General features: G+C 45.8%; 1 protein-coding gene and 2 long non-coding RNA genes across 8 annotated transcripts; 1 reads left to right on the top strand and 2 right to left on the bottom strand.

Moving 5' to 3' along the window:
* Positions 1–14,886: 14,886 nt before the first annotated feature.
* Positions 14,887–77,528, bottom strand: FUBP3 (far upstream element binding protein 3). Of its 6 annotated transcripts, none has more exons than XM_081896812.1 (19): positions 77,414–77,528; positions 61,515–61,620; positions 48,168–48,218; positions 47,563–47,596; positions 45,746–45,792; positions 44,496–44,567; positions 43,367–43,424; positions 36,961–37,123; positions 35,691–35,789; positions 34,061–34,165; positions 32,725–32,827; positions 31,468–31,568; positions 29,697–29,838; positions 24,023–24,183; positions 22,884–22,957; positions 22,151–22,227; positions 20,362–20,433; positions 18,142–18,269; positions 14,887–16,539 (listed from the first exon to the last, which is right to left on the bottom strand). In XM_081896812.1, the coding sequence occupies exons 2-19, from the start codon at positions 61,615–61,617 to the stop codon at positions 16,531–16,533; spliced, it is 1,599 nt and encodes a 532-aa protein (XP_081752938.1). In that variant the 5' UTR covers positions 61,618–61,620; positions 77,414–77,528; the 3' UTR covers positions 14,887–16,530. The 6 variants fall into 6 exon arrangements, with proteins under 6 accessions (XP_081752938.1, XP_081752935.1, XP_081752937.1 ...); XM_081896809.1 differs by lacking the exon at positions 77,414–77,528 and adding an exon at positions 77,196–77,330; XM_081896811.1 differs by lacking the exon at positions 77,414–77,528 and adding an exon at positions 65,249–65,384.
* A 181-nt stretch (positions 77,529–77,709) lies between these two features.
* Positions 77,710–112,990, top strand: LOC309361724. Its single transcript, XR_014164604.1, has 4 exons — positions 77,710–77,829; positions 82,767–82,972; positions 103,104–104,047; positions 112,553–112,990. It is a non-coding gene; the product is annotated as an uncharacterized lncRNA (long non-coding RNA).
* On the bottom strand, positions 82,811–89,334 carry LOC309361725. Its single transcript, XR_014164605.1, has 4 exons — positions 89,250–89,334; positions 84,019–84,170; positions 83,842–83,904; positions 82,811–82,870 (listed from the first exon to the last, which is right to left on the bottom strand). It is a non-coding gene; the product is annotated as an uncharacterized lncRNA (long non-coding RNA).
* Positions 112,991–114,514: the final 1,524 nt, after the last annotated feature.

Here is a 114,514-nt window from a genome sequence, read left to right on the forward strand (position 1 = left end):
TGGGGACCCCCCTCCCCAGAGGCCAGAATGGTTGGGAGGGAGCGAGAGATACATTTTAAACCAGTGGCTGAAAGTCTGTCTTTTGAACTTTCTCTCTTCAATCCTCCCCCTCCCCAAAAGTCTCCCCTCCTTTCGCCTATGCTAGCAGATTTCCTTCCCAACATCTGCTTGGCCACCAAATCTAGGCTCTAGGGCAGATCTTTAAGCCTCCCTGGTTAGGGCGGGAAAGGGGGGGGGCAAGTCATTAAAAAGATATTAGCGACCCCGCGAAGACGCAGCTAAAGCACCGGGCCATTTATTGATGTAGTGGCTGGGGGGGGGGGCGAGCAAAAGGAAACCAACCAATTTCTTTTTAAAAATGAAATAGGGATTTCTGGACCCTGGAAGGAAAAGGCACTCCCGCCTGCGCTGACTTTAACTGCCCGCCCCCCCCCCCGCCACTTCCAATGGGCCCTTTTAGGAAAAACGCCGCCGGTGTCTCTTGCAGCTGAACCATCTGGGAAGGGGGCTTGCCTGGCTCCCCCCCCCCGCCCCATCAGCCTCTGCCTTGCTGCTCTTCCGTCAGTTTCCTGCCTTCTCCTCCGTTCCCCTCTGGTTGAGTTCTTGGGACTTTTTCTTTCTCTTCGTTTTCTATCTCTCACCCTCTCTCCGCCTCTGTCAAACACGCGCGCCCACATTCATTCTGTCCCTCACCCACTCCTGCCTTTCTCACCCCTTCTATGACGACGACGACGACGACTAAATTACTATTCTTACTGTAAATATTCTCATTATTGCTAAATAATAATGGATTTGACGCAGAGTGCCCAATCAATGGGTCTGGTTTTACTCAGCGTTGACCTATTAAAACTAATGGAACCTTAGTGAGTCAGGTTCATCGAATTCAAGGGGTCTGCTCTGAGTAGGGCGAGCAGCGGATACAACCCAGTTCTTCCCTACCAGCTTCTTCTTCTCCCCGCGCCCACCTCCCCAAATCTTTTCCATGCCATCTCTCCGCACTGACCAACAAAAAAATAAAATTAAGACCATCCCTCTTTAAAAAAATTAAAAGGATAAACTAAGCCTGGAGCCATCAGGTCCTTTGCCAATGGAAGCCAAGCTCCCGAGCTCTTCCTACTCAGCCTGAGATTATGCGCTCTCGTTTTTGGTGGGGTCCACTCCCCCCCCCCCGCGCAGATCATTCTCAAGGTGTCATCGACGAGCACGTTCTTTCAGATTTCCCAAGCTCACAAAAGGCCAAGCTGCTGTTTGGGGTCTTTCCCCCTCTTCTGCTTTCTGGAAGCCCCCCGCCCCAAGAACAACAACAACAGCAGTAACAAAAGAAAGAAATAGCCAACGTTTTTCAACAGCTCTAACTCAAGGAGGGAGCGGAGGAGGCGCCCCTTTTAACTAGAGGCGATCCGGGCCTGGGAGGAGCGCGGGGGGGGGGGGGTCGCTTGTTTGTAGGGATCACGTTTAATTAGCTGTGGACAATTCCAGGAAGACAAAAGCACCTCAGTCTGGATCCAATCCGAAACTCATTTGGAACAGCCTGAACAAAAAAAATAAGAAAAAGAAGAGGGATCAAGCAAAACAGCTACAAAGGGGGCTTTCTTTGGGGAGGGTGAAGAGGAGAAGGCAGGTGACTGGCACGTGGAAAAGAACAAGCCTCCGTCTCTCCCCCCCCCCCCTCAGGTCCGAGGTAGGACTTCAGAGGAGTTTTTCAAAGCTGCTTCAACATCCTTGACGGGGCTCACCCAGCTCTTAATGGGGGAGACAGAGGAACCCTCTTTTTGGAGAGCCGTGCCTTTTCGCCCGAACGCTTGGGAACGTCGCCAACTGTTCCGTGCGCCCCGGCTGCTGCTCGCCTGCAGACAATGCCTTTGGAAAAGCGGGCCTAGGAGGGAAGGAAGGAAGCGGAGCTGGGGAAGGGCATCATCATCCAATTAAGGTTTTCATCGGCCATCCAAGGAAGCTGAATGTTGAAAGTGTGGAACAGATAAAAGAAAGGCCTTCTTCACACAGTGCATAGCTAAACTGAGGAACTCTCCGCTCCCCCAGGAGGCAGGCAGTGGTGGCCACCAAATTGGGTGGCTTAAAAAAAGGGTTGAACAAATCCATGGAACAAAAAAGCACGATGGCTGCGTTCTACTTCGATGGTAGATGGCAGCAAATGTTTCTGAATACCGCTTGCTGGAAACCACAGGAGTGGAGAGTGCTTTTGTGCTTGGGGTCCTGCTTGTGTTGCGGGTGTTCCATTAGGGCATCTGGTTGGCCACTGTGAGAATAGAACACTAGACTGGAACATTAAGCGCATAATTAAACTGTGGAACTCCCTCCCACAGGAGGCCGTGATGGCCACAATATTGCATAGCTTAAAAAAAAAGGAATGGGCAATTTCATGGCGGAGAGAGCTATCAGTGGTTACTAGCCATGATGGCTGTGCTCTGCTTCCAGGTTGGAGGCAGCAATATGTCTTCAGACCAGTTGTTGGAAACCACAGGAGTTGTTGGTCCCTGTGAGAAAAGGATGCTGCACTAGATGGGCAAATGGCCTGAGCCAGCAGGCTCCATTTATGTTCTTAAGGGCACATCCCAGCTGGGCAAGAACATTTGAGGTGTGAAGCAACGGCCTTGGGAAGGGTTTTGGTGGCCAAGTAAAGGTAAAGGGACCCCTGACCATTAGGTCCAGTCGCGGCGCTTATCTCGCTTTATTGGCCGAGGGAGCCGATGTACAGCTTCCGGGTCATGTGGCCAGTATGACTGAGCTGCTTCTGGCGAACCAGAGCAGTGCACGGAAACGCCGTTTACCTTCCCGCCGGAACGGTACCTATTTATCTACGTACTTGCACTTTGATGTGCTTTCGAACTGCTAGGTTGGCAGGAGCAGGGACCGAGCAACGGGAGCTCACCCCATCGCTGGGATTCGAACCGCCAATCTTCTGATCGGCAAGTCCTAGGCTCTGTGGTTTAACCCACAGCGCCACCCATGTCCCTATTATGGTGGCCAAGTAGAGAAGCCCAAAGGGCTGCATTTGGCTTGAAATATTTGCCACACCTTCTTTTGAGCAACAAGCCCTTGCTTCGGTTAAGTAAATACATGACCCTATCATAGCTGGCAAGAGCTTAGAAATGAAAACAATAAACACCTTTCCTTTTTAAAGAAGGAAAAACATGGTATCGGTTGACCCGCTTACACCCATTCAGCTACACTGATTGGCAGAACTGGCCTTGTGACAAGTAATGGCCATTCCACATTTGTAAGAACTTGCTGTTTTAGTGTGGCAGAACCTATCCCTTGGAACTCCCTGCCTATTGACATCAGGCAAGTGCCTTCACTGCACTCTTTCCCATCACCTGCTAAAATCATTTTTGTTTAGGCAAGCCTTCCCAGTGCTTAGTGAGTTGATGCAAGACTTAACCTGTTCTTAGTCTATTGTTGCTTTAACTTTTTGACTGTCTTAAATTATTGTTGTTAATGTTCCTTGGTGAGGTGATATTTTTATTGTTTTGTCTTCTTTGTAAGAAGCTTTGATACTTTGCAACAGAAATACAGTAGTAATAATCAAGCGGCGTACAAAGCTTATGAAATAAATAAGTTAATAAATAAATGTAGGGGAGACACTTTGCAAACTTCCAAGAAGCAGGGCTCGTGTCGTCTTAAAATTAATTGCCAAGGTCAAGGATTTGGAAGTAGTGGTCAGCAACCATGTAATCAATTGGCACGCCATGCTGTGCATTAATGGCCTCCACTTTGAAAGATGGCACTCGGGGGATTTTGAAAATGTACCTGCATGGTGCCAGCCACCCAGCAGTCTGATCTTGGAGTGGCTGAGATATTTAAAAAGCCCATTTCATTCCCAGAGTCTTGACTTCTCTGCAGTCTCTCTGGTTCCTGTGTAAACATAGCCCAGGTCCATCAACAGTCTGATTATCATAGTGGAGAAGAGATTCAGGCATTGTGTCATTCTCTTTGCCTCTGTGGGCATCACCAGAACCATTGCGAGATATTTGTGCTCCTTTTACGCTCCTATAATGATATTTTTTTCAAGATCACTTTAGCAAATAGTCCCGCACATTTTTAATGAAGTGGAAAAGGCAGCCTTGGGGTGAATGTGCCATGTTTCTGAGCTATCCCATCAGTTCATAATAGGGTCTTGGGAATAAGTGAATTGCTCAGTTTCGGCTTTTTGCAGATTCTCATTTTTTAAATTATTATTATTATTATTATTATTATTATTATTATTATTATTATTAAACCAAAGCTAGTGTCCTGTAGTGCTAGAGTTTTGGACAAGGACAGGGTAGGGAGCCTAAGGCCTGAGGGCTGGATGCGGCCCAATTGCCTTCTCAATCCAGCCCATGGATGGTCCGGGAATCAGCATGTTTTTACATGAGTAGAATGTGTCCTTTTATTTAAAATGCATCTCTGGGTTATTTGTGGGGCATAGGAATTCATTCATTTCCCTCCCCAAAATATATTCCGGCCCACCACATGGTCTGAGGGACGGTGGATGGCCCATGGCTGACCCCTGGACTAGGACCTGGAGACCAGGGTTCAAATCCCCCACGCTGCTATGAAGCTCACTGGTGACCTGAGGCGAGTCACTGACTCTCAGCCTATCCTCATTGTAGGGTCGTTGTGGTGCTTAAATGAGAAGGAGGAGAACCATGTTAGCCATTTTGAGATCCTTGGAGCAAAAGCTGGGATATGAATAACTAAGTAAAACAAAACAGTGTATATGCAAAATACTCCAAATCAACAAAATGGTGTCAATAAATTTAGCCTGGCACAATCTCACACTTTGTACAGCTTGGCATTTTGAAATATCAGAAAAAATAATAAAATAAAATAAAATAAAAGAATAGCCCTAATGAATAAGACTTCCAACATACTAAGTGGGTTCAAGTTTGAATTTCAAACCATCAATAAGATAGATATTTATCTGTGTCAATTTCCCATTTTGCTCATAATATTGATTATAAATAATAATAGGTTTGTAAAACCCATGCTTCTCTGTAATCTTATATGATATATTTGTGTACATTAAGGTGGGCTATGAGTTCAAGAACTAAGCAGCTAATTTGTAAGTTTGTGGCTTTTGAAAACTTACAAAATTATTTGCTTTTCAAAAAAACCCTATATAGTGGAGTTTGACTTTTTTGTTCTCATTCTCAGATTCTTGCTTTTTAACTTTAAATTTAGTTATATGCATTTCCATGAAAATTCGTTATTTATATCCACCACCAACACCCCATCTATCAGCAGTGAATTTCTCCATGGTTTTCTATATGGTTTTGACTAAAATACACATTCTGATGAGCAATTTCCCCCTGAATTATTGCAATCCTGTAAATCATTTTCATGATTATACCTTTTTTCTTTTTTCTCTCTTTTTAACACATACTTTCCTTTAATATGTGCATTTGTTTGATATTGGGGGGGGGGGGTTGGAGAATTGCATTGCAAAATTCACAGAAGGGCGAATTACAAAGCCTGGCTGCATTTTGGTCTATGAAGCACAAATTAGGTCATTTCTCATCAAAGCAAAAACAAAACCCAGGGTTGTTGCCCCCTCAGTGTTTCTCAGAGTAGGCCCACTGAAATTATCAGGCCTAAGGTAGCCATGCCCATTCCTTTCAATGGGCCTACACTTGGTGGGTCTAACATAGGCTATAACCCTGAATTCCCCCCCCCCTACCAGGGTCTCAAGCAGAGAAGGTTCTTCCTTACACTCCAAAGAGCTTTTGGAAAGAAAAAGCTCCAGGGTGGTATGCTACACTCAAGAAAAAGGGAGCCCCCACCCCAACAATATGAAACACACATCACATCTAATTGTGGTTCCTCACAGGCTGTGTTTAACTACCAAGGCAAACCAAACAGATATACAGTACAATGAAAATCTGTAGCATTAGCAAGCCTACATTTTGGAGGCCCTTTCACAAACAACAACAAGGTCTGTTATCTTCTTTGCTGGAGTTGTTCCACAACAGATCATCGCAATTTTTAAAATTTAATTTAACTACTTCATCTCAGATTTTGATTAAAATTGCTGTGCTGGATGGTCTCACAGATCAAAATCCTATGCCTTATAGTTTTTGAGTTATGTGAAGGTATGAAATTTACTGAACCTAAATTCCAGGACCCCTAATCTCAGAAGTGCCAGTTTTGGGGCAGTTCTGGGATTAGGGGTCCTGAAATGTAAGCTTTGTTAATTTAATAGTAAATCTGCTCCTGCCTGCCTGCTAGAAAACATCAAAATTTGATTACTATAATGCAGACTGTGTAGGGCTCCCCTCATGCCTAATCTGGAGGCTTCAGCTGATGAAAAAACTGCAGCTAAACTCTTGATGGGGACAGCCTATCGCCAGCGCATAACAACAGCGCTCAAAAGTCTGCCCTGGTTGCCTATACTCTACTGGGCCAGGTTCAAGTTTCTTAATTCATGAGGCCCTTAGCATCTTGGGTCCTGGATACCTCAGGGACCACCTGATCCTTTATGTCCCTGCTCAATCACAGAGGTCTGTTAGCAGGGGAATAGTGGGGGAGCAGGGGGGTTGTTGTCCCAGGTGCACAATCTTCTGCAGAGATCCCCATCACGGTCTGCTTGCAGTGGGGACTGGAGAGCACAGAGGATGAAGATCACTCTCTGCGCAATCCACCCGGCACATGAGTGCTCACCCATTGGTGGTGGGGGCTGGGGAGTGCAGAGGGTGAAGAGCACCCTCTGTACCCCATACACCCAGCATGTGTGCAATCCTCCCCTGCTTGGGGTGTGTGCATGCACACCCACCCAGGACACTGGCAAGCAGCACTACACCCTTAGCTGTTTGTGGGTCCCCCGTGACTTGGATCCACAGCTCATATCCATCAGGAATCATGCTGCATTCAGTATTGTAGGTTCGAGTCTGTGGAACTTCTTCCCACCTGAGATCAGAGAGGCCCGCTTGAAAAACACTTATCTATTCCAGCAAGGTTTTTTTATTTGAAGCCTGGTTTTATAGTTTAAACTTATTTTTTTACCCATTTCCTTCACTGTTTTAAATTTTCAGACAACTGAGATAAGAGGCAGGATGAAACATAACCCAGATAAATGGTTATTATTTTGAATTACGAGGGGACACTATAATCTTTTCAGTGTTTTCAGTGTTCCACTGGCCCTGGAAACACACCTAAAGTTGGAGAAAGACAAAGGGGCACCTTTTTAACTTTTCCCTGTTGACAAGTGATCTTCTGAGTGATGCTTGAAATATACTAGGAAAGCCACCCCTTCCTGGCTTTCCATTTTAACCATTGCCTGCCCACCTGGTCTGCAAAAATAAACAAAGACCAAGAACTACAGGAAGATTGTTGTCCTGCCTGGGGTTCTGGATAAGTTTAATATTCTCCAGTGAATAGCCCAGATATGGGTTCCCGCTGCTGAGAGTGTGAGGTGGGGTAGGGCAGCTAGGTTGAGTGATGCACCCCAGACAATGGGAAGGGCCCAGTTAATTGCTTTGGGGCAAAAAGGACACCTGCACCCAGGGATTAAGAGAGCCATCCAGGAGGGACAATGAGAGATCAGAGGCTTCATGCTCTCCCCCTCCCCGCTAAAAATCTAATTGAAAGAGGATTTCCCTCAGAGATAAGGGAAGGGGTGGAACAAGGATTTCTAAAGCAGGAGGGGTTGTGTTTGTGTGTGGAATTAAGAGATGGATACAAGCACATTACGGGATGCACAAAACTGTACATGAATCTTTCATCAGTTAATTGATTGGATTGGTTAAAAGTTTTGGGTTGCATCCGGCAAAGTTTACTTGGAGGAAACCCAGTGAAATTAATGAATATAATATATGAACATAAGAAGAGTCTGCAGGATCAGGCCAATGGCCCATCTAGCCCAGAATGCTGTTCTCACAGTGGCCAACCAGATGCCCCAGCAGGGAAACACTCAAGCAAGAACCAAGCAGAAAAATTCTCCTCCTGCTGTGGCTCCCTGCAACTGGTATTCATATTCTTTTCTGCCTCTGACCTTGGAGGCAGAGTACAATCATCCTGGCTAATAGCCTTTGATGACCCTCTCCTCTGTGAATTTGTCCAGGCCATCTAGATTGGTGGCCATCCTTTTCTCCTGTGAGAGTGTTCCATAGCTTACCTAATGGGCTGCATGAAGAACTTGATTTTGTCTGTCCTTCATCTTCCAAAATCCAGTTTTATTGGATACCCATGAGTTCTAGTGTTATGAGAGAGGAATGACAATGTTTTCCCACCCACTTTGCCCAGGCCATACATAATTTTCTAAACCTCTATCATGCCGTGTCTATCATGGTATCCACTTCTCACAGCAGCCAACCAGATGCCTATTAAAGGGAAGCTTACATGCAGTAGTGGGACTGCAGTAAAATAAAAATGTTTTGGCAAATGATATACAAAGAGCTAAAGAAAATGTTCCATTTAACATTTGGGAAAAAGCCTGGCGCTTTCTTATTAGGGATAGTGGGAAAAGACCTGCCAAAGAAACTAAAAAATATCTTTATGTATGCAACAAGGGCGGCAAGAATCTTAATAGCACAAGGATGGAAGAATGAGGAAATCCCGACGAAAGAACTGTGGCAAGAAAAACGGATGGATTATGTGGAATTGGCAAAACTGACACACAAACTACGAGATAAGGATAACTGTGACTTTAAAGACGAATGGGAACCTTTTATGAAATATTTGAAGAAGCAACAAAATGAACTGGACTCTTTGGCAGGTTTTGAATAAACATTCATAAACTGTTTATTGTAATATATAGATAGACAACTTGAGGATCTTTACAGTTTTAAAACATGCAGATAGAAATATGTGTTGAGAAACCAGAGAAAGGAGCTGAGGGAAGTCTGGGGGTGGGGTGGGAAGTTGGGTTTTTTTGTTTGGGGGGAGGGGGGAAATAATAATAATGTGGATGATGTACCGTATTTTTCGCTCTATAAGATGCACCAGACCACAAGACGCACCTAGTTTTTGGAGGAGGAAAACAAGAAAAAAAATATTCTGAATCTCAGAAGCCAGAGATTCAGCAAGAATCCCTCTTGCTGTTCTGGCTTCTGGGGTAGTTGTGCAGCCTGCATTCGCTCCATAAGACGCACACACATTTCCCCTTATTTTTTAGGAGGGAAAAAGTGAGTCTTATAGAGCAAAAAATACGGGTATTTTTGATAAAACCATTGTGTTGAAATTTCCTATATATATATATATTCCCTTTATATATATATATATAGGGAAGCTTACATGCCGGACCTGGGTGCAACAGCAATTCTTCCTGCTTGTGGTTCCCAGCAACTGGTAACTCTGCCTGGGGAGGTAGAACATAAGCAGAGGCTGGATGCTGGATCAGGTTGATGGCCCCACCTAGTCCAGCCCCCTGTTCTCACAGTGGCCACCAAGAAGAACCTGGGTCCAACAGCACTCTCCCTGCTTGTGATTCCCAGAATCTGGCATTCAGAGACATGCTGCCTTAGACATTGACACTTTTATTTTTTTTTATTTTTTAACCATTTGGATACCAAAGTTCAGATAGATATTTTTTTTATATGCTGGTTTGCACACATACCATGGAAGCTTTGCAAAATGGAGTGAGAATTTTTCATTGTGATGACATTCAGTTTCGCCTGAGCACCGGCTGCTTTGGTAGAATCTTGCCCCAGCTGTTTTGCCTTTCATGTCATAAGGACGAGTGAAAACACACACACACCTGGCCCAAATTGCTGTAGAGGAAAGTGTTGGTGAATGGGTGTTTGTGTGTGTGTCCAACCCCCCACCCATCAATAAGTTATAAATACGGTGAAGGGAAATAAGATCGCAATAAATCAGTGTATTGTCAAATGAAAATACTTAAGTTAAATAATGCTTGAGCCACCAGCAGCGAATCTCTCTCCCCCCTACCCTGAGTTATACTTTGCTAATACAAATTACTGTAAATAAGATGGGGAGAGAGTGCGAGAGAGCGTGATTTAAGCACACAGGCTGCTTATGAGGAGGCATGCAAAGGAAGAGACCTATCTCCTTTCATTTACGAATGACATAGAAAATCTATTTTCATTTCAAAGAATGTTTGGTACATGACCCACACTGTGAGCTTCCTCATGTTTGTTTGAAAGTAAATCTGTGTGCAGCAGGGATTGCTCCCATGCAAGGCTGTGATCCTTATCCAATCTACCAGGGAGTCAGTCCCATTGACTTCAATATGGCTCATTTCTGAGTAAGATCCAAGTGTGGGGAGCCTTTGGCTCTCTAGATGTTGCTGGACTAAAATTCCTATCAGCTCCAGCAAGCATGGCCAGTGGATGATGGGAGCTGGAGTTCAGCAATATCTGGAGGGCCAAGGGTTCCTCACATCTGGTCTACCATATCTGAACGAATTCCATGGGGCTTACTGCCGGTAGAGAAGAGGGAGAAATTTGAAGCAGTTCTGTGCTTGAAAGCCTCATAAACTTGAAAGCCTTGTTATTTCTTGCTAGCTAGAGTAAGATGGGTTCATAAATAACCGTGGTGCTCTGGAAGTAAAGGATGTGGGGTGGGGGTGGGGTGGGGGTGGGGAGAACTGAACTCAATTCACATTTAAGGGTGAACCTACCTAATTCACACTTTCTGAAACAATACATAAACTGAAAAGCAGCCATCCTTTGAAATTCACACTTCTCAGAATTTTGCAATGCAATTCTCTAGCCAAGTAGTGTGTACAAAAATTCACATACAAGGGTACAGAATGCAGATAAACACACCTGTTAGGAAAAATAAACATACAAAATACATTTTGCTAGGGAGCACTGCTTTACAAAAGCTGTTTACTGTATATTGGAACTGCATTAAAAAAAGTGCGTTGCGGAAAATTCATGGTTTTTTTTTGCAAAAACTGAGCAGGAAATGTGAAAAACTGAATTTAAGATTAAAAAATTGAGTGGGGGCAGGAGAGATGGATTGGTATATTCACCACTACCCCTGTATGCCTGGAAAGATGGATTAGGATTGCAACCTCAGGCATCAGTGAACCCGATCCAGAGATGTGCAAGTCCAAAAGGACAGATGGTCAGATCTAGATACCCAGAGGACGGATACCATCAGCTTTCTTTCAGTATGATAAATATTTATTCTTGCAGTGTTGACAGAACAATATCCAAACGAAAGAATAGGTATGGAAATAAAATATCCACTTAAAATGAAGACTAGAGCCACAGCAGTTAGAGAATATGGAAGGTCCTAAGTTCTATTCTGAATGACATCACCTGGTAGGGCTAGGAAAGCCACTGCCAGTCAGTGTAGACAACACTGAGCAATTCAGTGAAAGAAAACTATCCCATCTTTGGTAAATTTATTTCATCCCACTGGACACACCTTATAAAAACCCAGAGAGGACTGGCTATAGGCCATGGTAAATAACTGAGCTTCTGTGGTTAGAGGCAGCAGCTATCCTCCAAAGACCAGCTGATGTTGCCTTTTATGTTGCCTTCTGAGGAGCTGCTTCCCAGAAGCTTAGGTTTGTATGCAGTAGACCTTTGGTCCAAAGCAGCCAGATAGTTCTTATGGAGGAGCAGATAAATTGAATGGGGAGAGTTTGAGAAGATGCTGTATTTATCAGCAACTGCTAATCTTGATGTTCCAGTGGAGGGTGAAGAAGGTGCTGCCCCACTGACCTCATTCTGCCCTCAGCTGGCCCTCACCGGCCTGCCTCCTTGCTTACAACCAATATGGGAGGCGACACAGCCCATCAGCTTCCTCCTCCTCCTCAGTCTCAATGTAAGAAGAGCCTGCTGGATCAGGCCAATGGGCCACTAGTCCAGAATCCTCTTCTCACAACAGCCAACTAGAAGCCCTCATGGGAAGCCCATAAGCAGGACCTGAGCACAAGAGCCCTCTCCCCCCTGTAGATTCCAGCAACTGGTGTTCAGTAGTATTGCTGCCTCCAGCTGTTGAGGCACAGCAAGGATATCCTGGATGGTAGCCTTTTGAAAGCCCTCTCCTCCATCAATTTGTCCAATCTATTTTAAAACCATCCAAGATGGTGGCCACCACTGCCTTTTGTGGGAACAAGTTCCATTGTTTTAACTCTGTGCTACGTGAAGAAGTACATGTTGTGTGTTGCCCTCACAGAATTCCACAGGGAGAATGGAAGCAAAACCAGAATTGATTGAATCTGTTTGTCATTGGGGTCTGCCTCAATGTACTGTTCCTCTCCTTAACCTGTTCTGCAAGACCCAATTGAATTACGGTACCACCTTTTACATGGAAGCCTCAACGAGGATGGTCTCTGGACCAATGGCGGCCACCAATAGGGCAATTGCATGTATGTGAACTTGTGGCCCTCCAGATGTTGAACAACTCCCATCAGCCCTGGCTGTTGGCTGTGCTTGCTTGGGCTGATGGGAGATGCAGCTTAGCAATTTCTGGAAGGCCAGAGGTTATTTCAGTCATAAAATAAGAGGTCCGCAGTTCTGGGGCCATCACTGAGAAAGTCAGCCTAACCAATCTTAACCGTAGGCAGCCAAGGAGGACCCCCCCCCAAAGTAGATCTTAGCATATGCACCAGGATTGATCTGGTGAAGGCAATCTACAAAATATAGAGGCTACAGCCTGCTTAAGGGATTTTTGGCTCTGCTTTATCAGGGCTTGTGTTCATAAAAATACTGGAGAAAGCTCATTGCAGGCACTGATACTGGAAGAACCTCACAGCGAAAGAGATGGGGATTTTAAACATAGAGCTAAATATAGTTGTAATTTCCAGAACATCAGGAGAAAGTGTAGAGAGGGCTGTAAGAAATGTGGGGGGTGCTGATGGTAGCTCAGAATGATTCTGGTAAGGATGAGCCACGTCACCAGCAGTTAGGTGCAGGAGTAAACATTAATGGAAATATATGGTTCTGTAAAAGCGAAACCATCCACAGTTGGTTCTGGATGCCAAGTTCTCTCTCTCTCCCCCCCCCCGACTTTCCTGCAGCTCTTAGTGCTGGGTGGGGGTGGCAGAGATAAAGAGATGAAAAATCGATTGCTCGATTTGGTAACATTTCAAGCACTTAAAATACTTATTCCCTGACACCAGACTGCTTATGAAAAACTCGGCTCCATGAGGCGCCATTCTTAATGGCCGGCCCAGTTCCGAGGGCCTAGCGAAAGTAGGTTGCCCCACCCACTCGATATTTAAAGGGAGGGGGGAGTGGGAGGACTAGGGCTGCATGAAAGCCAGTTTCCATAATTCATATTATGGACATTTCCACTAGGGAGCTGCTATCTCATGTGTACTTACAGATACATTTAAGAAAATGCATCCTCCCCAGCTTCTCTCCCTTGGACCATTTATGAGTCTCGGGTTGGACGAGCCGCAATGCTCCTGTCTTCAATTAAAGGACACCTTTGGGTTCATTATCACACAATTGCTCCCTGAGAAACCTACCAAATGCTCTTTTGGCAGCGAGCTTGGAAGATGAATTAGGAGGAAGTCTTCTCCGTAATGTCCTCCTCCTCCCCCCTTATTCCCCATCATCAGCATTTATACCTCCTCTTCCCTGTTGCATACCAACCGTCCGTCCATCCGCCGCCCCCCCCCCGGCTTTTCTTCTCTTCTGCCCAAGTGGCTATTACCATTCCCATCTTTCAATATGTGCCTCTCGATTCTCTGGAGGTGTATTGAAGAGATGCCATACCCAACCCCTCCTTTCTTCCGGCTTTCAACCGGGGCCCCGAGTTGCCACTTTTGCAGATGGGGTCGTGTGTGTGTGTGTTTTTAAAAAGAGTGAGTGAACAGATGCCAGGCTGGTTGGGGAGGTAAATGGGTGGGGCGGAGGGGGGGAGAGAGAGAAGACGATGAAGCTTGATAGTGGGTTTCATTCTTTTCTTTCATAAAGTCAGGGTATGACCTAATCTGGGTTCGGAAACCAGTTGAAAAGTTTCTCTAATCCCCAAAAAGAAAAAGGGACACATTCAATCTAGATTGACAGAAGGGGGGGAATTATTATTTTTTTTGGGGGGGAGGATAAATAAGGGGACAGACATGCACACAATCACACATGCACACACACCAACATATATAATTTTATTTGTATGCCTCCTTTCCATAGGTCAAAGCATGCTCAAGGTGGCTTACGACATGAACAGAACACATTACATGATAAGAAAAGCAGCCATAAACAATAAATAAAACATCAAAAACACACACACAACCAAATCCATTCCCTCTCTCTCTCTCTCTCTCTCTCTCTCTCTCTCTCTCTCTCTCTCTCACACACACACACACACACACACAAACAAACAAACAAACAAACACACAGAGCTACTAAGAGTGGTAATGATACAATTATCTTCAGGAAAGGAGTTTTATGCCAAGAACTCGGGGGGAATACAGCAGCATTTTGCAACGTAATCTGAGCCACAACCAACGCATGGAGGAAGACTTGTTGGGTTCAATAGGGTTTACTTGCAGGTAAGTGGGGCCAGAATTGCAGACCTGAAATTAGGAGGGTTCTGGCTGGGAAAGGAGGGGGAGAAATGAGAGTGGTAGGCAGAAAAAAATGCCATCTTGTTCCCCAAGTTTGAGTTGCAAAGAAGCAGGAAATCATCTGAGGTTTTTTCCGCTTATAACATGCCTCTTTTTAGCGAGATGATTCCTTGCTCTGGGGCTGTTCCATAACCATCTTACTTTGGGGAGGGAAAGGAGAGTCCACCTTTGCAGCTCTGCGGTTGCAAGAGAACCTAGGTGTGAAATTTCAGCACAGTTCACAAGGAATGAAAGGTTTGATTGGGAGCTAACAGCACTATAATATAGCCTTTAAAAAAGCTAGTCACACACAGAAACCCACAAAAAAAGATAAAATAGAGAGGATGGGGAGGCGTACTTTTGCTGCTTCTACATGACATATTTTTTTCCAGGTAATGGAGCAGTGATAAAAAACAGACTTTTAATACTTAACCCACAAGTTTCCTTGTGGATTTGCTTTATTATAGAGAGAGTGTAAAATGCAACTGTCAGTCAAATAAAAAGAACAATTTTTCATTTGTTTAAAACACATCATGCTCAATATTATCCAATTGCATTTACCTATAGTTAGACATTTCAAGCATTATAAAGAAATCAGGGAGGGGGAAGGATCCTAGAACAATAACTTCAGTACAGTTCAAAACGGAATGTCCCGCAGGTCAATTAAAAATGTCAAGAAAAAATAGCTTTACTTCCCGTTATTATTATTTTTTTCTCCTTTAAAAATACACTGTTATCTGTACAAGAAAACACTACAAGTAAACATTGGAAACCATAATATCCCTTTTATTAAATCAAAAAAGTATTCAGCGGCATACCTGGGGTTAATACTAGATTTATTTTTTTTATTATTTCTCTAGGTAAAATTTCGACAAATATTAAGATAAGAAAATACTTATAAACGAAAAAAAAAATTGAGGGGTGGGGGAAAGCAAACACACACACACACACCCTGGAATTAAAAAATAGTTACTACTATTTTATATGACTTAATGTTCCACAGTGTTTGTTAAAAGTACTAATAATAGCAGTTTTATCTTAATATTAAAAATAAGAGTATTTATTTCTGAAATAGACAAAAAGTATTTTGTTTTTGTGTGTTTTTTGTTTTAGACAAAGCTTGGAGGTCTTAGATACGCAGATGCAACCAGAAAATGGAGAACATGGAAAGCAGAATAAAATTGCTAAAAAAAAATTAAACACATCTTCTTATATTACCCCTTTAGATCTCTAAAAATTATACAGCCCCCCCTACAAAAATTCCCCCTTGATAACCAGCCTGACAGCAAACAGTAACTGTCTTGATAAAAGAATTCACACAATTAATTACAATAACATACCATAGTTCAGTTTCTTTTCTTTCTTTTCTTAAAAATGCAATAAAATAAAAAAGAGCCAAGATACAAGAAATTAGAAGTCATATATTTAATGAATTTACATATTTAAGAATATTTAAATACTGTTTTTCAAAAATTTCTTTCTTTTTTTTAATTTGTTACATATCACCTAAGACTTCCAAGCCTTTTTTTGTTACAACAGAAAAGATTTAAACAAGGTGGAAGAAAGGGCGGTGGAATACACACAATAAGAGGTGGGGGGACGGGGACTAAAAACACTTGTTGAAATGTCACAGCTCTGGGGTAAGATTCAATGATGGTTATTCTCTGGCTTCTCCCCCCAACCCCCCAAAAAGGACCCTGGAGTTTCACTTATTTTCTTACTCTCTCTCTTCTTTTCCTTATAAATTTGGAAAACAAACAAAAAAGCCTCCCCAAAATAATTAACATTTTCCCCAAAACAGATTACCCAGCAAAGTCCATAAAGTTAAGTACATTACTAATTGTTCCTGATTCTTAGAAAAAAGTTCAGTGTAGATTATCCTAACAACTAGTGTTTCACCAAAAAAACCAAAGCAAGATTTCTTCATCAAAATGGTGCAAATCTAGAAACCCTCTGTTACAAAAAGGTTTGTTTCCACAATGATTCTGAGAGAGCAAGAGAGAGAAAAGGGGGGGGGGCAGGGAGGAGAAAATAACAAACAAAGAAGAGTCAAGGATGTTGTTCTACTGCTCCTGCAAAGGGGGAGAAGGGGGGAGGGAAGAGAGAGACAAAATGAAAAACCACTGTTAAGAAAGAACACTTTAAAGAACATTTTAGAACACAAGAACCACCTTGCTGGATCAGACCGGGAGGGCACACCTAGATTAGAGGTGGCTAACTGGTGTGGATTTCCAGATGTTGCTGGGCTGCAATTCCCACCTGCTCCAGTGAGCACGGTCGGTGCTCAGGTGTGATGGAACAGTCTTGCAACAGTTAGAAGGCCACAGGGTCGCCCTTCCCTGATCTGAGAAACAGCTTCCCTGCTGCATGCAAGAGGTGGAAGGATGCCTCTGTCTGGAAGAGTCATTATTTTGGGGGAATGGCAGAAGCTCCCAGCCCTACGTGGAGATGCCAGTGGGCATCGAACCTGGGAACTCTGATTTATAGAAGACACCTGAGGGCAGCTCTGTAACGGGGAGTTTTAAATGTTTGATGCTTTAGTATGTTTCAACATATGCTGTGAGCCGCACAGAGTGGGTGGTTTATAAATTAAATTAAAATAAATAAAATAAAAATTCAAAGTAGATGCTCTATTACTGAGTTACAGCCCCTTGGAGTGGGGGCTATAAGGCAGGGGAGTGGGCAAGAGCACCCCCTCTTCTCCAGTTAGCAGACATCTACCACTGGCCTCTGCACAGAAATGTAGGGGGTGGCAATTCTCAAGTATTCCATGCTACCTCACACCACCTTAAAAAGCTCAAGTGTACGAGCAAAGTGTGACTTCAATTTCAATTCAGAAAAGAGGAGTGCAAACAAACCTCAGCTCTCAGAAAATTTGGGGAAACAGAAAACCAGCTGCTTGCCAGCAGGGAGCCCATTACTTGGAAACACAAGCTACACTATTAACAGTTCTGGCATTTGCTTTCACCAGGTCCAGAAGAGGCTAAGCCAAGTTTGGAAAACTTCACGTAAGAAGAGCCAGCTGAATGAGGCTAATGGTCCTTCTAGTCTAGCCTCTCGTTCTCTCAGTGGTCACATGGATGCCTGTGGGAAACAGGATTTGAGCACAAGCCCTCTCACCTCCTGCAGCTTCCAGAAACTGGTATTCGGAAGTGCCACTGCTTCTGTGGAGGCAGAGCGTAACCATCATGGCAAATAGCCATCGATAGCCCCTCTCCTCCACGAATTTGCCCAATCCTCTTTTAAAGCCATCCAGGTTGGTGGCCATCACTGCCCCCTGTGGGAGTGAGTTCCACAGTTTCACTATGCCCTGTGTGAAGAAGTCCTTTCCTTTCATCTGTCCTGAACCTTCCAATGTTCAGCTTCACTGGCTGTCCATGAGTTCCAGCGTTATGAGAGAGGGGGGGGGGAACCTAAGTTTCAAGTTTAAATGAAGTTAAACTTTGGTAAACTAGGTTTGGATAGCAGTCACCCCTTCCAGAAAACCAGGCAGGAAATGTTTCAAAAACTGGGAGGTGATTCTTTGGGAGCAAGCAGTTGCTGATATGTCACAAGCGATCTTGTAAGATACACAGCACTGGTTGTTTCTGTGAAATTATTTCATGACTAAACAATGCAAGGAAACAGCTATCAGGAAGAAGGGTGTAGATACAGCCGAGAGAAGCGAGACCCACCTGGTTGTGGGCCTGGCCTTGCCCTAATGTCTGCCCATAATAAGCAGCCTGCTGTCTGTAATACTCTGCCCAGGCCATCGTGTAGTCAGGCTGGGAGCTGGCTTGAGACACAGCAGTGGCAGCGTGACCTGGAGGGATAGGAGGTGGAGAAAGAACAACAAAGAGTCAAGCGTCAGAGGAAGCAAGTAAGAAAATACTCAAATGCACCCACCAAACCCTGATCCCTCCCCTTTCCAAATACAGGACCCAAGCAGGCATCCTTTAATCATGATTAGTTCCCCCCCCCAACAACCCTCAGGGTTAAGATCCCAAACATGCACAGTAAGCATGTCCTCAGCCCAGAACCTTGGGTAGCTACTGACAGTGTCTGACTCAGAGAACAACCGCTTCTTATATTCCTACTTAAATCAGACTCACGAGGACTTGAATCTTTATTTTTAGGAGAAAGGCTACAACACTGTGGTAGATCATCTGTTTTGCAATACAGAAGGTTCTAGGTTTAATCCACAATGACTCAGGCCCCAAATACCTGGAAGATTACCTCCATACTATACAGAATTTTTCTTGGTTGCTAAGACTGGTTGCAAGAGAAATGCCGAGAGCAGAGAAACCCCTTAAACATTGCATTCATAGACCTGATGAAGGCCTTTGACCTAGTCAACCAAAGAGACTCTTCACATAGCTTAACAAGACAGGATGTCCGCCTAACCTCCACAAGATCACTGTGTCCTTCCACAAAAAATGGGTGCAGCACCGTCCAGAACTCCAGCTCATCCTCCAGTGACTTCCCTATAAAGAGTGGTTTGAAGCAGGGCTGTGCTCTCAACCCCAACTCCCTTTGACATATTCTTCTTCTTGTTACTCTCACATGACTTCAGTTCAACTGCAGACAGTGTGTACATCCACTCAAGGAGCAATGGGGGTTTGTTCACCCCGGGAAGTCTCTGCACCAAGACAAAAGTGTCTTGAGATGTTGTTTGCAGATGATGCAGCCTTGACAGCGCACTCTTGAGGAAACTACAGAAACCATCTACCATTTTGCCTGAGTCTGCAGGGAGTTTGGCCTCACCATCAGCCTAGTGAACACCAACATTTTGGGTCAGGATGTCAGAACTGGCAACCACACGCTTGAGGTGGTAGATGGTTTTGTCTACCTGGGCTCCATCATAACCAGCAACCTCTCCACTGATGCTGAGCTAGACAAGTGTATTGGCAAGGCAGCTACAGCAATGGCTTGCCTCTCCAAAGGGATATGGGAGAATATGATGCTAACGTCCAATACCAAGATGAAGTTCCACCAAACTTACATATTGAGCTTTATGGTAGTGAGACATGGACAGCTTACACCTGCCAGAAGTGTAGCTTCAATGCCTTCCACATACACTACATCAGGAAGGCTTGGGGGATCACATGTCCAGCAGAGTCTCAAAAGAATATGTGCTCTTCTAGGCAGGCTCCCAAAGGATGTGCTGTACAAGGAGATGGCATTAGGCACTAGGTCTGTTGGCAGACCAACTGTGTTACAAAGATGTCTGCAAATGTGAACTGAAAAGCTGACAACATCAACTCTGCCATGTGGTAATCCCTTGCAGACAACCACAGTGCCTGGAGACAGTCAGGTCATGCATCAGTAGCAGTGACCAGAGGAGGATTGACTACTGGGAGGAGTGTAGAGAGAAGAAACGCCATGGTGCATCTGCAGCAGCACAACCAGACACATTCATCTGCCCCAGCTGCAACAAAACATTTTTCTTCCGTTTCGGTTTCTACAGCCACAGAAGGAGCTGCAACTCTCCAACAGTTTGACTTCACCCCCAAAGGAGCACTCCTTCATTGTCCTTCATTGAAGTAGACCGGGTGCCAACAAGAATGTTGTAGATGTACTTCTTCATCCTGCGTTTTGACACTTGAGAGATATATTTTTGGAACCCAGCTTATTTCTGTAGTGGCAAGGTGCTTTAAAGTGCTTTTAATTCTGTGTTTTAATTCTTGTAACCCACCCTGGGACCTTGGGGTGAAGGGTGGGTAAATTAGTAATAACAGCCCACCTGTCCCTGTAACCCTGTGAGGAAGGCTAGGCTGAGAGGTAGCGACTGGCCCGTAGTCACCTAGTGAGCTTCATGGCCAAGTGGGTATTTGAACCCTGGTCTCTCCTAGGTCCTAGTTCAACACTCTTAATTACTGCAACACCCGCCCCCAACCCAACTCATTTTCACTCACTCTGTTTCTTGTAATAGTCCTCCCACGCCTTGCTGTAGTCTGGTTGGCTGTTCTGCTGTTGGCTCTGTTGACCTGTACAAGACACCAAGGAGAGAGGAGAAAAGGAGAAGAATAATGGGTGGGAGGTGCAGAGAACAGTGCTTCTTACACTTGGGGGTGTTATTGGGTTGTTGTTTTTATTTTGATTATGTATTTTGTGGTTTTATATTTTGATTTTATTCTGTGAACCACCCTGAGACCTCCGACTATAGGGTGGTATATAAATTCCAATAAATAAATAAATAATAACACCACAACACACACAACACTAGCCCTGCATGATAGGCAATTAGGCCCCCAAAGTAGCTCATGGTGGAGAGTGTACTTCTTCCAAGCATATAATACCAGGAGTTCTCTACCACAACCTGCCCTAGTTTGCTAGTAATGCTAAGCTATACCATAGCTAAGCATCCAGCTTAGATGGCTTTGAAGGGGGATTAGACAAATTCACAGAGCATAAAGCTAACTGCTTTAACCACTGAATTATGAACCTTCCTCTAAAAAAGCAAACCAAGGTTTTAGTCTTCGTCAGTTCTGAATAAAGGGCTGAATTAAACAGGAGCACAGGAAGCTGGCTGTTAATGTCTGGCCATTGGTTCATCTAGAGCAGCATTGTGTACAGACTGGCAGTGGCTCTCTGGAATTTCAGACAAGCATATTTCCTAGACTCACCTGGAGATTGAGCTTGGAACCTTTTGCATGCAAATGATGAGCTCAAATGCTGAGCTGCAACCTGACTACATGCCCAGAACAGGGTTTATGGAGAAGGCTTCCCTCTAAAGAGCTGGCATTCTAGATTTTTAATGGAAAGCGGGCAATAAAAACTAATAGCACCTTCTGACCACCTAACTACCCCCCCATCCTGTTGCAATGGGAAGTTTTTGTAGCAAGGGTGGTTGTGTGGTGGGGGAAGAGGACAGTGATGTGCAAGGAAGCAAAGTCCTAACTTGAAGAGTGTTGAGGGCAGTTAAAAAGGACTTGACCAAAGCATTCTCTTCTAAGGAGAACGACAGAGTCTGCAGCAAGGTTGATGGGACACCGTGTGTTTTCACCCCACCTAATTTACTGAAGGTGGGGAAATTAAAATCTAGAGGACATTTGGGGGAGGGCTGTGGGGAGGGGAAGGTGCCCCCTCTGCTCAGAGGCAGAAGGGGAAAGAAGCAGGTACTTGTTGTTAGTTCTGATGAGCAGAGCTCTGAGCACGATTCAGTCTCAATCTTAAAGACAATGGAATTATTAGGGTGGGGAGAGTGGGAAGCTGCTACAGATATGCCTAACACGCAAACCTGAGCTCATGGTTTGTCTTGCTCCAGACAAACCAAGTGCCTAGATCTGGACATAGGGTTAAGCTAAACCACAGCTTTGGTGTGAGTTGTGTGGCAAGCAGGATGACCGGAGGGAGAGGGGGAAGGAATGAAGTGGCTGTGATTTTTACAAGTTCCCATATGCACCTGCTTAGCAAAAGTTTAGCTAAAGTGCTAGTAGAAAACTGGGCTGCCGCATGACAGGGAACTCCAGATATTGTATGTTTGAAGTCATGCTTCCTTTACGAGTCCCAGGGTGGGCAACCTGTAGCCCTCCGTATACTATTGGACCATGACTCCCATCAGCATAGCCAATGGTAAATGGGAGATGTAGCCCAGTGACATATGGAGAGTAAAAGGTCCCCCACAGCTGAGCCGAATCAACTTAAACATGGGCGATCCTTGCACCCGTCCCCCTGCAATCTCTACAATTACAATACACTTACTTGGAACCTGCTGCCCAGGCTGCTGCCACGTCGGATAGGTGCCACCCCAACCCTGCGTCATGAACGCCTGAGGACCGCTGTGGAAGACAAGGCCATTAGCAACAGAGGAGTGAAAGGTAGTCCAGGCACATTGGTGAGTTGGGATTAAAGTTTGTTGAAAAGTGCTGAAACAGACCATGCTGTGTAAGAGATTAGTTGTGGATAAGTTCCACTACTGACACATTGGTATAAAAAGGCGCTGGTTCCAGTGGAGTATTTTCTTAGAACCTTTCCCATGCCCAGATGCTGCTGTACTACAACTCCCATTAGCCCCAGCAGTCATGGGCAATAGCCAGGAATGGTGGGAGTTAACTCAGGAGAGCTAACAGTCTCCCAACTTGATTTAAGTCAATGGTAAAACAGCCTCCTGCCCAAACAATAATCCAATGGAAGGAACCAATGAGATTTATGACAGGGAAGGGAAGCCCATGCTATGTTTATCAACCTTCTAAGGCTGCATGTGGCTACAGGCATCCCAGTAACACCACAGTCCCTGCCCCAAACTCCCATCTCCCAGAGCCTCAAAATTACAAGCTTTAATTAAGTTCATCAGGGGAGTGCACAGACTTCTTGTACTTTTGTAAAATCATTGCAGACCAAGGATGCTGCTCAATGATAATCACACTTACAATCCTATTTGATGGCGAGGGAGCAGCCTAAAGGTGAAGGGAAAGCAGGCAAGTAAACTACTTACTTTTGGTGAGGTGTAGCAGGTGCCTGATTGAAGGGGCTCTGGCCAAAACCTCCAGGACCACCCAGACCAGTACCCTGGAGAAAAAACAAACAGGTAATTTATTCACCACTCTGGACTTAGTGAGACTGCACCTGAGATTTAAGGTGCTGAGGAAGGCTTCTCAAATGAAGAATTTAATTCTCTTTCATTTTTACAGATTTATAAACAGCTTCACAGTCAGAGGCTGTTCAAAGAGGGGTACAAGATAAAAGTAGGATAAGCAATGCGAAGCCCACTTTTTTAAAAAAAAAAACAGTAAAATCATTCCCTGAAACCACTAAGAGCAGTAAATCCCTATATTATGAATTCTAGAAAAACAGTAAAAAAGCCTATCTGCATATATGCAATTAATATTACGTAAGGGATTGGGCCACACACTGGGTAAGGCCTTCTCAAATAAAAATGCCTTCAATTGGCGCCTGAGCATTGTGACGTTAGTTGCCTGTCTGATTGCAGCTGGCAATTAGTCCCAGAGTTCTTATGCAAGATGCATAGGACGTGCTGCATGGGGCTGTTGGGTTTCCCCAGCGCTGGCTCTAGGCCTCAGAACAGCTTCTGCATCTATACAATGGGAACAATGGTGCCCCAAACCATTTCCTGGGACTCAACATCCGGCAAAAACACCAACCACCTTTGCAAATAAAAAAGAGAGCCTCAAGTACTGAAGGAGAATGACCACGGTGGATGTTTTGATCCTGGTGGGGTTTTTTATAGACCAGGCATAGGCAAACTCCAGCCCTCCATATGTTTTGGTACTACAATTCCCATCATTCCTAGCTAACAGGACCAGAGGTCAGGGATGATGGGAATTGTAGTCTCAAAAACATCTGGAGGGCCGGAGTTTGCCTATGCCTGTTATAGACCAATTGGATGGTGATTTGCAAGGGGTTGGACTAGATGGCCCTTGGGGTCCTTTTCCAACTCTACAATTACAGTATATGATTCTATTATTTCAATACTTATCACTTCTTTCTAGCTGTATACTGTAACAATGACATTGTTTTGCTAGTCTTGTTCTTCATTGGACTGCAATTTTTAAAATATTTTTTTTATTTTAAAAAATGAAGAAGAAAGTAGATGGGGAAGGGAATGAAACTTACACCAACTTTCTCATCTATGAGATGTCTCGCAAGCTCAATCTGCTGGGAGATGCCCCGAATGGTGAATATCCGTACATTAGGGTCGGTGTTGGGAGGCGGGTTTCTCTGGAGCTCTACATGGGCTCCAGAATGTTGGTTTATGCTCTTGATATTCTCTCCCCCTGCAAGGAAGAAAGAGGGGAGGAAGAAAAAGGAGAGGGAACATGATCAGACTTTCACTTTATATATCCAGCAGTTATTGTGAGTGCATGAAAGAGAAGGAGGAAGGTCCAACCACATGGATTAGATCTGTCCTCATCACACTGCCATGTCCTTCAACTATCTTGGACTACAACTCCCATCATGCCCCAGTATAAACCAGTGTTTACCAACTTTTTTTGGCCCACCACCCTGCTCTGTGGTTCTATAAACTCACCCCAGTGCCCCCTATTAAAAGCGTTATTCAGAATAGCAGTTTGCATAATCCACTAAGAGAGCTAACAACACAATAAAATTCAAAACAGTAACAATTAATGGCACATTTATTCAAAACACAGTTAAAACTATTTAAGTTTAATTTACCTAACATAATTGATTAAACCGATCCAATGACGCCTTTTCAAATAGTCATTTACATCTCCAGCTCCCACTGCCACCTATTTGCCTCTTAGTGCCCCCCTGAATCTGGCATGATAGTAAATTAAAGAAGGCACCCTGGCACTCTTCATGCAAGGAAGCAGTGGCAGAGCACCTTCCTTGAGCAGTGGCAGAGCACCTTCCTTGCATGAAGAGTGCCAGGGTTAATCTCCAGAATCTCCAGGTAAGGAAATGTTTGCTGCCTGAAACCATGGAACGGTGCTGCTGATCATTGCAGGCAATAGGCGTAGGTGGACCAACAGTCTGATTCAGTAAGGTAGCTCCCTATGTCCGTATTTAAACCAGTCCTTAATTCAGAACCATGAGGACTGGAATCTTAAGTTCGTTTTTAGGGGAAGGACCACAGCTCAGTGGCAGAGCAGCTGCTTTGCATGCAGAAGGCCACAGGTTCAATCCTCACTGAAATCTCCAGGGAGGACTGGGAACATTCCCTGCTGCCAGTTAGTGTGGACAATACTGAGAAAGATGGACCAGTGGTCTGACTCAGCATAAAGCAGCTTGCGATCTTCCTGAATTGGTAGCCAGTGCAGATTAGAAGGAAACCGATAGGTTAGAAGAGAGCAACCCCTCAGGGGACCTAATCTGCAGCTTCCTTTTGTAGGTGAATAAGCAGGTGAACGGAGACTGGTGCAATTAGCTGCTCCCTCACGGTGCAATCATGCACCCAGAGCACAATTTATCCCAGCAAATTCCCAGAAGAGGTCTTTGGTTATCTCAGGAAGAGCTTGTGGGATGTCTGCCGATAGTGAAGGAAACTCTGAAGATGCTACCTTTGTTTTGTTTTTTAAAAACGAGTGTGAAACAGTAGCAGCTTGTACTAGGGTGGAGCACGACTAATGAAAGTTTGGTTTGACTTGGCGGGCCAGGAGGAGAAAAAGGCAGCAGCACACATACGGTCTTGGAGGAGGGTCTCCGTCTCTTAATGAAATTTGCTTAACAAAGGCAGTGGCTACAATGGGCCAATTCTTCTTCTGTCGGAATTTCACACAAGAGGGGAGGTTAGCCTCAGCTTGGAGAGAGGGAGACAAAAGGGGTGGGGAGTTGTGATATGCTTGACCCCTCCTGGTCCTGGATACAGCCACCAGTCAAAACCCAAGGCAACAGGGTGGAGAGGGCACTCTGCCGATCCAAGCGGACAAAACCAATTAGTTGAGCATCTGCGGCAGCTTGCTCTGTTCCGCCAACTCCCTTTCCGATGGGTTAGCGCAAGTAACTGGAGCAACTCCCAAGCTGGCAGCTACCAGGAATAAAAACGCACCCTGAGTTGATATCCATGCAAAGCAAGCAATTCAACCTAGCATGGAACGAAACGGCTGCTGCTTCTCCCGACTCTTAAGAAAACCCTCCAATCTGACCGAATGTATAAGAAGAGCCTCACGGCTGGATCGGGCCAGCAGCCCACCAAGGCTAGCATCCTGTTCTCACAGTGGCTAACCAGATGCCCCAGCGAGGAAACCCTCAAGCAAGACTTCAGCACAGAACATTCTCTCCCCCTCCTTCAGTTTGCAGCAACTGGTATTCAGAAGCACTGCAATCAAGCAAATGGTTAAAAAAATCTTCCTGGACTATAACCAATTCAGGCTTCGAGCAGTAGATTAGATGTTATTTTATTACAATCATAACCTGCCCCAACTCCCAAAAGGAAGCCAGGGCAGCAAACATGCCTGTGATTAAAAAAATAATAATAAAATGAAAAGAAAATGTAAGTAAGATGTTTAACAACTTCTAAAAAGATTAGAACGTCTAAAAAACACATTTATGAACAGACTTTACCAAATCATTCCTCTCTGGGTAGGCCTGCCGAAATGGAAAGGTTTGCAGGGAGATGGTGCCTGCCTAAAGTCAAGAGCCAGGGAGTTCCAAAGGACCTCTCACACTAGAGGAACAACTCATAATGAATGCAGAGCAGGGACTGTGTGGCTGTTGTAGAAGTGGAAATTCTACAGACTGGAGGGACTTACTTGGCACACTTCCATTTACATCTATTACACACACAAATGCAAGTTTGTGAAGGAGAAAAGTTGAAGCAACAGCCTTTTCATGGGCATGCATGCTTTTTTCTGCATGTACAACTTAAAAATGGTGGGGCAAGTATTGTCACTGTAACTCCCCCCCCCCCATGATCAACAGGCACTGCCAGCTTTGCGTTTTGGGGGAGTCTTTGGGCAAGGCTGCCTACGCGGGGGCCCCTCCTTCAGTTAGTCCGCCTTCCCACTGCATTCAGGATCCCTCTTTGGTTTGTTACTACCAACACAGCCCATTCGTAAGCAATACAATTCCAAAGGGACTTCGCTAAAAAGAGGACTTAAGGCATTATCCTGCAGCTCAATTTACTAAGTCATCACATCGCTCAAAAACAGCCCGTCAGTTAAAACCGGCTCATAATGAAACGCCGCCAGCGAGCCCACTATTTGAAATACGTTGTTTCAAAACATGACGTTAGGATGTCATGAAACTTAAATACACCATTATCCTCTTTCTTTTAGGAAGCTTCTTGTTTGGATGTTAAATGTGTAAGTGAGCGTCACCTTTTCCCCCCTCTGCCCCTTGAGAAGTCCACCCATCGGCCTTGGACCTTTTGCCCTCCCAGAGGCATTCAAAAGGGGAATCTCACTCCCAAAGACATTTCCTTCGAGGAAGGAGAAATGAGGACAGATAATTAGCCGCTACTCAATAAAACGTCTGCTTATGCCTCTCAGTGCCGCGTTAATTTGAGTATGAGATTCTTTGAAAAGAAAACAGAAAAAAAAGAGTGTGGCTCTCCGTTTCAAAATAATTAAATTCTTTCTATGGGCTAGGAGTGAGGAATTCTGCAAAGCTAGCTGGGGACGGACTACTGATCTCTCAATAGAGGAGAAAAGCGGTACAATGGAGGCAGTGATTGGTCACAGACTCACTTTTGTTTGACCATTGCCTCTGGTCAAAACCAAGTTTTGTAGCGTTCTCCCCCTTGCCGCCCAAAGCACTACAAAAACCCACAAACACTGAATGGAGGAAATATTTGTTGCTGCAAATAAGAAAATGCACCACAGGCACTGATTCAACTCTCTGGGAAAGTCTAGCTTCCTCCCATCCCCATTCTGAGCAACTCCCAACCCACACAGAGGAAGCACCTTCAAGGGCAGCACAATTATGAGGGGGGATGACATGACGTTGTGCTGCCCAATGCCAGACGTTTCGCCTCTGTTCACGAGCGAGGGTCACCCGCTTCGAACATGGCGCCTTTCTGCACAGACCCATTCAACAGGAGAGCTTCCATTCTTCCACCTGACCACGGATGCATGTGGGTGGGTGGGGGAGCGACCGAGCAGGCGAGGCCCCCCGCAGCTGGACGTGAAATTGTAAAGCAATTAATCAAACAGGGCTAAAAGGCAATGTTGACAAGAGAAGGGACTGGCCACGCTATCTGTCAAGACTGCTGCGTTTATCATGGAAATCCAATGGGGCCCCGGAGAGGCAGCTGTCTGTCTCTGCAGCAGTGGCACACACAGGAGGGAGGAAGACTTGACCACTGCAGAACAGGCTGGCCCCAGATCTCAACGCCACCGTTACCCTTTTAGAAAAGGAGGACCAGGCTTACCGCCACTTGACCCCCAGAGTAATGATTATATAGTGAGGATATTTAAAAGTAGACCAAAAAAATTGAAAACTGATGCAGAAGTGTAATGAGCTGCAGACTGGAAAAATGAGAGAACGTAACAGGCAGCTCCAACTAGTCCACACATTTACCTGATATATTTACAGTCTATGTTCCGCAGTCTTAAAGCGTTGTGAGCACAGAGGCACTCTTGGTGCCTGCTAATTTAAGACACTGATTCCATTTCCCTGGAAACTCAATGCCCAAGTCTAGGTGTCACCTGGAAGCGGTCACAGTGTTGGACTTAAGAGCAAGTAGGGGACCTAGTTCAAAACCCCTCCCACCCACGAAGCTCACTATCTTGCTTTACAGGATTCTTATCAAAGAGGGGGGGTGCTGTTTCATGTACCTGAGGCTCCTCTGAAGCAGGACAAAAAGATAGCAAATAAGTACTGTCCCAAAAATGTATTCTTAAAGCAGCAGAGCCTGAACCCCATGAAAGGAGCCAGGCAGGTCACTCAAGGAAGGGAGTTTCAGTTTGGTGGCCACCACAGAAAAGGTCCTGCACATTGCACCTCTGTCAGCCGGCTGGGTTTTTTGTTTTGTTTTTAAAGGAAAACCCCAGAAGGCAGCTTGAGCATGTAGGCCAGTTTCCACTGGGGGAGGGCAAAGAGATGCTATTGATTGATTGCCTTTATATTCTGCATTTCTTCCAAGTTGGGATTTGGCTTCCAACACTTAAAAACATCGTTATAAAATACAGTAGCACCTCAGATTATGTTACCGTCAGGTAACGTAAACTTCAGGTTGTGAAAGTGGCTAACCCGGAAGTGTTTTGCTACGCGCACATGTGCGGAAGCGCTCTACCACGCCGTGCACATGTGCAGAAGCATTCCCTCCGGTTGTGGAAACCTCAGGATCCGACCAGAGCTCTGGAATGGATCCCATCCACAACCAGAGGTATCACTGTGCAAAGTAATAAAAAGAAACTAGTTAATAACAATAGCTATAATACATCCAAACACATGGATGTGTTTGGATTAAAACCAGCAATTCAAATCCAGTTTGCCTCAACAGCAGCCCAGTGATCAGCATTCCCTACTCCTGAGTTTCCAAAGGTCCATCTGAGCAAGGGAATCTTAGCTTGCCAGTGGAAGGAAAACAAAGAGGGAGTTAGTCTGACCTCTTGGGAGGAACTCCACAATATGGAATAAGCCACCAAGAAGTCTCCCTCTCATGTCACCACCAACCATGTCTCTGCTGCTGATGGAAGACTGGAAGAAGGCTGACGCCAGAACACTGGGAAAACTTCCAATATCTGGCAATGCAGAACTACCTCCCACCTTTAAAGCACAGAGTTTTAAGATTTCCATGCATTGAGTTCTGCTTCCTACAGTCGTTTGGACTAGATGCCCCTTGGGTTCCTTTCAACTTTACAATTCTATGATTCATGCTGCTTACCTTTGCCTATGACCAGGCCGCATTTGTCAGCTGGCACTGTGTAGGTGATTTCATGCATGCCTCCAGGGGTCCCAACACTCCAGTCTCCGCGGCTGCGCCCTCTTCCCCGAGCCACAGTGAGGCTTCCAAAACCATCACGCTCCTTGAAGAAGAAAGAGGGCACACCTGTTAACATGTTTACGGTCCTCCTGGGACTTGCCGTTTGCTGCATCGCCATATGTTCAGACAACAGGCTTGCTGCCCAATGGATGCATTGAGTCACTTAAAATCAAAATTTGCCAACCTGGTGCCTGCCTGATGTTTTGGTCTACAACCCCCATCAGCAGCCCCTGCTTTAATAGCAAGACCCAGTGAAACCACAAGGATTCTACACAGCCACAATATCTGTGTTTACAAGTCCCTCCCATCCTGGATAATGGGCAACAAGTTTGTTGGCCTTCTGTGACTGTGGTGTGGTCTTGATTTTTGACAGAAAGTGGGGTCAACCTCCTTTCCAAGTTTCTAGACAAGGGAAATAGGTTTGAAAATGGGAAGTCAGTGTCCAAGTGTTGCTATTTTTGGACAGGTATTTTGCCAAACGATTTTCAGACTAAATTTACTGCACCAACATTCACCAGGGTTAACAGCCAACTTAAGGACGTGTGAATTACCATATTTATCTGTGTATAAGACTAGGTTTTTTAACAAAAATATTAGGTTTAAAATCGGGGTTCGTCTTATATACGGGTAGTGCTGAGGGGTGTTTTCTTAATCTGGAGCCCCCCAAAACAGGGAGAGTCCGATACACGGAAAAATACGGCAATTTACTCTAAAGTAAAGTCTCTTGCTAGTATGCAGAAGAGATGACAACATCCATGTTTCTCAGCTTCAATATATGCAAATGAATGAAAGGTGGTATCAGCCAACCTGGTAACTCATCCAGCTGGTGAATTTCCCCCCTCAAAAATCACCAATGAAGTATGTAACTACCAGCACTTATAGGAGAAGGGTCATGGCTCAGTGGTAGAGCACTTAGCTTTGCATGTAGAAGGTCTCAGGTTAACTCCCCAACATCTCCAGGCAGGGCTTAGAGTGACTGCTTGAAAACCCCAAGAACTGCTGCCAGTCAGTGTAGACAATACTGAGCAAGATGGACCAGTGCTCTGACTCAGCAGAAGTTAGCTCTTATTCAATTCAACCTTTTATTCAGAACTGTATGAGGACTAGAATCTTACTTAATTTTGAGGTGAAGGGCCATAGCTCAGTGGTACAGAACTTGCTTTGAATTCGGAAGGTCCCAGCTTCAATCCTTGGCATCATCTCCTGGTGGGACTGGGATGAATTGCCCAGTCCAATACTCTGGACAACTGCTACCAGTCAGCATAGATAATACTGAACTATAATATTGAGCTACATAGACCAATTGTCTGATTCAGTATAATAATAATAATAATAATAATAATAATAATAATAATAATAATATTTATACCCTGCCCATCTGGCTGAGTTTCCCCAGCCACTCTGGGCAGCTTCCAACAGAATATTAAAAACGAATAAAACATCAAACATCAAAAACTTCCCTAAACAACTTTGTGTAGGGTTAGGGCCACAGTTAAATAGCAGAATGTCTGCTTAGAATGCGGAAGGTTGCAGTTTCAATCCCCCCCAATGGCATGGGAATGTTCCCCTGCCTGAAACCTTGGAGAGCTGCTGCCAGTCAGTGTAGAAAGCACCAATCCAGACAGATCAGTGGCCTTACTCAGCATCTGAAACTTTCCTATGTCCCACCTACCTGTGCAGTGATAATGAGTTCGTTGATTATGTGAGCTGCGTGCTGACACCGATCCGGAAGGCCCATGACCTGTGCGACTCTTTCCGGACTAATCCCATCATCTGTGGAGCAAGAGGAGACAGACCTTATATTAAATACAAATACAAAGTGGGAAAAGGCAGGGAGGAAGGAGCTTCCCATGAGAAGGGAACTAAACAAGCCACATGGTCACTCAGTGCCACCAATATATGCACATCTGGCTCATGCAAGACTATACAGAACCACCATTCTCAATACAGACAGAACTTACTTTTATTATTTGTAAATGGAATCTCTTTCTGTGTTAATACTTTATCATCCCTTTGGAGTTGTGTTGCATCTTTGTAATTTGGTCCTTCAAAGCTGTGACACTTTAGGGTTTAACTTTTAATTCTTCGTTTTGGTTACTTTTTGTTATGTCTGCATTTTTGTTGTTAACAAATCAATAAAACTAACCAATAAATAAAAAAGAAAATTTCAAAAAGGGATAAAACATGCCTCCAGGACTATAGCTGAGGAAGCAATATTTACATGGTGGCAACAAGAAACTCAGGGGCAAAATCTCCCAAAGGAAAGGACTGCCACATCACATGAAGAATTTAAGGCTATGCAAGCTGGCACAGGAGAAAAAACAAAATATGATACCTTGGAACAGAACCTGCCCTTGCCCCAGGCATATTCTAAGACTGACTTACAATTTTGTAATTGTTTTAACATTTTTATTGTGTGATGTTATTTGATGCTTTTATTTAAAAATGCAACATACACTGGTGAAATTAAGCTCCCTGTTGCTTTGGACTGATTTACAGTGCCTCCCCTCCAAGCGTTCCCTTGTGCTCTGATCCCCTCCCCAGATCTTTGGCTATGGGCCTTGCACTGAAATGAGATGGGGATGCGATTGTAAGCTCAGGGGTGCAACACCTGCTCTGTGTACAGAAAGCCCCCGGGTTCAATACTCCTGCCATTTGGTGGTGGCAGTACTGAGTTCAGTGAACCGACTTTGTATAAAGGCTATGTTCTCAACTTTAGGAAAGGGGCGTAGCTTGGTGGCAGGCTCAATTCTCAGCATTTCCAGATACAGCCGAGAATATCCCCTGCCTAAAACTCTGGAGAGCTGTTGCCAGTCAGTATACAGACACTATCTGAGCTGAGTGAACCAATGATATAAAACAGCTTCCCTTGGAAGGGAGAGAGAAAGTGGTTGCCAGTTACAGGCTATACACTAAAAATTAGACAGACCTGGTTTAAATTGAATCCTAACACCAGCATCATTCTGAATCTTCTTTATCATCTCTCCATTTCTTCCTATTACGATTCCCACTGCAAACCTAGGCACCGAGACCTAGCGGGAGGAAAGAAAAGCAGTGAGAGGAAGCAGACCCAGAAAGGTAGCACACAGATGCCCCATTAGCTACATCAGGCAGCTGGAATACCAAGCCAAGAGACACGTTCACATACTTAAGAAAAAACATCGCTCCCACTTTCTGGAACAGGAAGCAAATTATCCCATGCTAAGTCCAGCTCTGCAATTCCCAGAGGCAGCCACACCCATATCAGGAAGGGGGCAAATCTAAGCATTGTTTGCCCCCACTTTATACCTCAGATTTGAAAGAACCCTACACTCCACATGCAAAGCTGGGTATGGGTAAATGGGAAACCTTAAAAGCCTAGTAGTCAGATGTGGCCCTTTCAGGCTTCTCTGTCTGACCATTGGGACATGCTGGCTGGGGTTGATGAGAGGGAACTGGGCTGTGGGGAAACTGTGAACACTGTTTTGTGCATGTAGCACAGCCTCTTTCCCAAACTTGTTTTCTGTATTTCTGGAAACCTGAAGGGCTGGGAAGGCAGGATGATGAACCCAGAAGAAGGAGGGAGGACAATGACTCCTTGTCCCACAGGCACTGGCTTATGTTCCTCAGGGATCATATTCCTCCAGACTCAACCCTGGCAATCCAGGGTGGAAGTCAAAAGGGTGACAAAGGCTAGACAAGGATGAAGCTGACATCTCTGGACAAGATGAATACACCAAGGGGCTGACTCAGTACATTCTTTTGCTTAGCATTTGCTTATACTCTATTGCACACACCCAAACCCCGCAAAAGCAGAGGTTGGTGTCATCAGCCCAATCCTGCAGAATCAGGTCTTCCAATAAGAAATTCAGCCAGTGTTTTCTATTTTAACCTTCAAAGGGGTGCTTTAAAATTGTCTTGGCCACCAGCCTCATGCTGACAATTAAGAAAACATTTTCTGCAATACGCTAGCTGATGACAGGTTGTTTAAAATTTTTACTGTGGTTTTTATAATTGCTGTTGACTGCACTGATACTTATTTCTATGAAACTGCAATATAGAAGCATTTTTTAATATATAAATGTGAAATTTCCACAGCCACCTAAAACTATGCAAGTAACACTCAGCAAATGAATGAATAAACATGATGATGATAATCCCCCCACTCCCTATTTTTTCTCCAGGGAAAAGATTCCTGCACTGCAGGGTGTTGGACTAGATGACACCTTGAGAGCCTTCCAACTCTACAATTCTGTTATTCTGTAACATACAAGACATGTCCATACCTCTATGCTGCCTCCACCCATTCTGGAAGTAAAGTCATTGCGTACGCCTCTGAAGTCCGCCTGGTCTTTCTCTCGAATGATCTCCAGTACCATCTCTCGTGCTTGCTGTACAAGTGCAGGAAGAGGAAAACAAGCTGATTACAGATTCTTGGGACCCTGGCAATAAAATGTGATCCCTGCCTCCTAACAGAAGTGGCTTCTCCACAAGCTAACCATTTCCCTCAAAGCAGGGGTATTCCATTCCGCCTTTTCTCTTCTGACACGCTCAACATTCCATAACTACTGAGCATGCTCAGTCGACCCTGTTTGGGATGCGGTTTCTTCCCCTTCCCTTAGAGATTGGGGTTTCGTTTGGTATTTTGTTGTTCTGGTTTTGCCAGAATATGCCTCCATTTTCATTCAGTGGCTTCATCTGCATCAGCCCATGTTGAATATTTACAGTGTGCAACAACACTGCCCTGCTCCTACTAGTCAAGCAGACTTGCAAACCTGCAGACTCTGGTTTCGGGGGGGGGGGGGAAATGCATCTAACTTCCTGAACTCTATTAAGCTATCATGAACAAAGCAAAAGTTTTGTTTCTAGACCTTGTGGAGGTAAGTTTAAAAATATTTAACCACCACAAAAAGCTTACACTGTTGAAGAAACTGAGCTTTCAGATTTGGCCCTCCCTCAGGACCACTTTTTCAGGCCACCACTCCATAGTTAACCTCCTGCCATAACCTCACTTCCATTTCCAAAATACACCATTACTTTATTCGAGTTCCAAAGGTGTCTTCTCAAAAGGAAGATTACCCCTATTCTCTCCTGCTAATCGCCCAAGGCTCTCAAGTCTGCATATATGGGTTCCCCTATTTTTATTATCCTTAAAGCAACCATGTGAGGCGGGATTAAGAATGCAAGAAGAGCCCAGCTGCTAGTCAAGCATCCTGTTGGCCAACGTACTGGAAGCCTGCAAGCAGGACATAAGTGCAACAGCACTTTCTCCTTCTGTGGTCCCTGCCACAGCTATTCAGCATATGGCCTCTGACAGCGGAGGCAGAACACAGGCATCAGGGTTAGGTTGGCCCAAGGTTCTCCAGGGAGCTTCATGGCTGAAGTGGGGAGTGATCCAAACCTAGGGCTCCCCTCACCTAAGAACATAAGATGAGCCCTGCTAGATCAGGCCAAAAACCTATCTAGTCCAACATCCTGTTCTCACAGTGGCCATCCAGATGCTTCTGTGAAGCCTACAAGCAGGACCCAAGCCCAAGAGCAACACTCTCTGTGTTTCCAGCAACAGATAACCACTAGCCTGAAATAGTTTTCCAGCACACCACACTCAGTCTTTTTATTGCATTTCATGAAGCATGCAGAGGCAGCTTTATCACTGCAGTGCAAGGATTTGCATACTATTCTGGTTCATTAGTGTGGGTCACTAATGTAAAGGCAGGGTGGGTGTGCAAGATGTAGATGGGAAAAGGACTGTTTGACCCATAGGCTTGAGATGCCCCCACCCAACTCCATCGTACACACACAAACACACACACACAATACGAGAGACTGTGGCTCACAAATACTGCCAACTGTGCCATTATTCTAAATCCTCCTAACGTTCCATCAGCACGACGGCAAATCCCCTTTGATACACACCTGTACTTTAAAAGCATCGCCGGTAATCCGGAGAGGTTTATCCGCTCCAGTCGGCAAAGGGCCATCTTGGATCATAATCATTTTCACGCCCGTTCGTTCCTGCAGACGTACCAATGGCGATGGGGAGGGAGAGATAGAGAAAGCGCCACAAAAAAAATAAATGGAAATGCCAAAACAGGCAGAAAGGCTACGAAAGTAGGAAAGGGGGGGGGATTTTTTAAAAGCACAGATAAGCAATAGGAGCCCCACCACCACCACCACCGCAGCAGCTATGGACACTTATGTAGTTAAGTGGCTTGGTCTGGCCAAGCTTTCCTGATAACTCCATAAAAGAAATGCAAGCGATCGTAAAATGAAGAGGGAAAAGCAGACAAGGAAGCCACACTTTACCACCACCACCCAAACACAGACAATTGCAATTTTACTTTGCATTAAAAAGCTAGTGGTCATGGTGCATTCATAGAATTGTAGAGTAGGGAGGAACCCCCACTGGTCATCTAGTCCAGCCCCTTGTAATGCAGGAATTCAATATATTTTATATAAAACCCTGCAGGGGTGGAAACATGGTTGCCAACATAAACTGTTGCAGGTACCATACAACCCAAAATAAACTGCACACTTTTACTGGCTACAACTGAATGCTTCCTTCTAACCTTGCTTTGTGGGGCGTGGGGACCGTGTGGGTGCACCCACACACAGGCACACCCAATTTAAGGTGCTGGCTTTGACCCATACAGCCTTATTTAGTTATTTATAAAAAATATGTATATACTGCCTGCTGAATCTCTATCGGCAGAGCAACCCACAGGACTGGGCTAATTACACTAAAGGCTTGGTTTCTCTTTATCAAGTGAACCTCACTAATTCAGAGAATGATTAACAATGCTCCTGCAGATGATCTCAGTGATCAAGTGTTCAGGCCATCCCCGAGATACTCCAGACGTAAACTGCCATCCGGGTTTAGTGAATTAATACATGTATGGCTTAGGGCATCAATGCATCGAGGACGCCTCTCTATACAAATTGAGTGCTGTCTGACGCGCATCTAGTTCAGCCTCCTGCTCTCTTGGTGGCCAACCAGATGCCCACTATGGGAAGCCTGCAAGCAAGCAAAATATGAGCACAATAGCACTCTCCCTATCTGCAGTTCCCAGCAACTGGTATTCAGAGGCATCCTGTCTCCAACAGCGGAGGCAGAAAATAGAGCCAGCGTGGCTGGTAGCCACAGACTCCTCCTACTAGCATCTGTCCGAAGCTGCATCCTGCCCACCTGTAGCTGCTTGATGGTTTCTCCACCTTTGCCAATGACGAGGCCCACTTTGGACGCCGGAATGAGGATCTCTTGGATTGTGCTGTTGCCGTCCACGTCGTTGTGGAACCCAGGCCCATTCCGACAGCGGTCCACAATCTGCCCCAGTAGCCGCTTTGCTTGTCTTTGGGGGGTGGGGTGTGTGGAAGGGAGAGAACAGAGGGGGAGAGAGAAATAGCCTCAAGGAAAACAGCTATTATATTGCAAACACCCCCATCTTGCTGGGTGTAAGGGGTGGGGACTACCACTGGAATACAGGGAGTTTGAGGAGGGGAGGAGAAAAAAAGAGAGAAAAGACAGGATACAGAAGGGAGAAAATAACCAGCGGCCATGATGGCAACTCTCTGCTTTGGATCAGATTCCCCTCTCTCAGGCACACCCCATTTTGGAGTAGGAGAGAGCGGAGAAGGAGCTCACAAAGTCCAACCAGCGCCTCAAATGCTTCCTTTTCACTGCGGTGGCTTTTCCTACCCGATATACCTCTCCCATCACCTTGTCCACTTGTAGCTCAAGTGGAAGAGCATCTGCCTTGCATGCAGAAGGTCCCAGGTATGATCCCTAGCATCTCCAGGAAGCCCTACAGAGACCTCCTGCCTGAAAGGCTAGAGAACCACTGCCTGTCAGCGTAGACAACACTGGGCTAGAGTCAGTGTAAGGAAAGCTTGGTGCTTAAAATCATTCCTTTATTTAGAACCATGAGACCAGGATCCTTTTGTTATAAGAGAAGGGCCATAGCTCAGTGGCAGAGCACTTGCTTTGCATGCAGAAAATCCCAGGCTTAGTGCTTGGTAATTCCCAGGCAGGGCTGGGAAAGTCCCGTTGCTCTCAAACCTCTCTAGCCACTGCCAGACAGTGTAGGCAAAACTGAGCTAGATGGAGCCAAGGTCTGACACTGTATAAGGCAGCTTCCTGTGTTCAGTCCCTGGTGCTTCTGGTCCCTATGGCACCAGTTAGCCACTGGTGAACTGACACCTAGCTCACCCAGCAGCACACAAAAGGAGAAAAAGACACCATCCTTCCACCTTTGCATTTGTGCAGGTTTTGAAAAGGATGAAACTCAAGTGAGTCACCGTGATCATAAATTGCAGCAGCAAAAGGAAAGCACTCTCTCTCTTCTCACGTAGCTCTGAAGAAACAGACCTTTAAGCAGAAAGCCACAAAGTCTCCACCCAGGTACTCTGTGCAAGAAATGCATAATGCACATCAGTTTTTCTGGATCTTATAGCTTATAGTTTTCCTTTTGCTCCAAAACAAAAATACTGGAGGAAGGGTAGAGGTGAGAGGGAGCCCACTTCAGTACCAGCACAAAATAAATACGCAAAAAATCCAACCAGACTGCTTTGCCCTCTAACATGCACCTCTCAGTTATATTTATCCTTACACCTACGGAAGAAGAAAAAGAAAATCCAGGAAACCTCAATGCTTTTTTCAATCATCCAAACGCAACTGAAAAAAAGGAAAGAAAAAAAAGATCCCAACAGATGGATTTGGAAAAAACCCACCTACCCAAAGGCTGCGGGAGAGAAAGAGCAGCTCCATATGGCTAAGTGGGTTCCTGTTAAAGCCAAAGGCTCGTGGCTCCAAGTCCCAGCGGGGAGGTGGTCCTCAAAATGGCTTGGGAAGAGGCAAGCTCAGCTCCTGGGGAGGGGGAGGGAGGAAACACTGACCCTAAATTTTTCTATAGGGCGAGAGAGAGAGAAAGAGAAAGAGAGCAGAATCCCCACCCACCATCCCCCAGCTGAGCTGCTGGGTGGAACATTCTTGCAAGGGGCTTTGGGAGGTGCAGGGGTGAGGGGGGAAATAGCCAGCAGCACCTAGGACAATGTCTCACACCAAAGGAAGTGGCCGGTGGTGATGGTGGTGTTAACTGACACATGCCCGGCCCCAAATGGAAACATTTTGACCTGCAGGTTTCTGCAGAACCAATGCCTCATAAGTTAATAAGCACATAAGAAGAGTCTGCTGGTTCAGGGCAATGGCCCACCTAGTCCAGCTTCCTGCTCTCACAGTGGCGACCTAGATGCCCCAGTGGAAAGCCCCTCACAAGCAGGACATGAGAGCAACAGCACCTCTCCCAGCTTGTGATTTCCAACAACTGGCATTGAGAGGCAACCTGCTCTTGATACTGGAGGTGTAAAATCAGAACAGCCCTGCCGGATCAGGCCAGTAGCCCATCTGGTCCAGGATCCTGCCCTCAGAATGGTTGACTAGATGCCTCATGGGAAACCTGCAAGCAGAAGCTGAGCACAACATCACTCTTCCCTCTGGTTTCCAGCAACTGGTATTCAGAGTGCACAGGCAGAACATAGCCATCAATAGCCTTCTCCCTCTGATGAGGAGGATAATTAGTTGATTGAGGTAGTGCCCTTTTTAGACTAGAAGGTAGATAAAGGAGGCCACTTGAGCATGCAGTCATCCTGGGGAAACCAAGAACTCCCCTCATTTGATCAGATGTGGCCAATGAAAACTAGCCAGTAGACTAGTCCAAAAACCCATCCACCTAGGCAAGTGTTTCACACCCTCCAAGCACTGGGGTTGCCAACGCAATGCTCCCCTCCAGATGTCTCTTGGGACTCCCATTTCCCCTCACCTTTGAGGATTGGCCTTACTAGCTGCTGGGTGTTAAATACTCAACATCTGGAGAATGCCACACTGTCTGGCAAGATACATTTTCTTCCTCCAAGAGAGCAGTGATTAAAGCATTGGACTAAGACACGGGAGATAAGGGTTCAAATAGCCACTTGGATGGACTTCCAGGAAAAAGGAACAGTGGACTGTCGTTCTACCAGAAGATAATTATGTGCTGATTGATGATAGTCAGACAGATATTCTGGATATTAAATCACTCTGGAAAATAAGGGTGAATGAGTGAGAGAATCCTCATATGCTTTGATTGAGGCTGTTCTCTGCTGTCTGTGACTGGGGACTTGTACAGGGGTCAGAACAAGCTGAAGAGCGAGTACCTGATACTGTGTAAGAAGTATGCCTTTATGGGTATAAAATCTGTATCCTCTCTTTCATAAACACTTTCATGATAAGAAAAACTATCTGGGATAGACTTATATGTCTGCTGGCTAAAATCTGTAATTGGAAATCCTGTAAAAACTACTTTCTGTCGTTAAGAGTAACAAAGGGAACATGGGTCTAAGCAAGTGCAAAAAGCTTGATTTATGAATGACAATAAAGATTAAACGGATGACGCGATTACTTCTTTTCCTTCTTTTGGAAAAAAACGAAACTGAAAGTAAAGAGCCCTCAGTGGGGAAAGAATCTTGCTGTGGCTGTGAAGGTGCTCTTAAGGTGGAAACTTAAGGGGGAGTTGGAACTTATAAAGAGACTGAGTTACAAATAACATCAAAAACATCAAAAGTATCCAGTACAGCAAATATATCTTTGACTTTTCCAGTGACTGTTGGGATCATTCAGCAGTTGTTGGCTGAACAATTAAAAACTATCAGATCAATGCTTGATGAATCAGAGGGCGATGAAATGGAAAATATCTAGAGACTTCAGACCAAATCAATGAAAAGCTGGCAGGACTGGATGATGAAATAGTACAATGGGGGAAAGCAGATGATGGAATGGAATTGCCTTCTATTCAAGGATTTGGAGGAGAGGATGGAATCATAAATGGAGAGATGGAGAGTCATCTGCATTTGATATTGATGGAGCTGCGAGAAAAAGAAGTCTAAGGAAAACCCCAGTCCTGGCCTTTCTTCAGTTCTAGCAGAGAGAAAGTATTCTGCATATGATTTGGAGTGGATTCAGATAATTATGCTAATAAATACATGGTGCTTTCTCTGAAAATAAAAATATGAAAAGGGAAGCTCCTAGAGGAGGAGATCCAGAAACTACCGTAAACAACATAAAATGGAAAACAGGAAATTGAATGTGAACATATGGAACTGGGTAAGAATTGAGGAATATATAGTAAGGGGAAGGGGAAATTAATATTATTAATAGAGGTAAAGTTAATTACTAGTAATAACAATTTGGGAATCTCTCCTAAATATTTCGTAAGAAGAAGAAATGAATGATTAAGACACTTTGACTTAGAATATGGTTTGACAGAAAGAGGAGAAGATGGATATTAACACTGACAGAATGTCGTTAATAATCTTTTTCTTATGTAACCGACAGACAGAAAATTGGAAGCTTCTTTATCTTTAATGTTTCTTTCCCCATTGTTTTCCCCCTCTTGTCTTTTCTTGTTTCCCCTCCCCCCTTTTTTCTTCATGTTTCTTTTGGAATACTAGGTTTGGGGGCCTTTATTAAGCTCCAGGAATTAAGTATTTGTGGGGTGTGGATGGCTGATGGAGGACCCTGAGTGGAAGAAAGGGAAGTGTTGGTCTCCCAGGGTGAGAGGCTGGGGGAGGGATTCCAAGTGAGAGCTAGGAGGGACTGCTATCCTCTATAGGTTTTGGGGGCTGAGAATCACCTCCAGGAGAGCAGTGGCGTAGCGTGGGGGGTGCAGGGGGGGCCTGCCGCACCGGGCGCAACATCTGGGGGTTAGGGTTAGGGGGCACAAATCCACGGGTTAGGGGGTGCAAATTACTTGCCTTGCCCTGGGTGCTGACAACCCACGCTACGCCACTGCAGGAGAGGACTCAGTATTCTACTTGTTCTCTCTGTAGTTTCTGTAGCTATTATCTTATTGATAAACAATGTATTCAAATACCCACTTGGACATGAACTTCATTGGGTGGTGGCCTTGGGCCAGCCGCTGCCACTCTCAACCTAACCTATCTCATGGGATTGGTGTGGGGATTAAATGAAAACTAGGACCTGGGAGAACAGGGCTCAAATTCCCCCCTTGGCTATGAAGATCACTGGATGGCCTTAAGCTAGTTACTGCCTCTCTCAACTTAACCTACCTCTCAGGGTTGTGATGGGAGAAAAATGGGGAGCAGGAGACAATGTCACCTTGAGCTCCTTGGAGGAAAAGTGTCAAAAAATAAATAAATAAAAGCTCTTGCATCTGCTGTTTTTTCATTCCTCTGCTGCTGCCCTTTCTTGACTGATTGTCCTCACTGGCAGAGAGAGGAAAGAGGTTCTCTTTGCTCACCAGGAGTGGGGTGGGGGCTTGGAAATGTTTCTTCTCTTCAACAAGCCACTGTTCAAGTGAGCGAAGACCTTTGGATGCCTCTGCAACAGGCTTTTTTAAAAAAAAAAATTTACACAAAAGGGAGAGAAATCCTTTGTGCTTGTCTAGGAGGTTTGAGAGAGTATTGAGGGGCCTCTCCTCATTAACACTATAGCTTGAAGATGGTAAGTTACACCAGTCTTTGGGAGCTTCTTCTCTTCATCAAGCTACAATGCAAGTGAGAGAAGACCCTGGGTATCTCACTCACGACCCCGGGTGTCTCTCCCACTGTTTACTTTCCCAATACTTCGGTGCAAATGAAAGAGGACTTTGGGGTGGGGGGAGGAGGCAAGCAAAGTAAATAAACACAAGCATAGAAAGAGCTTGCTGGATCAGTCCAATGATCCATCTAGTACAGCATCCTGCACTCATAGTGGCCAGTCAGATACCTGTAGGGAAACCTGAGAGGACCAGAGCTTGAGAACACTCTCCCCTCTTGTAGTTTCTAGCAACTAGTATTCAGAAGCACTGTGGAGGTAAAATATAGCCATCACAGCTAGTAACCATTGTCCTCCATGAATTTGTCCAATCCCTTTTTAAAGCCATACAAATTGATGGCTATCACTGCCTCTTGTGGAAGCAGGTTCCACAGTTTTAACTATGCACTGCATGAAGAAGTCCTTTATTTTATCTGTCCAGAATCTTCCAACAACCAGTTTTCTTGGATGTCTGAAAGTTTTCATGTTACAAGAGAGGGAGCAAAACTTTTCTGCATCCACTTTCTCTATGCAATTCATACTTCTATAAATCAGTTTTTATAAACAGAAACAGAGGCTCCCCCAAAAGCTAATTATTTATATGTGGAACCCTCCTCCAAGTGACTGGGCTCATCACTTGCCATTAATAACAAGAGTTGCATGTCAGAAGGCCAGTTAAATGCTTCTCTGGGGTCTTCTCTGCAACACCAGGGTAACTTTTCAACCCTTAAAAGGGTGCCCTCGTTCAAGCAAACTCAAGAGTTTTTGTAGAGGACCACAAAGACAGTCTACGCTGCGAAATGGAGGTAAACAGCACTTCAATGGGCCAAACTGTTGAGCTATTATGTATGAGATAGAAGTGTTTGGAGCAGAGTGAGTCTATGCTGGCTATAAAGAGGACAGCAAGCAACTGAAGAGAAGAAAAAGGGTAAGAGAAAAACAAAAAAGGAAGAGGGAAGAGGACTAAGGGGAATAAGTGGAGACAACCAAAGTTATATAAATGTATATGCCAATTAAAAAAACTCACTCAATGCTCTCTGGCGTCCCAGTCAGCACGCAGGGTCTCTCTGGCATTCCGCCGCTGTCTGTAAAAGACAAAGCAAAAGAAAAGAAAGATCAACAGGTACTGGGTATCTGATAATTCTTAGCAGCGTATCAGTTCCCAGCTGGTTGAATAAAAAAGACTGGATTACTTCAGTGCATTCTATGTTGGGCTGCCCTTGGGCTTGGTTTGGAAGTTCCAACTGGTGCAGAACACAGAGGCCAGGCTGTTCATGGGGGCACCTGGCAGACAGCATGTGACACCTTTGTTGAAACATCTGCACAGGCTGCCCATCCACCACTGAGCCAAGTCCAAGGCAAATTAGTCTTGTACTAATTTAAAAAGCCTCAAATAACTTAATAACTCAAATAAATAAAGCACACACACAGACGCACACTCTGCCTGGCTATGTGTAAAACAGAGTTTGGCTTTTGGAAGCACAGAATCTTGAGTTCTGTCCCCTGTATAAACCATCCAAGCAAGCAGGCAAGCAAATTCTGCACACATTCCCTTCAGCGTCCTTGTTTTAGTCTCAATATTGTTACTCACGGGGAACGGAGTGATGCCAGGCTTATACTAAAGCTAGCGTGAGCAACGAAAAAACTCACCTGGCATTGAACAACTTAGGACCAAGGTTGCTATATCCATTGTCAGCCCTACTCAAGTGTAGACCCCTTGGAAATTAATGGACCTAAGAGAGTTGGTCAGGTTTATTGATTCCTCAGAGTCAACTCTGAGTAGGACTAACAATGGCTACAACACCATGGCTCCAAAATTGTTCAGGGCTTTTAAAGCGGTCTCTAGATTGCTGCCTTCTAGGGAGGAAGGAAGGTACTGATTTTGGAAGAGGAATGTGGGGCATGTTTTTTTCCCATTGGGACTGATCCTTCTTGTGAAAGGAGAGGGAGAAGGCTCTGGCCCTGGTGAGAAGCCTTGCAGGAGAGTACTTTTGGAGTCTAATAGAATGTTTTATAGGACATTTATATTATCCTAGCTTTCAAGTTGGTCAGACCGTTTTATATTTAATATACCAATCTAAAAGACTAGCAGGTGTGTGTAATCTTAGTGCTGCCTTGGTTCTTTGGGAGGTGGTGAGGGGGTGAAATAACCTTACCTGGCGCAATCTGAATTTTGCAGCCTGACTCTGCCTGAATCCGAGAAATCTGCTCACCACCCCGGCCGATAACTGAAATAAAATTTGGAATTGGTCAGGATTTTGCTGCTGCCAACAGACTAGAATATGGCTGGGTTTATCATTATTTCAAGAGCAAGATGTGAACAAGCACATGACTGAAGTTTTGCATACATCTATGAAGGGAGCATTTGTCTGGAAGAAGATGAAGCGAAGATGCAATGCTCCGAAATCACAAGTTTCAGGTCCTCCACCCACCTATCTGTTAAGTGCAACTGAGTTGACACCTTCAGTCAACAAACAATTGACCACTCCCAGCCAGCTCTGCTAAACCAATAGCTAAGTCTCAAATTCTGCTGGCAGGCCATCCTGCTTGTGGCCTTTGGGGCATCTGGAAAGAACAGGATGCTGGACTAGATGGGCCTCTAGCCTGATCCATCAGGGCTTCTCTTAAGTTCTACTTGCATGCCTGGAAGCAGGCTGCCTTTGAATACCAGTTGCTGGGAGTGCACTCAGCTTGATGACTCCCCACAGGCATCTGGTTCATCAGTGGGAGATCCAGATGCTGGACAAGATAAGCCGCCTTTGGCTGGATCAAGCTGCAGGGCTCTTCTTATGTTCTACCACCACTACCTCCGAGTACTAGTTGCTAGGAACTACAGGTGGGGAATGTGCTGCTGTTGCGCTCAGGTCCTGTTTGTGGGTTTCACAGTGTGGGTGTCACAGTGGCACCTGGTTGGCCACTCTGAGAACAGGAAGCCAGACTGGGTGGGCCCCCTTTGGCCTGATCCAGCAGGGCTCCTCTCCTGAACCTAGGACCCTGAGCAGGCAAGCACATGCTTCACCACCAAGCTGCACACCCTCCCCCTTGAAATAGCCCTTCAATGGTATATCCTCCCCCCCCCCACATACACCCCAAACCATTTCTCCTCTGCTCACCCCCTCCAACCCCTCCCTCCCAGCACATTACCGGCAAAGTTGGCCATCAAGGTCTTTAACTACAGGCCACTGTAGCACTCAGGAAGTAACTAAATTATCCTCAATTGATTTTAAGGTTCACGTGGAAAGCATTTCCCCCGAAATTGCCACGTTCTCAGCAGCATTAACAGAAATCCGCGCTGTTATGCTGAGCACTACCTATCATAATATATATTAGTCTTCAGATGGAAGGAGTGTTCACAAAGGCCCCGTATGAAGGAAAGAGAAAAATTGCTGCAAACCAGAATACTTACTGAATCCAACCATTTTATCAGGCACTTTGAATTCTTCGGTTATTACCCTGAAGAAAAGAGAAAAGGGGAGACTCATCACGACAGATAGACATCGTCGCCTTTTCCAATAGCATCAACTGTCACAGGACATTTAGGAAATTGAGTTTCCATCTCCAGAAAGTGAAGTAGGAACTAGTTCCAATGTTATGGAAAACCGGGTGATGAACAATGGAGCTTTTAGCCAGTAGCCCCTACCAGCTTCCTACAAGGGTGTCTGGAAAGGTGCCCTCAAACCAGTCAGCCCATGCCCTAAGTGCTGTCGGGAAGGGCTTGCTCTGCCCCATCTCAGGGCATGAAGCACATTACAGACATGGGCACGAGCTTTTCAATGTGGTGGTGCACCAACTCTAAAGAAGGCTTGGCACCAATGCGGCTGAAATTACAAGGCCAGTTGAAAGGACACTTCTTTGCCCAGGATTTTGCAGGGGTTTGATTCAGTTTGGCTGGCTGCAAATTAACAGCTAGCCCATCTGTACTACAGTCATACTTCGGGTTGAAGTAGTGTCAGGTAAGTATTTTCGGGCTGCGTGCTGCAGTGACCCAGAAGTAACAGAGCGTGTTACTTCTGGGTTTCGCTGCTCACGCATGCGCAGATGGTCAAAATGACATCACGTGCATGCATGGAAGTGGCGAATCGCGACCCGCACACAGGCGGGTTGCATTCGCTTCTGCATGCAAACAGGGCTCCGGAACGGATCCTGTTCGCATCCAGAGGTATCACTGTACTGAGAAGGGGAGGAAGTAAGGAACATAAAACTTATATATTGCTGATTGTGGAAAAACAACAACCTCAAAGTAGGTTGCGCCAAGGATCCTATTCCAAAGGCAAAAACTAGGCTGGGATCCAAAAAGGCAGGCTGTTTTTGAGTATACATCTGGTCGGGGTGTGTGTGTGTGGCTTTGGGCTTGCAGCTCTTGCATACCACCAGAACAGACATCATGCTACACGGCAACCTGCTTTCTAAACCAAGTGGGAAGGGCCACAGCTCTCCCAACAGCATTCTCCAGGTAGGAATTTTTTGTAAACCACTTCGAGGGTTTTTATACGACCAAGCAGTGAACAATTTCACCAAATAAGTAACTCAATAATAGGACATGGGGTGTCCTCTGGCCTCACACATGTGAGAGCTGCTGACAGTCAGAGAAGGCAATACTGAGCTAGATGGATTAATGGTAAAAGGTAACTTCCTATTTGGGAAGAGACATAGCTCAGTGGCAAAGCACCCGCGGTGCATGCAGAAGTTCTCAAGGCTCCAAACCTGACAGCATTCTCATGTAGGTCTGGGAATGACCCCGGTCCCAACCCTGCTGCCAGTCCGAGTAGACAATACTGCACTAGATAGATTGTCTGATACTGTGCATACACATACAAAAACAACACTCTTACTGATAGCCTTTCAAAAGAAGCCTATGCTTTGGCACAAAAATCTCTTGTTTCAAGGTTTTCGTGGGTTTTCCCCAAACTCCATTTGGCTACTCTAAGCAGCTTCATGAATCTCAGCCCAAGACACAACGTTTAATTCAATGCAGACCTTCCTTTCTGCGTTACCCACTGCTTACGCGTGCCTCATCTCTTTCCAAACAAATGCATGCAATATCCAGGAACGCAAGCAGAAAACTTCAGTCTTGGGGCGGGGGCATGTGGGAAGAGGAGAAACTGAGCCTACGCAGTTCTGCCACGTTCTCAACCTCTGACTCTCTAACACTCCAGTACAGATGGCAGATCAATAAACAATTAGAAGTGATCAATAAATAATAAAACATAACCCACTGCTTACCTTTGATGTACCAGGGCCCCTAACTGGTTACCTACTGTGTCGGAGAAGAGAGAGAAAAGAAAAAAATCAAAGCATTAGTACGGATAAACTAACTTCATCTCTATAGCAGGGGGGAAAAAGAGTTCTTACCATTTTCATCAAGGGGGGAAAAGAGAGCGAGAGAGAAAATAAAGGAGAAGCAGCGCTAAAAAACAGCAATTTGGGTTCAGTGGCTGAAATGAATGTGTTACGTGGAACAAGAAACAGGAGGGGATTTCTTGATCAACAACAGCGGAGAAGCGAAGTGTCCAGCTGAACGCAGGATAGGAAATTGATCCACCTTGCTCCCATGTGGTGAGAGGCATGGGGAGGGGGAGAAATCCAGCACCTCAGGATCCCAGAATCCCTAGAAAAGTGCAGCCCACCCCAACCTCCCCAAATGAAACCCAATGTAAAAAAATAATAATAAAAGATCAAGCAGATTGGTACAGCATTTAAAAGGTGGGGAGAATAAGAAGCCATAATACACAAGAGATTTGGAAGGATTTAGTCTAATCAAACGCACTGAGAGAGAACAGAGAGAGAGAGATTGAGGAGGGGTTTGGGAGGGGGGACTTGCAACATACTTCTCTGGGTCTCTCTTAACTGTGCTCCATGGAGCCAATTTACCCGAAGACCTGTTAAAGGAATAGGGCTGTTAAAGAACCTTGCATCATCACCAGGTTTTATGTGCTATGACATTTCTACTCAATACGACCAGGGGAAGAGCTATGTGCAAGGTTGTCTTCTGTGCGTGTACACACACACCCCAATCGGAAAGTTTCCATTAGTTGTTGTCACTACAATTTATTACCTGCCCTTCACCCTAAGGATTACAATTATTAAAACACAACCTTAATGCTAAAATACAATACTGCATGATATCAGAAACAGTTTAACAAAACTTAAAATTACAAAAAGAGCTGTATCCTAAAAATATACATGTCTCAAGTATATACAACTTATTCTTGCATTTGCAGCGGGATTGAATAGATGACACTTTGGGTCCCTTCCAACTCTACCATGCTAAGATTCTATGTGCCAAAAGCCAGGGTAGGGTGATGTGTCTTCTGCATTCGCCAGAAGATGCATAGTGAAGGCACCATATGCACCTACAACTTAGGAGCTTAGCACCAGGGAGAGTCTGTAGGGAAGGACGCAGTGTTTCAGGTATTTGTGGTCTAAGATAGTTAGGGCTTTAAACACTAATGTGAGCACCTTGAATTGGGTCCAGAAACAAACCAATACATCTATTTAAAAACAAGGGTTATACAAGATCTGAAGGGAACCCCAGCCAGCAATCTGGCCACCACATTTGAGGCCAACTGAAGTTTCCAAGTTGTCTACAAGGGCAGCCCCATGTAAGGCACATTGCAATAATCCAATGTGGAAGTTACCAGAACACAGAGTACAGTGGCCAAATCATCTCTCTCCAAAAGTGGCAGCAGCTAGTGAGCCAGTTTGAGCTGAAGAAAGGCATTCCGATCAGTGAGGTCACCTGAGCCTCAAGTGACAATGTTGAATCCAGGAGTGCCCCCCCCCACTGAGTGCAATAATCTCTCCCACATCAAAGGGCTGAATTGCAACTAAATTATGAACAAGTTCCTCAAGTGCAACAGAACTTCTCTCTACCCTACTTCACCCCTGCATCTGTTCCAGAAAATTGTGGTGGAAGAACACCAGGGGATTGGCCAGGGGAGGTGGAGGCAGAGCAGTGGCGGTGGGAAGTTATGTTGTGCTCCAGAAATTATTTAGCACCCACAATAATTACATTAACTCCTCAAGTTGTGAGGCTTTGAATACATATATAATTGATCTAGAACAAAAGAAGAGATCCAATGATATATCAAACTCAAGGGGTATGCCCACACAAATAAGTGGACTAATGTCTATGAGCTTCAGGGGGCTGACTAAATGCCTAATTTAGGTACCACCTGAAGAGTCTCCTGGCACCTTAAAGGCTCATTGCACTAGCTTCCATGGACTCCAGGCCACTTTGATGGATCAGCAGTTTTGGCGAAGAGTCGTTCCTTGACCAACAAACCTAAAATTGTTGCTAAACTTTTAGAGACGATACCTGCCCATACAACAACAACTGTGAACACAGGAAGAGCCGTATGTCAGTGGAAGAGCACCTGCTTTGCATGCAGAAGGTCTCAGGTTCTTTCCACAGCAGCAATTGCAGGTAGGACTGGGAGAGACGTCCTGTCTGAAACCCTAGACAGCCGCTGCCAGTTAGCTCCCTATGTCCCTGTCTAAATCAGCCTTCAATTCTGAACCCTAAGGACTGAAATCTTAGCTCATTTTCAGGGGAAGCACCACACACAGCTCAGTGGGTAGAGCAACTGTTTTGAAGGCAGAAGATCCCAGGTGCAATCCCCAACATCTCCAGGTGGGGCTGTGAAAGATCCTCTGACTAAAACCAGGGAGAAACACTGCCAGGCAGTGTAGAAAATACTTAGTAAGCTGGAGCAAGGGTCTGATTCAGTATATAGCAGCTTCCTTTGTTAATACAGTGGTACCCCGCAAGACGAACGCCTCGCGAGACGAAAAACTCGCAAAACGAAAGGTTTTTTCGTTTTCGAGTTGTCTCGCAAGACGAATTTCCCTATGGGCTTGCTTCGCAAAACGAAGCTTGCCCCGGGGACAGCGGGTCTTCTCTTTTGAAGCAAGGGGCGGCGGGGAGATCGCTTCTCCCCACCGCCCCTTGCTTCAAAAGAGGTCCGGGGGCAGCTCTTCCCGCTGCCCCCGGACCTCTTTTGAAGCAAGCGGCTGCGGGGAGATCGCATCTCTTCGCAGCCGCTTGCTTCAAAAGAGATCCCGAACCTCTTTTGAAGCAAGCGGCTGCGGGGAGATCGCGTCTCTCCGCAGCCGCTTGCTTCAAAAGAGATCCCGGACCTCTTTTGAAGCAAGCGGCTGCGGGGAGATCGCTTCTCTCCGCAGCCGCTTGCTTCAAAAGAGATCCCGGACCTCTTTTGAAGCAAGCGGCTGCGGGGAGATCGCGTCTCTCCGCAGCCGCTTGCTTCAAAAGAGATCCCGGACACCTGCCCCAGCCGCTGGGCTTCGTAGCGCTGCTGCGAAGCCGGGCGGGGGGCGGGAACACCTGCCCCAGCCACCCCGCTTCGGAACGCTGCTCCAAAGCGGGGTGGGGGGGCGGGAACACCTGCCCCAGCCGCCGGGCTTCGTAGCGCTGCTGCGAAGCCGGGCGGGGGGGCGGGAACACCTGCCCCAGCCGCCGGGCTTCGTAGCGCTGCTGCGAAGCCGGGCGGGGGGGCGGGAACACCTGCCCCAGCCACCCCGCTTCGGAACGCTGCTCCGAAGCGGGGTGGGGGGGCGGGAACACCTGCCCCAGCCGCCGGGCTTCGTAGCGCTGCTGCGAAGCCGGGCGGGGGGGGCGGGAACACCTGCCCCAGCCACCCCGCTTCGGAACGCTGCTCCGAAGCGGGGTGGGGGGGCGGGAACACCTGCCCCAGCCGCCGGGCTTCGTAGCGCTGCTGCGAAGCCGGGCGGGGGGGCGGGAACACCTGCCCCAGCCACCCCGCTTTGGAACGCTGCTCCGAAGCGGGGTGGGGGGGCGGGAACACCTGCCCCAGCCGCCGGGCTTCGTAGCGCTGCTGCGAAGCCCGCGCCCCCCAGCCTTCAGAAGAGGTCCGGGGACAGACTGTCCCCGGACCTGGTCTGAAGGCGGTTTCCCTAGGAACGCATTAATTGATTTTCAATGCATTCCTATGGGAAACCGTGCATCGCAAGACGAAAAAACCGCAAGACGAAGAGACTTGCGGAACGAATTAATTTCGTCTTGCGAGGCACCACTGTACAATGGTTTGTACCTTAAGGCTATGTGAACCAAACAGAATCCACTTGCTCACCCAAAAATGGGGGTTTGGGGAGGCATGCTCAGTAGGAAGCACCCAACATATCCCATTTTATGCTCATGCAAGCAGAACCTTAGCAGAACGTCTCACAAAAATGAGTTGCTGAGATATAACAACTGGCAGAAACCATTTCAATTGCATCTCCTTGCTGAGGTGCAAACAGACTAAACTTCAATGAGATAAATTTTTGCCTAACCACTACCCTGGGCACCCACATACTATTCTTAACCTGAGATTAAGTGGGCCATCCTAGGAATCAAAGTGGTGTCAGAAGGGCAGGTACAGACACACACACAACACGAAATTGAGGAGTGATAAAATACTACCAAAGCTCATCACGGTCTCTGATTAAATACATGTTTTAGGCAAATAAGCACAACAGGCAAAAAAATGGCCAATCTATTTCTGCTCTACATCAATCACCTCCTGACAATACAGGTCCCCAAAGTCATCGACCAAGTGCTAATATTTTTATTGTTCTGCATCTCTTAGAATGGGAGCTGCCACTGAGCAATTAACACCCTGATATGCCTTTTGAAAGTTCCCACTGCGAACTGAAGGAGCTCGTATTGGCTTCTGATCAATCTCATGGGAGCAGTGTATGACGGAGCGGGGAAGCCGGTGGCCAGAGCAGGAATCTACAAGAGATGCAAAGGTCTTTTTTAAATTGTGGAGAATGAGGATGCTGGGAATGTTGGGGGCGGCGGGGGGGGGGAGCTTGCTAACTGTCATCCCAAATCCATGTCTGCTCCTCTCTACCCAGGACCGCAGAGGATTAAAGGGATGCTCTGGGATGTCTTCTACCTACTAGAACAGTGTTTCCCAACTGGGGGCCAATTCCCCCCCTATTGGGACCACAGGTGAAAATTACATAAATGGGGGGCCACAGCACAAGGCTAGGGGGCCACAGAGGGAAGTGACAAGTCAAGGGGGGGAAACAATTGTTAAAAATCCTCATTGGCTGGCTATCCACTTGGCCAATCACAAATGGCTAAGGGGCAGGGCCTAGCATTCCTTTTTGCCACATGCATTTTCTTTGAGCAGTCCTGGTTTGTTTCTGAACTCAGTGCCTAGTTGAGCGGGGTCGTCTGGTGCTACTGACTTGCACCTAGTAAATAACTAAGTGTCTACTCAGCAGAAAGCTGCACTGAGTTCAGTGGGCCTTACTCTGAGGTAAGGGTGTGGGGGGCTACAGCGTTTTATCTAGGCAGCCAGGGCTCCTCCGGATGACAATATCTTTTTGCATCAGGTCAGTGAGGACCACTTGCTTTTTTATTTTCCCCCATATATACATAACTCTCTTTGCGCCTTTTGGACTGTATCTGTAGCTTTCCTCCTCTGTATCAAATAACTAGGGTCAAATGAGTGTTGCTTACTTTTAATAATACATGCTTCAACAACATTTCAGTATGTTCCTATCATTTTATGTAACAGTATTTTACATGATGGAGTGCTCTGGTCCATGGGGTCATGAAGAGTCGGACACGACTAAGCAACAACAACAAATTTTGTATAAATTATAAAAATTATAAAACATGTTTTGCTTAAAAACAAAACATTTAAATAGCTTCCTTTCTACCGGTGGGAGGGGGGCATGGGCGTAGCCAGGACTTTTGTGAGGGAGCAGGCTTTCGTTAAGAGGGCAGAACATCTTATTTGTATTGATTTTTACTTATTGGGGGGACAGCTAGCCCTCTTACCCCCTTGGCTACACTGTGGGCTGGGCACAGGAAGGAAACAAGGTTAGAAGAGGGCCATGGTTGGAAAAAGGTTGGGAAACACTGAACTAGAGGACAGAGGGGCTCTTACGCTAGCAGCTTAGTGAGTTTCAATGCTGTGCAACACAGGGATCCAACACTATGATGGAACTAAAAGAAACTCATCCAAATGGTGCAATCTACTAGGCAATCATCACCTGTTTATGCGCACTCTAGTGCAATGATGTTCCTTTGGGACAAAATGTTTTGCTGGTGGAACAAATATTACATACACACACAAACACACACACAAACACCCCACATCGATTCTCGAAACAGACTGTGGGAAAAATTTCAAATTGCTAACATTGACAGCAAACTTCTACTATTGATCCAAGAACTATTCAGCAATACAGAAATAACGGTCAGAGTAGGTTTAAATGGTGATATGACTGATGCTTTTAAAATGTCACGAGGGGTGAAACAAGCTTGCCTTCTGGCTCCCACTCTTTTAAACTTTCATATTAATGATTTGGTGCCAACGCAAATTCCCCATCCCTAGTAATTAGGAACAGAAATATCTCAATATTAATGTAGACAGATGATTTAGTGCTCCTTTCCCAACTGGGCCTCAAAAATCTCTTGGGAGGTGTTCAGTACATCATGTAAACAAGAAGGCCTACCTATAAATTACTCATTATTTTAGGCAAACACAGTCCTAGGTATAAATGTTCATATCAGGAAGCCATAGGACAAACTTGCTCATTTAGATGCCTGGGTGTACTCTTTAGTGAAACCCCCTGTTGGAAGTGTCAAATGCAGGCAGTGCAATTTAAAGCACAGAAAACCATAGGGACATTGATGAAGTTTTATTACAATAAGGGAGGGCAGCTGGTTGAACCTGCCCTAAATATATTTGGTAGCAAGTGCTTACTCAAATTTTCTGTATAGCACTGAAATCTGTGGCTCTGATTTGAACTCCATTAAAGTTTTGGAAACACTGCAAAATATTTTTTTTGAGGGGGGAAGCTATACTCTCTACCAGAGCTTTTTTCCAGCTGGAACTCACTGGAACTCAGTTCTGGCACCTCTCAAGTGGGCACCATTGCCTTTATAAGAGAACAAGGGAGGCATTCTTGGTGAGTTCCAGCACCTCTTTTTCTATAAAAATAGCACTGCTCTCTACCATCAGGTCAACAGCTCTTCTTCATACAGAATCCAGGTAGTCAACAATTAAGGCAAGAGCAGACTGCACTCAGTTAATCTTAAAAAATGCTACTATGCCTATTGAGCCTCTTCCTGTGTTGTGCTATATAGAATTGGATGATAACCAACTCCAGAAAGCAGCTTGTCAAGATGTTTTGGACTATTACTATTTTCAAGAACTGAGCTCTGCATTGACTTTGATAAGTGTCAACTAAGGCATTGGCTCTTCTGAATATAATCCAGAAGGGACCTACAACTAATCTGAAACACAAAGATTTTCCCTTGGTATCAACTCTTGCAAACTAGAGGTAGTTATCTAACTCTGACTAGTTTCCTTAAGAAATGCTTTTATTGAACTGTGTTTCTAAGTGATGCCCACTGCAGTCTTGGATGGTCACTACAACAGAGTCCCATACACAGGGAGATTTTGCATTTGTATTCATGTCATGTTTGCAGACATGAAGGCTGGCACCATCAACTTGGCCAAGTAAGAATCCTTTGCAGACAGCCACAGTGCCTGGAGACTGACAGTCAGGTTGTGTATCTATAGCAGTGACCAGAGGAGGAATGACCATTGAGAGGAATGCAGAGAGAAGAAACGCCACGGTGCATCTGCAGCAGCACTACCAGATGCCTTCATCTACCCCAGCTGCAACAAAACATGTCTCTGCCATTTCAGTCTCTACAGCCACAGCAGGCACTGCAACCTTCCAACAGTTTGACTTCAACCCCAAAGGCACACTTCTCCATAGTCTCCAGGGACAGACAGATGCCAACAACCAGAGGCACCAATAAACTCATCCAGTGTGATTTCATATTAAACTTCCAAATCACTACAACAATTTATAGTGATTTCATCTAACTCCTTTCCCCCTGGTGTTTTCTTCTCTCTAGTATAGCATGTATGTTGGCAAATCAGGTTTTAAAAAGGCAAAATAATATTGGAGCTGTCAGAGATGCACAAGTGAAACTGTTTTAGTGCTCAGGAACTTGGCAATGTCTTTATTTTTATTATGGATAATTATATCATGGATATATGTTCTGTATTATTTTATTAATACTATTACCTAGTACAAGTTTGTCATGGCCTTTGGGCTAGAGCAATAAAATAACTTGAACAACGAGGGTTCTACAGGTTTCCTATAATGAGTGAGAAGGAATGCTCAAAGTACACCTACAGAACTTAATGGGCCTAAGCCTACGTATGTACATATGAACAAAAACTACTTCAACCCACAGTTGGCTCATATTTTTAAAAGACCATAGATTTTTAAATATTTGTTTCTTACAATCGCTTCAAGTAGAAAATAAGTGCATCAAGGAACAGAAGGCTGAGTCAGAACCAGAACTACAGTTTCCTAGTTGCAAGAGCATCTGTCTCTTCTCATTTTTGAACAGGGTGTGGGGGACATTCAATGTGATACACACACCTGTAGCACAGTCCACTATCTCATGTCAAGTTTCTGCCAGGATTCAGAGCAACCTTAAGCAAAACATGTTCAAAAGATCACCCTTTTCCTCTCCTCTATAACACAAACCCTGCAAGACATGGAAGCATGTGCTAGCAGTTAAGACTAGAAGACAGTTATCCTTCCTGACAGCCCTTGTGGAGGAAATAAATTAAAAGAACATCAGAGCTCAAGGTTGCAAGGTACAGACAATCTAAAGCTCTATTTGCTGTCAAACAAGCCCATTTTGCTCTGAAAAGAGTTAGGCTAATAGAGAAGCAAACCTCTGGCTTTTTTTTTAACGGGGAGGGGATCGTTCAGAATGCAAGCTGCCATTTACTATCGAGGCAGAAAAAACTTCCCATCAGCCTCCGAAATAGAAGGGTCGGCTGAACTTGCAGCCCCCATCATCGCATGTGCACTCTTTCCCCTCCCCACTTTTACATCTAGCGGGCACAATTTTAAGTTTAACGGCTGTCATTTTACTGCAAAATAAGGGAAAACGTTGCATAAAAATCGGCCCCATTTTCCAGCAGCAGCCCCCATCATTCAAAAAAAAAAAAGTCTGAATCTACCTCAATTGAGATTTACTCTGAAGAAAAGACAAGCAACATCCACAAGATGGATTCATTTTTGTTTTGTCTAAATGAAAACGTTTTTGACAAGTTTTGAAAAGAGGACAATGGCCAACCACAGCAGACTTAAGACCACTTCCACCTGCTCCTATCTTCACTAGCTTCACTAAGGGACATAGTCACAGTGGCCTTTGAGGCTCTTGGCTCCTGCTTGTTTCAAGACAGGCAGGCAGGCACATTTTGCAGCACATAATTTAAAAGGGGGGGGGATCTGTTCTGTGTTCCCAGCTCCATTTCAAGCCCAGGTCAGTTCAGCCAATTCCAGCTGCTGCTGTATATTAAGGATACTTTCAGGGAAGGAGGTGGGTGTTAAGATTGCATCCTCAATATGGCCAATAAAAACCCCTCCAGCCTCTCTTCTCCCCTTCCCCCAACACCCTAAGAACTTGTTACAACCAGCACACTGCTGTTAAGCGCCTCATGCATAATCCTCCATCAATCAGCTGCCCATTTACAGAAATGGATAGGTATGCTGTTAAAAGTCATATCTGACACTGAAGCTCATTGCTGTTCATCCCAGCGGTTGAGAAAGCAGGTCCAAGAATATGCACGAGTAATAGAGGTGAAGAAAAGGAACAATGAGATTTTGAATGCAAGCAAGACAAGGGCCCCTTTTTCTCTTGTTGTCCCCCTGCCCCCCCCCAGACAGGTTCAGCAGGAACAAAATAGGTAAATGTCAATTCAAAAAGTTCCCAGAACTTTTCCCACTGATGCAAACATTTCCAGGCTTACTTGCACTGGGGGAAATTTCCAGTGTCTTTGAAAGCAATATAATTTAGCATGCTTTAATAAACATAACTAAAAACTTTGAAGCACTGCCATGCTAGCTAGATGTACTTAGGAAATAAAGGTAGTATTCCCCCCATCCCCCCAAAAGGAAAAAACAGAACATCAGAATAATCTCCTGGTTTGAGAAATTTCTTCACCCCACATGGTAGCTCAATCATCATACAACCAGGGGTACATCCTAGTTAGCTCCCTGCCAGCACCAGGGCTGCTGTGGAACCTTCTCTATGGCCCTTATTTCTGCTTCAAGTGAAGATCTTCATTATACTAGTCTGCATCTTTCTTGGAGTTACGGTACTTTTAACTCTTCTTATTTAAGGAACTGTTTGTTTGCATACTTCATTGTGGTGGTAACCATTTTACTTGTTTTATAATTGTCTATATTGTTGCAACCTGCCCTGGGGCTCTATGGTAAAGGGTGGGCAAGAAATCAAATAAATAAATGAATAGAAAAGGGATCAGCAACAGCCTCCACAGAAGGCTTGGGATCTGGGTGAAAGGGGTGCATTGTGTAGCAAATTCTCTACATTTTCAAAGCTAAGCAGGGTCAAATATGGTTTCACATTGGATGGGGGACAGCGTGTTGAGATTCCTACATGACCCTCAGGTTCTAACTTCTAACTCTACGATTCTCTGAATTCTGAGTTTTGCAGTTGTATTAATGGTTTTTTTGAATCAATGTTATTGTCAATTGTTATAAAATGGTTATTGATTGCTTGAATAGTCTGTTGACTGCAAATAAAATGATGGTAAAGGTAAAATACTTAATAAAATCAAACAAATCGGGAGCAGTCTTCTCCCTTGCTGAAAGAAGCAAGGCTTCCCAGGCTTGAAAGAAGAACCTGCAGCCAAGATGTTGCAGCATGTGTGCTTGGCTGCGCTGAGTGCTTGTGGGGCCCACAAGTCTCTCCGGTTCACAAATGTGCCCAGAAAACCTTGACGAACACAGTCATAACTGAACAACTCCAGGGCCACCAGCTGTTCCATGTGACAACCAAAGTTAAAACGTACGTAGCAAGCACATATAGCTGACTGGTGCTGAAATGTATTATAATTTAAGTCAGTGCCTACTCGGGTTGTCTGATACATTTGTGAAGTTTTTGTTTCAGAAATAATTATAGGGAGCTGCTGCCCACTAAAACACTCAAAATGTCTTTTTCGCCATGCATGACATGGAGAGCACATTGCAGCAAGCCAAGAGGGGGAAGGGGGGGGTCACCCCATAGGTTATTTTGTTTGAGCTTACAAATTAAGAAAAGAGACAAAACGAGTTCAGAGAATGCACATCCTTTCAATGCATTTAGGATCTCACAGTGAGCTAGAAGAACATTTGCATAGTTAGCCTCAGACAACAGGGCAAAAGCGTTTACACACCATGAACTTAAATATGCCTCAAGCATTCAGGAACTAATCACAGAGGAATACAGGTTTGATGGGGGACCTGAGACCTGCCAGTGACCTATAACTCCTATCATCCAGGCTGGTTACGGCTGAGAGGAGTAGAGAGTTTAACAATACATGGAGGGTGAAACAGTCCCACAGCCCTAATCTAAGAAGAGGCACCCTTCCATCCCGATTGTACCAGGGAATTCTGTTACTTAGATCAGATATGGGGGATACCTGGGGCCTTCCAGATATTGCTGGATTCCAACTTCTATCATCCCTGGTTATTGGCCACTATTGGTGGCTGCAGGGGCTGAAAGGAGCTGGGGTCCAACAGTATCTGAAGGACCCACAAATACCCCCCAGTTCTTGTTTGCACTAACTAAACTTAAGCATTTTGATCCAGAATTTAGAACATTTAAACATTTCACTTTATATTCTGAAACCACTCTTATTTTCCCCTCTAATCCTTCCCAAACTCACCAATGGTTCCAATATTGGGCGGTGTGTGTGTGTGTCTGTGTGTGTGTGTGTGTGTCAGATGAGGGTATGCATTCTCATTTTTAAATCAAGGTTTTCCATGCACATACCGTACTTTTCCGTCTATAAGATGTCCCCATGTATAAGACACCCCCTATTTGGGGGACTCAAATTTAAGAAAATGAGGGGAGATGGCCCAGAGTTGCTGAGCTTTTTTGTGGAGGATTGCACAAAATACACCTCCCATCTGCCCCATCACCGTCAGCAGCTGCCTAACGCCCGCCCAACTGATAGAGCGTCAGCCAATCAACACCACTCATTGATGCAGCAACAAATAACACACACAATAGCTGCTGACAGCCACGGCAGCAACCAATCAAATGTTCACCCTATGCACTACCCATGTATAAGGCGACCCCCCACTTTTTGGCATGATGTTTAAAGAAAAAAATATAATCTTATACACGGAAAACTACAGTACACTGATTTGGCCAACTTATTTCTGAATGCAGCCGCTCATGTGGCTGCAGTAGATGCCACTCCAAGAGGAGTTTTCTGGGAAGCCCTGGATGCAACTGAGGGATGCGGAAAAAAGTCTCAACACACCTGGCTCTTTAAAACCCAGCCAATAGGATTTTTTTAAAGGGGGTATTAAACTGGAGACCATCTTAAAATCACAGCAGGTTAAACAGACCACATTTAGTCAGGGCAGTAAGCTTTTGAATACCAATCTCAGGAGGGGAGAACTGTTGCACACAGCTCCTGCTTGTGGGCTTCCCACTGATTTGCCACAGTAAGAACAGAAGGTTGGACTGAATGGACCAGGGCTCTTATTATTTTCTGTTCACTTGGGTTAACATGAGCCAGCTCAGTGGGGTTCACCAGCCAACCTATCTATGGACCCACGCACAGAGTCAGTCTAGTCACATAATGAGTTAGGGGTATATCAGCCTATGGAAACCAACAGACCAATACGACATACCTAACTCTGCAGCCGTTGGAACTAGCAGACTCCAGCTGCCCTCTCCCCTCCCCTCGCTTACCAGGCACAGCTTCAACTGAATTTCACCATCAACTAATCAAGGGAACATTCAATCTAGCTTCATAAGCACTGCCCAAACCTACTTGTCATTTGACAAGCCCTGCCAGCCAGGTGCAAAAATTTGATCAGTGGCGTTTAACTACCATGGTTCTGCTTTGTCTGGAAAAAAGAGTAAAGTGGCTGTCCAGATATAGTGACTGTGGAAGACATTATTCTCTTAATCATTTCTGGCATTCCAGTGTTAATCTTCTTTTTTAAAAAATAATTTTATTCATAAATTTTAACAAATAAACAACATTTCAAATTTAGCAATCCATCATTCCTCCTACAACCTCCCCTCCCTCCCTCCATGGTTCCCTCAAAATTTCAGCTTATGCTGCATATTATAGTTACTCTATACCTTCACCTTATCTCACAATAAAAACAAAAAGTTCACCCCTACTGCTACTCTTACTCAAATCCTATTTGCGTTAACATTTTTCTAGTGAGTTTTAAAGTATTCTGCAAATATTTTCCAATCTTCTTTAAAATCAGTCTCTTTCTTATCTCTAATTTTACATGTCAAAACTTGCCAATTCTACATACTCTATCCATTTCAGGTGCTATTCTCCTTTGGTAGGTACCACCTCATCACACCCTTTTTGTGTGTATAATATGCTGTCATATTCCGTAAAGAAATAGATTTATCTGTTTTTTTGGGGGGGGGGGGATATCTGCTCCAGTTATCCCTAGTAAAAAAGCTTCCGGTCTTTTGGGGAAAGTTACCATAAATTCCAACTCATTATAAATCATCTCCCAAAAGTCCTTAGGTATTTTGCATATTCACCACATGTGGCAAAATGAATCTTCTACTACAGGGATGTCTAACAGGTCAATCGGGATTGACTGGTCGATCCCTGGGAGGTTCCGGTCGATCACTGTTGATCGCAGGCTCCTTTTCCTTTGTTTTTGCCTAAGAGCAGCCGTCCCCCCCCCATCTCCCCGCTCTTCATTTTCGCATGATTGTAGGAATGGAAGACGGAGTTTTTGCTGTAAGGCAGATTGTTTCCATAGCTATCATTTGGTGAGCGACTAATCTCCTTTCCCCTTTACTCTAGTCCGACATTTCCCCCTTAATAACGGGGCTTTCCTCCCTAAAGCAAGCTCAAAAACTTTGAGCTGAAACCCCCCCCCCCCCGGGGTAGATCACTGCCAGTTTTTTCCCCTGTAAGTAGATCACAGTCTCTTGGGAGTTGGACGTCCCTGTTTTACTACAATGCTATTCTATTAATTTGCAATAAGCACTCTGCCAGCAGACATCATGCCACGAACACCCTCCTCATAATAATATGAGTAACAGCAAATATCAAAAGGCAAAACAGAAGAAAATCGAGGAGACTTACTTCCATCATCCAGGGGTCGTTTTACTCCGTAACCGTACACTGAAGGGTCCACAAGCGGTGTGGAATTATTCAAGTGAGGGATCTCACCAATTTTAGCAGCCATTTGCTGTAGAGAAAGAAAGAAGAAGTTTGGAACAACATGAGCAAACTAGTTTACTTCTTATGTGGCTGAAACAGCAAGAAACAGCTTTTACAGCAATATATATATTGCGGGGTGGGGTGGGGAATCAAAATTTCATCATGCTAGAGCGTGACCAAAAGACACACGATGCAGCATGAGTGAGAGACGGAATCCAAGAGGAGGCTATGCAGATGGCGGCAGGTTTATAAAGGCAGGAGAAGGAACTGATTAGTTAATGAACTGAGCCAACCAGAGCACAGTACGGGTTACCTGGGACCTTGGTGGGTTTGCTCCTATGGAAGTGGTTGACGCAGATACTGCCAACAAAGAAATAACAAGTTGCACCCCTCCAGGGTCACTGCAACATTATACTCTCCCGCTGCTCATACCCATTTTCCTGACTAAATTAATTAGAGGTGCTTGTTCCTAGATTCTGTTAACAGTTGAGCAACAGGCTGAAAACAACCCCCACAGAGATGCTTTAGGAGCACATACCATGGTCCGGCTCACAACTCAGCCATGGTCAGCTGGAGGTCTCCTCCACATGGGAGGTATACAAGTCGCAACTGTGGTGGGGTATGCAGGGAGTGTCCACCCAGGAGGTATGGTGCAGCAGGGAGGGGCTATGGCAGCAACATGACACAGTTTCACTGTTGTTTCAAAGGGCCAGTAGTGCAAAGGAACAATGCCATTTTGGTGGCTCAGCCAGAGGGAACCAACCCCACACTGGCAACCAAGAAACTGAATTGATGTCACATGCCAAAAGGGATACTGGGAAGCCCAGCTAGTTGGAGCTGCATCTCAACCAGACTCCCCAGGCAGCTTGGCTACACCAAGGGATGGCTAACATGGCACCTGCAGGCACCAGTGTGCCTGTCACTATCTCCAATGGCACCCATTAACAATTTCAGTAAATACCCCCTCAAAAATCCAAAATGCATTCAGGACTTTTTGCTCTCCCTGCTCAGTTCCTGTTTGCACGGACTCAGCCTATCAATGTCATACCCTACCCACCCACAGCTGTCATTCTCCCAATGTGGAAACCCATACATGCTCTCTCTGCACCCCAGAACAGCCACAATACATCACGTGCCCCTATGTCAGGATCTAGCCAATAGCTGACAAATCCTGAGCATCTTCTAATATTAGAACACAAGGGGTGGGGTACTAAGAACTCTCCCTCTCTCTATAAAATTGTAACAGGGCTAAACACATTTTCATAAATGCCATATTAAAATGGAAGATTTATTGGGGGTGTCAGGAACAGAAGAGAGACTTGTTTATGATGTTCTTTAAAAAGGTAAAGGACCCCTGACAGCTAAGTCCAGTCGCAAATGATTCTGGGGTTGCAGTGCTCATCTCGCTTTACTGGCTGAGGGAGCCGGTGTTTTGTCTGCAGACAATTTTTCCAGGTCATGTGGCCAGCATGACTAAGCCCAGGGGTAGGCAACCTAGCCGCTTCTGGCGAAACCAGAGCAGTACATGGAAATGCCATTTACCTTCCCACCGGAGTGGTGCCTATTTATCTACTTGCACTCTGACGTGCTTTTGAACTGCTAGGTAGGCAGGAGTTGGGACTGAGCAACAGGAGCTCACCCCGTTGTGGGGATTCGAACCGCTGACCTTCTGATCGGCAAGTCCTAGGCTCAGTGGTTTAGACCACAGCGCCACCCGCGTCCCTTACAATGTGGACATAAAAACAGAAGCCACCTTATCACACCAGGCAACCCTGACAACTGCAAAGCTGTTGCAGAGACATCTCTTTTTTCCACTTTAACTTGTCTCTCCCCCCCCCCCTTTTTAAAAAGTACAGTAGAAATGAGAAACCTGTGACCCTAGTGATGTTACGGGGAATCCAACTCCCATCAGTCCCTGAAGCCAGTATGGCCAATGTTCAGGGATGGTGGAAAGTGGAGTCCAGCAACATTTGACCCCTGATCTAGCTTGCAGCATCATTCCCTACCGCTTGCAAGAGATGGAAGAAGCCCTCTTATTTAGAAGAGGCAACCCTCATGAAAGAAGAGGTGACCTCTTCTTAGATCAGGGAACTGTGTGGCCTTCTAGACTGTGTTGGGACTCCAATTCCCATCACGCCCAGTCAGCATCCCCCAGCCCAAGCCCCAATACCTCTCCAGCTCACAGGGCCAGTCTTGCCAGACTCTGGGGTTGTGCGCCCATCTCACTTAAGAGGCCAGGGGCCAGCGCTGTCCGAAGACACTTCCGGGTCACGTGGCCAGCGTGACATCGCTGCTCTGGCGAGCCAGAGCTGCACACGGAAACGCCGTTTACCTTCCCGCTAGAAAGCGGTCCCTATTTATCTACTTGCACCCGAGGGTGCTTTCGAACTGCTAGGTTGGCAGGCGCTGGGACCGAGCAACGGGAGCGCACCCCGCCGCGGGGATTCGAACCGCCAACCTTTCGATCAGCAAGCTCTAGGCTTTTACCCACAGCGCCACCCACATCCCATGCGCCACCCACGTCCCAGAGGGGCATTAGGGCTCCCTTAAACAGCTCAGCTGGGGGTGGCAAGCCTCCCGCTCCCCAGCTAAGCAAGTCCCCATATCACTCTGGCTCAAGCAAGCTGATGGGAAAGGGGACTTCTTCAAAGGCTTAGGCAGGCAGAGCCTGAGAAGTGCTTGCTGTGGCTGGGAAATATATCGTCCAAAGCTGATGTGAAGTCCATTTCACTCACTCTTTACTGATCCCTGCACACTCCTTTTGAATACAAGTGACAACCATTTTAGGTACGTCCAAATGATATATGATCACTAGTGCACAGGTCCTTTTGGCCTGTATGAGGGAAGAATGTAGGTGGAATGGGGGAGGGGCAGAGCACACTTATGCGAGATCTGCCAATACATGTGGGGGCCGGGAACAGAAACCCCCATGTGAAATGGTTGTTGCCTATAGTCACATACATATAACCTTTCCTAACTTCTCAAACTATGGTTTACACAGGTGAGAACAAGTCCCTGGCTTGTCTGCTTCCCACTGTCTGCTTCCCACTGTGTTAAGGCTTTAGCATTCCACTGTGGCTCACATTAAACCACAAAGTATCTGAAGAAGTATGCATGCACACGAAAGCTTATACCAAGAACAAACTTAGTTGATTTCTAAGGTGCTACTGGACAATTTTTTATTTTTTTAAATATATTTTGACTGCATCAGACCAACATGGCTACCTACCTGAATTAAACCACAGTTCCCTGTTATAACTACAGAACTCTAGCTTAGCATTGGTTTATGAATGAGACTGATAAACCAGTATCTCCTGTCTTATTACAGAATCATAGAACTGTAGAGTTGGAAGGCACCCCAGAGGTTATGGTCCAATTCCCTGCAATGCAGGAATCTCAACTACCCTGGTTAGATGAGATTAAACCACACCTCCCCACTTGGAAACCGCCCTTGCAGTGAGAATAGAATAGCGAAACAAAGGGAGTGGGGAGTGAGCAGCACAACCATGATACATCAGTAGTAGCAGGGAAAAGAACTTACACAGACCCATAAAATTGCTGCTCCAAACATCTGACCTAAAGTACATTCCTCTAGGAAGAACCCCAACCTTCTGATCTACCCACAAAAAAGTCCATACCAACAACATACAACCTACATTCGAAATCAGCAAGAGCAGCATCGTTCAGGCTTCCTAAGAAACAAGAGTTATGTCAGCCAACTCACTTATCTGAGACTTGTGATGCCCAGGATAAAGGGGAGTATGGGGGACAAAAAGACTAGAAGTTCATGAGTGCCTGTCACAATAGAAGATGGCTGTCACAATGGAATTGTCACAAGGGAATGAGCTGTGGGGTCTCCCAAGGATCTGCTCTGGGACCTGTGCTATTGAACCGGGTTCAAAAACAGGGTTAGAAACTCAGATACAGTGGTGCCTCGCAAGACGAAATTAATTCGTTCCGCAAGTTCTTTCGTCTTGCGAGTTTTTCGTCTTGCGAAGCACAGTTTCCCATAGGAATGCATTGAAAATCAATCAATGCGTTCCTATGGAAACCGCCTTCAGACCAGGTCCGGGGACAGTCTGTCCCCCGACCTCTTCTGAAGGCTGGGGGGGGGGCGGACAAGGGCTTTTCATCCCACCCCCAGCATTTTAAAAAAAACCCGGGACAGCAGAGGACTTCTCCACTGTCCCGAGGTTTTTTAAAATGCTGGGGGGCGACAGCGCTGCCGCCCGCCAGCATTTTAAGATCGCCCCGGACAGCCTCCACTGTCCCGGGGTTTTTTAAAATGCTGGCAGGCGGCAGCGAAGCTTTCGCTGCCGCCCGTCAGCATTTTAAAATCGCCCTGGGACAGCGGGGTCTTCCGCTGTCCCGGGGCGATTTTAAAGTGTTGGCGGGCGGCAGCGCTGCCATCCACCAGCATTTTAAGATCGCCCCGGACAGCCTCTGCTGTCCCGGGGTTTTTTAAAATGCTGGCGGGCGGCAGCGAAGGTTTCGCTGCCGCCCGCCAGCATTTAAAAAAACCCCGGGACATTCTCCGCTGTCCCGGGGCGATTTAAAAGTCTTTGCTCCCCCCCGCCTGCCTTCAAAAGCCGTCCGGGGGCTTTTAAATCGCCCCGGGACAGTCCTGGACCTCTTCTGAAGGCTGGCGGGGGGGCAAAAGTCTTTGCTCCCCCCCCCGCCTGCCGTCGGGGAGAGCGGAGAATCGGAGCGCGTTTTTCCGCTCTCCCGGGAAGGCAGGCAGGCAGGGGGGAGCAAAGACTTTTGCCCCCCGCCGGCCTTCAGAAGAGGTCGAGGACCGACGGGGGGCGAAAGTCTTTGCTCCCCCCCGCCTGCCTTCAAAAGCCGTCTGGGATAGCGGGAAGCGCTTCCCTGCTATCCCGGACCGCTTTTAAAATGCTGGCGGTGGGGAGCAAAGCCTTTCGGCCCCCGCCGGCCTTCCTGGACCTCTTCTGAAGGCCGGAGGGGGGGAAAAGGCTTTGCTCCCCACCGCCAGCATTTAAAAGAGGTCCAGGAAGGAAGCCCATAGGGAAAATCGTCTAGCAAAGCGACGCAAAAACCGAAAAACCCTTTCGTCTTGCGGGTTTTTCGTCTTGCGAGGCATTCGTCTTGCGGGGCACCACTGTATATAAGCTAGGCACCAGATGGCTCCTTAAACCAAGGTTAGTTGCTAAAACAAAATATCTAGTTGCCATTTAAGGGCAAGATGACTCTAAAGTCTTCTTTTTCATAGACTGACTGTGACTGATTATCAGTTAAACATCTGGCTAGTTCTGATGACAACACTGGGCTAGGTTAAGAACTTTGAGAACTTAAAAGACCATTCATAACATAATAATATTCTTCACAACTGTGAACAAAGCAGTGGGGTGGGGTAAGTGCAGACAAGTTACTTTTAGTCCAGCATCCTGTCTTCAAAGTGTCCAGCCCAGATGCCCATGTGGAACCAGCAAACAGGATTCAAGCAAAAGAGCACTCTCTGAATATCCAGCAACTGGTATTCAGAAGCACTGCTGCCTTCAAAGGTGGCAGGAGAGCATAATCTTTGTGGCTAATAGCCATCAATAACCTTCTCCTCCATGAATTTGTCTAATGAAAACAAGGTGGTTGTTTTTTTTAAAAAAAAACCAACAGGATGGTAAAAACTCAACCAGACTGTGAAGCACTATAAAAGACCTCTCTGATCTAGATGAACAGGTGTCAAAAATAACAGATTTTAAGTAAAAGTAAAATAATGCATACCAGGCAGAAGTAAATCCCTAACTCGACTTATACACTGCAGTTGGTATTTTGCAAGATCACCACTATGATTATTACATGTATAGGGAATAAACACAGACCCTCAGAATCACTTATTAATGAAACATTTTTGGCAAGCCTAGTGGATACTAGGGGACTCAAACCCATACCTCATCCACCACATACCTGCACATTGTGGGTTGAGCCTGAGAAACTCTACTTTGCCCATGGCCAAAGATGAAGGAGTTGAAACCCAAGTTTCTCAAGCTACCTCTGACAAATCATGTGGCCTCCTCAGCTACAATGCAGGTCACTGATAGAGGTCAACTATGCATGTGCAACATACGAGTTCAAAAGTTAAAAGGTCTTGGCACAAACCTGCTGTCAGAATAGAAAGCAGTTTTATGGCCAACAAGATTCTAAGGCACCTCCATACATCTTTTCACATACGCTCTAGAGCAGCAGCCTCCAACTTTTACAGGCGTGGGACCCACCTTTAACCCAACCCCCACCACCATCACATTTGTATGCCGCCTTTCCATAGTTAAAATGATGCTCAAGGAGGCTTTGCAATATGAATCATTTTCATGATTGCAAACATAACAGAAGTAGCCATAAACAAGAAATAAAACACATCAAAGGGTACACAACAAAACTGAAAAAATTCCCACATAATTTATTTTAAGATCTAAAAATAAAGATACAATAAATAATATCAATGACAACAACACCGCACTAAACAATACCGCAAGATTCTGTTCACCGCCCAGGTCAGGTGGGGAAAGTCTTGCAAGGTGGGGAGCAGGTCTTCCAGACCTCAGAGCTGAACATGTTTGGAGACCCATTCCTTTTTTTCTGCAATAGATGCACTGTGTTAGGGCTGTGAATCCAGCCCACCTTAGATCAGTCCACAAACCTTTTTTGGATGGATGGAGGGTCTCAACACATCAGCTGAAGACCAGTGCTCTAGAGCAGGGGTAGGCAAACTAAGGCCCGGGGGCCAGATGCGGCCCAATCGCCTTCTAAATCCGGCTCATGGACAGTCCGGGAATCAGTGTGTTTTTACATGAGTAGAATGTGCCCTTTTATTTAAAATGCATCTCTGGGTTATTTGTGGGATCTGCCTGGTGCTTCTACATGAGTAGAATGTGTGCTTTTATTTAAAATGCATCTCTGGGATATTTGTGGGGCATAGGGATTCGTTCATTTCCCTCTCCAAAACAAATATAGTCTGGCCCACCACATGGTCTGAGAGATGGTGGACCAGCCCATGGCTGAAAAAGGTTGTCAACCCCTGCTCTAGAGTTCACAAGGGTCCTTTCAATCAAAAAAGGTATTTAACACACACACTGTGTTGTATCAGCCAAGCATTACATAGAAGCTGACATGTCCCAAGAAGGGCAAAAATTAGCAGGAAAAAATAAGAAAGTTCACATTTCAGGGATGCAGGGGGTTGGACTAAATGAGCTTTTGGATCCCCCTTCCAATCCTACAATTCTATGAGGTTTATTCTCAGTTATACTGCCACAATGCTTGGGAGCATATTTGCAGTTAGAGAACACTACTAGCCCTCCAGCATTTATCATCATGTCATCCACTATTGACAGAGTACTCACCTAAATCCCCTTTTCACCCCCCTCTACTTTCAAGAAGATCATTAAGAGGCCTTAAGGAGTTCCCAGATTGCTGCCCCCTCTGCAAAGGATAACGGAGGGCAGGGCACAAGAACTTCAATCGTTGCTGATTTCTACTTTCTGTCTTCCCGTCTTTCATTTTCCTTTCCAAAAGACCAGACCAGAAAGAGGAATCTCTTGAGAAAGATTCTAGACTGGTTTGTGCCCCACAATCAGTAATGATTATGAAACGAGACAGCCAATATGTCTTCTGGCAACTAACAGATGTTTGGTGGCACAAAGTTTCACAGGCCAGAGCAGAAATTGGGAGCTCCCCTGTTTTCTACAACTCTCATCATCCAGCCCGAATTGAACATGCTGGCTGAGACTGATGGACTACAGATTCCCCATCCCTAGCCTAGAGTCTATTTCCTCAAGGTGTGTGAAGTATTACAGTCAACTAACAATGATATTATGAACAGCACTCCCCCCCCCCCCCCACACATACACCAAAAAAATAAGAAGAGATTACTGGGAATTGTAAAGCACGCCAGGTAGAATGCAGCTCTACCATTCTCAAGCAAACAGAAAGATCTGTTGAAACATACGTGTATGGCAGAGATATAAAGCAGAGCCTTTTGCCAGGTAGCACAAAGGCGTTATAAATCTGCTCTATGGGAGAGAGGCATCTCATGCTCTTTCCTAAGTATGGAGGGTCAAAAGTTGAACAGGTGCTAAATACAGTACTGTACTGGTCACCATATCAACTGGTCATGGTGGCTTAAGAGTTTGGCATAGGGTTGTCAAAAAGGCAGCACATGAGGGGGGAGGCCTTTCCTGCCCTGCCCACAGTCCCAACCAGAATATGCCAATGGAAAATAAGGCAAATTTATTTCAGGAACTATTTGGGCTCTATTGAGAATTTGATCACATCCACAGCATACATTTAAAACACATTAAACCACAAAACTGCTCCCAAAGAATTATGAAAACTGTAGTTAAAAAGTAATGGAACGTGTAGAACTGTGAGGAGTAAAGTTCCCAAGATTCTTGGCTCTGTGTGCTTTAAATGTATGAGATGTAGGAAGCCTGACTGTGAGAACTGCAGTCCACAAAAGTTTATACTACAACAAATCTGTCTTTTAAGATGCCACAGGAATGGCAGGAATGGCGAAACAAGCAAAAATCATTAAATTAGAAGAGAACTCTTCCAAAAGTATCATGCTGGACATCTCCTGGTTCTGGCCCCTATCATCTGACCCCTACTCCCCGCATTCCTCTCCAGGAGCCTCCCCCAAAAGAACCCAAGAATCTCTGACAAACACATCCCACTCACGCCCTGAAGAGATAAAACCAAATGAAAACAGTGAACAGAAAGACAAAATTGCCAGCTTCTTAATTCCATCACACAAATCTGTGTGCTGAGGCCCGACGCTTACAGTTCCAGTTGCTGTATCTCAAGAAGGATACAACACAGCTGGAAAAGACATAGAAAAGGACAACTCTTCTATGAGGAAAGGCTACAGTGAGATTATTGAGAATGTTGGCCTTAAAAAGTAGGTATGAAATGTGCAGGGGGAGGAGAGATACCTCCACTGTCAGAGGCAATATACCTCTGAATACCAGCTGTGGGGAACTGCAAGTGGTGTGTGAGTATTGTTGTACTCAGGTCTTGCTTATGAGCTTCCCAAAGGCAGTTGCTTGACTACAGTGAGAACAGGATGCCCAACTAGATGTGACTCTGCTATAACACAGGTTTAGATTCACAGGGGGGTGGGGAGCTAGCAATAGCTACTTGCCATCTTGGTTGTATGGCAGGGGCAGCAAAACTGTAGCCCTCCAGATGTTCTTGGATTCCAAATCCTATTAGCTCTAGAGAACACAGCAAATGGTCACAGTGATGGGATCATAGTCCAACAATATATGGGACCCAAAGATTGAAGAAGGCTGGCTAAGGGGGTGGCAGGTACACCACATGGTGTACAATAACAGGCCCTGCGGGAGCATGATTTTCCATTGATTACCCTGATGCCACCGCCCATTCCCTAGGGAGCTACCTCACTGTGTCCTAATGGTAGGGCCGGCTCCAGGGTCAGTGATCACACATTCCTAACTCAAAAACTCAACTCAGACACATCTGCTGTATGTTACCTCCAAGTTCAAGAGGGGTACTGTACCAACGTGCTAAGAAGCAACATCAAGGACACTACTGCCTTCATCTATTTCTTTGCTTCCTAGACATCTTAGGAAGATATCTAATGAGCAAAGCATCTGCCTTGCATGCAGAAGGCCCCTGGTTCAATTCACAGCAGCATCTCCAGGTGAAGCTGGAGAGAGAATCCTGTCCAAAACTCTACAGAACTGCTGTCACTCAATGTAGACAAGACTAAATGGACCGCTAGTCTGACTTTGTGTCAAGCAGCTTTCTATGATTCCACGAAGGGCTCTGGCTCTGCTGCAGAGCACCCACCTTGCATGCAGAACATCCCAGATTCAATTCCTGGCATCTCCAGGTAGGGCTGCAGCTTTCTACATTACTGCCCACTGTGAGAAAACAGGCTGCTGCCTTTGTGTCCTTGATCCTACAAGGCTCAGTTTTTACTAAGCCACCCTAGGAATAGAACAGGGGTCAGTAAACTTTTTCAGCAGGGGGCCGGTCCACTGTCCCTCAGACCTTGTGGTGGGTAAAAACACACAGATTCCTGGACCATCCGCGGGCTGGATTTAGAAGGCGATTGGGCCAGATCCGGCCTCCGGGCCTTAGTTTGCCTACCCATTGAATAGAACATTCATGTCCAAAGGCAGTCCACCTGGCAGGTGGGTGTGGCAATAGCAGAAAAGGGCTGCTGTTTTCACCCCCAGCTTATGTGGCTCTCCAAGATGCTTTGGTTTTACTGGTTTGGTTGGAGGGGAAAATAGAATGCCTGTTGATTCTACGTCCAGCAGAACTCATTTAGAAGTTCCTTTAAAAAAAAAAGACAAGAGAGACGCCATCTACTTTTGGCTCTTCCTCAACTGGACATTTACATCTGGCTGAAGAGCAAAAGCAGAGGAGCCCAGCCGGGCAATCGCATAATTTCTGCATTGGTTCCCTCTCAACTGTCACCCAGTGGCAGACTGAAACTGTTATCTTCCCACCCACCCCCATTCTTCTTTCCTCTTGCATCATGTATTTTTGATAGCAAACCTGTGAGGGTAGGGACTGTCTTACTACTGACCTTTGTTAAGCTGCTCTGTGAGCACCCTGTCCCCCCACGGCCACTGCCATGGAGCAGGGTAAACAAAATTCTCTGAACAAAATAGATGAAAACATCATCAGCATAATAAAACTTTCATTTTTATTCAACAAAGCCCTTTTGGTTTTATTAACCATGACAAACATTAACTGTCCAGAGGCAGTGTACCTTACAAAAAGCAACTGCTGGAGAGGGCCATCGCCCCTTATCCTGCCTGGGGTGCGGCTCCCAAACAGGGTAATGGGATGGTGCTCTGGTTATCTCCCGCTTGGACTACTGCAATGCGCTCTACGTGGGGCTACCTTTGAAGGTGACCCGGAAACTACAACTAATCCAGAATGCGGCAGCTAGACTGGTGACTGGGAGCGGCTGCCGAGACCATATAACACCGGTCTTGAAAGACCTACATTGGCTCCTAGTACGTTTCCAAGCACAATTCAAAGTGTTGGTGCTGACCTTTAAAGCCCTAAACGGCCTCGGTCCAGTATATCTGAAGGAGCGTCTCCTCCCCCATCGTTCTGCCCGGACACTGAGGTCCAGCTCCGAGGGCCTTCTGGCAGTTCCCTCACTGCGAGAGGCCAAGTTACAGGGAACCAGGCAGAGGGCCTTCTCGGTAGTGGCGCCTGCCCTGTGGAACGCCCTCCCATCAGATGTCAAAGCGATAAACATCTACCTGACATTCAGAAGACATCTGAAGGCAGCCCTGTTCAGGGAAGTTTTTAATATGTGACATTTTAGTGTATCTTTCATCTTTGTTGGAAGCCGCCCAGAGTGGCTGGGGAAACCCAGCTAGATGGGCGGGGTACAAATAATAAATTATTATTATTATTATTATTATTATTATTATTTATTAAATTTGTATTCCCGTAGGCCTCAGGGCGGTTCACATGATAAAATCACAATATAAAAACACAAAATACATAATCAAAAGAAAAGCAACAACAACCCAACAATACCCCAGCACATTTTAAAAGGGCGTTGAATGTCATATTGGCCACTGTCATGAAAACATGACAGTGCCCAATATAGACATTATGGGACTAAGCAAGCAAAGCTCCACGATAGCTTTTTCTAGCTACAACAGGGAGCAAAAGCTTCACGCCCACAGGAAGTTTACCTTTGGAGACCAGTTGCTGAAGGAGGGAAACGGGTAGAGAGGGAAGCCAAGCAAGGGAGGAGAAGGGCCGATTTGGGAAGGCTTCCAAAAAAGCATCTGGGCTTGAAAAAGAGGCTGCTGAGCTACTCCTCCATGTCAGAGGCAGTCTACATTTGGAGATCAGAAGCTGGGGAGGGGGGGGGGGAGCTGGAGGTGAGGTCATGCAAAAGAGAAGGAAGGCTGCTTCAATTCCTGCATTGCAGAGGGCTAGAGTATATGACCTTTGGGGTTCCTCCCAACTCTACAATTCTATGACTCTATGAAACATCCTGCTTTGGGAGGGGGCTTCCAAAGTGGAATCTGAGTTGGGCAAAATGGGGAGGGCAGTGTTAGAAACTCAAATACGTAAGATAATTGCCAAATGGCACCTTAAACCTAGGTTATGGTCGCCACAACAGAATATCTAATGGAAAATCTAATAGTAATGGAATTTAGTAGTAGTAGCAGCAGTAGTAGTATTCATTTAATTTCTATACTGCTTTATATTTCAATGAAAAAAATCTCAAAGTGGTTTACAACAAATTAAAACATCAAACAAAACAAGCCAGAATACAGTCATACCTCGAGTTGAATGTGCTTCAGGTTGAGCGCTTTCTGGTTGCGCTCCGCGGCAACCCAGAAGTAACAGAGTGCGTTACTTCTGGGTTTCACTGCTCACGCATGCGCAGATGCTCAAAATGACGTCACACGCATGCACGGAAGCGGCAAAATGTGCCCTGTGCATGCACAGACACGCCATCGCATTCCATTCAGGATGCGAACAGGGCTCTGGAACAGATCCCGTTCGCATCCCGAGGTACCACTGTACAACAAATTCAAGCTTCAAGAAATATATTTCAGAGCCTTCTCTAAGTGACATTTTGCTTTCCCCATATTTATTTATCTACTTAATTTATATAGCCGCCTCATGGCAGAAGTACTCTAGCATGTCGGACTAGGACCTGGGAGATGATCAGAGTTTAAATCCCCACTAAGTCATGATGCTCACTGGGTGACCTTGGGCCAGTCACAGCCTCTTAACCTACCTCATAGGATTGTTGTAGTGATTAAATTGGGGGGGGGGGTGAACCATGGAGAAAAAAAGAAAGCTGGAGAGGCCAGTCAGATGGAGATGTCAGTTACCAACCTGACATCCAAAGATTCCCACATAGTCACAATTGGACCTGCACCAGTTGCAAAATGCACCTGGTGAATTTCTAGCATGGGTATGTGTGGCCAACATTAATTATACGCAGCATTAGACGCACTGAAAAGTATTTGGCATGAGTAGCTTGAAGTTGACTGATTTCAATGAGTCTGCTTCGAGTATTATTATCAATAAATTGTAGTTAAACTTACTACCAATCCTTCAGCAGCAGGTCCTAGGATTGGTTCAAACAATTTAAAAACTAGAATTAAAAACAATTAAATTGTAACGGGGTGAGCACCCAAAACACACCTCAGGTGCCGAAGGCCACTTAGGCAGGCTATAACATCCTAGGTCAAAGAGACCCACAGCTGGGCTCTTCTTGGAGAGCTGCAGCTAGTCTGTGTAGAAAATACAGGGCTAGATAAACCCCAAAAGTCTGACTCAGTACAAGGCAGCTCCCTATTTAATTCAAAACCCTGAGGACTGGAACCTTGCTGTAACTTTAGGGGAAGGGCCCCTAAAGTTCATCATTAAAGCACGTACTTTAAAGGGTCCAGGTTCAATCCTAAACATCTCCAAGTAGGGCTGAGAAATACTCCCTGCCCAACATTCTGGGGAACTGCTCCCAGTCACTGTGACAATACTGAGCTAGACGGACCAAGGGTCTAACTCTTTTTAGAGGAAGGGACCATGGCTCAGTGACAGAGTATGCATGCACAAGACTCCAGGCTCAACCAAAGCAGCATCTCCAGGTGGGGCTGGGAACTCTCCCCTGCCTGAAACCCTGGAGAGCCTCTACCAGTCAGTGTAGGCATTAGTGTTTTAAGACAGATCACAATACTCTGACTCAATATAAGGCATATCTTCCTATGTTCCTAGTTTTAAAACCAAGACCCTATTCCTATGCAGTTTGGTCACAAGCCGAAAAGGCTTCTCCACATCTGACACACAGCATTAATATATGTCACCCTTTCCCACACTGGTCTCCCAGTGCATGACAGGTGGCCTCTGCCTCATCCAGCCCTGCCCCAGACCAGCCTTCTGAGCTTGATGGAACAACAGTCTGATTCAGTATAAGGCAGCTCTATAAGTCCCTATTCAAATCAGCTTTTATTTCAGAACCATGAGGACTGGAATCTCAGTTCATTTTTAGGCGTAAGGCCTCTGCACAGTGTTTAAACATATGTTTAAAAGTCCCAGGTTCAATTCCCTGCAGCATCTCCAGGTAGGGCTTGGAATTGCTCCCTGTCTGAAATCCAGGAGAGCTACTGCCTCTCAGTGCAGACAACGCTATCCAACAATGAGCTAAAGGTAAAGGTAAAGGGACCCCTGACCATTAGGTCCAGTCGTGACCGACTCTGGGGTTGCAGCGCTCATCTCGCTTTATTGGCTGAGGGAGCCGGTGTACAGCTTCCAGGTCATGTGGCCAGCTTCTGGCAAACCAGAGCAGCAAAAGGAAATGCCGTTTACATTCCCGCCTGAGCGGTACCTATTTATCTACTTGCATTTTGACATGCTTTCAAACTGCTAGGTTGGCAGGAGCAGGGACCGAGCAATGGGAGCTCACCCCGTTGCAGGGATTCGAACCACCGACCTTCTGATCGGCAAGTCCTAGGCTCTGTGGTTTAATCCACAGCGCCACCCGTGTCCCTTAACAATGAGCTAGACAGACCCTAATAATCTTACTGTAAGGCAGCTTCCTGTGTTCTTATATTATGGGGGATGGTTGTAACTCTGTTGCATGCAGAAGGCCCCAGGTTCAATCTTCAGGAGCATCTCCAGCCACAGCTGGGAAAAGACCACCTGCCAGAAACTGCTGAAAGCTGCTGCCTATCAGTGTAGATGGCACTGAGATAAACAGACTCCAATGTTCCAACTCAGGAAGTTACCTTATGCCTCATTGTGTCCCAGGGGGAAAAATGTCTCCCCACATTTGACACACACCCTTTCCCACAATGGCATCCCTTCTCCCAGGAGGAGTTGTGATGGGCCCACCTTCCATATGCCTACTCCTCCTCCTGCCCTGGTTTGGCCTACCCCATCCCAGCCCACTAACCTAAAGAGGACAACGTTCTTACTAGGTATAAGACAGCTTTCTCATGCTTTCCACTTAACTCATCCCTTTATTCAGAACCACAAGGACTAGAATCTTGCCTTCCTCTTTAAGAGACAGAACTGTGGCTTGGTGGCTCCAAGTCCATTCCCCCATGCCCACATCTCCAGGAATTATGAAAGGTCCCTGCCTGAAATCCCTTAAGAGCCACTGCCTGCCAGTGTGGGCAACGCAGTCTGCCTCGTTTGGGAAAAGCGGCCACAGTTCAGTGCTAGGAACGTTTCCTTTACACAGGACCGTCGAGTTTCCCCCCAACACACACATACCAATCCGCCTGAAACGCTGGACAGACTCTGCCTGCCAGTGCAGGCAACACTGAGTTCGACCCACGCCAGAGAACTCGGGAAGTTGTCTCGCGCGCCACGCTATAGCCCCTGGATGGGATGCAGTTCGGGGCAGACCCCTGGAAAGGACCAGAAACGCCTCCCCGCGCCGGCCTCCCTTCCTCCCACACACCCCAGGAGGAGGCCCGAGGGGCTACCCTTCCCCACTTCTCCATATGCTGCCTCCTCCTGCTGCCAAGGCCGAGGCGCGCGGGGCGGCGAGGTGAGGCGAGGGGCCAGGCCGGGCCCTCCTCGCTGTCTGCCATGCGGCCTTCGCCCCCACCCACCCGCTCTTACCTGGCGGACGCGGTGCAGCGCGTCGACGAAGCCCTCGCTCTTCCCCGCCCCCGCGGGTGCCGCGCTCGGCCCCAGAGCCAGCTCCGCCATGACGCGCGCGCCGCCGCCTCGGCCCAGGCCTCCTCCCGCCGCCGCCTCGGCCTCCTCCTTCCTCCTGGGCCTCCTCCTTCCTCCTGGGCCTCCCCCCGCCCGGCCGCTCCTGCCGGCCGCTCACTCACTCAGCCTCTCCTCCGTCCAGCGCCCGGGGGCTCAATCTCGCTTCGCCTTCCTCTCCCTCCCCCCCTTCTCCCTCTCCCTCTTTCTCTCTCCGCCTGGGGACCCGTACCCGGAAAGGGAAATCCCGCCCCTCGCTTCCGCCCGAGACAGGAAGTAGAAGGAGGGAGGGGCAGCCAGGGAGAGGAGAGACAGGCCGGGAAAGAGGCGCGGCGCTAGCCGAGCGAACCTCTGCTTCCGGGGGAGGCGGGCGGGAGGAGGAGGGGGTCACGTGGCCAGGGGCGGGCTCCGCGTGGCTTCTCAGGAAAGGCCCGGATGGGAGGAGCCTAGGAGAGGAGGAGACGGGACGGGGAGGAGCCTTAAAGAGTAATACAATATGTACTGTGCATATTTGCGGTGATCGAAAGCACACCTGCTGCGGGTTTGTTTTTTAATCTAGTTTTAACGTTGACCACGTTTCTGTTTGCATGGTTCAGGGCAGCTGCAGGACTCAGGCCTGTTGCAGCGCTTTCAGTCACCTTTTGTATTTTGATGGTGATGATGTATGCAACCTGCAGAACTCCAACTTTGGAGTCACGTTTTATATTTGTATAATTTAAATAATAATGTTTATGCCAGCTGCAGGGCTCAGACTTGTTGCAACTTATGGATTAACATTTTATATTCAGATAATTTAAACAACAACGAGAAGAACAATATTGTTGCATGCTGCCCAAGTCACTGAGCTGCATAAAATTCCAAGGGTTCCAGGTGCTTATGCCATGTTAAGTTTCCTTGGAAGCAGGGATGGTGGATACTAGTGTTTAAGGATATATGGGTTTATTTACACAAATTTACCCTGGTCTCCCAAGGTCGAACACTCTAGCCCAGGGGTCAGCAAACTTTTTCAGCAGGGGGCCTGTCTACTCTACCCTCAGACCTTGTGGGGGGCTGGACTATATTTGGGGGGGAATGAATGAATGAATTCTCTGTGCCCCACAAATACAGTGGTACCTTGGGTTACATATGCTTCAGGTTACATACGCTTCAGGTTACATACGTTTCAGGTTACATACGCTTCAGGTTACAGACTCCGCTAACCCAGAAATATTACCTCGGGTTAAGAACTTTGCTTCAGGATGAGAACAGAAATCGTGCTCTGGCGGTGTGGCGGCAGCAGGAGGCCCCATTAGCTAAAGTAGTGCTTCAGGTTAAGAACAGTTTCAGGTTAAGAACGAACCTCCGGAACGAATTAAGTATGTAACCCAAGGTACCACTGTAACCCAGAGATGCATTTTAAATAAAAGGTCACATTCTACTCGTGTAAAAACACGCTGATTCCCGGATTGTCCATGGGTCAGATTTAGAAGGCGTTTGGTCCGGATCCAGTCCCGGGCCTTAGTTTGCCTACCCATGCTCTAGCCACAAACTTTCCTCCCCAATCAACCAAAAGAAATGGTGGAGGGCGGGGTCTGCCAATGCTTCAAAAGGTGGCAAGGTGACCCTCCTGCTCATTCCACTGAATGGAGCTCTGGACCCATTCACTAGTTTTTGACACAGCTTCCCCCCCCCTCGAGTCACAGCACAGCTGTGTGTGATGATTCACTTAGGTGCCTCATCCTGCCACTTTTCAATGTGGTTTTCCCTTATAACAAACATACCGTATTTTTCGCACCATAGGACGCACTTTTTCCCCTCCAAAAATGAAGGGGAAATGTGTGTGCGTCCTATGGTGCGAATGCAGGCTTTCGCTGAAGCCTGGAGAGTGAGAGGGGTCGGTGCGCACCAACCCCTCATGCTCTCCAGGCTTCGCACACCTCTCCGCAAGCAGCAGGAGCCCAGCGCTGGGCTCAGCGCGTCCAGGCTTCGCGGACCTCTCCGCAAGCAGCGGGAGCGTTCCCGCTGCTTGCGGAAAGGTGCCTGCATGCCGAAGCCTGGGCGCGCTGAGCTCAGTGCGTCCAGGCTTCGCGAACCTCTCCGCAAGCAGCGGGAGCGCTTCCGCTGCTTGCGGAGAGCTGCCTGTTTGAGGGCTGGGGGGGAAATAATTTTTTCCCCTTTATTTCCCCCCCAAAAAAACTGGGTGCGCCCTATGGTCCGGTGCGCCCTATGGTGCGAAAAATACGGTATATAAACAACATCCTTGCCAGCCAGCTTCCCTGCCACCCCCAACTAAGCCCATGGGGCTGAATGCTGGGGCTGGAGATGCTCCCTCAGGATTACAGGGACACCAATCCTTTGAATTGTTCTCAGAAACGTACCAGAAACATATCTAGGTTGGTGACCATCATTGCCTCAGTCTTCCAACATTGATGGAGTTGCCCATTAGTTCAACAGTTTTTTCCTACAGGTCTTTTCAGTGCTATTTTTCTAGAAAAAGAGGTGCCAGCGGTTGCCATGAACTCCTCCCTTGTTCTCTTGGAATGGCAATGGCGTCAACCTGAGAGGTGCTGGAGTTCAGCTCCGGTGAGCTCCGCCTGAAAAAAAGCCCTGTGTCTTTCACAAAGCATGTCAGATAAATAGTGGAGTTTGGTGCCTATTTCAACTGCTAGGGTGGAAAACAGGGAGCCCAAACAGTAGGTGGAGCAGAGCCAATGAGATGGAGGAGCCAACTAATTCTAGTTTGGTCCACATCCTCCTCCCTAGTGAGCAACACTGAGAGTAAGGAGGCGGAAGCCGTTAGGCCGGTCCACCCCTGGATGAGATGGGGCCCCATCTCTATTTTTTACAATCACAATCGGGATTTGGGCCCTGAAGTTCTAACCACCCTCTGATGACTGCATTAAGGAGTGAGGGTTGCCATATATCCAGAATTCCCCTGACGTAGCTCGTATTCGGCCCTCGTAAACAGCGTCTGCATGGAAATCGCTTAAATGTCCGGAAAATTCCAGACCTATGGCAGCCCATGTCTGAAGTGTTGTTTTTGGCAAATTTCATTAAAAATAGCTCAAAAGCTCAACAAGTTTGGGCAAAAGAAAGGGCTAAACAACTTTTGTGTCCTTTTTTTGAAATATGGCAACCCTATGATAGCTATGAGCACTCATTTGATGGTAATTGGTATTGATAGCTCTGGGATTTGGTGCTAATGGATCAACTAACATGCCAATGTTGTGCACACCAGAAAATTCAAGCCACAGAAAAATTCTATGCAGTCTGGTTAAGTTTTATTTCTTATGCCAAGATTAACGAACATGGATAAAAACCACCAAGTTCATAAAGTCTTTTCAAGATCTTGTTAAAGACTTTGAACATATCTACACTATACATTTAAACTGTGCTCTTTTTCTAGAAAAAATGGTCCTGGAACTCAACATGAATGCCTCCCTTGTTCTCTTAGATGTCACCTACCTGAGAGGTGCCAGAACTGAGTTCCGGCAAGTTCTGACTGAAAAAGGGTTTAAAGTAAGGTTACCAGATTTTTTTCAACGAATCCAGGGACATTTTTTTAACAAAAAAAGAGGATTTTTTAAAAAAGTTATTTTTAAAAAAATTAAGAAGTAATATCTTCTCTTTTGTGGTCTCCTCTGTCACACAGCCTTCCTCTGGGCCCTGACCTGCTCTCTTGGAGCGCTAGCCACAGTGGAGGAGGCTCAGATAGGGCCTGGGCTCGGCCACATGTCCTTGCCCTCCTGATGCTCTCCTACTTCTTGTCCTCAGTTGGCGCAGCAAGGTCGGGGCTCCCCTCTTTTTTCTCCTTCCTCTTTCTCTCTCTTGCTTCTCCTCCTCTCCTCCTTCTCCCTGTGTCAGCCCCGGAGCGTCGCTGGGCTCTCGCTCCCGGCTCGATTTGGGTCACTGGTAGCGGTTCCCCCAGTTGACACTGCAAGCGTCCCCAGATCCCCCTTGGCAGTGGCGGCGGCAGCAGCAGTCTCAGCAGCCCAGAGCCAGCCTGGTAGCACACATGGCTCTGGCTGGCTTCAGGAGCTGCTTGCTGCCGTGGCATCCACCATTTTGCCTCGTCAGAAGTCCCCATATGATGTGTCTTGTGCCGTTGAACTAATCACGCAACATTCATTCCCTACTAATAAATCTACAACACTTAAAATATAAATCCAGGGACGTTAAATGCAATCCGAGGACATTCCGGGGACGGATTTTGTCCAGGGACAGATTTGTAAATCCGGGGACTGTCCCCGGGAAATGGGGACATCTGGTAACCATAGTTTAAAGCACATTTCATGAGCATGGCTTCCCCCACAAAATCTTGGGAACCACTTTACTCATTGCAGAGAAAAAATTTCAGTACTCTTAGCAAATTAAAGTTCTTAGGATTCTTTGGAGGGGAAGCAGTGTCCTTTAAATAGGCTTTAAATGTATTGTACAGATGTGCCCATGTTTTGATACATACTTTTTGTGGGAATTGATCACTGCGCATTCCCATTCATTTTGCTATATTGTTTGGTTTTTGTAAAATCAATACAAATAGTTATAAAAACACATATTTGTTACATATGTTATATATGTTTGTAATAAATGTGTATATTATATACATGTTCAAAAAGTTTATGTGGAGTGTTAGGGGAGGGGTAGAATCTCTGGTGGGGGACATGTCATATTCCTTCTGGGGTTGTCCCCCTTTGGTCCCCACCCTGCACACAGCTCTCACCTGCAGCTCCTAGAAGCTGTCAGCATGGGACTGCGGTCACACCACACCCCAGTAACGTATTTGATTGGTTGGCTAAACTAGGAAAAGTTTTCCATCTAGAAGGAAAACTCTGATCCTAAACCTCTGCTGCCTTGTGGGATTCTTCAGAAGAAGAAAGGGCTATGGAGTAAACCCTACACAAATATGGAATGGAGTCCCTAAGACAGTTGAATGGCACCTTGTGTGCCTCCTTCCGGTAACTCCTGCAGCCAAGCTGCTGCCAAGGTTGTTGCTGTGCTTTCCTTTGGGTCACATCAGCGAGGCTGAGAGGGGACCACTGTCTGGGCAGCCCAGGACCTCTGTACACACTTCCCAGGTTTACACCCATGGGAGCTCACTTCAGTGCTGCTAACACAGCTGTTTGACTTCAACCCAGAGGTGCACTTCATTGTCTCTCAAGACAAATGGATGCCAATAAAATATGTTTATATATTTATTTTGATTTATTTCTGACACATTTCTTATCCATAGCCTTATATATAGGGCTGAAATCATGGTGGCCATTTATCCATTGTCCCCCATAAAGGAAGTGCATCACCCCTGAAAGAGGAAAATAAATCTGCACTAAAAAATTATGCACTCATTTAGATCTATAGTTGCAAATTAGAAACAAATACTATAATGTAAAGATAAATACATTTCCCTGTAATGGGGAAGAATGTGACCAGGTGATCTGTCCAGGTGCTCGCTACTGATAAATGTATATTTCAAGGACTCTGATATCTTTTCTTATCTTTAAGCAGAACTTGCACCAGGTGGCCTTCAAATGGAGAACACTTTGGAATAACAGACTGCCCTGTAAAAAGTCCTGGGATATGGTCTTGAAGGCACACGAGACCAGCATCTTGCTGAAGTTAAGCAGGTCTGGGTCTGATCAAAATCTGAATAGAAGACTATCTGGGAACTACACATACATCACCTTGAGTTCCATGATTGAAGAAAAAGGGTATGTCTCTCTTTACTATTGTTATGTATTGGGTTTAACCTATTTTATGTTACAAGGCGTGTTCTAACCAATCACAGAAGCGTTGGTAGACGAACGTTCTAATGGCAAGTAAGCGCATGCTCTTTCAACTGTCAACTGTCAACGGTCGGTTTATGCTTGGGATTATTATCATGTTGTCCAGTCAGTTTGGTTCTTGTGTTCCTATGAGTAAGCTGTTGTCACTAACAAATGTTGAATAAACTTAGTTGAGGAACTTATTCTGCCTTGGGCTTCTGACTTTTTTGGAACATTTAACATTGGCAACAAGGATGGGATGTTGATGAGTTCCCACCGGCTGCCAGAGGCCCAAGACCGCACCGCAGCACCACCGCCTGCTGCCTCGCAGTGAGCGCGACCTCACCACCACGCTGGACTCAGCAAATAGTCCCGGAAACGAGACCGCGCCTGCCACTTCTTCACAACCACCCACAATCACACAAGCGACTGCTCCAGGTCTGAGGATGGCTACCAGTCATAGTCGGCCGCCACCGGACTTCAATATGAGCCATCCTGCAGAATGGCCGCAGTGGCTCTGCCAAATAAGGAGCTACGTCCGACTACAAGGCTTCACTGGGGAGGCAGACAAGGTGGATGTGCTACTGACGATGCTGGGAAGTTCCGCCATTACTCTACTGGAAGGTCTGGTGGCACCCAGGGACATAGAGGCATGCACTTTTGATGAGCTGACACAGGCTACGACAAGACACCTCACGCCTCAGCCAACTAAGAACCACCACCGCTATGACTTTGCAGACAGACAAGTGCAAGAGTCAGTGAGTGAATACATCATAGCGCTCCGGGTGATTGCGATGTATTGTCAATTCGCTGACAGCGAGGAACGACTTCTCAAAAGGTTCATCAGTGGCATGCGAGACAGCCGTCTCCTCTGCAAGCTGCTGGCAAAAGACGACATCACGATGATGGAAGCAATGAATATGGCCACGGCCTTTGGGAAGGATAGCGCCCATGAGGCAGCCTGCAGCCTACGTACCGAAAGGAGAACTCACCGCATCCAGCAAGACCGGTTGTCTTCCGTAGGTCCCCACAATTAGGATGTTCACTGAGCTTCGGACCTATCTGACCGACACCACCGCTCCCAAGCTACGAGCGCATCATTGAACCAGTGTTCATCTGACACACCTCGAGGGACCTGCGCCAGCTGCAGAGAAAACCACAAGCGTCGGACATGCAGGTTTTGGGACGCCACATGTCGCCGTTGTGGGAAGACTGGGCACATTGGTCGAGTCTGCAGCTCCAAAACCTCCGCAGCATGACCCAAGCAACATGTCCATGAGGCCTACATAGAGGAGTTACAGTCCACCTCTCCAGCCAGGGTACTTCAGCTTCCGTCTCTGAGGTCCAATAAGCTTAGGGTACAACTCAAGATAGAGGGAACCCCGTGCACTATAGAGTTGGATACCGGCTCATCCTATTCCATAATATCTGCTAAGACTCTGAAAGAGCTTTGCCCTAACGGTGGTCCTCCTCTCAGGCTCTCATAGTGCTGCAGGACTTCCACAGAAAAAGAATTGAGCTAAAGGGGGTGGGCACCTTCAAGGTCCAGTTTAAGAAGTACACAAAGAATTTGAACCTCATCATAACTGAAGGCCCATTCACTAGCCTTCTAAGCCTAGCATGGTTCGGGCCGTTAGGCTTAGATATTTCAGCGTTTAATCAGATTTCCCCAGGGGCAGATTTCAAATCAATCTGCCAGGAGTTTCGAGCCGTCTTCAATGGAACCCTGGGCCTGTACAACAGACCCCAGATTTCCCTACGGCTCAACTCCACTGTACAACCCATTCAGGTCAAGGCCCGTAGAGTCCCGTTTGCACTTAAACCCAACATTGCTGCCGCAACCACGAAAGATAGGCTGTTGTCCCGCGTCTCGGACTAGGTGGGGAGGGGGTGACCCGGGAAGCCAGGTCCAGAATTTTCATGCTACACAGCCCACAAAGGCAAGCTGTCTACTCACCGAGGATGCGTGTTATGGGGTAGCCGTGTCATAGTCGCCCCCCCCATTAAGGAAAAAAGTCTTAGAAGGGCTGCATGTGTCTCACCCGCGGATCGTCTGGATGAAGGCATTGGCCCATAGCTATGTATGTTGGCCAGGCATAGATGCAGAGATAGAGGGCTGGGTGAAACGTTGTGAGCCCTGCCAGGTCTCCTGGCTGGATCCACCCAAGGCACCAATAGTTCTGGGAGTCCACACAGTCCCCATGGTCTCAGGTGCACGTGGATTTCATGGGGCCTTTTCAGGGCCAACACTTCCTAATAGTGGTCAATTCTCAGTCCAGGTGGCTCGAGGTGGTCTGACCTCAACCCTGTCCCCTAGAGTGACTATAAATGCGCTCAGGAAGCTATTTGCGACACACGGCTTGCCAGACACACTGGTGAGTGATAATGGGACCGCTTTTACTTCGGCGGAATATAAAGAATTTGTAACCAAGAATGGAATCCGCTACATTCGTTCTGCTCCTTTTCACCCAGCCACTAACGGTCAAGCTGAATGCATGGTCCATACTACCAAAGATGCACTTAGGCACATAGTGCATAGAGACTGGACTCTCCAGTTAGTGGAGTTCTTATTGGCCCAACACATCACCCCAAGTGCAGTGACTGGCCGGAGCCCAGCGGAGTTGCTTATGGGGAGCCCGACTGGGCTCTTGAGCAATGACCATCCACTGTGGTGTGGGGGGCTCCAAGAGGGTTCTCCCCGGGGGACACTGTGTACGTCCAAAACTATGGGCCCAGACACAGTTGGGTTCCTGGTATCATTGCCCTCTGTACAGGTCCGGTTTCCTACGATGTAGGGTTGGAGGAGGGACTGGTTTGGAAGAGACACCTTGACCAGATCAGAGCCAGGGCATGTCCAAACACGGAACTTTGAGTGGAAAACAGAGGACAGAGAAATGGGTACTTCAGGAGATTCTGTGCCCAGGCCAGGGTGGGAACCAGACGGGTTGCCGGTGACTGAGTTATCCCAGCAGGGCGACTTCAGGCCTGAATCCTCAGTGGATCCATCGGCAGTGACCCCTTCCGAGCTGGCCTTGCTGACCGCCCCACTCAGACTGTGGGTACCAGAGGAACCTCGTGGGTCACCCACCTCCTGGGTACTGGAGGAACCTCCTGGGTCACCCACTCAAGCACAGGAACCCTGACAGTCCCAGCGGGAGCGGAAAAGGCCGGCACACCTTGATGTCAATGTTTGTTCCTTTTGTTAGGAAGTTGGGGGGGGAGGAGTGTTATGCATTGGGTTCAACACATTTTATGTTACAAGGCATGTTCTAATCAATCGTAGAAGAGTTGGTAGACGAACGTTCTAATGGTAAGTAAGCGCATTCTCTTTCAACTGTCAACTGTCAACATGCTTGGGATTATTATCGTGTTGTCCAGTCAGTTTGGTTCTTGTGTTCCTATGAGTGAGCTGTTGTCACTGACAAATGTTGAATAAACTTAGTTGAGGAACTTATACAGTGATACCTCAGGTTAAGAACTTAATTCATTCTGGAGATCTGTTCTTAACCTAAAACTGTTCTTAACCTGAAGCACCACTTTAGCTAATGGGGCCTCCTGCTGCCGCTGTACCACCGCCGCACGATTTCTGTTCTCATCCTGAAGCAAGGTTCTTAACCCGAGGTAATATTTCTGGGTTAGTGGCGTCTGAAACCTGAAACGTAAGTGACCTGAAGCATATGTAACCCAAGGTACCACTGTACTGCCTTGGGCTTCTGCCTTTTTCTGAACATTTAATAACTATATTTTATCTAGTCCATCACCGTGCTGTTTTCATTGGCTTCTCCTAAGAGACTAAGAGACTAAAGGCAGGAGCAGGAGGAAAAGGAGGGGACTCTGGTTTGTAGAAAATAACTTGAAGAGAGGTTAAGGAAAGGCCTTGCTGCAGAGAAGAAGGGTCTCTCTGTGTATGACACCTTCAGCTTTCTGATGGCAAGGTGGAAGAGAAGGGAGGAATTGGGTGGACATAAAGGTGGTGTATGGAGGAAGGGAGAAAATATGGTTGGGAGGGAGGTAGATGGGTGAGACAGTTTAGGGTTCTGGGGATGAGGAAGCTTGAGAGGAGAAGGAATTGGGGAGAGGGAGGAGGAAATGGATGGCATTAAAGGGGGCATTTCCAGGAGGCACTAAGGTAAATGAAGGGGAATATGTCAGCATCCTTTTCTTCTTTGTCTGTTCCTTTGCTGCCTCATATGAGAGTGATAAAGGATGACGAGCCCTCACTTATTCTGTAAAACCTGCACACATTTCATCTCACCCTGGCACCATGTGTTGTGAAAATGAAGTCCTAGATCAGGGGTCAGCAAACTTTTTCAGCAGGGGGCTGGTCCACTGTCCCTCAGACCTTGTGGGGGGCCGGACTATATTTTTTGGGGGAAATGAACAAATTCCTATGCCCCACAAATAACCCAGATGCATTTTAAATAAAAGGACACATTCTGTTCATGTAAAAACATGCTGATTCCCGGACCATCCACGGACCAGACTTAGAAGGTGATTCGACCGGATCCGGGCCCCGGGCCTTAGTTTGCCTATCCATGTCCTAGATTCAATGTAGTAATTTAGAACAGGTATTTCATTAAGTAGTAAACACCCATGTATGTACAACATGTAACAACACAGCTCATACCCTCCAACTGCCCCAGTTATTGTGGGACACCCCGGATTCACAGAAGCATTCCCAGCTTCTGTTTGGATCTGGGAATGTCGCCCTCCATAACCACCGCCACTGAGCTCAGGAGGAGGATGAGCTGGCAGAGCCTCTCCATGGCCACCGCTGCCAGCCTCCTCCCTTTGGCAGCTCATAGTGGCTGCTGGAGAGTGGGCAGAACAGAGGTGTAGCTAGGGGGCAATGGGTGCACTTTTGCACCAATCACCCAGGGGGCAGCACTTACCATGGGGCTTGCAGTGCGCCCAAGCTACGCATCTCTCCTGGGAATGACACAGTGGCTCAGGCGCCTGCAGGCTCCGTGCTGCCCAAAACAGCAGCGTGGGGCTTGCATCCACCCGCCACATCCCCCTCAGCCGCCCTACAGCTGAGGGAGAGGAGGTCGACAGTCTGCATGCAAGCTCCACACTGCTTTTTTGAGCAGCGTGGAGCTGGCCTGACTCAATAGAAGGCAAATTCCTGTGTTCCATACCAGGCCTCAATTAAAAAACATTCCATTTTTGCTGGCCCTGAGTTCTGAGTGGAGTGAGTTTGTACAGACCTAACACATAATTCTTAGCACCTTCACTGAACAGTAGGTCCCAGGATCTTTTGCAGGGGGAAGCCATGACAGTTAAGCTGTATATTTGTAGTGTAGATAATATGCGCTACTAGCTGCAACCAGGCACCTTCGAGTTACTGTACTTTTGTTGTTTTGTGAGGTAAATGTGATGTCAAAAAGAGAGCTACAGCTGTTGGCAACACATGTTGAGATATATAGAGGGGCAAATGTGCACCAGGCAGGAAACTTGAAGCAGGAACCATGGCCGCTTTCCATGCCACCTTCTCCAAGAAACTCTGTTGTAAGGCAAGTGTGCCGTAAAATTACGTCAAGATCAGGAAGGAAAACGATCTGGCATTTGGGCACTCTTGACAACCCCAGGGCCTGTGGTGTTTTTGAAATGGATCAGCTAGGCAGCTGACAGCTTAAAGCTGACAGAAAGATTGACGGCGTTTTTGTGAGGAAAGAAAAACAGCGGCAAAATGAAGCTCGGGTGGGGGGGGGGAAGCTGAGGGAATCAGACAGCATCAAATGGTAATTGAAAGAGGAGGAAATTACAGTCCTTAAACACTCCCCAGAAACAAATTTTTGATGTAAATCTTTTTTCTCTCATTCATATATATATATATATATATATATATATATATATATATATATATATGTGACAAGAAAAGAAATCTTGATTCAACAACACTCTTCTCCTCACAAGAGCTTGAGCATACAGACACACACACCCCTTTCTCAACACACACACACACACACAAGCATTCAGGAGAATCAAAATTAGTTGTGACAGCTGAAATTCTGTACTCATCTAAGGACATTTTGACAGGGTACTTAAAAAAAATACACATAAGAAGAAAAGAGGAAAGTGGTTCGGCGTAGCGCTAGGGGGTGAGGGGGATGTGGGGGGATTCAAAGTGATACAAGACGCATAATTCGAACCTCCTTGGATTGCAAAGCTCCTTTTACCTAAGGGGCCTGCTGCCTTATTTTTATCCAAATGGCTCAATTACCTCAAAGCCCCACAGAGAAAATTATGGATGCTGGCCTTTATTTTCTCTCGCTCTTCCTTCCTTCATTTCTCTCTCTCCCTCTCTCTCTCTTCCTCTCTCTCATCTCAACAACTGTAGATATTTTGTTTTCTTTACATTCTCTTTTGTTTTGGGGTGTTTGGTTTCCCCCCCTCTCCCCATCCCCTCATGGTTATCAGGGAGGAGGGTGTGTGTGTGTGTGCGTGTGTGTGTGCGCACACACCTTAAATGTGTTCTCATATAAAGGTTTAAGAAATTTCAAGAAATTACGAAAATTTGGAGGCGAGTGGAGGGCCAATGAGTTGTGGAAATAAAATGAAATAAATAAATAATGTGAAGGCCAATTTTTCTCAGGTAAATATTCCCACTGTGCCTTCTCCCCACCCCCACACACATCCCCTCTCTCAAATTCACTCACTCTTTTTGCACAGTCACCCCACCTCTCATTTTCATTTTCCCCACCTCTCTTTTCACTGCCCCCCTTTCCCCACCACTCCATTTTCTCTTCTTTCGTACACCTCTTAAAGCTGCCGTAATAGTAGCCTGTTTGGCACTTCACTCAGCCTCAATGAGAAAATATCCCCTCTCCCCATCGACGGCTTCGTTATTTCCAAACCCTGCAATAGCTCCTTTGCAAAAGGGCCACGGGGAGTAGCCATTTTTCGGCATTTTCCTTTGCCTCATGTTTGTCATCCTTCGAATTACCACTCCAGGGGGTTCTGCTCGGACCAACACTGGGCCTCGCTATTCACGCCTCTCCTGCTCCTTGAGATCATGCAGGGAGAAATTAGTTATTTATTTTGAGCGCCCGCTGCAACTCGTTTTATCTTCAGAAGTGTTTGTTTTGATTACTGGCAGGGGGAGGGGAGCAAAAAGAACGAGGCTCAGCAGGGAACAGCTTTGGAAACGCTGAGCCGTGGCGGCCTCACGGCCCCTCCACACCCAGCAGGGAGTGCTAGAGAGAAGTGTGCAGTGGATATGTAGTGTGTGTTTGTATATATAACAGACAGACAGACAGATATGGTTGCATATGGGGGTGAAGAATGTTAGCAGAATGAGTGCAATGAAGCAGACGGAGTCCAGAGAAAGAGAAAAGTGATATTACTTCACTGATGTAAAAAGGAGGATAGCTGCAGTAGTTTTTCACAAGGGGAGTCATTCCATTCAGGGCCAGCCCACCCATGAGGCCAGGTGAGACTACTGCCTCAGGCAGCAGGATCTACCAGAACAGCAGATCCCAATGTCAGTCTTCCTTCCCCAGTTGTCCCTGATGTAGATCTTTCCTCACCTTATCCCCTGGTAGGAAGTGGTGGGACCATTTCGGGTTCCACCTCAGGTGCCCAAATGTCTTGGGCTGGCCCTGGTTGCAGTTTTTGTGTCCACTTTGTCCTCACATCCAAACTTAGCAGGTGGTAAGTGCAAGGAATAGGGCTGGGCCATAGGCAGGAACACCTGAATCCATACCTAGGAGGTACCAAGGTATTCTGAGCAACTTGGGCAGATGAAAACCCGGAGCCTGAAATCTGGCAAGCACAACATTTATCTCTGCTTATCTGCCAGAGGCAACAGGAAGGACACAGTCTTGCTGTATATACCAAGCCTGGATAATTCCAGAGGACTTTGTACCATCTGCTAAGTCAGTGCTAAGGAAACTGGCCCTCTAGATGTGGATGGACTCCAATTTCCATTAGCTTCAGCCAGCATAGCTGATGATCAGGAATGCTGGCAGTTATGGTACAAAAACTTTGGAGGTCCACAAGTTCCCCATCACTGGTTCAGAAGAGGAGGAGGAGGAGACAGAGGCAGGTGGTAATAGTGTCTATATTTAAGCTATTCTAAGAGACCAGAAGATAGATTTTCAGACAGTTGGCATATATTCTGAATGGCCTCTCCGAATGGAGAGTTCTAATGAAGCAGCCTTCTCATTGACAATCAGGCCTGGGGACTTCAAGATTTTTTCCATTTCTGACACTGACAGATGGACACTCCAACTGCAAACTATAATCCTTTGATTTTTCCTGGTGTTCAATGTGTTTAACTCCTCCTTCCCTGAAAATGCAGGAAGCCCCTTGGAGTCAGAGAGTTATAAAGAGCGTAGTAAAGGGTCAAGACCAAGAGATGAAATGCAGCTACTTCCTCCCTAGAGATGAAACTGGTACCAATATCTATTAACACACACTCTCTCTTTAAATCCATTTGAGCTTTGAGACAATGAGTGTTGTGGGTTGATTTGTTAAAATGCCACATTCTGCTTTGTTATTTTAACTGATCTCTATAGGTTCTGTATCAGGACAAAAGTAATTATTTTAAAAAGTGAGTGGAGAACCTCAGGTCTGGGGCCCCAAAACAACCCTCCAGGGCTTGCTATCTGGCCCTTGAAATTCTCCCTAGGCCACACCCTTCACCACCCTTCCTTTGCGCCCTCCTCAATTGTTTTTCTCTACTGGGATATGTCCTTGAACTGTATCTTGCTTACTTTGACGGAGGATGGGAAGAGGTGTATGTGTTTAGAAACATCTAACTTGTTAAGGGATGTAATTAAAAAAATCAAAGCAGTTTGCAGCAATAAAACATAAAACTGCACAACAGGCCTAGCAAAATAGAAAAGTTTTCAGCGGGTGTTTAAAAGTTTATACAGAAGACACACACTGAATCCTACTGGCAGAGTATTCTGCAGGACAGGGCTGATGACCCGAAAGGCTCAGTTTCTTGTTAAATGAATGACCAACTACCTTCCTGCAGATGATCTCAGTGATTTCACTGGGATAGAAAGGTTTAGGCTTAGCCACCATCAATCTGTTAGCCACCATCCATCCTCCACCCGCCTCCAGACACTCACACAGGACAATCACTGCCTTCACTGGTTCCAATTTAAAAGAGAGGTAGAACTGGGTATCATCTGCATATTGATGGACACCCAGTCCAAACCCCCTGATGATCTCTCCCAGTGGCTTCATATAGATGTTGAAAAGCATGGGGGAGAGGACAGAGCTCTGAGGTACCCCACAGGTGAGAGCCCAGGGCTCTGAACACTCATCCTCCAGCATTACTTTCTAGACATAGCCCAGGAGTAAGGAGCAGAACTATTGCATAACAATGCCCCTTGCTCCCAACTCCTCTAGAAGTTCCAGAAGGATACCATGATCAATGGTATCAAAAGCTGCTGCTAGACCCAGCAGAAAATTGTAAGTTCAACCTGATTGGTGGAAGGTACCAGTTTTACAGGTTGCCTTCATCGGTGGGAGAGATTATTATGTCTCACTGGTCAGTTGCTGCCCACCTTTAGCTGGACAGTGTCCAGTAAATAAAGTGTTGACCTGTCATAGTCCACTTGCTTCAGTGGGTGCTTGGAACTCAGAGTATCACTAAACAAGTGGACTGAACTGCTTCAGGCAAAAAAAGAAAGAAATAAACTGTCTTGTGCTAGAATGTCAGGACCATTGCAGGTCAATGATTCACGGAAGATGACCATCATTGACCATGAACTGAGAATGCTCATCATTGATGTTGCCACTCTGCAGGAGACAGGAGACCAGACTCATTTCAAATGGCTGCCTCAGAGAGATATACTACACCTTTTTCTGGCAAGGAGAGCATCCAGAAGAACCACGTATTCACGGTGTAGGCTTCACAATGAAGAACTTCCTTCTGTCTGTGATAAAGGGCTCAGAACATTTGTTTTCCCTCGACTTCTCAATTGCCTTCATTTTGGTTAACATCTTGATCATCCAAGACAGACAGATGTCAACAACCAAAACTCAGGCATCCTTTGAAATTTGCACTTCTCTGAATTTTGCAGTGTGGTTTTTCCTGCCAAATAATGTTTTTAAAAATGTATATACTGGGGCAAAGTGCCCATAAAAATTAATCCCTCCTGCCATGAAAATAACATGAAAATGCTTTATTTTAGGGCAAAATGGCTTTGGAAAAATGTGTCTATTAGGGGTAATTGCAGCTTGTAAACCACATAAAAGTTCTGTCGACAATCAAGTGTTATATACATTATATACATTTTTTAAAAATTAAATAAATCAATGAAATAGAAGGATGTTTAGGTTGGCAGAAATTTGCATTGAAAATGTTGAACAATGTTATTTATTATCTACTTATCTGTTGTATTTATAACCCACCGTTTTCTCGTAAGGAGCTCAGGGTGGCATACATAGTTCTCCTCTTCCTCATTTAACCCCATGAGGCAGGTTAGGTTGAGAGGCATTGAATGGCCCAAGCAAGCTACATGGGCTAGTGGTGATTTGAACCCTAGTCCAACACTCTAACAACTTCATGTGGCCCTTTCATAAAAAGAAAATGCAAGTTGATGTAGAAATGCTGAAAACCAAATTTAAAATTGGAAAAATGAGAAATGAAATTGAAAACTTCACCTCAGTGCGCCATTGCTTAAAATTGCAAGAGAGGAGAGTGCAGGGTCTGCTTGTGAGACTTCTATTAGGCCATTCAGCTGGTCATTGTGCAAACAGTGTGGTGGGCTAGTTGGGCCCCCTTTGGCCTGATTTCGCACATTCTTATGTTCTTAACAGGTTTTTATTTAAAAAAAGCTTGCTTCACAATCACATTCCACAAATGAAATCAGAAAACAAGTCAGCACATGATATGTCTCACTCACATCTTGTTAACATATTGTTGAAATTTAAACGGGTCTGAATTTTCCATTCCAGCTCTCGTTCAGAACCCTCCCTGGCAGACCCCGTTGCATTGGGGTTTGAGCCTCCTGCAACCAAAGATACAAGCTCTGCCTCTACTGTAGGCTGACACAGGCCTCTATGGGGCAAAACCAGCTGCTTTGACATTACTGAGGCTTTCTACTCAAGAGAGGGAGAGGGAGAGCAAGAGGCCTCTCTGCCTTGCCATACTGCTTTTGCCTCAGGGCTTAAGCTAGGCGTGTCCATCATGATTTCTGCAAAGCTATCTTTGTAAAAGTTAATGTCATGAGTCTCTGCTCCCCTGTTTCCTTATCCTAGGCCATCTGCTGCATTATTAAAACTTCCCCCCCCCCTGCAACCTTAGAGAGCTCAACTCACCACACAGGATTTACTGCCACACCTTAAAAACCATGTTATTAGTGCTATGTAGCTTAGGGGTCAACATGTCACAGTAGACCTTCATTGATTTGGTTTATTATTTTCTTTTTCTTTTTTAAAGAAACCCTTTCCCCACGGCTAAAGCACTTTGCCTCTCAGAGTGGTCTCAGGCTTCACAGGCCTCTTTCCCCTACCTTCCATCGACTGACTTGAGCTTCTCTGAGGGGATGGAGGCGAGAGGGAGGGAAACCTCAATCCAACGCTGAAGGCCATCAAGTGTTTCTGAAAACATGGCTGGCGGGGTAAAAAACCAGCTGGGTGGTTGAACTCTTGACCCTTGAGGAAAGATGTAACGTGTCTCCCTAGTTTATTTTAATCAATACCTCTATAAAATAAAGCCGCATGAGGCTGGCTTTTGAGGGCTCTCTCTGAAATCCCAGGACACCTTCTGCTTGTTTGCAAAATCAGAAACTGCCATTTCTGGCTTTTGGTTTAGTGTTGAGCGGAATGGCAGATGGCCCACATGGCCTTGGGGTGGGGAAAGGTCAGCGGACCTTGTAAGAATCTTCCAGCAGTCCTCAGATGAGATCTTCACAACCTTCCTCAGTGGGGGAAACAGAAGCTCGCTGTTAAAATGGTCGCTTGGGACTAGGAAGGACCCCATAATCAGGATCCCATCCACAAGAGCTTGTATAGGCTACCAAGTCAGGTACAAGGTTCTTACATTAACAGGTACAAGCCCCTTAACAACTTGGTTCCAGGATACCTCAGGGACCACCTGACCCCTTATGTCCCTGCCCAACCCCTGAGGACTTCTGGGGAGCCACTGTTAGTGGCCCCCTGTGACACAGACGGCTTTGTTTTCCCTCCACTGTTGGAGGCAGCAAGCCTCTAAATACCATTTTCTGGGAATCACAAGTGTGGAGGAGAGTGCTGTTGCACTTAGTTCCAGTTTGCAGGCTTCCCATTGAAGCATCTGATCGGCTACTGTGAGAACCAGATATTGGGCTAGAAGGACCACTGGCCTAATCCAGCAGTGTTCTTCTTATGTTATACCTCTATTATTGGGGATAATTTTTACTTCTGAATACCAGTTGCTGGGATTAGCAAATGGGGAAGAGTGTGCTGTTTCACTCAGGTCCTTCATGCAGGCTTCCCAGAGGCAGCAGGATGCTCAAATAGTCTTTTGCCTGATCCAGCAGCCAGGCTCTTCTTTATGTTCTGCCTCTATCATAGGAGACAGTAATGCTGCTGAATACCAGTTGCTAAGAATCGCAACTGGGGAGAATGCCGTTCCACTCATGTCCTACTTTTAAGTTTCCTGTTGGGGCATCTGGTTGCCACTGTGAGAACAGGATGCTAGTCTAGATGGGTCACTGGCCTGATCAAGCAGGGCCCTTCTTCTATTCATATGGAGACAAGACAGATATAAATATTAATACTGGGCTGAATGAAGCAGCTGCCTGAAGCAGCAAGCCCTGAGAAGTTTATGTGTGTCAGGAACACGCTGTAGTTGTAGGCTGTGTGCACCACACTGGCAGGCCTGTGCCCTCTAAGCCAACCTACTGCCCTCAGGTGTGGAAGAGAGCAGTGTTATAACAACACTCAGCCAGCATACCCTCCAACATTTCAGCCATGAAAATAGGGATGTCCCATTCCATAATGATAACTTTACTATTTATACCCCACACATCTTACTGGGTTGCCCCAGCCACTCTGAGCTGCTTCCAACATATATAAAAGCACAATAAAATATTAAACATTTTAAAAAACTTCCCTATACAGTGGTACCTTGTTTCTCGAACTTAATCTGTTCCGGGAGTCCGTTCGATTCCCAAAACCATTTGAAAACCAATGTTCCAATTGGCTGCAGGAGCTTCCTGAACTCAAGTGGAAGCTGTGTCGGACGTTTGGCTTTTGAAAAACGTTCGCAAACTGCAACACTTACTTCCGGGTTTGTGGCATTCGGGAGCCAATTTGTTTGACAACTAAGCCATTTGAGAACGAAGGTACCACTGTACAGGATTGCCTTCAGGAGATGGATAACTCCATACCCTCCAACATTTCTCCCATGAAAATAGGGATGTCCTAAGGAAAACTGGGACAGTCCCAGATCAAATAAGAAACTGGGATGGCTTCTATAAATCAGGGATGTCCCTGGAAAATAGGAACACTGCAGGGTCTGAGCCAGTACCAGTCCTGTCAGCTCCTGTAACTGAAATGGCAGCCATCTTGTTTTTCACCTCAGGCAGCAAAATTTATTCACCTGGCCATGAGAGGAAGAAGTGAGGAAGAAAGGAGACATCCCGGTAGCCGTTAACCATCGCTTAACAAAAGTGGAAATTCATATGTCATGAGTGTGTTAACCAGGGAGGGAGGGGCCCCTCATGCCTCTCTGTCACAATTCATAGGGTGGTTTAGTACTCTCCGAATGGGAGATTGATATCCCATGATGCATAAGTGCCTGTAATATAGTATATGTCAGAATGTGTACGTGCGGCATATGTGTGTGAGTGGGAGAAAAACTGAAAATATGGGGGGGGGGTGGAAACAGTCTCCAGTTGCTCCCTAGATAATGGAATAGAGATACAGGGAATTATGAAATGACCTCACTTCCCATTTTGCCAACCACACCAGCTGGGGTTTCTCACATTGTCCGATCTGATGGGGGACTCTTCAAAGTGTGAGTGAATTTTCAAGACAAGACAATAGCTGAGGTACTGTGGGAATCGTGATGGGAAAAGTTAGGGTTGCCATATTCCCAAAAGGGGGGGGAGAGGCCTTTTGAGCTGCAAACTGGTGGGGAGGGGTTCCTCTGCCAGGCATAGCGCTGGAAGAACCTAGGGGGGCTTTTCCTGGCGCTAGATGCCAAGGGAGGTGGAGCCTCAGGCTTCCGGTGTGGGGAAGATCGGGTAGTGGAGGAAGCAGGTTGGCTGACTGCACGCACATGTCTGTGCATGTGCCCAATGAGAGCTTCTCCTACACACCAGCTCCTGGCACACTCACAAACACCCACAGCCTGTCAGCAGAGGAGGAAGAGGAGGAGGCTTGACCTGGCGAGATAGTTAGTGGGGAGGTTGTTGCCCCCTCCTGCACACACACACCTCTCCCTATAGCAAAGTGCAAGGAGTTCTATATTATTGGTGGTGGTGGTGGTGCACCAGGGGAGGCAGGGGCTGCTGGAAAGTTGCCCCCAGCCCTCCTGTAGTGTACTCCCAGTCTTTACTGTTGGCTGCAAGGTCCGCTTGGAAACCTCTCCTTAGCAGGCACTCCTTAGCAGCCACTGCAGTCATTTGAATCCTGCACTGCTTTTGTTTTGAGAAACATGAAATTGGTTGAGGCTGTTTTTGGATTTTTAAAGCATTTTTTAAAAATAATTTAAAAATATGTTTCTTTTTTAGTCCTACTTGCCATACGTCAGAGTTTTCCTGGACATTTTGCCCTGACGCCATTTTGTCAGTCCTATTCCCAGACAGTCCAATTTCTTGGACGTATGGCAGCCCTAGGAAATTCCCATCCAAACCAAACAGCAGTCAGTTTTGTCTTTTGCAGAGTTTGACACTGCCTTTCAGCCATGAGACAGACAACAATAATTTAAAACTGATTGAAGGTTAAATATCAAAGGGAACCACCAACTGACCAATAGTGCTTGCTTATTGGACTAGCGCTGTCCCAAGATTTTGTCCTCTTATTTTTCATCAGTTTTCTTCCTCTGCAAAAGAGGCTTCCATTTTTCTGCCTTCCCCTCCCTGCTTTTCACACTTGTGCATGTGTAGCTTCTGGAAGAGTTACACTAAGATCATAGCCCCAATCTATATTGCAAGTCCAGGGGCTGCGTGCAGTGCTCTGTGCCTCTCTCTGTGGCCCTTTGAACTCTCTCTCTGACCACACCCCATTTATCCAGGCCACGCCCCTCACTGGCCCTGCTTTTGTACCTGAGTGTTTTTGCCTGGCTGAGGGCTGCTTCTCAGTGTTGGTTGGGGCCAGAGGCAAAAGTGGGTGGAGTACGAAATGCCTTCAACACCCATCTCTTTCTATCGTCCATCCAATGGTTTTTTTTTTTTTTTTTACTTTCCTGGATGGATGATAGAAAGAGATGGGTGTTGAAGGCATTTTGTGCTCCACCCACTTTTGCCTCTGGCCCCACCCACCACTGAGAAACAGCCCTCAGAAGACTGTCCAGAAGGAAATGGAGAGCCAGTGTGGTGTAGTGGTTAAGAGCGGTAGTCTCGTAATCTGGTGGACCGGGTTCGATTCCCCGCTCCTCCACATGCAGCTGCTGGGTGACCTTGGGCCAGTCACACTTCTTTGAAGTCTCTCAGCCCCACTCACCTCACAGAGTGTTTGTTGTGGGGGAGGAAGGGAAAGGAGAATGTTAGCCGCTTTGAGACTCCTTAAAAGGGAGTGAAAGGCGGGATATCAAATCCAAACTCTTCTTCTTCTTCTTCTTCTTCTTCTTCTGTCTTTTACTGGTTGCTTGAATATTAAACCCAAAATTAATTTCTATCCATTAGCTTAAAAATATGTGTTTTTTTCCAGTTTATCTTCAAAGGACAGCTGTGGCGGGCTTGCTTGAAAGAAAGACAACTGGAGATGCCAGATGGTACCTTTCACTGGACTGAACTCCTGATCCAGGAAATGCACATTCTGGGATGGAGGAAAGCCGTGTGGCTTTCTCCAGATGCAGCTGATAGGACTGTGCGTCCAGTGAAAGGTTATGTTTTGTCTGGGAGACAGGGAAAGAAGAGCTTCTGAGCTGGAGCAGTCTATCTGAACTTGGGATTTCAGCAGCAAGACCTTTTGTAGGCTCACACAGCTATTCTTTTCAGTGGCCCCACCTGCTGTCTATCACTCCCCCAGCAGGGATCTAACTCAATATGACCATTTCTGAACACATGCAGTTAACAGTTCTGGTAGAGATGAGCCTCTGAGTTTGAATTGGGTGGTGGGAGGGAGGGGAAGATGAAAGCCCTTAAAGAAATCTACAAACCACAGTTGGAGGCAGTAATGAATACCAGTCGCTGGAAACCACAGGAGGGGGCACATTGCTGTTGTGCTTAGATCCTGCTTTCAGGTTTCCCATTGGAGCAGGATGCTGGATGGGACCCCCTTTTGCCTGATCCAGCAGCCAGGCTCTCATGTTTTCCCTCCACTGTCAAAGATAGCATGAATGCCTCTGAACACCAGCTGCTGTGAATCGCAGGAGGGGAGAACACAGTTGCACTAATATCCTCCTTGCAGGCTTCTGTTAGGCTACTGAACTAGATGGGCCACTAGTCGAGACTATACCAGAGCTCTTCTTTAATCCATCTGTGCCCCCCCCAGCTGTCACAAATCATCTTCTTTGCCCAAATGAACTGAGTTCCCTGTAATTCACCGTAGATGTGTATTTTGTCAAGTTGCTCCGATGGTTTGTCGATTTTCAGTAGAAAATCTCTCTCTCTCTCTCTCTCTCTCTCGTGTGTGTGTATGTGTATACACACATATACACACATATATATACACATATTCCCTGTTCCCCACAAACTCCCTTTTTGCTCCTTACTGGTGACTTTTGTCCTTGATGGGTTCAGCATCTGAATGAGACATTATTATATCACATAGAGGGAGCTATTAAGGAGAAAGTGGCGCCCATTCTCCCCTAGACAATGCCAGGTTTTGCTAATTCTCTCCTGTGTTATCCGCATTTGGGTCCCATCTGGCTGGCACAGTTTGCTCCAGTCCCTCCCGCCATTATGTTACCGCTTGCCTGTTTGAATAATATTGCTTCCCCCTCCCCTTCTACGCTTTATCCACCTCTAGCCTCCCTCTCCCCTCCTCTCCCTTTTCTTCTCTCTTTTAATAGTCTCCCAAAGGCCAGAACCGAACTTGCTTAATAGAGTAATGTCAAATGTGTTCAAAACAGACCAATAAAAAAAAACCTAATGCATTTCCTGCTCTTTGTCTGTCAATCGCTCTAGTGCCTAACATTTTCCACTCTGAAAACCACTTAAAACACATCTACAACAATCCCTCACAAAACAGCCACTTGTTGGCTAATTGTAGGAACCTCCCTCCTCATTCCCCCCCACCTCTGCTGTTCCGCCTTTTCCTCGTCTTTTGCATTTGGAGGATCGATCCTGACCAGAGCACTGCAGAGCGCCGGTGGCTCTGAACCAGAGTGCCACAGCAATTCAGGGGGGGTCTGTGCGGAGCTCAGCCCCTGAACAGATCTGGCCTTTTCCTTTCAACTCCTGGCAAGAGGGGAGGCCACATGCATTCGGGGCCTTCCGTTCCGACGCTACTGAGTCACTCTGGTGACCTTGAGCATGTTGCTTAAATGCGAAATTGTGTTTTTAGGTTGGCTGCCTGCTTTATATTCGTTTTGCTTTTTTATTTATTTAAAAAAAAGGTTGGTGGGGAGAGAGGGAGGGGGAAAGTATTTAAGTGTTTCAAGTAGCCTTCCTGCAGGGCTTCATTATAAAAAAGAAAGAAAGAAAAGAAAAGACAGAGAGTATTTTCTATAAAGAGATGACATCCGATTGGCGGCTGCCATTGGAGAGTTATAGAACTGCTTAAGCAATGGAATAAGGGGCAAGGGAGGAGGGTACACCTCAAGACTATGGGGCAAATGCAGCCCACCAGGCCTCTCCCCAGGGACATACCTCTTTTCCCCAAGCCACCCTCCTCACTGGCCCTCTTTCACCCCTCAAATACAGTGGTACCTCAGGTTAAGAACTTAATTCGTTCTGGAGGTCCATTCTTAACCTGAAACTGTTCTTAACCTGAGGTACCACTTTAGCTAATGGGGCCTCCTGCTGCCGCCGCGCGATTTCTGTTCTCATCCTGAAGCAAAGTTCTTAACCTGAGGTACTATTTCTGGGTTGGCGGAGTCTGTAACCTGAAGCGTCCCACTGTATATTTATTCTTGACACTGCCTCTAGCTTGTTGGATGGGGAGCAGAGAGAGCAGCGTGTGAATTTGTCAGAAACTACCCTGCTTTCACATTCCTTACTCCACCCACTTTTGCCTCTAGCCCCACCCACCACTGGCACATGGCCTCATAAGGTTGCCTAAAGGGGAATGGAGCCCTTGAACACAATCCCTGACTTAAAACAGAAGGACCCCAGGCTATTCAAAGTTGGTGCGTTGGGTATTGTTTACATCAAGGATGGACAATCGGTTGACATCTAGATGTTTTGCAAAGCTATTTCTCATAATATAATTCATTTTTGTATGTTTGTTTCACTATGCATTTTCATGCACACACTACCCTGGTATATTCATTTATTTACATTACTTGGTTGGAGAGTGTCATTGCAAAATTTGGAGAACTGCACTTTTCGAAGGGTAGCAATGTTTCTGTTCACATTCTTTTGGAAAATGTGTATTGGTTAGGCTTGACTTTAAATGTGAACTGAATCCAATTCCTCCCCTTTCCCTTGGCTGGAAGGACCCATGTTTCCATGCACTTTTTAAGAGGGAGGACAATGATTCTTGTCCCTCTCTTCTGAACTGGCTTAGTCACAATGCGAGAATTGGCAAGCAGGCAATGCAGAGTGAGAGTGGGAAGCATTGTTTTTGCTCTGAATGGTTATTAAAGCAGAAGAGGAAATGATGGTGTGTCCAGCCAGTTAGATGGGCTAGGAAAAAATACTTTGCCCTGTTCTTGGTGGCCACAAACATGGAGACTTAGCTTTTTGCAGTCTGTAATTAGATATTGCTATTTATACGAAGTATAGGCAGCCCCTTGTTTATCTAGGGGTTACATTCCAAGGCACCAATCATGTTGGTGAAATCATGTATAATGGAAACCCACTGAAAAAGCCTGTGAACAACCTGTTATGCCCCTGCCTCAGCTCCACCCTTTTAGTTTCAGGGTCATCGTTATGACGTTTCCGGGTCACTTCTGGGTTTGTTGCACATACACAGTCACGCACTTATTGAACGTGCATAAATGGGCAGTTTATAAAGTAACCTTAGCAGGAGGGACAATGCCTCCAAAGGGTTTACAATCTAAATGCTAAGCCAGAGACAGAAAGGTGAAAAGCAGCCCAAGACAAATTGAAGCAATGCAATTAAGCATAGCAATATAGAAGTTATTTAGTGGTTCTTGGTTTCCAAACCATGCCACACAATTAGCTGGGGAAAGTAAACAACAGACTTGTAAGGTAGATCAGTGTTAACTGTCCTCACATTGCAAATGAACACACAATCAGGTTGAGAATGGCTTGCTTAAGACCACCTAGTGAACTTTAAAGGAAGGGCTTGTAAGTTAACTCACAAGGAATCGCAGGAAGAATTTGGGGAAGGGCTGTAGCTCAGTGGTAGATCCTGACATGCAGAAAGTCCCAGGTTCAATCCCCAACATCTCAAAGTAGGGCTGGAAGACTTCTCTGCCTGAAATCCTGGAGATATATAATGCCACATCCAATGGCCTGTGAGGACTAGAATCTTTAGTTTTAGATGGACGACAGTAATTCAATGACAGAACACGTGTTTTGGACCAAGGGTTTGGCTCAGTACAAGGTCACTTCCCCTGTTCCTAGCAAGGGTCGTATCTCTGTAGTACAGCATCTGCTTTCTATACAGAAGATCCTAGGTTCAATGCTCAGTGACATGCCTAGGTAGGGCTCATAGAGACCCCTGCCTTAAACCCTGGAGAGCTGATGCCAGACAGTGTAGACAATACTGAGACAAATGAACCACTCAGTAGAAGACGACTTCATATGAAGATTTGGAATGGCTGGTCCTGTTCATCTCTCTCTCTCTCTCTCTCTCTCTCTCTCTCTCTCTCTCTCTCTCCTCACTTTTGCAGGTTGTCTCATGACCCAGAAAGGCTGTCGGGCCAACAGCAGCAGAGCGGCAGATAATGTCAGCGTCTAAGTGAGCATCTCACATAACCAAAGAGGTCACCCTGGTGACCTCCTCTTCCCCCCCTTTTCTACAGAGAGGAAAAAGTCAAGAAAAAGCCAATATCTTCTGTTACGAGAGTCCAACAAAACATACCTGTCTTTTTGGATGGCCACATTCTCAGTTTGGATGATGGGGAAACAGGGAGGGGTGTTCAGGCAGAAAGGAGACCCCACAAAGGGCCAACTGACCACTGCTATTGAGTGACCAGATGGGTGTCCAGAGTTCCTTGTGTGAGTCCCTTGTCTTTTCCTTTTACAGCGGTGAGGCTTTGAGGCCTAGACCCCTCGGGGCAGCCTTTTGTAATTGCCATGCTTATCTGCCCTCCCTGGTTTTGTGATCCCGCCTGTCCTTCTCCCTCAGGTGGTTCCCATGATGGCGTGGACCGTCAAGGAGGAATAAAGCTCCCTTTCAGCAATCGCTGGTGAAGGCTTTGGGAAACTCCCGGGGAGAGATGCAAGGCAGATCCTTGTGAAATGCAGAGACAAAGCCACCTTGTTTCAAGAAGTTTACAAAGGGAGCCCATCTCCTCCTGGGAAGTTTTCATCCAAAGGCTCTCGACCTCAGCACAAAGGGAGTCTTCTCGGCCAAGTTGGGTGTATGTATTTAATAAACCTACTAGCAGCAGGCAAGGGGCCACAGATGGTTTTTGGAGATGTTGTATGTGTTTTTGTCTCTGTTGTTCTGAACATTTTATATTTAACAACAGAAGAAGAGCTTGGCAGCTGGATCACGCCAAAGACCCTCTAGTCCATCACCCTGTACAGATAGTGGCCAACCAGATGCCCCAGTGGGAATCTCACAAGCAAGACCTGGTTCCAACAGTGCTGTCCCCACTAGCAATTCCTGGTAATTGGTATTCAATCAATCATTTTATTTGTATGCTACCTTTCCAAAGTTAAAACAATGCTCGAGGTGGCTTACAACATATAAAAATTACATAACTACAAACTTAACAAAGGCATAAACAAAACAAAAAAATCAGAAAGTATACAACCAAATCAAATAATTTCCTCATGAGATCCCAAATAAAGACACAAAATATTAACAACAACAGCCACCCCCACCACGCAAAAAATACTCCAGCCCAAAATTCTGTTCAGCAGCCTCAGCTATTGTAGCTTGAGTTAGTCAGGGCCCTGCCCTGCCAGACTAGGTAAGAAAAGGTCTGCAAGGCAGGGAGCAGATATTCCAGGACTGACTGTCAAACCTCCTCTGACAGTAGAGGTGGAACATAACCATCCTCGAATGATGCATCTGACAAAGTGGATTCCAATAAAGCTTATGCCGTAATAAAAAGAATGGCTAGTTTTTAAGGCACCACAAATCCCTTGTGGGAAACTCAGAAGCAGGACCTGAGTACAAGAGCCCTCTCCCTACCTGCAGTTGCCAGCAACTAGTATTCAGAAGCATTGCTACCTCCAACTGTGGAGGCAGAGCATAGCCATTGTGGCTAGTATAAGGTTACCAGCCCTCTTTTAAAGCTATCCAAGTTGCCACTGCTGTCCCCTGCTGGAGCAATTTCCATAGTTTAACTATGCACCGCATGCATAAATTCTTCCTTGTGTCTCTTCTGAATCTTCCACCATTCAACTCCGTAGGACATCCATGAGTTCAAATGTTATGGGAAAGGGAGGAAAACATTTCTTTTTCCATTCAGTGCATAATAGTATAGACCTCTGTGATGTCTCCTCTTCCTTGTCTTTTCTCTGAACTAAAACATCCCAAATGCTGCAACCTTTCCTCATCTCTCTCCCTTAAAAAACATAACAAAACATCTGTTTTTCTCCCAATGTGGCTCTGCAAGCAGAACCAACACCCCCCAGCCAAGTAGAATAGCAGGCTTTTATTTTAATTTTTCTCAAAGCCTGCATTCAAGGAGAAACTGAAGAAGATAGGGAGAGTTCAGCTCATCCTCCTCACACCCATGCTGTGTTGTAAACACACCCACACAACATTGGAGGTATTTTGGATGACCCCGGTTGGTGTGGCATTGTGCACCATCATCTCTTCACTGGGTTAATGATGTCGTTGAGCCCTCAGGGACTGAATTAACCCTGCATGTGGTTCCTTGAGGTGGCTGTTTATCTGCCACAATGCATTATTTATTACACTTTACAGCGCTGGACTCTGCTTCTGAGGGGTCTCCATCTGCCTCCCTCACTCAGGGAGACGGATGTCACATGTATCCCTATGGGGGAACATATCACTTTTCCCTTACTGTACTGCCTGCTCTGCCACAGCCTTAGGGCTATAAAAGTGGGGTGTGTTTAGTAGGGATGGGGAACCTGCAGCCCTCTAGATGTTGTTGGTCTCCAATACGCATCAACTGCATCCGATACAGCCAACTGCCAGAATGACAAATGGGATAGGAGTGAGGGGAATTGGAGTCAAACAACATCTCGGGAGCCACAGGTCCCAAATCCTTGATCTAAGAAAGACCATTCTCTTCTGCATAATGGGAGAATGCTTATACAGTGGTACCTCAGGTTACATATGCTTCAGGTTACAGATTCCGCTAACCCAGAAATAGTACCTCGGGTTAAGAAGTTTGCTTCATGATGAGAACAGAAATCGTGTTCAAGCGGTGCGGCAGCAAGGGGAGGCCCCAGTAGCTAAAGTGGTGCTTCAGATTAAGAACAGTTTCAGGTTAAGAACGGACCTCCGGAATGAATTAAGTACTTAACCCGAGGTACCACTGTATGCAGAAGCTGTCTGTCATGTGAGAGGAGGGAATGCCTCTTGTTAGATCAGGTTCCCCACTGCTGATCTAAAAAAGAGACATTCCCTTCTCAAAGGATGGATGAGTGCAAGTGAAGGGAGAATGTCTCTCATGAGAGAGGTGGGACCTTCTGCATGCAAAGTGCCACAAAGGCAGTATCAGAATGGCATTTCACCTGCCAACACGCCACCCGCAAATACATGCAACGGGGAAATTGTCAGCTACGAAAAGAGGAGCAGTTAGTGACTCAAGCTCAGGCTTAGAAGCTAAAGGCAGCCTTCCAGGACTCTCTAATCTGGTCCTGATGAGTCTCCGTAGGTCACACCCCTCACCAGCTCTGTTTCACACCCTCTTTGACTGTTTTGCCCAGCTGGAAATGTGTCTTTGGAACTCCAATCATGCATATTATTTCCCTGGAGGGGAACAGTGGATGGGTGTGGTCACCAACCTACTTACATTCATTTCTCCACTCACTTTTGACTCTGGCCCCACTCACCCACTGGCATGTGGCCCCCTGGTGCTTGCCCAGAAGGGAATGTGGCCCTCAGGCTGAAAAGCCTTCCACATCTTTCCACTAAGTGAAAGGGACTCCACTATCCAGGGACTCTCCTGGCTTTGCTGCCTCCTGGAAATGTGGGAAGTGAGAACCCAGTGAACACATGATGGGCTGCAATTCATGGGCTGTAGGGGTGGCCTGGCCCACTCCTTCCATGCCCCCTAAGCTGTCCAGTTCGCCCCAGCCAGTGAAGATCTAGCAATGAAAAGGGAGTCTCTGTGCCTTTAAAGAAAAGGGTCCTTTTCTTCCTCTTCTTCTCTTGTGTGCTGCCGTTGGGGAGCCCAGCGGTGTGTCGGGAGGAAGATGCCAGAGGCCACCTGCAGAGATCCTGTACAGCTGGGGAAGATTAGCCTTTTCCACTAGACCAGAGCCATTACCTTCTTCCAATATGCTATCACTTCCGCTAGGAGAGCCTGCAGATGAGATATCGATTGACAGTGACCCTGGAGGAGCCCCTGCACTCCTCAGCCTGAGAGGCGTACAGATCAGCCCTGCTGGCAACGCAGTGCGCCCGAGGGGGAAGCTAACGGGAAGGGTCATCCAACAGCTGTCCGTTACCCAGAGGCCTCTGGGCTTGGCTCAAGAGGGCTTGCAGCCGAGGGCAAGAGGGGGAAGGAGACCAGAGAAGGCTGCGTGGGAGGAGGGGGAAAGCCATAGTGATGCTGCCAATGTTATCAAACCAGCGTTTCCCAGCCTGGCTTGCACACACAAGTAACACTGGTTTGTGCTCATTCAGTGTTATCAGGCGGACCCTTGGACAAGACTCACTGGGGATGGAGTGACTCTCCTTTGAAGAAATTTTGTGGTCAGTGCTCCCCCCCCTTCAAGTAAAATAGGTGCCAGAAGTCACCATGAAGTTGTTATAGTAAGTTGCTGGGCAACTTCAGGCAGCCCTGAACAGATGCCGGTTTGACAACAGCCACATTCACCACCTGCGGATGTGCTAAAAAGTACAAGCTGTCTCCCTAGCTGGTTTGAGGGTCACCCCTGGTTCTGGTGCAGGTCAAATAAATGTGCTGGCACCTCCCTTATTGTCTTATATTTAGGCTAGGGCAGCTTGGAAGGACATTCACACAAACACGCTCAGACCCTGCAGGTGTCCCTAGGGATGTCCCTGGTTTAGAGAAGCTGTTCTGCATTCTGATTTGATCATGGAATGTCCTGTTTTTCTTTAAGATGTCCCTATTTTCATTGGAGAAATGTTGGAAGGTATGCACGCATGCATGCAATGGCAGAGGCCTGGCTGCAAAGCTTAAAGCCTGCTCCCACTACATGGGAGGCGCTGGGCGGATTGAAGAAAAGGAAATATGAATTGGCCCCACCCCATAGCTTGACCTAGGAGCGTGGCTAGGAGCAAGGTAGAGTCATAGATCTAAAAAAAAAAGTGCAGAACCGCACATGCTGGCCAGCTTCCCTTTTGACTTGAAAAGTTTGTTTTGGGCTTCTCAGAGGTATGTAGTGCAAGAAACTGATGGGGGAGTGCTAGCCCACCATGGTGCCCACCTGAGAGGTGCCTGAACTACGCTCCAGCACACTCCAACTGAAGAAAATGCTGGTTTTCGTTCAGGGACTTTGGAGAAAAGAAGAGTGAAATGGGAAATGATAGAAGTGAATAAAATTAGGCATGACATGGAGAAAGCAGGCTGGGAAAAGTTTTTCTCCCTAGGGAAAAGAGGGGATGGAGACAGTACAGCAATAACAATGGCAGTGAAGACAAGGGAAGCAGGTCCACTCTAGATGGGGGGGGCACTGAGAACATGTGAAGAGTCTGCAGAGTCAGGCTAGTGGCCCATCTCATCCAGCATCCTTTTCTCATAGTGGCCAACCAGATGCCTGCAGGAAATCCTCAAGCAGGACCCCAGCACAAAACTGGGGCCTCAAGAGCATCATGATGGACAGACAGAGATTCCTAGAGGGCCACATTAAGCCTGTGGGCCTAAATCCCCTCACATATCCATATATTAATAGCCAATATTCAACATTAATAATCACAGTTACTAAGTGTTGGGCCCAGGATGATGGCAGCAGCCTGAGTCAAGACAGGGATTTTACAGAAGCCCTGCAGTCAAAAGTACATGAAGTCCAAAGACTAACCATGGAGACAACACTCAGATACTGGAGAAGACAAGCAATTTTTACTTGACCCAGGAAGTAATAGAATCAGAGAATTGGAAAGGACTCTGAGAGTCATCTAGTCCAACCTTGCTGCAATGCAGAAATCTCAATAAAACATCCGTAACAGACGGCCATCCAACCTCTGCTTAAAACCCCTCAGGGAAGGAGGAGTCCATTCCACTGTTGAAAAGCTCTTATTATCAGAAAGTTCTTCCTGATGTTTAGTTGGAATCTCCTTTCTTGTAACTTGAGTCCATTGGTTTGGGTCTTACCCTCCAGAGCAGGAGAAAACAAACTTGTTCCCTCTTCCATGTGACAATCCTTTAGATATTGGAAGAAGGCTATCATATCCTTCTCAGTCTAAACATAATCCAACTCCCTGTTCCCTTATAGTCCTGCCTGTCCAGGAGTATCCAAGGCCTAGCCTAGGTAGGCAGAATTGGTTTCCAGGGCTTGAAGGTACTTTCACCAAGGAGGCTGCTACATGCACAGTTCAGTGGTTTGCTTCAGGGGGAAGCAGCTGCCATGGGCTGGCTGGAAGCAGAGGAGTGGTGGGAGACACTAGCTGGGGAACCCCCAAGGGATGACGCCTCAGAGCCAGGGGATTGGTGGTGGGATGACAATGAGTGGTCAGAGGGAGAAGAGGAAGCAGACTAGGAAGAGGCAGTGTCAGAAGCTGAAGAGGTAACAGGGTTTAGTGAGCAGGAAGAGGCTGTGGCAGATAGCAGTTCAAACTCCGAGGTAGAAGCAGGGGCTAGAGAGGCAGTGAGAGGGTAGGCTGCTGAAGAATCTAGGGAGCCTCCCCCTCCTGCTGTGGCCAGCTTGTCTCTTGGAACACAGAGAGAAATGAAAAGGGCGGAGCAGAGATTGGTTGTGCACAGTTTGCAACTGCTTGGGAAGGACCCTGGAGAGGAGAAGCCTTAGAGAGCAGAGGGAAGGCAACTGCCTCAAGGCAACAAGACCAATGGGAAGAGTTGTTGGGATCACTAGGCCTGAGCTGTTTTGGCATCTTTGCATAAAGAGTTAACTTCTTACGGATGCTAAAGAAAGAGGTGGTTTCGCTTTACCAAATTTGAAATTATATTCTGAAGCATCTTGCCTTTGTTTGTTATGAGACTGGATTTTGCTAGATAACACAGATTTATTGGATCTGAAAGGTCACGACAACAGATTTGGGTGGCACACATATTTATGGTATGATAAAGTGAAAGTACATAAAGGATTCTTGAACCACACGTTGAGAAATCAACCTACGAGGTATGGGACAGATATAAAAACTTATTCGAAAGGAAAAAACCTTGGTGGCTCTCACGCTTACCTTTCAGTTAAAAAGGTAAATATGAAAGGGAATTGGGCCATCTACAGAGATTTATTAATTGAGACAGAAGACCAATTAAAATTGAAAACATTTGAAGAATTAAAAGAATATATGACAGAATATATGTTCATAAGAATGTATATGATATAATACCATCAGATAAATGATATCTTTTAAATATATTAAAAAATGGTTTTGCTACAATAAGATCAAGGTTTGAAATAGATCTGTTGGAGAATAAGATGAAAATATTATCAAAAATGTTTAACTTACTTTTAGAATGGCATACAAAGGATGAAGAAGTTAAGGCAGTCATGATATACTGAGCTAGAGATTTTGGATATAATAGTCATTTGTCTTTTTTTTTATAATTTTTATTCATTTTCCAAACACATATTAAGAAACAAACAAAACACAAAACAAAAACATACAAAACATTTAAACATGTATAATTTCATTCCCCATACCTCCCTTTCGCTGCATCCTTATTTTACAATTCTTTAGCAACTCCTCTGGTCCATTATCTATTTAATTCCCTTTCTTTAAATTTTCTTTAATTTATTGGTTACAGCTGTAATTCTCTGATTCTTGCCCCTTGACATCTTAACACTCCTCAACTTTACAACAATTTTTAAGATATATTTTAAATTTCTTCCTGTCCTCTTCCACTGTCTCTTTCCCCTGGTCACGGATTCTGCCGGTCATCTCTGCCAGTCCCATAAAGTCAATCACCTTTGTCTGCCATTCTTCCAGAGTAGGTAGTTCTTGCATCTTCCAGTACTTTGCCAGAAGAATTCTTGCTGCTGTGGTGGCGTACATAAAAAAGGTCCTATCCTTCTTTAACACCAATTGGCCAACCATGCCCAGAAGAAAAGCCTCAGGTTTCTTAGGAAAAGTCCACTTAAGGACTTTCTTAATTTCATTATAGATCATTTCCCAAAAGGCTTTAATCTTCGGGCAGGTCCACCAAAGGTGGTAAAAGGTACCTTCAGTCTCATTACATTTCCAACATTTATTATTGGGCAAATGATAATTTTTTGCAAGCTTGACTGGGGTCATGTACCACCTATAAATAATTTTCATTATGTTTTCTTTTAAGGCATTACATGCTGTAAATTTAACACCAGTGGTCCATAACTGTTCCCAGTCAGCAAACATAATGTCATGACCGATATCTTGTGCCCATTTAATCATAGCTGATTTCACCGTTTCATCCTGTGTATTCCATTTCAACAGCAAGTTATACATTCTTGACAAATTCTTAGTATTGGGTTCTAACAATTCTGTTTCTAGTTTTGACCTCTCCTTCTGAAATCCTATTTTCCTGTCCTGTTTAAATGTCTCATTTATCTGATGGTAATGCAACCAATCTCGGACTTCGGACTTTAATTTCTCATAGCTCTGAATTTTAACCTTTTCACCATCTTGTTCTAGAATTTCACAATATTTTGGCCATTTAGAGTCCATATTAAGTTTTTTCACCTCCTTAGCTTCCATTGGTGACAACCACCTGGGAGTTTTACTTTCCAACAAATCTTTATATCGAATCCAAACATTGTATAATGCTTTCCTGACAATATGGTTTTTAAAACCTTTATACACCTTTGCCTTGTCATACCAAAAATATGCATGCCAACCGAAACTATTATCATACCCTTCCAGATCCAAAATGTCTGTGTTTTCAAGAAGTAACCAGTGTTTCAACCAGCAAAAAGCTGCCGATTCATAATAGAGTCTTAAGTCCGGCAGGGCAAAGCCCCCTCTATCTTTTGCATCAGTTAAAATCTTACATTTTATTCTGGGCTTTTTGCCCTGCCAGACAAATTTAGATATGTCTTTCTGCCACTTCTTGAAACAGTCCATCTTGTCCACAATCTGTAACGTCTGAAATAAGAATAACATTCTAGGCAATACATTCATCTTAATAACAGCAATTCGGCCTAACAAGGAAAGTCTCAACCTTGACCATATTTCTAGATCTTTCTTTACTTCTGTCCAACATTTTTCATAATTGTCCTTAAATAAGTTCACATTCTTAGATGTTAAGTTTACCCCCAGGTACTTCACTTTTTTCGTTATTTCCAAACCTGTTTCACTCTGAAATCTCTCTCTTTCTTCCATTGTTAAATTTTTTCCCAGCACTTTCGTTTTCTGTTTATTCAATTTAAATCCTGCTACTTGACCAAATATCTCAATTAGTTCTAATACTCTTTTAGTACTAGTGTCTGGCTGTTGCAAGGTTAATACTAGGTCATCTGCAAATGCCCTTAACTTGTAGTGTCTGACTCCGACCTGAATTCCTTTAACCAACTGGTATAATAGTCATTTGTCATCTTGGGAAAAATTATGAAAGGAAGAAATGAAATTTACTGCATGCCGCTCGCTGAAGTAAAATATTATGAAAATGATGTATTGCTGGTATTTAACACCAAGCAAAATTGCAAAAATGTATAAAACGAGTTCAAACATGTTGGAAATGTAAGGGAATATTTTTACCATATTTGGTGGTTATGTGACAAAGTAAAAGACTTCTGGGAGATGATTTATAATGAGTTAAAGAAAATACAGAAACCTTTTTATTAGGTATTATAGGTAAAGAGATACTGAGAGTAGACAAGTGACTATTTTTGTATGTAACAGCAGCAGCAGTATGACTAGCCCAGAAATGGAAGCAAGATGAAATGCCATCGAAAGAAGAGCGGCAAGCGAAACTGATGGACTATGGGGAGTTGGCGAAACTGACGGGAAAGATCCGAAACCAGGAAGATCAAGCATTTGAAAAGGACTGGAACAAATTTGTACTTTATTTAAAAGATCACTGTAAAAATTTAAAGACACTGGCAGGAATGTGAAGATACTTGTAATGTGAAATTCTGCTATATTTTACTTATGATTTATATAAAGATTTGGAAAATGTAAAAGATGTAGTTAATTATGGGATAAAGAAATAACCCATGGAGGGGTGGAGGGAAGTTCAAAAGAACCTATTAAGTAGAGGTGAAAAATGAATATTGTGAGGATATTAAAAATGTGGAAAATCAATTTAAAAATTATTATAACAAAATAAAAGAGTTAACTTCACTGACACTGTGTTTTTTTACTGCTGAGCTACACTTGACTCCAGTTCCTAACAGTAGCATGCAGATCTCAGCAGCTCCTGAAGGTCATCTTATAACAGTGGTCCTGGTGTGGCAGGAGAGGATGGCAAGTGTGGTGGGAAGGTTCAAGGCCAAGCAACATGTAAACATTGCAGTAAGGTATACAGTCATACCTCGGGTTAAAGTTGCTTCAAGTTGAGTGTTTTCGGGTTGCGCTCCACGGCGACCTGGAAGTAACGGAACACATTACTTCCGGGTTTTGCCGCTTGCGCATGCGCAGACGCTCAAAATTATGTCACGTGCATGTGCAGAAGCGGCAAAACGCGACCCACGCACACGCAGATGCGCAGTCGCAGGTTGCGTTCACTTCAGGATGTGAACGGGGCTCCGGAACGGATCCCGTTCGCATCCAGAGGTACTACTGTAGTATCAAATTATTGATTTAATTGCCGAAGACACATATATATCTTTTCAAGATTAAGCACTGCTGGGAGTTGTTAGCTTTTGTTTTTCAATGTATTTCTTCTCAATAAAAAAATTGGTGCTGCGCAAGCAAATTTTCATTCTGAAAAAGTGTGGCCCAGAGAAAAAAGTTTGAGAACCACTGTCTTATCAAACCAAGCAAAGGGTAGGGAGAGGCGGACAAAAGAGTGAGGCTGTTCAGATTATAATAGATTTCCTTAATTTATTGTTCCTCTGTTCTTCAGTTCTGGTTTGTAAAGTATGGGGTCAAAGTGAGATTTTTCAGGGTACTTTCAGTCCTCACCAAGTCAAAGCAGGATGTTAATAAATGTTCCCAAAGTCAGGTCACAACCCCCCTTCCCAAGTCCAGAGCAGCTTTGAATTGCTTCAGTACATTCAGTACAGTACCTGTATAACTATATGTTATCCTAGATCTCTTTTTCTGTAGGTCCATGGGGTTTGCCAAAAGTGAGGCTGTCTAAAATGCTGCCTGTGGAGCTTTGGATTTTTGTTTTGGTTGTCATTTTAAAAAGTAAAAAATCATCAGCTGCTGTGCTTTAAGTTTAAAACCTTCATTTAGTGTTGTTCAGCTTTATAAAGGAGAACTCTGCAGGCAGCTAGACAGTGTCAGGTTGTAAGAACTATCAGAAACGATCAAACACCAGAAATGCTAGTATAAAATATGCAAGCAAGAATATACACCACTCAGCCAACTCTAAATTATTTTATAAAGAGCAACCCCTGCTCCCCACCTCTTTGAAATTTTGAAGTGCATGGATTTTGGAGTTTTAGCTGGTCTAATAAAAGTATTGCCCTAATATGAATTATGGAGGATAGTTAATACATAGGGCTATGACAATGATTCAGTTCACACTTAAAGGCAAATCGATGAAATTTCATAATTCCAAAACAAATTGAAAACCAAAACACAGACACCCTTCAAAATCTGCAGTTCTCCAAACAATTGATGTTTACCAAAATGTGTATATGAGAGGGAGAGTGTATATAAAAATAAATATATTTGTGAAACTAGCAGACAAAGATG

This window comes from Podarcis melisellensis (genome assembly GCF_964234715.1).
Source record: "Podarcis melisellensis genome assembly, chromosome: Z".
Lineage (NCBI taxonomy): Eukaryota > Metazoa > Chordata > Lepidosauria > Squamata > Lacertidae > Podarcis > Podarcis melisellensis.

What these genes read in the sequence shown, in the direction of transcription:
- FUBP3 (XM_081896809.1), bottom strand. Translation starts at nt 77,285, where the DNA reads ATGGCGGAGCTGGCTCTGGGGCCGAGCGCGGCACCCGCGGGGGCGGGG. An exon ending in GGGACGCCAGAGAGCATTGA is followed by an intron (nt 37,124 to 43,366) that starts GTGAGTTTTTTT and finishes CACCCCCCAAAG; the next exon opens with ACAAGCAAAGCGGCTACTGG. An exon ending in AAACCATCAAGCAGCTACAG is followed by an intron (nt 35,790 to 36,960) that starts GTGGGCAGGATG and finishes GTACGTCTGCAG; the next exon opens with GAACGAACGGGCGTGAAAAT.